This window comes from Vombatus ursinus, unplaced genomic scaffold, assembly GCF_900497805.2.
Source record: "Vombatus ursinus unplaced genomic scaffold, bare-nosed wombat genome assembly UNPS02004691.1, whole genome shotgun sequence".
Classification (NCBI taxonomy): domain Eukaryota; kingdom Metazoa; phylum Chordata; class Mammalia; order Diprotodontia; family Vombatidae; genus Vombatus; species Vombatus ursinus.
The window spans coordinates 36,840-163,942 of record NW_020944469.1 but is presented as its reverse complement, the minus strand read 5'-3'; the positions used below and the strand labels follow the sequence as shown (position 1 = coordinate 163,942).

The following is a 127,103-nucleotide window of genomic DNA, read 5'->3' as shown; positions in this document are numbered from 1 at the left end:
GAGAGAGAGAGCGAGAGCGAGAGAGAGAGAGAGAGCGAGAGAGAGAGTGTGTGTGTCTTGGAGAGCAGCAATCCTCCAACCCCCCATGGCTGCCGTTCTCCTCACCCTCTCTGCCATTATCTCACATGAAGAGGTGGCCCTTGTCCTAGCTGAGACAAACCCCTCTCCATGCACACATGATCCCATTGCATTCTGTCTTCCTTGGCAGATGGCCCCCTCCCTCACCTCCACTTTCTCAATTACTGCTTCCCTACTGCCTGAAAGCACACTTCGCTCTCCCCCATCTTCAAACCCTCCTCGGCCTGTCCATCCGGACTAGCTGCCTGTCTGAGCCCGGCTTCTTGGTCTCCTCTGCTGGATCTTTGTCTGGGGCACACCTGCTAATGATAGGTATTCCCCCAAGGCTCTGTCCTGGGCCCTCTTCTCCTTCATCCCTCTATTCTTTCCCATGGTGATCTCCTCAGCTCCCATGGATTTCATTATCATCTGATGATTCTCCGATCTACTCATCCAGCCCCATGTGTCTGCTGACCTCCAGTGTTACATCTCCAACCGCCTTGCAGACATCTCAAACTGGGTGTCCAGCAGACATCTTAAAGCCAGCCTATCCAAGACAGAACTCATTATCTTTCCCCTAAGCCCTCCTACCTTCCCTGTTACTGTCAGAGGCCACACCATCCTCCCAGGCCCCCAGGCTCCCAACATAGGAGTCATTCTGGATTCCTCCACCATCTCCCCCATCCAGTGTGTTGCCAAGACCTGTCAATTTTTCCTTTGTAACATCGCTCATATATGCTGCCTTCTCTGCTGTGGTACTGCCACTGCCCTGGTGTCCTCATCGCCCTGCAGCTTGACTATTGCAATGGTCTGCTGATATGACTCCTTGCCTCACATCTCTCCCCAATCCAATTCACCTGTCAAATTAATCTTCCTAAAACACAGATCTAATCACCTCACCCGCCCCCAGTCAATAAACTCCAGTGACTCTGTATCACTTCTAAGATCAAATATAAACCCTTCTGTTTGGCATTTGAAGCTCTTCACAAGCTGGCCCCCTCCTGCTTTTCCAGGCTCCTTATGCCTCACTTCTCCTCCCCATCTCCCCATCCCACGTCCTCTTTGATCCAGTGACACTGGCCTTGCTGTTGCTCAAACAAGCCACTCCCTCTCTCCGCTAGGTAGTTGTCTCTGGCTGTGGCCCGTGCCTGGAACACTGTCCCTTCTCATCTCTACCTCCAGGCTTCCTCAAGCCTGTCCTGACTCCTCTTAATTCTAGTGCCCACCCTTTGTTGACTATCTCCCCTTTACCCTGTATAAAGCTTGTTTGTACAGAGTTGCCTATTGTCTCCCCCAGCGGACTGGAAGCTCCTGGAGATCAGAGACTGTTTTTGCCTTTCCGTATGTCACCAGCACCTAGCACAGTGCCTGGCACATAGTATGCACTTAATAATTGTTTATTGATCGTTTGACCGGCAGCAGAAGAATACTGTGTTGGTATCTACAAAGTATTTAAAAGACCAGAGGAAGGGCCCGTTTGGATAGATCCTCTATAGCAGATGCCCTCGCTCTGCTTGTAGCATGGATTCCTTTGCCAATCTGCCAAAGTTTGTGAAATCCTCATAATAATGCTTTCAAATGCATGCGATTTTTTGTTGTTGTTTAGTTGTTTCAGGCATGTCCAACTCTTGGTGACCCCATTTGGGGTTTTCTTGGCAAAGTTACTGAAGTGGTTTGTCATTTCCTTCCCCGGCTCATTTTACAAATGAGGAAACTGAGGCAAACAGGGTGAAGTGACTTGCTCAGGGTCACACAGCTAGTTCGTGTCTGGGGCCAGATTTGAACTCATGAGCAAGAGCCTTCCTGATTCCCAGCCCAGTGCTCCATCCACTTCACCAGCTAGCAGCTCCCCACCCCCACCCCCACCAAAAAAATTGCATATAGTACATAGGATTATAAGGGAAACCAAAGCTTAGTGAAAATAAAGATGGAGATTCCCATCAAAGTGCATAGACCTGGGAAATCTGTCTCTGGACCCCAGGCTGAGGACCCCTGCTCTGTGGTCATTTTATGGAAGTTGGTTGAGGTAGGAGGGGCAAGGCCCATTTTGCCCACTGCCCCACCCAAACCAAGTCTCCATTCTGTCAAATGAAACAAAGATTTGTGGGCAAATTGTGACCGGCATGGGCACATTCCCAAAGAAGGCCAGGGAAGTATGGGTAATCCCAATGTGAGGAAATAGCCTGAAGATCTAGAGAAAGCAAGCATGATTCACGGGTCTTAGACGTCATCCAGTCCGTTATCTTCATTTCACAATGGAGGACAATGACTTGCCACAACTCGTTACTAATCCGATGACTTTCCACTTTACCTTGCTGCCAGAGAGGGCTTCAGGGCAGGGTTTTCAGCTTGAGCCTTTTGCTTCTCTCTCTTTGCAAACAGTATACGTACGTGCATACATACATACATACATACATACATACATACATACATACCTGAGACGTCTCTTTGTAAATCTGACTGAGCCTGGATTTTTTGCTCTGGGAGTTGGTTTCCAGCTTCTTTAATTTCTCCTTCTGAGATGGGCTACTTTAGAGTCTCTATTTCCTGTTTTGTTAATTGAGTATTTTTTTGTAGCTATTTGTCCATTTCATCTTTTTGGTTTTGTTAGTATGTAATTACGTGTAGTAGTTTCTGATAATTTTCCTTTCTACTCACTGTGAATTCCCCCATCTTGGGTTTTTTTTTTAAATTTTAGTAATTCAATTTTCTTTTCTCTCTTTTAAATCAAGTTAGCTAATGGTTTATTGATTTTCTTGGTCTTTTCCAGAAACTAGCTCTTTGCTTTAGAAGTTAAATTAGCTGTTTGTTTTAAATTTGTTCCCTTGATATTCAAAAATTCCATTCTGGGGAGATTTGAAGGGCTATTCATTTTGTCTTCTAGTTCTTCTAATTTCATGCTTAATTCAACAGTATAGCATAAGCAGGTAGAGAGAGAAAGCTGACCTAGGAATCAGGAAGACCTGGGTTTGAGTCTTGCTTGACACATACTGGCTGACTGCCACTGATGGGTGGCAATCAGTATAATACCCCCCTCCCCCACATTATCTATAGAGAGAGAAATCTATCTATGGACTTTGCCCAGAGCAATTACGTAACATGATGTTATAGATGGGTCTCCAACCTTCATAGGGGCAGGAATTCCCCACTGGGAGTTCCCTATGGAGATGAAATCAGAGGTCTGGATTGTTTTTCAAATGGCCTACCCATTAGTCATCTTTCTCCTTTGTTAATATAAGTGTTCAAAGGTGATTTTATGTTTGTAAAATGCTGTGTGTGTATGTATATATATATATAATATGTATATATATGTATGTATATATGTATGTATATGTGTGTGTGATCCCATTTGAGGTATAACTTTTTATCTAAGGGTCACTTTAGCTGCACCCCATAAATGTTGTGTTGTCTATGTCCTGGCTCTTTCACCACTCCCTACGAACATGCCCAGGTTTTCTCCTATCTCAAAGAAAAAATAAAGCCCACCACCACCTCATTTGACCCTATCATCCATTTGAGTTATTGCCCTATCCCTCTCCTCTCTTTCACTGCCAAACTCCTAGAAAGAATTGTCTCCACTCACTGCCTTCACTCCCTCAGCTCCCACTCATTTCCCAGTCCCTATGATCTGACTTCTGACTCTTGCACTCTACCAAAACTATTCTTTCCAAAGTTACCAGTGAATTCTTAACTGCTAAATCCAATGAACTTTGCTTAGTCTCTTTCCTTCTTGCTCTGTATGTTGCTTTTGACATTGTATATATCCCCTGATCTCTTTCCTCTTGGCTTCCAGGATACTACTCTTTCCTGGTTCACCTCCTTGTTATGATGCTTATCTTTCTCAGTCTCCTTTGTTGGATCCACTTCTACCCCCTAGCCTTGGGCGACATCCGGAGGCTCCATCCTGATCTGTTCTCTGCCTACGTGATCTTGTCTGTTCTATAGATTCACTTATCATTTCTGTGTACGTGATTCTAAAATCTATATATTCAGCCCTAGTCTCTCTCCTGAACTCAAGGTCAGGAATTACCAATTGCCTACTGGACATTTCTCTTTCAATGTCATATTGATACCTCAAAGTTAGCAGGTCTAAAAGGAAATTCGTTTAACATAACTGTTCTTAGCTCCTTAAATTACCTTGAATTTGCTTATTTGTATGTGTTGTATTCCCCCTCCCCATAAAGCATAAATTCCATGAGGGCGGGGCCTGTTTTATTTTGGCCTTTGTAACTTCAGCACCAAGAACAGTGCCTTACACAAACATAATGTTTGTTGAACTGAATTCTATTCACAGTTATGTAGCATCACCAGAGAATATGATATTAAAAAGATAGTGTTTTAATGGAAAAAAGAAAGATATCCCTCCAAACAGATCCCTTCAAAATGAGTTTTTATGGCAGCAAGCAGCTTGAGATCATCCAAAGGGTTGTGTAATTTCCCAAAGTCAATGCAGCCCATCCTGGGCCTGATTGGGCCCGATCTGTCTGCAGATGATATATGTACTGGTGGATCAGCACAATGGCCTGTCCATCCAAGTGCATAATATGGCCTGGGCAAAAGGCCTTCCCCATCCACCTGTTTCTTTCCTGTGGCTGTGGGTCTCATCCAGGAAGGTCTGGAGGGCCAGATATTCCAGGGCCATCCATAATCAGTACCATGCCATCCACAAAGAGAGGCATGTGGATGGCATCTCTGTTAATGAGGAATCTCTCTTCTGTTAGGACTTTGTGCAGAACATTGTCCAGGGCAGTGACAAAACACTTTTTTCTCCCAATACAGTTGCAAATCAGGGTTAATTGGTTTCATTGGGCTGGCCAATCCTTTGCCTGATTTGAGGCATCCAAATAATTGTTCCTGGGTCAGGTAAACTGAGCCTTGGTCCCTGTTGTCCCTGTTCCCTGTGAGGTCTATTTTGGATGCTAAGACAAGACAGAGCCTGCCTGTAAGTTGGTGTGACTCATTCTGGCCAGGATCCAGCCTTCCTGTTTGACAAGAGACATGATTTCATGGGATCATAAGAACATAAATTTAGAACTGAAAGGCATCTGAGAGGTTGAGTCCAACCTACTCATTTTACAGATGGGGGAACAGGCCCGAGAGGTTAACTGAGCTGCCCAGGGTCATGCAACTAGTTGTGGAATAAAGTCTCTGAAGACTCGCCTTCCTGACTTCTAAGTCCTGCTCAAATAATAATAATGATAATAGAATAATAACCTTCTATTTCAGCACCCCTCATAATAATAACAATAATAATAACAATGTCATATCTCTCTAGCATTTTTAGGTTTGTGAAGCAATCTAAAGCAAGCTGTGGCACACAGCCAGATCAGTGGCTGAGCAGGATTGGAACCCAGATCTCCCAACCTGAAATCCAGAGCTCTTTTCCATTCCTCAACACTGCTCACTGTCAAGCTGTTAAATAAGGAGCTGAGATTCAAAGACCCCAGGTGCCCGCCCAGATGGGTCTTTCTCTCCTGTCAGGATGGTGTTTGTCCAATAAATTCTGGAGAACACGTCCTCTATAGCCAAAGTAAGCCAGAAAAAATGAGCTTCTCCCCAGAGCTTTCAAATTTGGCATGTCTGCGTAATTTGGTTACAAAGTGATTACAAATGAGACACTGAACTTTAAAGAGGATTAATTGCACCTTTCAAGGGTCACTGTCGCCATCATGAGCAGGGCCGTGTGCTACACAGGCATGAGCGCTAGCCGGGAGTCAAGAGACATGGGTTTAAGTTGCTTCCGACACTAGCTAGCCTTAGGCGGGTCACTTCCCCAATCCGAGCTTTCAATTTCCTCATCTTTAAAGGAAGGGGAAGGGAGCTGGATAGAATAATCTCTAGAGTGCCTCTCACTTTCACATTTTTAAAAAAATCAGATATGATTTTTCTAGTGTATGTTACCTTGTTACCTGCATGTTCAGGTAAGCACTCAAATATGTGTTGAATGAAAAATGTGCATTAGTGGAACTCATTATAGTTTAGAAGTACTTCCCCCATAACAACCCTGTACGATTGCTGTTTCCCCTCCCCCCACCCCCCAAGACTCAGAGCAATGGCCATATGCCTAGTAATCTTGAGTCATTGAAGCCACTGGCTCCAAGTCCAGTGCTATTTCTAGGATTCTAGGTTTCCGTCCTCTTCAGCGTGAAATCATGAAGTCCCCTTGTCTATGGCGCTGAGGGCCAGGCTAGAGTCACAGCCCCTACCCTCTAGACATTTTCATTATGACGCTAACAGCACAGACCCGAAGCTCTTACCTCCCCATAGGACGGGGTTGAGAATATATTCTCTTTCTCTGGTTCCCATAAGCCCCAAACCCAGTGCCTCTGGTTAAGAAATTAAGGGATGAGGTCAGCTAGGTGACGCAGTGGATAGAGCGCCGACCCTGGAGTCAGGAGGACCTGAGTTCAAATTTGGCCTCAGACACTTGACACTTACTAGCTGCGTGACCCTGGGCAAGTCCCTTAACTCCTGATTGCCTTGCAAAACAAAAAACAAAAACAAACAAAAAAGAAATTAAGAGATGAATTGTGTTAATTTCTCTCTAGTCCTTCTGAGGGGACGGGCATAGTCTCAGCATGGAGCAGGGACAGACAATTCAATTCAATTTTTAACATACTGGTACCTCCTAAGGACAAAATAAGCTCAGAGAACGATCAAGAGATCGGTGTACTTATTCATTCCTTTTGAAATCTATTCTGCTATACAGGGTACATAGCGAATGGATTCTCAAGTTCCCTAGGAACACATCTGAGAGATTAGAAAGTAAGAGCTAGAAGAAACCCTAAAGAGCACATAGTTTAATCTTTCATTTTATGACTGAGGAAACTGAAACCCAAGAGAGGGAATTTGCCCAAAGTTACATTTCTTTAAAGTGCTACCCCCATGATCTCCTTTAAAAAAATTTTATTTTTAGCTGCAAATTTTCTCCCTCCCTCCACCCCTCCCCCACTCATTGAGAAGGCAAAAAAAACCCAGCATCCTCCTCCGTTATACATATGAAGTCATGCAAAATATATTTCTCTATTTGCCAAGTTCTGGGAGGAGCACAAAAAAAATCAAGGAAAAAAATATGCTTCAATCTTACTCTGAACTCATTAGTCCTCTAAGTGGAGGCTGATGACATTGTACACCATGAGTTTTTTGGCATCATGGTGGATCATTGTACTGATCAGAGTAGCTAAGTCTTTCACAGTTAATTTTCATTACATTGTTGCTGTCACTGCGTAGATCGTTCTGGTTCTGCTCACTTCATTTTTTATTGGTTCACAGAAGTCTTCCCAGATTTTTCTGAAACCATTCCCTTCATTAGGTCATCCTGACTCCAAACCCAATGCCCTTTCCAACATGCCGTATATTGTCCAGCCTGTGGATGTCTTTCAGTATCTTAATTCTGTCATCCAGCACATTCGTTTCATTTCGCTGCAGATGTATTATACATGCCAGTTACATCTACTTCCAAATCATTGATAAAAATGTTGAACAGGATAGGACCAAAGATGGAGCTCTTTGTCAGGCCGCTAGAAACTATGACCACAAAATTGCCTTCCTTTCCTAGCAGTTAGCACAATGCCTGGCATATGGTAAATACTTAATGCTGATTGACAAATAGAATCACAGAATTTCTGAGTTGGAAGGGGCCTCAAAGGTCTCTTCTAGTGCCAATCTGTACATGTAGGCCAATCTGTACCTAAACAATAATCCCCTCGGCAACATCTCCAACCAGTGGACATTCAGGTTTCCTTGACAATCCACTGCTGCCTGAAGCACTCTTTGTCCTTCCAGCTGCATCCAGGAGTGGAGGCCTTTTTGACCCACAGCTGAAGAGGAGGAAGGTAGCCCTTTAGGTCCTGTGGCCCTGAGAATGGGGCCGGGGGTTTTGATCTCTTTTGTTTGCCCTTTTCAGTTCTAGTGGAGTCCTCAGATCCAAAAGTTCAAGCTATGGTAACCTTGGAGGCAAGGTACCAGCCCAAATGTTGCTGCCAACTCAGCAGGGAAGTCATGGGAAGTGAAGGTTCCTGGACACAAACCCAGGGGAAGGCTTTGAATTGGAACTTGGTGGGATTCTGCTATATAGGAACAAAGTTACGTTGTGAACCTAATTTTCCTCCCCCTCCCCAGAGACTTAGGGGATTTAAGGTGGATTTTGCCCCCTAGGTGTTGGAGAGGAAGAATGTTTATGTGTTTGTTCTTAATATACCTTTATTTTTATTTATTTAATTAATTAATTTCTTTTTAGTTTTCAACATCCTCTCTCTCTCTCTCTCTCTCTCTCTCTCTCTTTTTTTGGTGAGGCAATTGGGGTTAAGTGACTTGCCTAGAGTCACACAGCTAGTGAGCGTTATGTGTCTGAAGTCACATTTGAACTCAGGTCCTCCTGACTCCAGGGCCAGTGGCTGCCCCAACATTCACTTTTATAAGATTTTGAGTTCTAAATTCCCCTCCCCTTCCCCTTCCCCCTCCTCAAGACAGCATGCAATCTGATAAAGGCTGTACATGTATAATCATATTAAACCTATTTCCATATTAGTCATGTTGTGAAAGAAGAATCAGGACAAAAGAGAAAAACCACAAGAAAGAAAAAAAAAACAACAAAGGAAAAGGAGAGCAGATAGTACCCTTCAATCTGCATTCAGACTCCATAGTTCTTTCTCTGGATGTAGATGGCATTTTCCATCATGAGTCTTTTGGAATTGTCTTAGATCCTTGCGTTGCTGAGAAGAGTTAAGTCTAACAAAGTCAGTCATCGAACAGTGTGATTGTTACTGTGTACAATGTTCTTCTGGTTCTGCTCGCTTCACTCAGTATCAGTTCATATAAGTCTTTCCAGGTTTTTCTAAAACCCACCTGCTCACCATTTCTTATGGAACAATAGTATTCCATTACATTCATATACCACAACTTGTTCAGCCATTCCCCAGTGGATGGACATCCCCTCAATTTCTAATCCTTTGCCACCACAAAAACAGCTACTAGAAATATTTTTGTACACGTGGGTCCTTTTCCCTTTTTTATGATCTCTTTGGGATACAGACCTAGTAGTGGTATTGCTGAATCAAAGGGCATGTACAGTTTTATAGCCCTTTGGGCATCTTAATATACCTTTAAAGCAAATATTCCTTTGTAAAAACTAATCTGAATGTTAAATGGTCAGATGAAACTGGGGTACTGTGGACCCCTGAAATTGGGGAACATAATTATTGGGGAGGCTGGATCCAATGGTAGAGACTAAATACTCCTAACCACCTTAAGGGTACCAGAGAACTCTGGGGGACAGGGGAAAAATGTAACACACTTGGCCTTCCAACAGTGGGGGGCCTGAGTAGTTACTGTTGAACATATGACATGGCCCACCTTGGTTATTCTCCTCTACAAGGTCTTCAGAGGATCAGTTTCCCTTAAATGTAACCTTTCACATTATATTCAGTTCTGGCCACCATATTATAGAAGGGAAATTGGTCCTCTGAAGACGTTGTAGAGGAGAATAACCAATCTTAATGCAGTCTTCTAAGAGCTCATTAAGTGTTTGCCTGTTATGCCACACCATTGAATCGTATTGAGCTTGGAGCCCACCCCAGATCTTTTTCAGATGAACGACCATTTAGCTATATCCTTTGCTTGTGAAATAATTTGTTTTAATCCAAGCATAAGATTTTACATTCATGTCTATTAAATTTCGTCTGACTTTATTTGGTCCAGTGTTCTAGCCTGGCAAGGTCTTTTTGGATCTGGATTCAGTTATGTTGGCTCACCATAGCAGATTTGTGTCATCTGTAGATTGGAGAAGTATAACACCTAGGCCAGGGGTGGGGAGCCTGCAGCCTTGAGGCCACATGTGGCCTTCTAGATCCTTAAGTGTGGCCTTTTGGCTGAATCCAAATCTTGTTCTGTAAAATTTGGATTCAGTCGAAAAGCCGCACTTAAAGATCTAGAAAGCCGCATGTGGCCTCAAGGCTGCAGGTTCCCCACCTCTGATTCAGGCCTTTATTCATCTCACTAGTAAAAATGCAAAGCAGCACAGGACCAAGGACTAATCTCTTGGACATGCCACTAAAGATTTATTTCGAATTTGTCATTGAGTTATTAATGACCATTCTTTACATGTGGTCATTCAATTAGTTTTAAATCTACCTAACTGAATGGTTGGTCGTTGTCCTTCGTACTTGAAGAGGACCAAAATGACATCACTACGTTGGAGTCAAGGTACAGTGTGTCCAGCTGTGGCTGATCAGCCCAACGCAAGCTTGGAAGGCTCTACCACAGGTCAGGCACAAATAGTCCATATGCACATTTGGAGTGGAGATGGCTCTAAATCTGCACATTTCATGTTTCTTTTATCCAACTCACATGTGTCCTTCTCATCCCCAAGTATAGCATGAGAGGCTTTTTCCTATGTTTTGCTAAAATATAGGCAAACTGTGTAAGGGTAGGGTGATTGAAAAAATTGGTCTATGTCATTGGCTTTATATGAAGTGTGAGAAGTCTTTGAAAACCGTCAGATAAAGTGAAGTGGTACCAGATAGAAAGTCTGTTCCAGTTAGCTGAAGGATTTCGTCACATCCTCTGGTACCCATATAAAAGCATCAAGTTAGCTGGGATGGGGGAGTTCTGTAAGTGGTGAGTCAAGAGAGAACATTTCAGCAAACCTCTGAGGAAGAACTACAAGAGAGGGGAAGGAGAGGCCTTGGCCCCAGCTTCGAAGGGTCTGGAGGATGGTGAACCTCCATCTTCCCACCAGTATCCCAGTGGCATCCATAGATCAGCCAATGGCAATGTCTGCATCAGGAGCCAAGGATGGACTGGATATAGCTTCACAGCTCCACAAAGAACCCAGCACAGAAACTAAGCCATACCTAAGGGGAAACTTCTTGAGTGCCTCATGAATGGGAGAAAAGGACTTCTAGCATCTGGGAGCTGAATAGAAATGATGTAATATAATGTAATGTGATATAATATAATATAATATAATGTAATATAATATAATGTAATGTAATGTAATATAATATAATATAATGTAATATAATATAATGTAATGTAATATAATATAATGTAATATAATATAATATAATATAATATAATATAATATAATGTAATATAATATAATGTAATATAATATAATGTAATATAATGTAATATAATATAATGTAATATAATGTAATGTAATGTAATATAATGAAATGTAATGTAATATAATGTAATATAATATAATATAATATAATGTAATGTAATGTAATATAATATAATATAATATAATATATCCCTTTGCTATATGTACTCTCTTTTAAGCTTAAGCTCACTTTTCCTTAGTCTCTGCTATACTTGTGGGAGAGTTTGTTCCAGACTTTTTGAGGGGATTCTTCTCTTTTTTTGACTAACTGTTCTATGTTAGTACTATGTTAGTAAATAGTGCTTTCTATTTTTAAAAATAAATTTATTATTTATTGATTTTTAACATTAATTTAAAAAATTTTGAGTTCTGAATTCTCTCCCTCCTACTACTCCTCCCCCATCCATTGAGAAGGTAAGCAATGCGATATCAATTATGCATGTGAAATCATGCAAACCATAGTAAATATAAATGTTTCTTTCTAAAAACTACTTAAGGCTGGCTGACTAAAATGATTCTCAACTGATAATCTTGGGAGAGGAGCACACCAGTGGGGGCTTGAGCCCATCACACTAGAGCATCACCCTAACTCCTCTGGACTCATCTGTGAACATGGCAGTTGGGATTCAGAGCTTATATGAGTCGCATATATCGATAACATTCCTGTAATTTACCAGTCTAATAACCCTGTCAAAAAAAGGAAATTTGGTTAGTCTGGCTTGACTTGTTCTTGATAAAGTTGTATTGCTTCTTTGTGATCTCTGCTACCTTTTCCAGTTGTTCACTGACCACCCCTTTGATAATACATTGTAGAATTTTGCCAAAAAATCAAGTTTACTAGATTAGCTTTCAGACTATATTTGTTTCCCCTCCCCCCTTTCTTAAACTGGGGCAACATTAGCCATTCTCTTGTCCTTCAGTGGAGGTTCTTAACCTTTCTGTGCCGTAGGCCTCTTCGTCAATCTGGAGGAGCCTATGGACTCTTCAAAACCATGTTTTAAAATGCATAAAATAAAATATGTAAGGATTACAAGGGAAGCCAACTATACAGCAATCCAATTATCGATGTATTCTTTAAGGTCAGTTCCCAAACTCCAGGTTAAGAACTATTGTCTTACAGTGTCTGTCGTGCTTAGACTGCACTAACCAAAATCTTTCCCAGATTAAGTATCTTCAAAGACTCTTCAAAGATCACTGGCAGTGGCCCCATGATCACATCTGAACATTTGTCCTGGTCCTAAAGATATCATTCATCTAGGCCTGATGACTTGAACCTATCAAGGCAAACTTGGTACTTTCTGACTCTCTCCCTTTGTATATCGAGTTTCAGCTCCTTATCAGCCGTTTGGGTTCTGCTCTCCCAGTCTGAAAGTGATTAATGTTGGATGAGGAAAGAAAAGCTAAAAAAGAGCAGAGTAGCTTGACTTTTTCTCTGCCATCTGTTATGATCATGCCACCCTTGCTAAGCATTGGTTCTCTTTTATCATCTTCTTTTCTCTAATATAGGTTTAAAACTCTCCTTTTTATGTCCTTAACATTCTTCACCAGCTTCTGCTCATTCATTTGGAGTATTAATGTTCATGGCACTCTCTTTATAAGACCTTGCTACATTTTTGTACTCTAGAGTGACTTTGATCCGATATTCCATTTGCTTTGGGCTCAGCTATTCAACTAGCTTTCAATCCACCTATCTATACTTTCATTCAGCCAATACTTCTCCATATTTTCCCCTAGATCACGAGAGACATTGCTGACTATCTTGTTTAAAATTAGATATGCTGTCTCTACATTCCCCTCATCTACTAGTCTGAAAAGGAAATGATGTTATTACATGACCTATTCTTAGCAAACCCATGTTGACTCCTAGTGGTTACCACCCTCCCTTCTAAGTGCCACAAGTAGTCATTTTCATAATGTGTTCTAGAACATTGCCTAGCATAGAGGTCAAGGTCAATAGTCTACATTTTCTAGAATATACCTTTTTTTTTCTTCTTTTGGAGAGTTAAGGCAGCATTTGCCCATGTCTGGTTTTCCAACACTTCTCCCATTCTCTTAAGATTCCCTGAAAATCACTGACAGTGGTTCTATAATAACTTCTACAACTTCTTTTAGTACCCTGCTCTCTGAACCTGTGGCCTTACCTACCTTGATCAAGGAAAAGGTATGATGGACTTGGCTAGTGATTCTGCTGGCATGAGAGTCTAGAACATAATGGATGCTTTGAAAGGCCAAAACTTCAGGGAGATGGGTTGAGTCAGACAACTGGTCAACTCCCTGTATCATAACTCTTTTTTATTTTTAGGCTATTGGGGTTAAGTGACTTGCCCAGAGTCACACAGCTAGTTAGTGTCAAGCGTTTGGTCTGAGGCCGGATTTGAACTCATGTCCTCCTGACTTCAGGGCTGGTGCTCTATCCACTGCGCCACCAAGCTGCCCCTTGTAGCATGCCTCTTGATCTAAGATTGACTTCTCCACTTAAATCTCTACTACTAAGTATCCAGTTGCTTACTTTCATCTCAACCCATTGGATTTTGGTGCTCCAAAGAAATCCTGGTGCCAACCCAACCTGGTCTATTGTATCATACACATGTGGATCTTGATTTAGACCCTATTTTGTCCTACTCACCAAGGTGTATTGACCTTCACTCAAACAGGATATAACACCTGAAAGACTTGAGTTCATTCAGAAGACTTGAGTCAAAAGTAGCAAGGTGCTCTCTTACTATCTCTTCACTCATATGGGATATCAGTTCTCACTTAGCCATGTTTGTTGTTGTTGTTGTTGTTGTTGTTGTTCAGTCATTTTTTAATTATGTCTGACTCTTTGTGACCTCATTTGGGGTTTTCTTTTCCTTTCTTTTCTTTTTTTCTTTTTGGTGAGGTGACTGGGGTGAAGTGGCTTGCCCAGAGTCACACAGCTAGGAAGTATTATGTGTCTGAGGCCAGATTTGAACTCAGGTCCTCCTGACTCCAGGGCTGGTGCTCTATCCCACTGTACCACATAGCTGCCCCCATTTGGGGTTTTCTTGGCAAAGATACTGCAGTGGATTGCCATTTCCTTCTCCAGCTCATTTTACAGAAGAGACAACTGAGGCAAACAGGGTGAAGTGAAGTGTCTGAGGCCAGATTTGAACTCACAAAGATGAATCTTCCTGACTCCAGGCCTGGCACTGTATCCACTGCAGCACCACCTAGCTGTCTAATAATGTTTACTCTATCCTTTCCAGTATGAAGATCATTGTCCTGATAAAGAAGACAAACACAAAACAAGAATCGAATAATCGAGTTTTCTTTAATCGAGTTTTCAGTTAATGCTAACTGCCCCAAGCATCAGGCCCATCATTTCCTTGTTGTCCTTGTTCTAAAGCAGCCTCAAAAGCCCTTGGCTTATTCTAAACCTTAACACTCCCAGCACTTTTTCTCACAGGTCCAGGCCACACTTTTATATCCTTCCTTCATGATATGCCCTTACATGAATCTTGAGTTCATTTTTTTATATCCATGGAGGAGATTCATGGCTTTCCACAATCTGGAGCCATTCTACCTTACCACCTTTGCCAATGGGAATCATGGTGCCGGGGAATGGAGTCAGAGGACCTGGGTTCAAAGCCCAACTCTGCTACTTCAGGCATTGGGCAAATTGCTTCCCTTTTCTGGGCCTCAGTTCCCTCAGCTATAAAATGTGGATAATAATAGCACCTACTTCACAGGGTTATTGTGAAAATCAAATGTGATAATAAAGGTAAAGCACTTTGCAAACTTTGCTATGTAAATGCTGGCTTTTAGGTGACCTTGAAGGATCCTTCCAGATCTAAATCGAGGATCTCATATTAATCCTTTCCATGCACTCCAGTCGGTCAGGTTAAGATCATAGGATTTCACTAAGTCTACCAGCAGTGGATAGAGTCAGGAAGACTCCTCTTCCTGAGTTCAAATCTGATCTCAGACACTTCCTAGCTGTGTTACTCTGGGCAAGTCACTTCACCCTGTTTGCCTCAATTTTCTCATCTGTAAAATGAGCTGGAGAAGGAAATGGCAAGCCACTCCAGTATCTTTGCTAAAAAAAATCTCAAATGGGGTCATGAAGAGTCAGACACAACTGAAAAATGACTCAACAACAACAATAAAATCTCTTAAGTGCTAACTATGTGCCAGGCACTGTGCTAAGCTCTAGGAATACAAAGAAAAGCAAAAAATGGTCTCTGCCTTCAAGGAGCTTACAGTCTAATGAGGAAGACAACATGTAAACAGTTATTGCAAATAAATTATATAAGGATTAATTAGAAATAATGGAAGGCACTGTTGTTAATGGGGATCAGGAAAAGCTTCTTGTAGAAAATCATATTTTAACTGAGACTTGAAGGAAGCTAAGGAAACCAGGAGGGGGAGATGAGAAAGGAAAGCATTCCAGTCATGAGGAACAACCAGAGAAAACGCCCAAAGCCAAAAGATGGAGTGTCTTGTTTGAGGAATAGCAAGGAGGTCAGTGCCATTGGATTAATGAGTATGTAGGATAGGGGGTTGGGTACAGTGAAAGAAGACTGGAAAGATAGAAAGAAATCAGGTTATAGAGGATTTTGAAAATCGAATATTTAATATTTGATACTGGAGGTAATAAGGAGGCACTGGTGTTTATTGAATGGGTGGGTAATGCGGTCAGCTCTGATTTTTGTAAGATCATTTTGATAGCTGAGTGGAAGGTGGCAGACCACCATTAGGCTATTGTAACAGTCTGGGGTGTAAGTGTATTCAGGGAGGACTAGTATCTCCGGTATGAGGGCTTGTGGAGATCTTTTCAGGGCTACTCATCCACCTTTGCTGTCTTCCTGTCCCCTAACTCTCACCTTTGGCTCCAAGAGGCTGTGGCATGCGCAGCAGCCACACCCTGGTAAACCATTTTGGCAGATGGGTTAAACCAGGCTGAGGACAACCGAGGGGTCTCAAACCCTTCGTCAAGTTGGGGAAGTGTCTACCCCAAGCATGTGAAGATTTCCTCTGGTGGAATGGGCAGATGAGAACCATTTGTTCCAATGGCCATGAGGGTAGCTGAAGCAGGTGCTGTGGTTAGACATTGAAGTCCACTAATGTTGAGGAGGCTTGGCAGTAATAGGAAGAAAGGAGGAAGAACAGAAGCTTGAGGCAGGCAGCAGAGGGGAAAGAAGGCATTTTCAGGCCAGGGGAGATCTGAGTATATAGATAGAGGGGAAAGGAGTCCATGGAGTGGAAGAGATTGAAGATGTAAAGAAGAAGGGGGGAGGGTGCAGGAATCAATGGAACAAGGTACAGGAGTCGGGAACCGAAGCAAGGACCGAGTCAGAGAGGTTAGTCTTGGAGAGCAGGAGAACCACCCACCTCCTCTTTCAGGCCACATGGAACCAGGAATGGGTGATGACACAAAGTTTTGAAGCACAGAGAAAGGGAGTTGGCAAAGCTTGTGCCGTAGGGCTGCCATTTTTTTTTCATTTTATAAATCATTTTTATTATAAGCTTAGTCTCAATGAATGCAAGCAAACTAAATAAGAATAAGTCCCTCTTTGGCTGAGCAAGCTGTGGTATATGAATGTGATGGAATACTATTGTGCTATAAGAAATGATAAACAGGCTGACTTCAGAAAAGCCTGGAAAGACTTGTATGGTCTGATGCTGAGTAAAATGAGCAGAACCAGGAGAGCATTGTACACAATAACAGCCACATTGTGGGATGACTAATATCGATAAACTTAACCCTTCCTGGCAATACAAGGATCTAAGACATCCTAGAGGTCTTGTGATAGAAAATGCTATCCACATCCAAAGAAAGAACTATGGAAGTCTAATTGCTATTTTTTTTTCTCTTCTGTTGAGTTTTGTTTCCTCTTTCTGATGGTTCCTCCTATTAGTTTTAATTTTTACTTACAACATCACTAATGTGAAAATATGCTTAATATGAATGTAAATGTACAGCCTATATCAGATTGTGCACCATCTTGGGGAGGGTGGTGGGGAGGAAGGGGGAAAAATTTTAAACTCAAAAGCATATGGAAGTGATTGTTGATAAATCAAAATAAATTAATGTAAAAAAAATAAAAAAGAATAAATTCCTCTAGTAACTATAAAATCCTTGCTATTTACCTTTTAAAGATTTTAACAAAACAATCACTTAGTTTCTCAACCCCTTCTGATCTTTCTGTGCACTTTTTTTTGTTGGTTTTGTTCATTTTTTTACACATCTCGTCAATACTTATGTTCTAATTCTGTTTCCTTTACTTTATAGCACTTCTTTCTCTATAAAATATAAAAGGACATGTGGTGTCTTGCAGCAGAGATTTCAAACACTTTGTGGGGGAGAATGCTTTTGCAACATTCCCCCATGAAACCAAACCAGATTAAAATGTCAGTGGGAAATATTTTGCAAAATAAATAAAAATACAGTAGAACACAGATAATGTTAACATGTGGTTTTCTAAGTCAATATGCTGCCCATAGGGATCCTTATGTGCATTACTGACTGGTTTCTATTTGGGTTTGTGATGCCACTACTCCAACCTAGGTCATCATTGGTAGGACAATCTCCTGCATTCTTTTCACAAGCACTGGTTGGTTCTCCACTACACTTTACATCTCCTGCAATCTTCAATCATTTGAGCTTGCCATAGTTCATGATTTGTCTCTTTACAGCACACATGTACTTCAGTATTTTTGAGTTGTCTCATCTTTGTCATTTTTCATGAATATTCTATTACTATCGAGCCTCCTCTATGAAATTGAGTCAATTAATTGATAAGGTTTTATTAAGTAATCTACTATTTGCTAGCCATTGGAGAAGCAATCTCTCTACTCAAGGAGTTTACGTTCTATGGGAGAGACAACGTGTACATGGATAGGCATATACAAAACCTAGGTCAGATACAAGATAACCTTACAAGGGAAGGTAGTAGCAGCTGGTAGGCAGGGTGGAACCAGGAAAGACCTTATGTTAAAAGTAGCATTTGAAGGAAACCAAGGATTCCAAGATACAGGTAATGCAAAAATGTATTCCAGGTATCAGGGCCAGCTAATGAAAAGGATCTGGAGATGGAGCATTGTGTATCTGGAATACAAAGTAGGCCAATGTGGTTGAGTGCATGGGAAGGAGTAATGATAACTGGAAAAGTAGGGAGGAGCCTGGTTTTGAAGAGATTTAAATGCTAAACAGAGGAATTTATATTTTGTCCTACGGGTAATGGGCAGTGAGGTGGCGCTGTGGTTAGAGCACTGGGCTTGGAATCAGGAAGACTCAATCTAAATGAGTTCAAATCTGACTTCAGACACTGATTAGCTGTGTGATCCTGGGCAAAATACTTCACCCTGTTTGTCTCAGTTTCCTCATCTGTAAAATGAGCTAGAGAAGGAAATGGCAAACCACTCTAATACCTCTGCCAAGAAAACCCCAAAAGGGTCCATGAAGAGTCAGATACAACTAAAATGACTGAACAGCAGCCTACAGGTAATAAGCAAGAACTGCACTTTATCAAATATGGACTGGGCATGGTCAGATCTGTGCTTTAGGAAAGTCGTGTTAGCTGCTGTGTGAAAGACAGATTGGAACAGGGAGAGACTTGAGGCAGGGAGACTGAGTAGGAAGTTTTTGCAGTAGACTAGGTGGGAGGATTAAGGGTCTGAACTAAGATGGTGGTTCTGTGAGATAGAGGCAAGGGATGTGTAGAGATAGAAAGGGTAAGACGTGGAAACTGATTGGCCATGTGGGATGACATAGCCCATCAAGATGACACTGAGATTGTGAACTTGGACAACTAGAAGGATGATGGGACCTTTGACAGTATAACTGGGCTTTGCTGGTAGTAATAAGCCCTTTCAATTGGCTGCGTAGCCAGAACATTCTGTGTCTTTAACAACTTCCAGGTGGATACCCAGCCTCTTTTTCCACTCCCCTTAGAGTCCAGAGACAATGAAGGTCACATTCACTCACCACATGCACCATGAACTAACTGGGCAGGGTGAAGGGCAGCCTTCCCCTAACCCCTTTTGCCCGAGGGCCCTGGGAAATGGCCTTGGAGTTTTGTTTTGGCTTGTTCTGTTCCATCTCTACCTTTTGCTTCTAGGTATAGGTGGTGGGATCCCCACTGGATCCAGGAACTTGAGGCATGGCAGCCTTGGAGGCAAGATTCCAGGACAGATGTACACCCAGCCAGCTGGATAGGGGAGCCCTGAGAAGCCATGGTACCTGAGACTCCAGCTCAAGGTGGGCCCTGGACTTGGAGCTTGGTGGGATTGTGCTATATAGGAAATGAGCTGAGCTGTGTACCTCATCTCCTTCCCCTTCCCAGGGGGAACTGTGCTCCTAGGTGTCAGGGGAAAATGTATGTTTATTCTTGCTATATCTTTGAAGCTAATCCTACTAAGAAATGGTTATATGGAAGTGGGACATAGGGGACCTCTATAATCGAAACACCATCAGTGGGAGCTACAGCCAATGGCGGAGCCGCCTTAGACAGTCCCAACCCCCTCAAGGGTATTGGAGAAAGTTGGGGGAAGGGTGGGAGGTGATGTAATATATCTGGCCTTCAGGCAGAGGGGGCAAGAGTAATCACTGTTACCACAGTGATAAGGAAACTTGGAATAAGAGTAGGTTTGGAGGGAAAGATGATGAACTTTGTTTTGGACATGTAGATTTGAGATGTCTATGGGGCTTCCAATCCAACCAAAAGCTCTTGATGTGAGACTGGAATTTAAGAGGACTGGCTATATAAACCTTGGAGTCATCAGCATAGAGATGGTAAGTGAGCTCATGAGAGCTGAAGTCTCCAAGTGAGAGAATGTAGAGAAAAAAGAGGGTAAAGCATAGGGCACAACCTTGGGGGACACTCACAGTGGTGTGGGGGACCCCAACGACAACCAAGTCAGGGACGCTTGGAAGGAACAAGAAGGTAGGAGAACAAGAAGAAACCAGTCACCAAAATCCAGAAAAGCTGGTGTCTGAGGGTAAGCAGTTGCCAATGTCAGATGTCACAGAGATTAAGGATGAGCTTTAAGAAGAGGGCATTTAATTGGACATTTTAGAAACTTTAGAGAGAAAAGCTGCAGCTGCATGATGAGGTTGGAAAACCACGTGGCAGTTGGTTTAGACGAGAATGAGAATAGAAGAAGTCGAGGTGCGAAGTATGAATGGCTTTTTTCGAGGAATTGAGTTGAGAAATGGAGGATAAATCAGTCAATCAATACCTTGTTGGGATGTAAAGGTGTGGTGAAGATTTTCTAACAGCAGAAGAGACTTGAGTGTGTCTGTAGGCAGTGTCATTTAATAAATGTATAACCTCAGGAAAGTCTTTCCCCATCTTGGCGACTCCAAAGTGAAGGAGTGGGGCTAGATCCTCTGTCAGGGCTCTTCCAACTATGACGCTCTAAGGTCCCTCCAAGTTGGGATCGTTTATGTTGCAGGGTCCCTTCTAACCCTGAGAGTCTGTGGTCACAGGTCTTCCTAGCTCTGACGTGCCATATTTCACGTTCCCTTCACCTTCTGTCCATTGGGGATTTGGGGGAGCTGACAAGCAAGTCTTTTGCTATAAGCAGAAATGGCTTTAGGCAATGCCCGGTGAGCACAGTCCATAACAATTTCTTAAGTGTCTACTATGGATTGTGCTAGGTGCTTTAGTTCAGTCGTTTTCCAGTTGTGTCTGACTCTTCATGACCCCATTTGGGATTTTCTTGGCAAGGATACTGGAGTGGTTTGTCATTTCCTTCTCCAACTCATTTTACAGATGAGGAAACTGAGGCAAACAGGGTGAAGTGACTTGCCCAGGATCACATAGCTGGTAAGTGTCTAAGGCCAGATTTGAGTCTTCCTGACCCCAGGCCCAGCACTCTATCCCCTACAGTACCACCTAACTGCCCCAAGCTGCTTGGTGATTGGGGAGAAATATAAAGATGAAACAACCTTGGTCATCAAAGAGCTTTTATGTGTATGTATGTGAGTGTGTGTATATATGTATGTCTATGCTCCAGCCTGCCATTTTACTGCTATAGGCAATTTCTTCTTCATGAGAAAGCTAGAGGTGACAATGTGCACGTGCTCAGTAGTTGGAGAGGGTTGCCTGGGGGGATGAGCAGTTATGATTGGCACGGAGCCCAGTATGTGCCACAGATAGAACCCGGACCCAGATTTTCCTGACTCCCAGACCTACCCACTATGGAGTGCTGCTGCTTCATATGCCAAATAAATATGAGGCCATTTCTTGGGCAGGGGGAGGGGAGTGGACCAGGAAAGGCCTCCTGCAGAATGTTGGAGCATTTGAGTTGAGCCTTAAGCCAGGCCGACATGAGGAGGCAGTGCAAATATGGGGCCAAGGGAAATGGAGTTCTGTGTAAGGTTAACCTGAGTTCCTTGGCTATAAAGAGAAGGGGGAAATCCTTTCTTGGCTCTGCTCCCTTCATTGGCTTACAGGGGGGAATGGGAGCAAGCTCCTGACTGGCGAGGGGACTGGGACTTCTGCCAGGCCAGCCTCTGGAAGTCCTAGAGGTGCAAGGCTAGCCAGTTCCAAATTCCACCCAACTTTGGGGCATCAAAGAGGTATGAGTCCAACTGGACCCTGCTCCCATCAGGCCCCATTTCCTGCTGGGTTAGAGAGGCCCCAGGCAGGCTGGCCCCAACTTCAGCCAAGGAGGGAGGCAAGGCACTAAGTTGGAATGAGAGGTCCAGGGGGCTTAAGGCAGGCTTGACCCTGTTCCCCTGATGCCCTGAGTTCTGAGAGACAAGAAGTCAGCAGGACCCAACAACTGGCAAACCTGAGGAGGCACAATGCTGCCACCCTCTATGGAGTCAGAAAGGTCAGAGAGAGCCAAGGCATGCTGGCCCCTACTCCCAGTACACCCTGAGCACTTGGAGGAGCCTCCAACTTCCTCCAAGCCTAGGGGACTTGAGGTCAGAGAGGTGCTGGGTCAAATGACCCATGCTCTTCAAGGCCCTGAGCCCCACTGAGTCCAAGAGGCCCCCGGGGAGAGGGCTGGAGGTCAAAGAGGTGGAGGCCCACTGGCCTTGCTCCTATAAGGCCCTAGGTGTAGCAAGCTCCCAGAGGACTCAAACTGCCAGCCCCAATTCTCACCCAATCTGAAGGGGCAAAGTCCCCTGGGTCTGTCAGGCCCCTACACCCCACTAGGTTGGAGAGGTCCTGGGCAATTGGCCCCAACTCTCACCAAAGGGGTGAGTGTTATACATAGCCAAAACTCGAAGGTGGGAAGCCAGAAGGCCCCAACTCCAGTCAAACCTGAGTGGGCAAGATGTTCTCATGCCCCATTAGGTCCAATGGGAGAGGAGAGGACAAAGGTAGACTGGCCTCTCAGTCAGATCCATCAGGCCCAAAGGTGCCCCAATTCCTGCCCCAGAACCCCACGAGGTCCAAAAGTCCACAGGCCAAGAGGCCCCAACTCCTGCCAAGTGGGAGGTGGCAGGGCAGGCAATCTTCCAGACCCTGCTTCCCACATACCTTGTCAAGCCTCAGGGAGCAGTAGGTGAGAGAGATGGGAGGCTAATAACCCCTTGCTTCCACGTCAAAGAGGTACCAGGCAAGCTGGCCCCTGATTCTATCACCTTAGATCAGAGAGGTGGGAAGCTAACAGGCCCCAACATCCACCAAGCCAAGATCCAAGATAGGCCGAGCCAACCAGCCTCTCCTCCCATCAGTTGGGGTTGCCTTGATGGTCCCCAACTTCTGCCAAACCTCAGGGAGAGGCAGGAAACCTACTGACCCCAGATTGCATCAGGCACTGAGACAGGTCTAAGAAGATCCAGGGAAGGCAGTCCCATCTGGAGTCAAGGGGCTAAGAGGCCCCACGTCAACCAGCCCCAACTTCTTCCAAAGGAGCAGGCCTTGCTTTGGGCCCCCCCCCCATTTCCCCTCCCCTCTTTTAGCCAAGTTTGGGCAGGCAGCCTGGGCTTGCAGGCCTCTCTGACTGTCAGCGACAGGATCAGGGCCTCCCTGGAAGGAGTTTAGCATTGAACCTAGGACTTGCTAGTCGGTGGGGCTCAGGGCTTGAAGGAAGCAGGGGGATATCAACCTTTCAGATTTGATGGGTATTGGGGCTGCCTGGTGTCCGTCTTCTGAGAGTTCCAGGTCCCTGGGGCCTGACAGGCATCTGACCCCACCTTTTGCCAGAGCTGGGGCCCTGTGGATTGAGGACTCTTCGTGGGGTGAGGAAGCCGAGGGGTCTGATAGGAGCAAGGGTCAGTTGCCTCCCTAACATTCAGCAGAAATTGGGGAGTTGGGGTCGCCTCTCTCAGGGTTCAGATAAGATGAGAGTGGAGCCTCCATGAACATCTGGGCCTGACAGGAGCAAGAACCAGCCAGCCTCAGGCTCCACTGAGTGGATTTGACGCCAGGAGGCGTGGGCCATCTCTGACTTCTGGAGACCTAGATTTGATTCCAGCAGGGTCAAGCAGGCCTCCTGCCTTACTCTCCAGCCACTTACAGAGGAGAGATGGTGCCTTCAGCCTGAGACTACTTAGATCTGGGAAGGGAAGCATATACCTGGTCTAACTGGAACCACCTGCCAGCTTCCCAGCTCTTTTCCTCCTGCTCTCTGAGAATTGACATAAGTTGGGGCCTGCTGAATTCTAGGTCACAAGATCTTCAGTGACAGAATCAGGGACCAACTCACCTCTTGCCTCAACCTCACCCTTTGCCAAGAGTTTAGTAAGAGACTTCACCAACATAGTGGGTGCCTGAGTAAAGCAAGGCTTAGCCTGCTTCCAGTTTGCCCCCTCCCCCATGACTAGATATTGGATTGCCTAGCCTGGGACCTCTTAGACCCGAGTGGAGTTGGCCCAGGGCCTGAAACCCTACGCAGAACTTGAAGAAACCTCAGGCCAGCAAAGGAGAGGCAAGGCAAATCCTGTCAGGCCCCAAGCCCTGGGACTTCCCAGAGGAGGAAAGCCAGACAGCCCCAACTCCAGGGATCCACTAAGTAGGTGAAGGGCCAGGGGTATCTGCCCAAACTCATGCCAGTGGGGAGGGGGCCACAGCAGGGGGTCCAAGAGGCTGGAAGCCAACTGGCACCTGATCTGGTCACTTAAAAGCAGAGAAGCAGGAAGCCCAAATGTGGCTAAGGTCTGTGGCGGCTGGCTTCTCCATTAGGCCCTCTGAAGTGATATACCCCAACTTCTGCTAAGCCTCAGGGAGCAAAAGGTATGAGAGGTTGGAGGCCAACTGACCCACATGATATCAGGCCCTGCACAGGTCTAAGAGGACTGAGGCCAGGTGTTCCCATCTGGAGTTAAGAGAACTCTTAGAGGCCCCAGACCAGCCAACTTCAACTCCCATCAAAGGGGCAGGCCTTCCTCTAGGACCTTCTGCTGTATCCTGACAAAAGCCTGACTCTAGGACCCTCTGCTACCCACTCACTTTGACTGGAGTTTCAGAAGGCAGGCTGGCCAAGAGCATCAGGATCTAAGGGGGCTTGGAGGCTGACCAGGATTGGGGAGACTTTGCTCCTTCAGGTTGGATGGGCCAGCTCTCCTCAGGTCTCTGGGATCCCCTAATGTATGTATTCCACCCCTTTCGGTAAGAGTTCAAGTAGGTAAGCTGACTAGGGGTCCCAGGGATCAGGTGGGGATAGGATTCTAGTTGGGTTTGGGGGAAATTCACCCCTCAGGATTGGTGAGGGTTAGGCCAGGAACAGGTGCCAGGTGGCCTCTGTGCCCCTTTGTTTTGTCCTCTCTACTTTGGGTGGGAAATCCAGCAGACAGGCTTCAACTACCTGGTGGGCCAAGGGGAATGAGAGCAGAAGGGGGTTATTCCCCTTCAAGTGTGATAGGAGTTGGGGCCTGCTGATTTCCCACCTCTCTGACCTCTGGTGACAGGATGACCTCCCCCCCCCTGTGACCCCCTGCTCTGTGCCCACTTTCACTTCTTTTAGTGGGAGTTGGGCAAACAGATTGGCCAGAGGCTTAGTGACCTTGGGGAGCTGGGCACCTGACAGGAGGGATGGAAGACATTGGTCCTTCAGGTTTGATGGGAGTGAAGGTCCAGAGGCTTCCTGCTTTTCCTATCTCTGGTGACAGGTTGAGGGACCAGCTGTCCTCAGGCCTCCTGGCCCCCTTACTGTATCTCTTCCACTATTGGAGGAAAATCCGGCAGTCAGACAGCAACAACCTAGTGGGCCAAGGGGAATGATGGGAGAAGACGGGTATCCCCCTTCAGGTGTGATGGGAGTTGGGGCCTGATGGCGTCTCAATTCTATAACCACTAGTAACAGGAAACTGTGGCCCCTAGGACCCCCTGCTGAGTGCCTACACACTTCCCTTCCTCATTTTGGCAAGGGTTCTTGTAGTCAAGCTAGTCAGTGACCCCATGGGATGGGTAGACCAAAGGGAAGTTGGGGATATAGGCCCTTCAGGTTAAGTGAGAAGTGTCCCAGAAAGAGCAGCCAGCTGTCCTGGGGCCTCTGGGACCCTCTGCTGTGTTCCACCCATTTTGGCAGGAAATGGAGCAGGTGGGATGCAACTGCCTAGTGGCCAAGGGGATTGATGGGAGCAGGAGAAAATCTCCCTTCAGGTGTGATGGAAGTTGGGTCTTTTAGCCTATGGCCTCTCAGACCTCCAGGGGCAGGAATGGAATGGAATGACCTCAGGCCTCTGGGAAATCTGTTGTGACCCCTCCAGTTTTGGTGGGAAACCAGGGAGGCAGGTGGCAACTACCTGATGGGCCAAGGGGAATGATGGGAGCAGGGGATATGCCCCTTTCAGCTTTGATGGAAGGTGGAGCCCAAACTGGCCAATCTAATCTCAGACTAGAGGAACAGGGACCAAGAGGTGGCAGACCTGTGGGCCCCCCTGCTGTGCCCCCTCCACTTCTAGTGAGAAATTAGGCATGCAGGTGGCAGCGACCTAGTGGGCTAAGGAGCATAATGGGATGAGGGGATAGTTGCCTTAAGATCTGAGGGGATTTGGGCCTGCTGGCCTCTAACTCTCTGATAACAGGAAACTGTACCCAATGCCCTTGCATCTTGTTGTGTGCCCCCCAACACCCACTATTTAGCAGGAGTGAGAGTCAGGGATCTAATCGGGTTGGAAGACTGAAAGGAACATATGTGTGGGATATAGGCCCTTCAGGTTGGGTGGGAGGTGAACCAGAACAGGGGCCAGCTATCCTGGGGCCTGTGGGACCCTCTGCTGTGCCTCATCCATTTTGTTGGGAAATTGAGCAGTAAAGACATAACTACTTAGTGGGCCAAGGGGAATGATGGGAGCAGAGGATATGTCCCCTTCAGGCTTGATGGAAGTTGGGCTTTCTGCCCTTTGACCTCTGCCTTGGAGAAAGGAACAGGGAGAAATGACCTCAGGTCTCTGAAGCCCCCTCCCCCGCTGTGTCCCCTCCACTTCTGATAGGAAACCAGGCAGGTAAGACACAAGTACCCAGAGAGCCCAAGGACATGATGTGACAGGGGCAGAGCCTTCCTTCAGGTGTGATGGGTATTCAGGACTGCTTTTTCCCAACTGTCTGACCTGTAGGAATGGGAAACTGCATGCAAAGGCCTCTCCTAACTGTGGCACCCCCTGCTGTGTGCCTACATCACTCTTCCTCATTTTGCTGGGAGGCCAGGGGTCCCAGAGTTCTAGTGTGGATGGGTGCCCACCCAGGTTGGGAGGACTTTGGCCATTCAGGTTCAGTGAGAGGTGTCCCAGGAACAGGGGCCAGCTGTCCCAGGGCAACTGGGACTCCCTGCTGTGTCCTCCACCTTTTGATGGGAAATTTGACCTGTAGGACTCAACTCCTGTTGGATAAAGGGAAATGATGGGAACAGGGGGACATTCCTGTTAAGGTTTGATGGGAGTTAGGGCCTACAAGGCTTCCCAGCTCTCTGACAAGCAGTAAGAGGAAACTCCACCAAACGGCCTCCCCCTCTCTGGGACGCCCTGCTGTGTGTCTACCTTAAACCAACACTTTTTGGGCAACTCACACCGTGATGTCAAGGACCCTAGTGGGTATGGGAGACTGAAATGAAGGTGGGGGACATAGCCCCTTCAGGTTAGGTGAAAGGTGACCCAGGGAGAGAGGCCAGCTGTCCTGGGAACTCTGAGATCCCCTACTGTGCCTGGTGGCATTTAGTGAGACAGGTGAGACAGGTGGCACAGTCCAGGTATGTAGTGGGCCAAGGAAAATGATGGGATGAAGGGAATATCTTCTTCAGGAATAATGGGAGTTGAGACCCTCTGCCTTCTGGCCTGTCTGACCTCCTGGCAAAGGAAGAATAGGACTCCCTGGGTCCTATTCCCAGGACTCTGGGACCCCCTACTGTGTGCCCACCTGCCCCACCCTTTCTCTTTTTGAAATGAGTTTCTGAAGTCTGATTGGCCAGTGGTGTTGAGGATCTAATGGATGTCAAAAACTGAAGGGAAGCTGACCGACAGAACCCCTTCAGGGTAGGTGAGAAGTGTCCCTCCTGGGGGAGAGCCTCTGGGACCCCCTGCTGTGCTCCTGCCATATTGGTAGGAAAGGGAGCGGGTAGGACACAACTGCCTAGTGGGCCAAGAGGAATGATGGGAAAACGGGGATATCACCATTCAGGCTTGATGGAATTTGGGCCCCTCCACCTTTTGACTTCTCTGCCTTGGAGAAAAGAATGGGGGAAATGGCCTCTGGACTCGGGGACCCCTGCTGTGTGCCCACACCATACAGGCAGGTCGGCCAGAGTCCCAAGGACCTAGTCTGCCCCTTTAAGTTTGCCGAGTTCTGTCCAGAAGAACAGGGGCCAGCTGTTGTGAGGCCTCTGGGACCCCTGCTGTGCTCTAGCCATTTTAGTGGGACACCCGGCATGTAGGACACAAGTACCTAGTGGGCCAAGGGGACTGATGGGATCAGGTGGAGATCCCCCTTCACTAGATGATCTCCAGTGAGAGGAAACTCCACCAAATGGCCTCCCCCTCTGGGACCCCCTGCTGTGCCCTACCCATTTTGGCCGAATTCTGGCCTTCAGGACACAAGTACCCATTGGACCAAAGGGAATGATGGGCCGAAGGGGAATATCCCTATTCAGCAATGATGTAAGTTAAGCCCTTCGGCCTTCTGGCCTTTCTGACCTCCAGGAAAAGGAACCCCCGGGGGCAAAATGGCCTCATGCCTCTGGGACCTCAAGCTGTGTGTCTTCCTCTCCCTTCCCCTTTGTGGTGGGACTTGGTGCAGTAAGGCTGGGCAGTGATGTCAGGGACACTTCAAGGCTTATAAGCCCCTTCAGGTTAGGTGAGAGGTGTCCCAGGAGCAGGGGCCATTCGTCCTGAGGCCTCTGGGACCCCCCTGCTCTGTCTGGAGGCATTTTGGGAGGAAATCAGGCAGATAGGCCACAGGTACCTGGTAGGCCAAGGAAAATGATGGGGAAAAGGGGAATATCCCCATACAGGAATGATGAGAGTTGGGACCTTCTACTTTCTGACCTCTCTGACTTCCAGGGAAAGGAAAAGGGGCGAAATGGCTTCCAGATTCTGGGATCCCATGTTGTGGGCCCACTCACACCTTCGCCTCCACCCCTTCTTCTACTTGGGCAAGCTCTTCTAGTATTAGGGATCTCATGGGGTTGGGAGGCTGAGGGGAAAGTGGAGAGCATAGCCCATTCAGGTTAGGTGAGAGGTATCCCAGGAACAGAGGCCAGGGGCATCTGGGACCTCCTGCTATGCCCTTTCCTTTTTGGCAGGAAATCCAGTAGGTAGGACACAAGTACCTAGTTGGCCAAGGGGAAGGATGGGAGCAGGGAGGCATCGACTTTCAGATTTGATGGGAGTTGGGTCCCTCCACCTTTTGACCTCTCTGATCTCTGGGGAAGGGAACAGGGGTGAAATGGCCTCCGGCCTCTGCTGTGTTCCCTCCAATTTTGGCAGGAAAAATAAGCAGGTAGATCCCAGGTTTCTGTTGGGCCAAGAAAAATGACAAATGATGAGATGAATGGAAATATACTCTGTAGGTCTGATGACAGTTGTCTCTCTCCACCTTCTGGACTTCTTTACCTGTGGGAAAGGAGCAGGGACAACACAGTTCTGCTGTGTGCCCATGTAAATTCATGCGATCAGGCTGGCTTGGGTGTCGGAGACTTCAGTCAGTTGGAAGACTAAGGGGAAGATGGGGGATGTTGCTCCTTCAGGTGAGGTGAGAGATGTCCCAGGAACAGGAGATGGTCATCCTTGGGCCTCTGGGAGCCTGTGCTCTTTCTGGAGACATTTTGGCAGCAAATAGGGCAGGCAGGCTTCAAGTACCCAGTGTGCCAGGGAAAATGATGGGATGAAGGAGAATATGCCCTCTGAGAAATGATGTAAGTTGGATCAATCTGCCTTCTGGCTTCTCTGACCTCCAGGGACAAGAAAACGGGTATAATGGCCTCCGGTCTCAGAGACCCTCTGCTGTGCCCCATACCTGTTTGGTGAGAATTTCTGCAATCAGGCTGGCCAGTGGAGTCATGGACCCATTAGAGTTGAAGGACTTGAGGGATGGAGTGGGCATAGCCCGTCCAGGTTAGGTGAGATGTGTCCCACAAACTAGTGGCAACTGGTGTCTGACCATGGTTGGGGCACAGGGGCCATTCCACTTCACATTAGGCCAAAGGTGTCCCAGGAACAGGTGCCAAGCAGCTTCAGAGACCCCCTGCTGTGCCCCACACCTTTTGGCAAGGGACACCAACAGGTAGGACAAAATACCTATTTAGCCAAGGGGAATGATGGGAGAAGGGGACTATCGACCTTAAGGTTTGATGGGACTTGGGTCCCTCTGTGCCATGGCCTCTCAGGCATCTACAGACAGCAATGGAGGTGGAATGATCTCAGGCCTCTGGGACCCCTCTCCTTCTTTTGGCGGGAAACCTGACAGGCAGGGGGCAGCTACTTATTGGGTCTTCTAGGGGAATGATGTGGACAGACAGACCTCTGCCACTGGGTTTGATGGGAGTTGGGACTTGCCTTGGCCTCAGTCCTTCAGTGAAAGAAAGAAGAGCCAAGTGGCCTCAGGCTTCTGGAACCCCATGCTCAGTGCCCCTTACCCCTGCCTCCACTATTTGGCAGGAGCTTGAGCAGTCAGGTTTGGCAGGGGTGTCAGAGAAGGAGTGGGGTTAGGAGACAGAAGGAAAGGTGGGGGACATGGACCCTTCAGGGTAGATGAGAGGTGACCCAGGAGCCAGCTGTCCTGGGACCTCTGAGAGCCCTTACTGTATCCACTGGCTTTTTGATGGGAAATCTGGCAGGTAGGCTGGAGGTTCCTAGTGGGTCAAGGGAAATGATGGGACAAAAAGGAATATCCCTCTTGAGGTATGAGGGAAATTGGGTCCTTACACCTCTGGCCTCTCTGACTTCCAGAAAAAGGACAGAGGTGAAATGGTCTCAGGCCCCTGGGATCTCCTGCTGTGTACTGCCAATTTTGGAGAGAAATCCAGCAAGTAGGACACGATTGCTTAGGGGACCACGGGGAATGATGGGAGCAGAGGGATATGCTCCTTCGGGTATGATGGGAGTTGGAGCTCTCAGCCTTTTGACCTCTTTGACTAGGAGAAAGAAACAGAGAGGAAATGGCCTTGGATCTCTGGGGCCCCCTGCTGGGTCCATTCTGTTTTTGGCAGGAAATCTGGCAGATAATGGCACACTGAATAGAGCCTCCAGCCTGGAGTCAGGAAGACCTCAGATACTTCTAGCTGTGTGACCCTGGGCAAGTTATTTCACCCTGTTTGCCTCAGTTTCCTCATCTGTAAAATGAGCTGCAGAAGGAAGAGGAAAACCAGTCTAGTATCTCTGCCAAGAAAAGCCCAAATGGGGTCACAAAGAATTGGACATGGCTGAAATGACTGAGCAATAAGGCACAACCACCCAGTAGGCACAGGGGCCATTCCAGGGATAGCCACCCTTTCGGTGTGATGAGTGTTAGGGCCTGCTTGCTTCCCAATTCCCTCACCACTAGTAACAGCAAACAGCCCTATGGGGCTTCCAGCTTCTCCGACCTCTGCTGTGTACCCACACCCCCTCCCCATTTTGGCTGGCCAGGGATCCCAGGGATCCAATGGTGGTTCTAAGCCTGATCAGGTTTGCTGAAGGACATCACAGGGAGAGGAGCCAGCTGTCATGGGGATCCTGGGAAATCTGCTCTGTAGGACATGAGTACCTACTGATCCAAGGGAAATGTTGGTACCGGGGGGACATCCCCCTTCAGGTTTGATAGGTGTTAGGGTCTGCAGGTTCACCAACTCTCTGACATCTAGTACCAGGAAATTGTGCCTAATGGCTTTCTCTGTTAGGGGTCCCTACTGTGTGCCCTCCATCTGCCCTTTTTGTGTGGGACGTCACCAAAGAAGGCTGGCCAGAGGTCCCAGGGATCTAGTCAGAACCAGTGCCTAACCCGGGTTGGGAGTACTATTCTGTTTCAGGTTAGGTGAGAGGTGTCCCAGGAACAAGGGCTAAGTGATCTCAGGCCTCTGGAAAGTCCGGCTCATGTAGGACACAACTATGAATTGGATTAAGTTGAATGATATCATATTGAATGATAGGAGCAGCAGAATTTCCCACTTCATGTTTTATGGCAGTTGGGTCTCCCCTTGGCTTCTCAGTCGTCCAATAGAAGGAACAAGGTCCCAGTGGTCTCAGGCCTTTGGGCCCCCCTACTGTGCTCACCCCTTTGCAGGAAATCAGGCAGGCAGGTGGCAATGATCCAGTGGGTCAAGGGAAATGTTGGGATCAGGGGGATAGCCCCCTTCTGATTTGATGGGAGCTGGGTCTCCCCTTGGCCTCTTAGAACTCCACTGAAAGGAACAAGCCTGACAGTTTCCCAACTCTCTGACCTCCAGTAACAGGAAACGGTGCCGGATGGCTTCTTGCCTCTGAGGCCCCCTACTGTGTGCTGACCCACTGCCCTCCCCTTTTGGGCAGGAGTTCCTGCAGTAAGGCTGGTCAGTGGCATCAAGGAAGAGGGGTTGGAAGACCAAGAGAAATATGGGAGACATAGGCCCTTCAGGTTAGGTGAGGGGTGCCCCAGGAATAGGGGCCAGTTATCCTGGGCCCTCTGGGACCCCCTGCTGTGGCCGGTGGCATTTAGCAGGAAATGGAGCAGGTAGGACACAACTGCTTAGTGGGCCAAGGGGAATGATGGGAACACGGAGATATCACTCTGCAGGCTTGATGGGAGTTGAGTCCCTTCACCTTTTGACTTCTCTGACTTGGAAAAATGAATGGGGGGAACATGGACTCTAGATTCAGGGACCCCCTGCTGTGTGCCCCACCCCATTTTGGCTGAAGTTCCTACAGGCAGGTTGGCCAAGAGTCCCAAGGATCTAGTCTGGAACAGAGACAGATTGGCGGGGGGAGGCGGGGCCGGTCTTTGCCCCTTTAAGTTTGCCGAGTTCTGTCCAGAGCATGAGCCAGCTGTCATGGGGCCTCTGGGACCCCTGCTGTGCTCTAGTCATTTTGGTAGGACATCCAGCAAGTAGGACAGAAATACCAATTGGACGGAGGGAAATAATGGGCTGAAGGGGAATATCCCATTTAGAAATGATACTAATTAAGCCCTTCGGCCTTCTGGCCTTTCTGACCTCCAGGAAAAGGAACCCCCAGGGGCAAAATGGCCTCATGCCTCTGGGACCTCAAGCTGTGTGTCTTCCTTTCCCTTCCCCTTTGTGGTGGGACTTGGTGCAGTCAGGCTGGGCAGTGATGTCAGGGACACTTCAAGGCTTAAAAGACTCAAGGAAAAATAAGCCCCTTCAGGTTAGATGAGAGGCGTCCCAGGAGCAGGGGCCATTCGTCCTGAGGCCTCTGGGACCCTCTGCTGTGCTCACCCATTCTGGCGGGAGATCAAGCACTAGGACACAACTACCTATTGGACCAATGGGGAATGATGGGATCGGGGGGATAGCCCCCTTCAGGACTTTAAAACCCTCTGACATCTAATAACAGAAAACTGCACGCAATGGTGAGCCCCCCAGTCCACCTGCTGTGTGCCCACGAACTGTTCCCTTTTAGGGAGAGGTCCTTAAGGCAGGCAGGAAAGTGGTCCCCAGGTATCCAGTGGGGATCCCACCCCGACCAGAACTGGGGGCACTATTGTGCTTCAGGTTTGCTGAGAAATATCCTGGAAATACAGGCCAGTTGTCCTGGGGCTTCTGGGACCCCCTGCTGTACCTCAGCCATATTTTTGGGACATCAAGCAGGTAGGACACAACTACCTAGTGGCCAACGGGAATGATGGGGAATATACCACATCATGTTTGATGGGAGTTGGGTTTCCCCTTGGCCTCTCTATCTTCCAGTGGAAGGAACAAGGTCGCAGTGGTCTCAGGCCTTTGGGAACCCCAACCCGTGCCTGCCCCTTTCTAGTCAGGCAGGCAGGTGGCAGCTACCTAGTGGGCCAAAGGCAATGTGATGGAGCAGGAGGATATCCCCCTTCAGATTTGATGGGAGTGAGGCCTGATGGCTTCCCAACTCTCTGACCTCTAGTGAGGGGAAACGCCAAGAAATGGCCTCTCCACTCTGGGACCTGCTAGGTGCAGGACATTTTTGGTAGGAAAGTGGGCAGGTAGGACATGGGTACCTGGTGGACCAAGGCAAATAATGGGATGAAAGGGAATATCCTCCTTGAGGTATGATGGAAGTTGAGTTCCTCCACTTTTGGCTTCTCTGACCTCCAAAGAAAGGACCAAGGGCAAGAGGCCTCTGGACTTGGGGACCCCCTACTGTGTGCTCACCTGTTCCCCCCCTTCCTCCCTTTGGAGGTAGTTTGTGAAGTCTGGCTGGCCAGTGGTGTTGACGACCTCGTGGGTGCCAAAGACTGAAGGGAAGGTGGGAGACATAATCCCTTCAGGTTAGGTCAGAGGTGATCCAAGAACAGAGGTCAGCTGTCCTGGGGCATCTGGGACCCCCTGCTGTGCCCCTGCCACTTTGTTGGGAAATGGAGCAGGTAAAACACAACTGCCTGGTGGGCCAAGGGGAATGATGGGAACAAAGGGATATCACCATTCAGGCTTGATGGGAGTTGGACCTCTCTGCCTTGCAGGAGGAAATGGCCTTGGGTCTCTGAGACCCCCTGCTGTGTCCCCTCTACTTTTGACAGGAAATCAGGCAGGTAACACACAAGTACCCAGAGGGCCCAAGGACACAATGGGATCAGGACGCTCTCCACCCTTCAGGTGTGATGGCTATTGGAGCCTGCTTACTTCCCAACTCTTGACCTTTAGTGATAGGAAACTGTGCCCAATGGCCGCCTGCCTCTGAGACCCCCTGCTGTGTGCCCAGAGCCCTGCTTTCCATTTTGGCTTGAAATCTCAAAGGCAGGCTGACCTGGGATCCCAGGGATATAGCATGGTTCTGAGCCTGACCAGGGTGATGGGGACTTCGGCCCTTTAGGTTTAGTGAGGTGTCCCAGGAGCAGGGGCCAGCAATCCTAAGGTCACTGGCACCCCCTGCTGTGCACGAAATCTGGCCGGCAGGACACAAGGACCTACTGGTCCAAGGAAAATGATGGGATCAGGGGAATATCCCCCTTCAGGTTTGATGGGGGTTGGGTTCCTTTGCATCATGGCCTCACAGACATCCAGGGACACAAACAGAGCAGAATGGCCTCAGGTGTCTGGAACCCCCTGCTATGTCCCCTTCGTTTCTGGTGGGAAACCAGGCAGGCAGGTGGCAACTATGTAGTGGGCCAAGGAGAATGATGGGATCAGGGTATACCCCCTTCAGGTTTGATGGGAGTTGGAGCCCAAAGGATTCAAAACTCTCTGGCATAACAGGAAACTGTGTCCGATGGCTTCCCCACTCTGGCATTCCTATTCTGTGCCCACCTTACACTCCCCTTTTTGGGGGGAGGTCCTTAAGGCAAGAGTGTCAAGGGTCCCCAGGTATCTAGTGGGGATCCCCAGCCTGATCAGAATTGGGAGGACTATTTTGCTTCAGGTTTGCTGAGAAATATCTTAGGAATAGGGGCCAGCTGACCTGGGCCCACTGGAACCCCCTGTTGCGCCCCGTCCATTTTGGTGGGACATCCAGCAGGTAGGACATAACTAGTGGGCCAAAGGGAATGATGGGATCAGGGGATATCCTGTTTGGGGGATATTCAAGTTTGATGGGAGTCAGAGCCTACAGGCTTCCCAACTCTCTGACAGGCAACTGCACCAATGGTTTCTTCCCACCCTGTGAACCCTACTGTGTGCCCCACCCCATCCCTTTTTGGTGGGATATCCCTAAAGATGGCTGGCCAGAGGTCCCATAGATACACTGGGAATTGGATCCTGACCTGGGTTGGGGTACTATTCTACCTTAGGTTAGCTAAGAGCTGTCCCAGTAACAGGAACCAAGTGGCTTCAGGCCTCTGGAAACCCCTGCTCTGTCCCACCCATTTTGGAAGGAAATCCAGCATGTTGGACATGACTATGGATTAGTTCAAGGGGAGTGATGGGAGCAGAATAGCCCACTTCATGTTTGATGGGAGTTGAGTCTCCCCTTGGCCTCTCAATCCTTCAGTGAAAGGAACAAGGTCATGGTGGTCTCAGGCCTTTGAGACCCCCTACTGTGCCTGCCCTTTTTTAGTTGAGCAGCTAGGTGACAATGACCTAGTGGGCCAAAAGGAATGATGGGGTCAGGGCCATATCCCCCTTCAGATTTGATGGGAGTGGGGTCTCATGACTTCTAGTGAGAGGAAACTCCAACAAATGGTCTCTCCCTCTGGGACCCCCTGCTGTGTCCCACCCATTTTGGTGGGAAATCTGGCTTTTAGGACACAACTCCCTATTGGACCAAGGGAAATGATGGGGAAAAGGGGACATCTCAAAATTTGATGGGAGTTGGAGCCTACAAGGCTTCCCAACTCTCTGACATCCAGTAATAGGAAATTCTACCAAGTGGCCTCTCCTCTCTGGGACCCCCTGCTATGGGTCTACCCCCACCCCCTCCCTTTGTTGGCAGGAGTTCATACAGTCAAACAGGCCAGTGGTGACAAGGACCTCGTGGGTGTGGGAGACTGAGGGAAAGATGGGGGACACAGACTTTTCAGGTGAAGTGAAAGGTATCCCAGGAACAGGAGCCAGGTGTCCTGGGGCCTCCGATAACCCCTGCTGTGCTCAGTGGCATTCTGGGAGGAAATTGAGGAGGTAGGACGCTGGTACTTGGTGTGCCAAGGAAAATAATGGAAGAAAGGGGGATGTCGTGCTTTAGATATGATAGAATTTGAGATTCTCCCCCTTCTGGCCTCTCTGACCTCTGGGATAGGAACAGGGATGAGATGGCTTCATGCTTCTGGGACCTCATGCTATATGCTCCTAGCCCAGGGGTGGGGAACCTATGGCCTCAAGGCCACATGTGACCCTCTAGGTCCTCAAGTGTGGCCCTTTGACTGAATCCAAACTCCACTTCATTTTTGATGGAAGTTGGGGACCAAACTGACCAATCTGACCTCAGACTAGAGGAAGAGGTACAAAGTAGCCTCATCTCTGCTGTAGCCCCTCCACTTTTGGTGGGAAATTGGGCATGCAGGTGCTAACTACCTAGTGGGCCAAGAGAAACAATGGGCTCAAGAGGATCTTATCCTGAACAGAAGTTGGGAGACATAGCCCCTTCATGTTAGGAAAAAAGTTCCCAGGAATTGGCCAGTTGTCCTGGGGCTTCTGGGACCGCCTCCTCTGGCCAGAGACGTTTTGGCAGTAAATCGGACAGGCCCACCATAAGTACCAAGGATAACAATGGGATGAAGGGGAATAGCCCCTTTCATTTATGATGGAATTTGGGACCCTCTGCCTTCTGGAGTCTCTGAATTCTGGTAAAGGAAGGGGGAAATTGCCTCAGGTCACTGGGACCCCCTGCTACATTCCACCTATTTTGGCTGACCTGGCCTTTAGGACACAACTACCTATTGCACCAAGGAAAATGATGGGGAAAGAGGGACATCCCTCTTAAGGTTTGATGGGAGTTGGGGCCTTCGGGCTTCTCAACTCTTTGACCACTAGGAACAGGAACCTTCACCAAGTGGCCTCCCCACTTTGGAACACCTTGCTATGTGTCCACAACACCCCCTCCCTTTGCTGGCAAGAGTTCATGCAGTCACACTGACCAGTGGCATAAAGGACCTAGTGGGTTTGGGAGAGTGAAGGGAAATTGGGGAACATAGCCTCTGTAGGTAAAGTGAGAGCTATCCCAGGAACAGGGGCCAGGTGTTCTGGGACCTCTGGGACACCCAGTTGTGTCCCACCAGTTTTGGAGGGAAATCTAGCAGATAGGACACAACTTATCAATTGGGCCAAGAGGAATCATGGGAGCAGGAGGCTCTTCCCCGTCCTATTTGACGTGAGCTGGAACCTGCAGGCTTCCCAACTTCCTGCCCTGTAGTGAAAGGAGACTCAGCCCAATGTCCTCCCCGCTCTGGTACTCTTGCTTTGTACCCACCCACCCCTTCCCCTTTTGGGTGTGGGTCCCCAAGTCAGGCTGACCCAGAGTCCCAGGGATCTCCTGGGAATCGGAGATTGACTGGTGTTGGGAGGGCTTCACGTTTGCTGAGAGGTGTCTCAGGAACAAGGGCCAGATGTCCTGGGGCTTCTGGGATCCCTTTTTTTGTCCTGCCAATTTTGGTGGGATATCCAGCAGGTCAGACAGAACTACTTATTGGGCCAAGGGAAATGATGGGTATAGGGGAATTTCCCCCTTCAGGTTTACTGGGAGTTAGGTCCGTCTGCCTCATGGCCTATCAGACCTCCAGAGACAGGAACCAGGGCAGAATGGTCAAAGTATTCTGGGCTCCTTGCTGTTTCCCCTCCACTTTTGGCCGGAAATCCAGCAGACAGGGCAGGCGGCAACTACTTAGTGGGCCAATGGGAATCATGGGAACTGGAGGATATCCCCCTTTAGGTTTGATGGGAGTTGGGGCTCGCTGATTTCCCAACTCTCTGTCCGCTAGTAATAGGAAACTGTGTCCAATGGCCTCCCACCTCTGGTTCCCCTTGCTATGTGTCCACTCCACACCCTCCCTTTTTTGGCAGGAATTTTACATTCAGACTGGTCACCCTAGTAGTGGGTTTGGGAGACTGAAGGGATGTTGGGGGACTTAGCCCCTTCATGTTAGGTGAAAGGCGTCTGAGGAATAGGGGCTAGCTGTCCTAGGGCCTCTGGAACACCCTGCTGTGCCTGACCTATTCTGATGGGAAATCTGGCCTGTAGGACACAACTACTTAGTGGAACAAGAGGAATGATGGGAGTAGCGGGATATCCCTTTTCACATTTAATGGGAGTTGGAACCCACAGGCTTCCCAACTTATTGATCTCTCAGAACAGGAAACTCGCCCCAATGTCCGCACCCTTCTGGTACCCCTGAGGTGTGCCAACTCTTTCCCTTGCCCCGATTTGGGAGGAGTTCATGCAGTTAGGTTGTGCAGTGTTGTCAGAGACCTAGTGGGGGACATAGGCCCTTCAGGTTAGGTGAGAGGTGTCCCAGGAACAGGGCTAGCTGTCCTGGGACCCTGGAACCCCCTGCTGTGTCCCACCCTTTTTGGTGGGAAATCCAGCAGGTAGGCTGCAACTACTTGGTGGACCAAAGGGAATGATAGGAGCAGTGGGATATTTCCCTTCAGATCTGATGGGAGCTGGGGCCCATCCTGGTCTCTCTGACTTTGTATGACAAGAACATATGCCAAGGAGTCTCAGGCTTCTTGCACCCCTGCCTGTGCCTCACCCTTTTTTGGTAGGAGTTCAGGTGGGTACCTGGTTGGGGCCTTGGAGATTTAGTGGGGTTGGGAGCCCGAGTGATGGGTGGGGAACATAGCCCCTTTAGGTTTGCTGGAAGTTAGGGCCCCTTGGCTTCCTGCCTCTCCTACCAGGTCAGCCTAGGATCTGCTACTTGGTGGGGCTGCAGGTCTGAGGGAAGAAGGGGGACAGCACCCCTTTGGTTTTGGCAGGTCAGGCTTCTCCCCAGAGGTCTCAAAGAGAGGTGGAGGCTCATGTGGGAAGCTGGCAGCCCCAACTTCCGCCTTATTTCACAGGTGCAAAGTCTAAGATGGAGGACTGAGGCCAGCTGGCATCTGCTCCCAACAAACCCTGGTTCTGAGAGTTGCCCCAACTCTCACCAAGCCTCAGGGAGTGCCAGGTCTGCCAGGAGCGAGGCTGACTGGCCCCAACTCCTGCCAACTTTTGGGAGCACTAGGGCTCGAGGCCTGAGAACATTGAGGCCCGAGAGGAGGTGAGGCCATCTGGGACCCTGTGAGGAGAGATGGGCCAGGCCTGGGAAGAGGCACGAGGCCTGAGGTCAAGAGACCTGCTGGGACCCGCGAGGGGAGAGGCCCGAGGCCGGCAGCCCCTGCTGCCCGGCTGCTCTCCCTGCCTCAAGCCCCTCACACTCTCACACTGAAATACTCACACATGTCGCCCCTCCTTCCCAGCCTTGCACGTGGAGAGGATCAGATCCCTGCACAGCCCTGCCCAGAAAAGGCAGCAGACGGAGAAGCCCAGCGCAGAGCGGGCTGGGGCTGGGGGTGGGGGTGGGGGGCGGTGGCTACAGAGGCCGAAGCGGAGGGGGGAGGAGAGAGAGAGGGAGAGCCGGCCAGAGAGCTCACGAGAGCCAGCCTGCCCAGCCGGCAAGTAAGTGCGCAGAGCGCATGCGCCAGGATAGCACTGCGGAGGGCGAGGGGAGGGAGGGGAGCGGAGCGTGCTCGGGCAGCGACAGCTGCATCTGCATCCCGGGTCCCCTCCCCGTCGCCGCCTCCTCCTCCTCCTCCTCCTCCGCGTCCCAGTCCATCTCCGGCCAGGCACCGTGAGCCCCAGATCGGGCGGCAGCCGCAGCCTCTCCTGCACCAGTCTGCGCTAAGAGGTCACGTTGCGGCACCCGGGTCTCCACAGAGGTAAAGGGGAGGGGGCAGGGGACACCGGCCCGGGTTATCGCAGCTCCCTCCCTGGGACTGGCCGGGGGTGGGGTTGGGAAGATCAGACCTTCGGCACCTCCTCCTCTTCCTCTAGTCAAAGCCTGGGGAGGAAGGAATTAGGTTGAGGGTCCCTGATCCGTGTGTGCAGTGTCCCCCCACCCACCCCGGTCAAACGGACAATGCAGTCTTTATAGAAACTTGGGGTTCCATGTCCTCCTTGTAGCCGGGCCTTTTCGGTAAGGGGAGAAGATTGGCTCGTCGCTAGACTCCCTTTCCCCTTTTAAGGATGGACACACTCTGCTTTCTGTTTTCCCCTCTTTCCAGAGAGGATGGATGGGAGGATGGGAGCCCTTCCTTACAAGGGGCTGAGGTATTCTTCCTCAGGCCACCCCCGTGGGGCAAATCCTTGGGGAAGCAAGGTGAGATGAGGAGAGGCATGTTTCTTAGTGGCATGTATCCACCCAGATTCCTGGCCCCAGTTTCAGAGTGGCCCTTTCCTCGGTGGTCTTCATATTTTGTACTCCTTCTCCCTACCTCTCACTCAGCACTCCAGGATGGAGGACCCAGAAGGGCTTTCCTTGGAAATCAGGACTAACTGTGAGTCAGGAGTGGACCCCAGTTTTGACTGGTACCACCCTGGTATTTGAGCAGGAGGGGGAAAGAAATGTGTGCTGCACTCAGGGCTCTCCTGACTGACCATCCAGGGCCTAGGAGGTGGGGTATGGCTGCAGGATGAAAAGAGCAGCCCTAGTGCCCCTAGGGAATGCTAGGGCACTAAGCATCCTGATTTTGGTGGGGGGGGAAGATTTGAGATCCAGTCTGGGCCTGAGAGTGCTCCCACTCTCAGGGAAGGCTGAGAATCTAGTCTCTTGGGGAACAAAAAGGCCTAGCAGAGGCACTCCCATAAGGGTTGCTGCAGTTAGTTGTGAGGGGAGGAGGGCAGGGCAGAGTGCTGCTGGGCAGCACACCTCTGGAGAGCCCCTGGGTGCTGCCATCAGTCACTTGGCCCATTCCTCTGCTGTCTTTTGCTGCAGTGCAATGAAGTGCTGTGGTTGGGCATCTGGCCAACTTGCTGCTGACCCTGGCCAAAGGACCGTGACCACAGATACCCAGGCAGTTTCCTTGGAGGTGACTAGGTCTTTAAAAGCTCACTGTATTTTGCTGGAAAACTGGGCTCGAGTGGATGGGCAATAGATGGTGTGGAGCCTAGGTGTGAGGGAATGGGTTGGGGGGAGAGGAAGAGAGGTTCAGTAGCCCCTGGTGCAGATGCATTGCATCGTTTGTAGGTTTCTGGGTTCATCCTCTCTTCTTCTGTTGCCCCACCCTGGCCTCCTCTTGCACCATTTAGTGTGATGTCTAATTGTTTTTTCCTTGGTTTTATGTGGAGTGCAAAGAGCAGTGGGCTAGGGAGCAGGAGACCTGGGTGCTGGGACCAGCTCTTCCACTAACTGGCTTTGTGACCTTGGGCAAGTCACTTGCTGTTCTGGGCATCGATTTCTCCCTGTAAAAGGACTAGATGGTTTCTGGGGGATCTTATAGCCCTAAGATTCCACAAGTGTATGTTTGTTTTGTCTGCACTACTAGATTGTAAGCTCTTGAAGGAGAGAAGGCAGGCTTGGGATCTGATTGTTCTTTGTCTTCCCCACTGTGCCTGCACACAGTAGGCTTTCAATGCCTACTTGTTGATGGATTGGGAGCCTGAGAGCTGGGCTTTCCTGCTCAGCTGTGAAGGGTTTCAAATGGCTTCAGAGCAGTAGGGGAGTTGGGCCTCATTGCTTCTCTGCACTGGGCCAAACTGGCCAGATTTCCAAACAACATTTATATGCCATGGGTCAGCTTTTTTTCCCTTCCTTTTTATTGTGCTTACGATGAGGAGCTGTCACAAGATGGAAAGTATCCCCTAGGCCAGAAGGCAACAGTAATACAGGGGCTTAGGGAACATGGAGCTGCATAGGCAAGTGTAGGCTGGCAGGATGGATTTTGGTCTCCTTCTTGCCCCCATGGCTGGCGGTTATTTCCCATCCCCTGCCAGGGACCCACACTCACGCTGGACGGAGGATACCTGAGTTGTCTTTATTGACTTATGGTGCAGCTAGAAAGGAGAAGGAAGAAGGGAAGCCATTCACCCTGCCTACTCAAGGTGTGTGTTTGGGGGGCAGTGCAGATGAGGCAGAGCTGGATTTATGGGCATAATCTCCATCCTCCAGGCTGTGGGTATCATGGTGCTGAGCTTCTGACAGTCAAGGGGAAAGATGAATGTGTGCCCTTTAATGCCCTGTGATCAGTAGTTCTGTCAAGAGGTGGTACATCAAGGGGGGGCGAGATAGAAGGGGGCCAGATTAGGGGAAGGGGGTATACAGAATGTATGCCATCTTGGGGTGAGGGGAGGGATGAGATGGGGAGAAATTTGGAACTCAAAATCTTGTGGAAGTGAATGTTGAAAACTAAAAATAGATTTAAAAAATTTTTAAATAAATAAAATACAAAAAAAGAAGAGGTGGTACATCAACTGATTAGCTATTGAGCAAGTCATTTCCCCTTGCCATATCTTAGTTTCCCCATCTGTAAAATGGGAGGGGGAGTAGATAAGACAATCTATGAGATGTCCCCTCAGGCTCTGTTTATAAATGCATTTCGTGCTGGACCCTGGAGTCTCCCTGACTCCTCAGTTCTGTGGCCTTTCCCATCTTGGGAGCTTTTGGAGCCAAGCCATGTTCCCCATGATACCCCCTCCTTACCGGGGGATCCTGGATAGGCGGATTTAGTCTCATAGATCCTAAATTGAGTCAGACAGAATTCTCCAAGTCATACAGATTCCCTCATCCTCACCCCACCTCCCCTTGGCTTAAAACACCCTGAGAATTGTGTCAACTCTTGGCTTCCCTCTGACTCTGCGGCCCTGGACTGAATTGTCGTTTGCTGTAATTACTTAAGGATTTGCCCCTAAGAAACCAATCAGTCTGTCTATACCACAAGATCATAGTATTATCTAGCTCGAGATGGAAGGGGCTTTAGCGATGCCGTCTGGTGCATCAACCTCATTTTACAGATGCAGAAACTGAGCCCCAGAGAGGGGAAGTGACATGTCCTTGGTCACCCAGGTAGTAATTGAGTACAGATCTTCAGGTCTTTTCTGCTGTATCGTAGGAAGTTCTCAGCAAGAAACCCCAGACCAGATGTATAGGGATGAGCTCATAATAGCCCATTGAACATGGCTTACTTGACAGGACCATAGGATTTAGAGCTGGAAAGGACCTCAGAGATCAGGTCTGAGCCCCTCAATTTCCAGAGGAAGAAACCAAAGATCAGAAAGGTGAGACTTAGCCGAGGTTAAGGTAGTTAGTGGCAGAGCTTGGATGGAACCTGTGTCCTCTGCCTCTGTATATTGTGGGTCTCCTCCTTTGGCCCAAGTATTGGATGCCTGATGTTCTGTAGCATTTGAAAGCGATATTATACTCAAATAATTCCAGAGAAAAAGCCTCTCTGTGTCCCTCTGAGGTCTTTCTAAGCCCTTTAGATGGCTCTGTCTCCGGGGGTAGTAAGTGCCCCCTCACTTGGAGGCAGAGGCCACTTGCTGGGCATGAGAGGAAGCAAAATCTGGAGGCCCGTTATTATATATTATATATTATTATTGTTATTATTATTATTATTATTATTATTATTATTATTATTATATGGAGGGGAAAGCAACTGAAAGGGTTCCTGAGGGCAGTGATTGCTGAGAGAAGCCATCTTAATAAACATCGCTGAAGAGGAAACGTTCTTTCTTGGAATGAGTAAAGAGCTCCAACCCTCTAGGCCCTGGGCAACAACATTCTCCCTTGGGTTTGAGGAGTAGCTGTGCTCGTTTGTGGCAGTTTCATCGTTGAAGGAATGTTGAATTTCTGTGGTAATTTATTGGGAAATTCCAAAACTATGAGTTCGATGACAGGCGTTAGTAGCAATTCTGAAATGAATTTGTATCATTTGTCCCTTTTACATATGCATTTCTGGTTAACAACTTTCCTCATACAAAAGGCAAGCTCTCTGTGCCCAGGGCATAAAATGGAGGCTTAGTAGAGGGAGTCTGAATTGGTGCTTTCATGAGGTTTGGTGCTGAAGCCTGGCTTCTGCATGTCCGTGTCCTGGAAAGAACACTGGCATTGGAGGCCGAAGACCTGGCTTCGAGTTCAAGCTTTGTCACTTAACGAGGTGTGTGACCCTGGGTAGCCCTCAGTTTCCTCCTTTTGAAAAGGACTAGATGAGATGATCACTAAGGCCCCTTCCGGCTTGAATGTGCTACATTATGAATGTTTTTTATTGGGGATGGAACACGATAAAGAGAAATACACTTGTCTTTGGATGGAGAACTCACAACTCTGTGTGTGTGTGTGTGTGTACCTTGTTTAACATTTTAAGAAATTCTTTTGGGGGTGGAGGGGAGTCAAATCATGCAGTCTCCAAGTCTGCAGATTATGCTAGCTTCTTCTGGGTGGGAACATGCCCATGGAAATAAGCCATGAGAATAAAGGAGCCCATATGAGTGGGCAGAAAGGCAGCAGATGAGCTGCAGTGTGGGCAGGGGTGGCAAGCTAATGCATTTAAGGAAGAGCTAGCCAAGCTGTGCTTACAGAACCGCGAGCTCTGAGCTAATTATGATATGAGAAAGGGATCTGGCCATCACTGTGGACTGTTCCCTACACCCTAGCCCCCTGGCTTCTGTAGCCACACAGCTCTGAGCCTCACTAAAGACAGAATGAGAAAAAGGATAAGGCCCAGGAAACAACATGGCTGACTAGTTCTGGGCCAGATGATCCCGGTGACCATATTTTTTAACCAGAATTAGGACATGTGATCTGAGAAGGGAAATTACTTTAGAGTCCAGATCGACCTCATTTTGAATCCTGCTCTCATACTAACTTTTGGACTTTGGGCATGTCACCTTAACCTCTTTGTCTCCTGGGGATAACAATTCTCAGATTCTTTATCTCCCCAGAGTTGGGGAGAAAATTCTTTGGCAGTTTAAAGTACTATGGGAAAGGGAGTTGTGATAGTCTTCTCCGGCATGGCCCCAAGGAGGAGTGGTACCTGGAAAGGTTCAGACAAGGCCAGTGAAAAGGATCGGGTGGGGTCAATTCTCAGCCTTGTCCTGGCATCTTAAGCAAGTTCCGAGTCAGAGGATCTGAATTTGAATCTCAGCTTCCCTACTTTCCAGCTGAGAGACTTTGAACCCCAACTGACCCCCTCCCCCCCGGGTCTCAGTTTCCTCCTCTTCAAAAGGAGAAAGTTGGACTCGATGTTCTATAAGGTCCTTTCCAGCTCAGAACTATGTTCTTCTTGCATGGAGCACAGCCTATCTAAGACAGACTGAGGAGGATCAGGTATGTAGATGTGAATGGGGAGCCAGGAACAGATGTGAGAAATCAGGGGTGCTGCTGGTCTAGCTCAGGGAAGGGGAGCCACGGGCAAGGAGTGGCTCATGAGAAGCCACCAGGGTCTGCTCAAGTATTCTAGTCATGGCCAGAAGTGAGTGTGAAGTCTCTAGGCTAGATGTGTGTCCAGGAGCCAGAACAGTGGCTCAGCCACAGTAGTCAGGAAAAGAATTCATATTTGCATAGCATTCTAAGGTTTTTAAAACACTCCTAACAACTCAAATATATTCTCCATTTTACAGGCAGAGAAAAGAGGCTGGGAGTGGGGGTGGAGAGTGGTCTCAGATCAGGCTTGAGTTCAAAGAAACTTACTCTTGAACAAGGTCTGAGCCTGAACAAAGCTTCAAAGTCCTCGGAAGCCAGGTGTGGGATGCTGACCTCGCTCTCTTGATATCTCTGAATGAGCTTCCCCTGTAGAGAGCTCCTGGCCACCGTGGGTGTTCCCTGCATAGCAAATAGCTCTATCTGAGCTGCAACAGAAAGTATGACTATTGTGACCATATTTTCTGAACCAAAATTTGGAACACATGGTCTGGCAAAGAAAATTCCTTTTGCAGAGCTTCATTAAAAGCACATTCTCTATTCTTGAAATAGAATTTCTTGTCCCAGAAAATCCAAGGTGTATGGTCACCCTAGATATGATTGACACTTGCAAATTCACGGGGGGTGGGGGTGGAAGAGAAACTCGGACTTATTCTTGAAATCCTTCGTCTGTAATTCCTCAAATACAAGACCTAAGAAAAATTCCATGAAACTCGCCCTAGGTAGATTTAGGATAAATAAAAAGTCATCTTACTTTATAGAGCAGGCAGTAAAATTTTGTGTTGATAAGTGGTCCAGACGCGAAGTAGAACAGGCTTAGAAAGGTTCATTGCTTGGCGTCCAGCTCTCCAGTGATCTTGTGAGGATGAGCCTTCTTCCTGCACCTCATTTGACTGGTCCTTAGATGACATATAGCTTGTCTCCAGAACTGGACTCGAATCCTTTCTAGCTTGCTAGGACCTTTCAGAGCTGACACTTTTCTGGTATAACCTTGAAGAACCCAGGGTCAGATTGATGCCATGATGAGATATTAGAAGAGGGTGGTAATGGAGGAGATCGAGCCATCCTGAGACAGGGGAGCTCAGGATGTTTGAGGTTGATGCCATGGAAGGCATCTGTGCCCTCTCACAAAATGTCCCTTGGTGCCCTGTCACAAGATATTAGGTGGGATGAAGCATGGGTCTGAGCTAGTGTAGCATTGCTTATATTTTTTATAATGAATTTTTCTTTGGTGAAGAAATTAAAATACAATTAAAGTTAAAGTTAGTTGAAAACCGTCCACGGTTGTTCTTTGATTCAGATGACTCCTAGCAGATTTTGCTATAAATGGAATTTCTTGCAGCTTATAGGCACATGAAATGGTGGTTTCAAGCATCCATACCTCATTATCTCTAGCCAAAAAGAACATCCACCAAGCACCCTAAACAAGGTCCTTGCTACCAAAAAGATAGGAAATGAAGCACCTAGAGGGGAAGGGAGTGATTGCTAAGGGCAAGCTTGGGTTTCTCAAGAACAAGTCATGCCACATCAGCCCCATCTCTTTCTTTGAACAGGATTCCAGCATGGCTGGAGTATGCCTGGATGTCAGCACTGATTTAATTAGCTAAGTCTTCTGGTCATCACGTGTGGGGGATGTTGTAGAGGGGATTCCTCTTTGAGTACAGGCTTCGGAGGTCCTTCCAGCTCAGTTTGTGCTGATGGTGGAGAAGCGGGGGAGCCAAATAGACCAAGAGCTCCACTGTCTGGAGCACTGATTGGGAAATGCAAAGTCTTGAACCTGACTCCAGACCCTGGAACCCTCTGAGCTCCTTCTCCATATCTACCTGTAGCATGGCAGCTTTACTCTGATTAGCACCTTACAACTGCATGCCACCTGAGAGGAAAGACCTGGGAGTCCTCCCAACCCCCAAAACAGAGGCCCTTTTCAGCAATGTTGTTCCTGAAGTGAACAGTAGGGATTGTTACTGACACATAGAGACATAGGGCGGTCCACTGGATGCTAGGAAAGGGGATGGGGATGGAGACAGGTATTGGCTTAGCAACCTGCAGACCTGCTTTTGTTGTTCCACTGGTTGGGTATATCTCTGGCCGCATCACTTCCCCTCCTTATCCTGAGAAAGAGAGACCTGGTGATCCATCTCTAAGGCTCCTTCTAGTGCTAGTATTCCATCCTTTATATCCCTTCCAAGTGCTAGCATTCCCTATTACCTCCTGAGCCTGGCCTACATCACTGTCAGAGAATCAGGCTCATTCTTTTTCCTCATTGAGACCCTGCATACATCATCCCTCTTCCCCCAAGATGTGGTGTATTTGCTTCTGATTTACATTTGAATAACAAGATATGGAAGACATCCTCAGTAAGACACTGGGGTGTCGGTTTTGTGACCCAGCTTTCTCCAAAGCACAACGTCCGTCCTTTGGCAGTTAATCCTGTCGCTTTCCAGCTTTGGGCTAGCTGGGGACGAATGACAGGCTCATGTGAGAACTTAGCAGTTAGCAAATGTGTGGAAAAGTGTGACATCTTAGCTCTGGAAAAGGGAGAGGGGGAGTTGGCAGATGTCGAAACAAAAAGCCTTTCGTGTTCATGGTTTCTAAACTAAGAAGTTGGTGATGAGTCCAGAATGGCAGATTACTGGAGGCCTGTGCCTACGCTCAGCACACACGTCCTCAAGCCTGTGAATGTTGTACATGGATTTGTGTCCCTAGCACTTAACACAGGCTGCTTGGTTGGAATAGCAGCATTGACTCCCCCAAATTGAGCTATTAGTTATTTACTGTCAGGGAGAGCTGGAAGTCCAGGAAGACGCCTCAGGCCTGATTTTAGCCATTCTTTTGGACTTCCTTCCCTGTTTCATTTTTGGCCAGGATCCTCTAACAAGCTGCTCATCACTTCCTCTTTCTGACCTTTGCTGTCCTGGGGGAGGGGACCCCCAAGGCAAGCAGTCCTCAGTTTTAGTCTCCTAGGAGAGCTAGAAGGGACCCTGGGGAACACCATATTAGAGCTGGAAGGGACCTTCAAGGTCTAAAAGTGCCTAAAATTGTCCAGGATTCTCAGCCTTGTGAGATTTCCATCCCTTCCTGACCCCAGAGCTCGGAAAAGGTCATAGTGTTGTTTCTGGGGTGCTAATGAGGAGTCTGTTACACTATTTTCGGGGGGGGAGGGAGAGGATTCTCTTCTGATCTACAAAGATAGCTTGAGCTCCATGGACAGACCAAGAAAGGGAGGAGGGACCTTTGGATCTGATCCTCTCTTTATGAGCATGGGAAGGAATGGTAAAAAATGTGGTGCCAAGTGAGAGGGAGTGAAAGCCCTGTGGCTCTCCATTGCCAAAAAGAATGTTTAGACTCCACCTTCAGAAAGGACTCTCCCATATGGATCCAAGCTACCTTCTGCTGGGCTCTAACGCCAGGGGTGGGAAACCTGAGGCCTCAAGACCACATGTGGTCCTCTAGGTCCTCAAGTACAGCCCTTTGACTGAATCCAAACTTCACAGAACAAATGCCCTTCATAAAAGGATTTGTTGGTTAGTTTATGTCAGTATCTCCAATAGGAGAGACATCAAATACCAGCATGCTGCCCACAACACTCCTGAGTGCAGCTGGAACCAGATTAAAATGTCATTAAGAAATATTTAGTAAAATAAAGAAAAAGACAGTAAAACGTAGATAATGTTAATATGTGGTTTTCTAAGTCACCATGCAGCCGGCAGGGACCCTTCTGTACTGTTTAGTAGCTGGTTTCAATTTGAGTTGGACACCACTGGAGTTGGCCTATAGCCTTTTCTCTGTCCCCCCTTCACTAGCCACTCAGTGTATAGCCTGCCTTGTATTGGTAATACCTTTCCAAAAAGTTTCATTAAAAGCTTAATATTGAATATCACTACAACCAGCTATATCTGCATATTCTTTAGGTTTCGATTATTTTTAGGGCACAAAGTATTGTCAGTTTTTCAGTCATTCCTTAGGCCCTTATCAGGATCCTTTGTTCATTCTCATTTTTTCTCTTGAGTGAGCCATTCTCCTGATTCTTCTTTCATCTTTTTGGATTTCATAAACATCTTTCCTGATTTTTGTTGGCTTCCTCGTACCTTTTGGTCTTAATCACAGTTTATTTAGCGATTCCTCGGCTGTGTAATGTTTAGGTTGGTTTTTTTGGTTTTGTTTTTTTGCTTAAGTGACTTGCCCAGGGTCACACAGCTAGTAAATATAAAGTGTCTGAGGTCGCATTTGAACTCAGGTCCTCCTGACTCCAAGGCTGGAGTTCTATCCACTGTACCACATAGCTGCCCCCAGTGTTTAGGTTGTTTCTGGGGTTTTGGTAATCTTTGCAAAGGTGGCTCTTGGTGGGTTTTGAGAATGTTTTCAGAGTCTATTCCCTACAATGGAATGATTGGCTCAGAGGCCAATTCTTTTTGTCACCTCTACATGGCCAGCCATATTCTTCTCCAAGTTTGCAGTGCTGGTGTGCTTACTGGTCCTTCTCCCATCTCTAAGCTGTTGCACAGGCTCTTCCCCCAGGCGTGACATGTACGTCCTCCTCAATTCTGTCCCTTAGAATGCTGGCTCTCTTCAAGGACTAGCCTCTCCTTCCTTCCCCTGCCTCCCAGGTGGTAGTGCTCACTCTCTCCCTCCTTCAATTCCTTTGTGCTCTGTGGTTACTTATCTGTACTAGAATATAAGCTTCCTGGGGACAAGAGCTATTTTCTGTTTTGGCTTTCTAGCCTTCAACAGCAGTCTCTGTTGAAGGTGCTTTTCAAGCCCAAGCACTTGGTGAGTACTGCCGCCATAGGTAAGCTGGCCAGCACTGTCCATCAGCTTACACGGACGGATGATGCATATACAGCCTCAGCACGTGGGCTTCTGCTGCCACTGATCGTGTTTTCATGCTCGAGGCAGTAGGTATAGTGGAAAGAGCACTGGCCTTGGGAGTTAATGCAATGAAAAGCACAATGGCTCTGGACTCAGAGGACCTGGCTTTAAATCCCACTTCTGGGCTCTCTTACTTGGGTGACCTTGAGCAAATCAGTTAACTTCCCTGGGCCTCTGTTTCCTCATATGTAAAATGAGGGGGTCAGTTTCTAAGGTTTTATCCCCATCCCCTTTGTAGCCTGTCACAAAGAGCAGTTCAAAATCAGTAGTATTCTTGAACACTTAGCATGAAAATCTCCTGAGATCAAATCAGCCTCCAGAAGATTATCTGGAAATGTATATCTGTCCCATCTGTGTGGCGGCAGAACCACCCCTGCTAAGCCGGTGGCATGCTTGACAGCGAGGATAATTTGAGTTCTCAGCTTTCAAAACAAAAGGCAGAGAGCATAGTGTGAAAGTGATGTGGTGAGCTCTTGATACACTCTGGGTCTAGAACACTTGGAGAGTATGCCAGCCTGGCATGGCCCTGGAATACCAGCATCTAAGAAACCTTCAAACTCCTAGCAAGAGGCAGGGAGAGCCTAGGAAGTAGCTGTAGCCAAGCTGGACCATTCTAGAGCTTGACTTCTCTGTTCCCCTCACTCCCAGAAAAGTCCCTGCTGGTCAGTGGTGGTAGCATAGGAAGCCCTGGCAGCCTCAGTCACGCCATCTATTAACTGTGAAGTCTTGGGCAAGTCACTTAGCCTCTCGGGACCTCATCATAGAACCATAGGATCATAAATGTAGACCTGGAAGGGATCTCAGAAACCACCTAGGCACGCCCTCATCTTATAGATGAAGAAACAGCCCCAGAGAGGTGGCAGCTTGCTCCAGGGCATGCAGGTAATGATTGTCAGCCGCAGGATTCGAACCTCCAAAGGCATCTAGTCTGGCCCTTCTCTGAATAGCAATCTCCCCTACAGCACCCTGGCAGCCTCTGCTTGAAGCCTTCCTATAATGAGAAACTTGGTCCCTCCCAAGATTTGTGCAGGGGCTGGGCTCAGTGGTGATTGCTTAGGTCCATTCTAGCTCTGACATTCTGCAGTGCTTCTCAGCTCCTTCTGTTTGCCTCCCCACCTCCTGTCTTTTAGAATGTATTTTGGAAAGATGAGCTGATCTAGGATGAAATCCAGCTTAGTGAGTGGCAGGAACCGTTTTGTTTCTCCTCAGAAGAGGGATCATATGCTTGTGGTATCCAAAGCTGAAAGGGCCCTTCGAAATCATCTATTTCAACTCCTTCATTTTACAGAGGAGGAAACTGAGGCCCAGAAAAGGGGAACCGCTTATCTAAGATCACTTAGTATATAGCAAGGGCAGGCTTTAATCTCCTGTCTCCTGATTCTTCCCACTACACTAGCTCAGTCATAGTGCAGGGGCCCTACTTTTGGTAAGGTCAGGCCATTTGGTCCTTCTACAAAGCCCCCAGAGCATGTATGACTGCAATGGCAGCCTCATTTCTATCATGGCCTTGGGCACTGCTAGTATCAGTTGGCCTCACATCAAGTCAAAGTCAGAATGCTCCAAGGGACTGCCTTGCCACCCTGCACATAGACTTGACTTTGGTGAAAGGAAGGCAGAACATTGCTTGGGGAATGGTTCAACAAATTGTGGTCCATGATTATAAGAGAATATCGTTATACTGTAAGAAATGATGAATGTGGGCAATTCAGCAAAATATGGGAAGACTTGTAAAAAGCAGTACAGAAAGAAGCAGGAAAGCAGCACACACACATCCACCACCACAGTGTTCATGAGAAGAATGACAAACTGCAACAGAAGGCTGTTTAACGCTAATGCCGAACTTTGTCCCTGAAGAGAGATGAGGAAATGAACCTCTCTCCTTTAGTTGGAGAGGTGAGGAACTATGGGTATAGAATGCTGAATATCTTGTTCAATGTAGTCCATGTGGCAGTTGGCTTTCCTTAACTGTTGTCACTTTCTTCCAAGGAAAGCTTCACTCAGTGGGGCAGGGGGAGGGAGTGGGATATTTGGAAATGACTGATATAAAAGCGGCATCCATACAGATTTGGGGGATTTTTAAAGGAAGGCAAACTCCGGAAGATTTGAGGAATGAGGTAGGTTGTTGCTAACCAGGCAGCTGTTCCAGATGCAGAGTGATAAACAGAAGGGCAGTCTGGAGTTCAATTCAGTGAGTCATAGGAGATGGAGGAAAATGAAACCCAACAGATAATTTGGACCTAAGGAATTACAAAGGGTGAGAGAATAGTGATCAGCCTAGCTGAGTGTAGAATGGCTCATCACCATTGCGTTGGGCATTCAATGAGGAATTCTTAGAATCATAGATTTGGAGCTGGAGGGCAACTTAAAGGTCTTCTAGTCCAACTCCCTCATTTTAAGAATGAGGAAACAGGCCTGGAGAGGTAAAGTGATTGCCCAGGGTCACCTTTGTAAGTGGCAAAGCTGGGATTTGAAGCCAGGGCCTCTGACTCCATATGTAGAATGCTTTCTAGTATTATTGATCAAAGTTTTTTAAAATTCCAAATGACATTTTAAGGCAGAATGATTGGAAGGTCAGCAGTAAACATTTTTTCTCAATTAAGCGCTTTAAATTCTGATGGTTAGGAAAGGGACCATGAAAATTGGCCCTGGAACAACTCAGGAAAATCTTAAGGGTTGATTGCGCCTTCCATTGGGTCACTGGTGTGCAAAGGTTCAGCGTTTGCCTGATCGCCCGCCTGCCTCGCACCCTTAGGAACCTGCCTCCTTTTCCTTCCTCTTTCCTCCCTCCCCCCACTCCTGGCTGGCCCACGGGAACCGTCGTCCTGAGTTCGACAGCGACTCCTCTGGACTCTTTGCCCGAGCCATCTCCTGAGCCTGGAGCCAGCAGTGTGATGAAGCACCTGCCTTATTTCTGCCAGGATAAAGTGGTGAGGGGCTTTAGATGGGCCTCCAAGCTGCTTGACATCCCCACAGCTAACTTTCCCAAGGAAGTAGTAGATGATCTTCCATGTGATTTATCTACTGGAATTTACTATGGTTGGGCCTCTGTTGGAAATGGAGATGTCCATAAGATGGTTTTAAGCATAGGATGGAATGCTATACTAAAATACAATACTAAAAAATCTGTGGAAACTCATATTATACATACCTTCAAAGAGGGCTTCTATGGGGAAATCCTCAGTATCGTCATCACTGGCTACATCAGACCAGAGAAGAACTTTAGTTCAATTGATGCCCTTATTTCAGCAATTCAACATGGTATTGAAGAAGCTAAGAGACAACTGGATTTACCAGAACATTTGAAACTCAAAGAAGATAATTTCTTCCATATGCCAGAAAGCAAAAATAATGAATGGCCACTGAAAATCTTTAGAGTTTTTCATAGTTCTAACAGTTACTGAGCTGGCTTTTTCAAGTTTTCTTATGTAGCAAAAGAAAAAAAGTGATATTCCTTAACTTTCAAGAAACAGCATTACAACATTGGGTGGTGGGGGGCGGGGTTGGCATGTAGGAAGAGGTGAGGGTGAGAAGAAGAAGGACTTTAAAATAGCCCCTCATTCCCTGATCACATTTTGCCCCTAGGAAATCATATCTTAGGTTCTGGACATCCACAACACAGCAATCAGCAGTCCTGCCCTGACCAAATGGGGGTGTCCTTTCATTTGGCCGTGAAACAAAGAAAAATATAAAATGGTGCCCAGTCCTGTGTGGCCTCCTTCCACTTCCGCAGGGCCAGTGTCAGGGTGGCAGTAAAGGGAGCAAAGGATGTGAGGGATCACATGGTTTCTCGACTACATCAATAGCAACTGTTGGCATTCTAAAGGAGAAATTCTTGTTTAGTGACCAGCAAGTGGACGTACCGCTGAGGGAAATGAATCATAGCCATCTTGATGTTCTTGCTCTGAATGAAACTAGAAGACAAAGGGAAGTTGCAACTAACTGAGCTCACAGAGATCTTCTGGGAAGGACAAACAGAGGATTGTTTGACTTTAGCATGGGTCCAATGGCAACAAAAGGAACATTTCATGGGGCCACTTGATTATCTGGTATTGCAGTGTTCACAATGACCATTTGCAAGAAGATAACCATGAAAAGAATTGTGGCTTATATGTCAACATCTATTTCAAAGGATGAGGAATTATAGGGATCCTATGTATCTCTAAATGGGACCCTCCAAAATTAAATAGGGAAGAAGGGCAAAAAATATATTGAAAAACATGGCTCAATGGATAAGAAATGAAAGCTATCAAAGGCTTATAAGACTATACAAAAGCCCCCCTCTGCTATAACACACACGCTTTCTCTCAACAAAGAATTGAGAGGCACTGGACATGGTGAGCACATAACGTCGTATCACTCAGAGGACTTGGGTTCATATCCCGCCTTTGTCATTTACTATCTATGTGACCTCAGGAAAGTCACTTAACTTTTCCTGGACCTCATTTTCCTCATCTATAAAATGAGGGGTTGGACTAGATGGCTTTTGAGGTCTCTTCTAGCTTTGAAATCTATGATTTTCCCTTTCACTCAAATTCCTAGAAAAAGCTCTAGACACTCATTTCTTCTACTCCTCTATCCCTTGTGGTCTAGCTTCAGACCCCACCACTCAATGGCAGTGGTTCTAATCATAGTTCATAAGGATCCCCTAAAGATACTATTTCCGGTTTATTCTTCTTGACCTCTCTGGGTTTAGACGGTGTTGAGCACTTTATCTGCCCCAGGTTTGGAGGGTACTGTGCTGGTTCTGATTCGACCTGTGTAACTGCTCCTTCAGTTGGTCATCATCCATGTCCCCCACACTAACTGTGTAGGTACCTTCCCCAAGGCCGAATCCTGGCCTGGACCCTTTCTTTTTCTCTGTACCTTTCCTTTTGACATCAGCTCACATGGATTCAATTATCTCTATACAGATGACTTGCACATTTACTTATCTAGCCTTGGTCTGTCTCCTAAGTTCTAGTCACACATCACCAACTGCCTATTTTGAGCTGCATATCCCATAGTCATCTCAATTTCAACCTGTCTGAAACAGAACTCATTATTTTTCCCCCCAAAACCTATTCCTCTTTTGGACTTCCCATTTTTTTGTCAAGGGTATCCCCATCCTTCCATACAACTGCCTCTAAATCAAATACAGACTTGTCTATTTGGGATTTAAAACCCCTCACAGCCTGACTCCAACCTAATCTTTCTAGGTACTTTCAAGGTACTGAAAGGGAGGGAGAGTAGTGCCCAAGTTAGCAAACACTTGACTTCATTGCTAATCAGTCAATTGACAAGCATTTATCAAATGTCTATACTGTGTACAAGGCAATAGGAATCCAAAGCCAAAAAAAATGAATCTCTTCCCTTGGGGAATTTACAACATGTACCTCTATAAGGATCTACAAAGTAAAGCTGAGTTAAAAAGACTTATTATACATGTCCTCCATGGTACAGCCAAATGGGCCTTCTTGCTGTTCCATGTCTTACCTCCATGCCTTTGCACGGGCTGTCCTCCATGCCTAGAATGCACTGTCTCTTCACTTCTGCCTCTTAGAATCCCTGACTTCCTTCAAAGTTCATCTCAAGTACCAACGTCTATTTGAGGTCTTTCCTGATCTCCTCAGCTGTTAGTCTCCCTTGCCAAATTAACTTAGGCTTACTTTGTAGATCCTTATATGGGTACACATTGTAAATTCCCCAAGGGAAGAGACTCCTTTTTTTGGCTTTGAATCCCTAGTGCCTGGCACATGGTATAGACATTTGATAAATGCTTGTCGATTGATTGATTAGCAATGAAGTCAAGTGTTTGCTAACTTGGGTACTCCTCCCTCACCCCCTTCAGTACCTTGTCTTAATAGGTCTTGAAGCTTAATATAAAAAAAAAAAACTAAGATCTTGGCAACTCATCCCATCACTTCCTGGCAAATAGAGGGAGAAGAAATGGAAGCAGTGTCAGATTTGGGCTCAAAAATTCTTGGGCTCAAAGATCCCTGCAGACAGTGACTGCAGCCATGAAATTAAAAGACACTTGCTCCTTAGAAGGAAAGCTATGGCAAATCTGGACAGCAGACTAAAGAGCAGAGACATCATCTTGCTGACAAAGGTTCGTATAGTCAAAGCTATGGATTTTCCAGTAGCAGTGTGCGGCTGTGAGAGTTGGACTATAAGGAAAGCTGAGCACCACAGAATTGATGCTGTCGAATTGTAGTGCTGGAGAGGATTTTTAAGAGTCTTTTGAACAGAAAGGAAACCAAATCAGTTAATGCTTAAAGAAATTAATTCAGGCTATTCACTGGAAGGTCAAATACTGAAGCTGAAGCTTAAATACTTTGGCTGCATAATGAGAAGGAGGAGTTATTGGAAAAGACCCTGATGTCAGGAAAGTTTGAAGTCATAAGGAAAAGGGGACGGCAGAGGATGAGATGGATAGATAGTGTCACGGAAAGAATGGATGTGAACTTGGACAGTCTTCAAGAGATGGTGGAGGATAGAAGGGCCTAGTGTACAGGGAGAGTCAGACATGACTGAACAACTGAACAGCAAACAACAAAATTTGAACTATTTTCATTATATACCATCCCTTTTTCTGATTAACATTCTTCGAGTTTTGTATTTGTTTTTTTTGTTTGTTTTAATGACTTCCACACCAATAATGAGTTGTTAACAGTCTATTAAAATAGCACTTTATTTTTGGTGATATTTGTGCTTGCCATGTTCTGTATCTGATGGTTATTTTCTTGAAAAAAGTATTCATGGTGTCTGCAGGCATAGGCTTTTTGTATGGTCTAGACTGCTGTCCAGAGAGTCATTGGTCTCCTTCATTATTTATTCCTGATCCATGTTTTCTGCTGTATTTTTCCCCATCCTCATCTATTCTAACCTTTGCATTGAAGTCAACGAGTATGGGAGTATAGGTCGATGTAATTGGAGAGTATTCCTGAGTTCTCTGTAGAATGGCTCTACTCCTTCATCCCCTGTAAGAGATGTTCTGCAAGCCTCAGTTATTTTCATGAGGGTCTTTTTGCAAATACTTCTCATGAGGACTGCAAGATAAGATGGCCAGTCCCCCATGAAATGATGTTTCTTGTTGCCTTTAGGCACATGATAAAACCGACTCTGCCAACTCTTTGATTTGCCTGTCCAAGGAAAGCTATCCTAAAGTTATCCTTCCATTTAATGGAAACTTCTTTCTTTCTCTCCTTTTTTTTAGGCAATTGGGGTTAAGTGACTTGCCCAGGGTCACATAGCTAGTAAGTATCAAGTGTTTGGTCTGAAGCTGGATTGGAACTCAGGTCCTCCTAACTCCAAGACTGGAGTTCTATCCACTGTGCCACCTAGCTGCCACCGCAACTTCTTTCTTTCTTCTCGTTTCGTTTATAGTGAGAATGTTAAACTTTATCTAATCCAGAACATCGCCTGTTAGACAAGCATTTCACATTTAGCTTGAGTTAATGGTGTTTATAGATGGCTGAACAACTGATTCTTAGCACCCTCTGCTCACTTGTCTATCACCCTGCCACCATCACTGAAGAGAACTGAAGGGACACACAGAACTGAAGGCCATTTTTATTTTTATTTGCTTTATGGCTTTCCATGCCCAAAAATTTATCACCAGGGATACAGTCTAGTGGTGATAAGCCTCATTATGCTTAGCTTGGCTGGTCCTTGTAAAACAGACTCAATTTGTTTCTGGGACAATATTTGAAGCCTTTCTAGCATGGGAGAACCTACCAGAGCTTATGCTTTTCTGACATGGCCTTCTAGAGCACTGGGTCACCTCCATACCACGATGAAGCATCAGAATGTGACTTTGTAGAAGATTGGGCCTGATAGATTACCACCACCACCCCCCAGCCAAAAGGAAAGTAATTTCCCAGGTGTTTCTCAGTGATATGAAAACCTCTTAACATTTTATTTACCTCAGGGACCCTGCATCCTAGTTTCCTGCATATAACTTTCAGCTTATTGGCAGATACTGCAGATAGAGAGCAAATGCAGGCCTCCAAATCACTGTATATGTACTGTGTTACGTGTTCCTGTCCCAAAGCCAGTAGCCCTGCAAAGAATTGTTGCTTCTATACTTTTTCAGCTCTGTCTTCCCATGCACCATCATGGTCCTTTCCTTGCTTTTATTCATTCAAACCTTTACCGAGTGCCAACTATGGGCAAGACCCTTTGCTAGGTAGTGGGGGCAGGGGAAGAAACTCAGAAATCAATAAGACCCTTCCTTCATCTGGCTTTAAAAGCAACATGGTGTAATGGAAAGAATAGTGGAAGGAACCTTAGATCATAGAATGTCAAAGCTGGGAAGCACCATAGAGCACTGAATGTCAGAAGACCTCGGTTCTAGTGCCGCTACTGCCATTTACCAACTGTATGGCCTTGAGCAAGTATCTTAACCTCTGAGCCTCAGTTTCCTCATCTATAAAATGGGCAATAGTGCTTCCAAAGGGGAGTATACTGAAGTAAGTACTTTTTGTAAACTATAAAATGGTTTAAAGTGTGAGCTGTCCTAGTAGGGGAGATGTCTGTGTGATAACTGAAATACAAAATTGAGTATAAATATATGATGGGGGACAAGATACGGTGAGGGTTCAGGCTTTGGAGAGAGTACATTCAAGCTTGAGCTAGAACCATTGGTCAGAAGGTTTTATAGAGGAGGACATAGCACCTGCTGGGCCTCCAAGAATCGGTATGAGTCAGAGGTGGGGGGGGGGGGGGAGGGAAGGGAACAAATACATGGAGGAGGGAAAACACAGGGTATGTCCAGTGCTGGAAAGTGATTCAATAGACTGGGATATAGTACACATGTAAGGAAGATGAGGAAGCTAAGTGAGAGAAAATAGAGTGGTGCCAGGTTGTGGAGATCCTTGAATGCCAGAATGAAGCAGGGGGGAACCACTGTAGGGTGTCAGATAGGAGAGTGACAGGGTCAGCTCCGTGTTTTATGTTCTTTTCCTTTCATTAGCCACATGTCTTCTCTGTCTGTAATGGACTTTGAATTCTAGGGCAAGATTTCTTCATCACCTCCTTTCCTTACTGTGTTTCTGACTCGTGTAGCACTGTTTAGACAGAATTTTTCTAGCCGAGAGTTTCCCAACCTTTGCTTTGGTCATCTTTTAGCCTTTCTGTGCCTCAGTCTCCCAGTGAATTTCCTCTGATAGCTAGATCCCTGATGTGTTGTAGCCTTCGAGTCCATGGTTCCACCCCAGTCTCCTCATTGCTGTCTGTTACATCAAATTACAGTATAGCCTATAGGAGTCTCCTCTCTTCCCATCAGCCCCCTTTCTCTGTAGATTTATAGCTGCAGAGAACTTTAGAGTCCATCTTGTCCAGTCCCCTCTTTTTGTCTACAACTGTCCAGGTTGCCCAAAAGAACTACTGCCTAGGTTTCCCCATCCTTAAAAAGCCCCCATTTGATCCTGCCACCACCAAGCTATTGTATTTTATCCATTCTCCTTTTTAGAGCCAAGCTTCTTGAAAAAATAAGTCTACATTCATTGCCTCCACTTTCTTTCTCACTCACTTTTCAACTCCTGGCAATTTAGCTTCTGACTTCATCACCCAGTTAATTAATGTGACTCTCTCCAAAGTTACTAAGCTCTTAATTGCAAGCTCCAATCGCTTTTTCTCAGTCCTCATTCTTTTTTATTTCTTTCCAGCGTTTGACTCTGTTGACCACCCTCTCCTCTGGATAATCTCTCCTCTCTGGGTTTCTGTGATACTTCCCTCCTTGTACCCATCTGGCCATTCCTTCTTAGCCTCCTTTGCTGGATCCATCATCCATGTCTCACCCTCTAGCAATGATTATGCCCCAGGACGGGCCCAAACCCACTACTCTTCTTTTCTCTCTTCATACCCTTTCTCAGTTTTAATCTCTGTGCATGTGACTCCCAAATCTACATATCCAGCTCTAGGCTTCCTCCTGAGCTCCAATCCTTCATCACCTACTGCCTATTAGACCTCTTGAATTGATAGCGTGAAGGCTTCTCAAACTCACCACGTCCCACTGTATTCCTCCCCAAACTTACTTTTCTTCCTGATGTTCCTATTTCTGTCAAGGGCACCATCGTCTTTGTGTTCACCCAGCTTCGCAGCCTTGGGATCATCTGAGACTCTTCCTACTCTCACACCCATCGTTTCCAACTTGTGGCCAGTTTTTATAGCTTCGGTCTCTATGGTGTGTCTCACTCCATTCCCTTCTCTCTCCCTGGATGGCCTCTTTATTCTCCCTGCTTCAAGCTTCTCCTCTCTCCAGCCCATCCTTCTTGCAGCTGCCTTAGTGATCACATCACTCCCTGCTCTTCAAAAGCTACAGTTGTTCCCTGTTATCTCCAGGATAAAATGCATACTCCTCCATTTGGTATTTAAAGCCCTTCCTGATCTGGCTCCAGCCTACCTTTCCGGGCTTCTTTCACATTCCTCCCCTTCACACACTCTGCATTCCAGCCCAGCTGGCCTCCTTGCTGTCCCTCCCACATGACATTCCATCTTCCGTCTCCTCTTCGTCTCCTGGAATCCTGAGCTCCTTGCAAAGCTCAGTCCCAGTGCCACCTCCTACTTGGAACCTTTGCTGAGCCTCCCCCTGGCTGCTGATGCTCCCAGAACTTCTCTTATATCTACGTTTTTTATTTACTTATGGGGGGTATCTATTGTTTCCTGCAATAGAATGTAACCTCACTGAAGGGTTTTGTCTTTGTAGCCTACATCCTAGTTAGAGTGCACGACACTTGGCAAGTGTTCATTGACTGGTTGATTGATGTAGAAGCCCAAATACTGCTCTAAGCTAGCAGGGATGAAATTAAGGAGAATCATGAGAAGGTAGTGATTTCTCTGCTCTGCTTGCCTCACTGCATGGTTCAGCACCTATGATGGGACTGTCATGTCAAGGTGCTCAGTAACCATTTGGTGGTGATGGCATTATGATCCTCTCTGACTCCTCACCTCTAATTTTGGGAGGGGTTTTGGTGTAAATTTTCAACAGTCTAATTTCTTAGTCACAAAGGGTATAGCATTAACTATAATCCTTTGGACCCCGAGGGAGTGTAGGGAACCTTCTTCCTCTGAAACGTGAGAGGACAGAGAGGAATGCTTTAATCACTATGGAGTGTAAAAACCTGTTCATTTCAATTCAGTAAACATTTATGAGGCTCTTATTGTGTGGTTTCATTATGTTAACTTTTTTGTGTTTCTAATAACTGAGAACTCTTGGGGAGGGGATAAAGAGTTGGTGATCACCATCTTCCTGTGCCCTTTTTGAAGGGCTGTCATGTTGCAGAGGAAATTGGCTTGTTCTAGTTGGCCCCAGAGGACAAGACCAAGAGGACAGGACCAAGGAATGAGTGTCAGTGTCAGATTTAAGCTCCTAACAATTATTAGAGATGTCCCAAACTGGAATGGGTTGCTTTGGACAATAGTGCAAAATAATAGAGGTCTTCAAGCAGAGATTAAGCGACTGCTTTTTGGGTATATTGTAGAGGGGAGTCAGGTATGGGTTGGGCTAGATGCCCTGGGAGGTTCCTTCCAACTCTAAGACACTAAGATTTTAGTACAGTGTGTTGGAGGCAGCTAGGTGGCACTGCAGTGGATAGAGCACTGGGCTTGAAATCAGGAAGACTCATCTTCCTTACTTCAAATCCGGCCTCAGACACTTACCAGCTGTGTGACCCTGGGCAAGTCACTTAACCCTGTTTGCCTCAGTTTCCTCATCTATAAAATGAGCCAGAGAAGAAAATAGCAAACCACTCCATTATCTTTTCCAAGAAAACCCCAAATGGGGTCATGGAGAGTTGGACACAACTGAAATGACTCAACAACAACACAGTGTGTTGGGGTAGAAAGCCACTGTACTTAAACGTCAGAAGACTTGGGTTCCAGCCCAGCTCTGCCAGTTAACCGGATGTGTGACCTTGGACAAATCATTTCAGCTCTTGGAATGTTATTTACCCCAAAAGGATGCTAATTTTTTCACTCCTTTCAGCATGGTGAGGAGCACAGAATAACAGAATTTGCTTTGGAGTGGGCCTCAGTGACCATCTAGACCAGTCTATAACCTAAGAATCCCCAGTACAGCATATCCAATGAGTGAAAGTCTGTTACATCCCAAGGCACCCCATACCACTTTTCAATAGCTCCAGTTGTTAGAAAAGTTTTCCTGATATTGAGCCAAAATTTGCCTCTTTGTTCCTTCAGCTGCCTGTGCCTAATTCTGTCCTCCAAGACCAAATCGAACCCAATCCCTCTTCTACACTAGAGCCCTTCAAGCACCACCTAAATCTGATCTTTGCTGGGTTCGACATCATTAATTTCTTCGACCCATCCCCACATGGCATGGATTCAAGTCCCTGTACCATTCTGGTTGTTGTCCTTTGAATGCCTTCTGGTCTAGGCAGCTAGGTGGTGCCATAGTGCACAAAGTGCTGGGCTTGGCGTCAGGAAGATCTGAGTTCAAAGGTGGCCTCAGATACTTCCTAGCAGTGTGACCCTGGGCAAGTCACATAACCCTTGTTTGCCTCAGTTTCCTCAACTGTAAAATGGAAATAATAACATCTACCTCACAGGGTTGTTGTGAAGATCAAATGAGATAATGTTTATAAAGTGCTTAGTGTAGTGCTTGGCACATAGTAAGTGCTATGTTTTTTATTATTATTATTGTTATTATTATTATTATTATTATTAATGTCCTTCTTACGCTTTGGTGCCTAGACCTTAAGCTAGTATTTCAGATGTCTGATCAGAGCAGAGAAGAGTGGGACCATCACCTCATTACTCTTGGAATCTCTTAATGCAGCCCAAGAATGCATTCACTTTGGGGGGGGGGTGCTGCCATGTCATTGTGGACTTATATTGAGCTTGCAGTCCACTAAAACTCCCAGCTCTTTTCCAGAAAGACTGCTTTCTAGTCATGCCTCCCTATGCTGTACTTAAGAAATAGAGGAGAATCAGGGCACAGTAGAAAACACACTAATTGGCATCAAAGGACCTGGGTTTAAAGCCCACTCTGGCACTTACTACCTGTGTTATTTTGGCCCCCATATTATTTCTCTGGGCCTCAGTTTCCTTATCTCTAAACCGAAAGGGTTGAATTTGACAGCCTTTGACTCCCTTCTAGCTTAGATCTATGATCTAGGAGAAATTTATTTTTTTCAACTTAAGTGTAGGACTCTACATTTATCCTGATGAAATTTTTCTACAAATGAATGAATACGTCTGGAAGCACTATGAAGTTTCTTGATGTAACTATAAAATTAATAGAAAAATAGCTTTTTTTCCCTTTCTACAGAGCCAACTCATTTAAAGAAGGGTGGAGAAAAGGTGAGGACCAGGTTCAGGAGGGCTTTGAATCAGCACAATATAGTGGTGAATGTACTAAAATGGTACTAGTCAGCAGACTGGGCTTGAGTGAGGCTCTGTCACTCACTAACAATGTGTAGACAAGTCAGTTTCCCCATCTGTAAAATGATGATAGTAAAAGTTGCACTAACTTACCCCCGAGGGCTGTTGTGAGGAGAAAATAAAATCATGGATGTCAAACTTGGCCAATTCCTGGAATACTTGTGAGGCATCTACTCTGTATAAGAGCTTTCGATATCATTTAAGTGAGTCCTGCCAGCCCTGGATCACTTGTGGATAGATGTGATCTTTCTAGAAAGAAACAGCATTTCCTGTTTTTTATCTGGAAATCTGTGAGACAGATAAAAAGTAATAACTTGCACTTCTGTGGCAGTGTGAGGCTTACAAAACATTTCCCTCATAACAGCACTGTAGGTTATAGAGATTTTGAGTATGAATGCAGTCACATGACAGATGGCTCATAGCGGTTAAGTGGCTTGTCCTAAGGTCACAGCCAGCCAGTCAGTGGCGGAGGCAGCAGCTGAAAGCGATGGTGGCAGACTGGTTAGCTGTACCTCAGGACCCCATTCAGAGCCCCAAACTCTCCTCTGATAGTGGAATCTTTGCTGATTTCACCACTGGACGGATGGGAATTCGTAGGGTGGGCTTTAGCCCAATGAATTTCATTCAAACCTGTATTAAGAACCCTTCATGCGCCAGTTGCAAAGGGGAAGATACAAGGACAGCTGGATTTGGAGTCAGAGAACTAGGATTTGAATCTGGACTCTGCTGCTTGCTCTGTGTTTATGTCCTTTATTAAGTCACGTCAGCTTCTCTGGGCCTCTATTTCCTCATCTGTAAAATGGGGCTAATTCAATATTAAACATCTAGCACATGGAGAAGATGCAGAGTGTAGAGGTCCTTACCCTTGTAGAGATTCCAGTCAGAGGGATAAGCCTTGCACTTTTTACCTCAGAGTTGTGTTGTGAAGAAAACAGTGTTTCAGAAGTTTCAAAATTTCCCAAGTCCCACGAAGTCTTTCTCCTTCCCTACTTTGGCTTTAAATACTCTGAGAATTATGTCAATTCTTGGTCCCCTTTGGTGATGCTGCCCCAGGCTGAAACCAGTTCCAAGACGGAGAATCCAGATTGATTGCACATCACTCTCCTTCACACACTCCAGCTCCGGCCTTCACGGCTTTGTACAGGTTGAAATGTGCACATCTTTGCCTCCTGGAATCCCTTGCTCCCTTGAGAGCACACCGCTCAGTTGCCACTTTGTACAAGAGGCCTCTTCTAATTTCCCTCAGTGGTTAGTAGTTCTCCCCTAACCCCCACCCCATTACCTTGTAAGCTTGGAGAAGTCACTTCACTTCTTTGAGCCTCAGGTTCCTTATCTGTAAAATAAGGGGTCATGTGGCTAAGCAGCCTCTGAGGTCTCTTGCAGCTTTAAATCTGTGATCTTATTTTGTATTTATTCATCTGTGTATACATTGTTTCCCTCCAGGATAATGTAAGTTCCTTGACGACAGGGACTATGCCACTATTTATTTTGTATCACAGGGCCTGGTACACAGTAAGCACTTAATAAAGGCTTGCTGAGTTTAATTTGGTGACAAGTGCCCCATATTATTAAGAAGCATTATCATGCTCAAGACAGTTGCAGAAACAGGCTAAGGATTCTTTCAAATCCCTTTTGATAGGCCATTCTGCTTTTGGATACCTCTGCTTACTATTTGGGAGGTAATGGGTTCCCTGTCACTGAGGGCCTTCAAGTAGAAGCAGAGAGTATTCATGTATGTTCAGTCACAGGTTAGATGGCCCCTAAGGTCCTTGCCCAACCTGAGATTCTGTGGTTGACTGTGTCAATGACAACCCTCTCAACCCCTCCCTCCCATTTCACTTTTGCATTGAGGTTCGGGTGTTTCAGGACTAAGGGGATTCAGGAGAAGCTGAGCTGATCCCAGGCCAAGTGCAAACTCAGGCTAAATCAGGGTAGTAAGGGTTGATCAGAAGACCCACCTTCTAGTCTGGGCTCTGCTCCTCACCAGCTCTGTGACTTTAGACAAGTCTTTCCCCCTTTCCGTGGCTTGGTTTCTTCCTCAGTAAAGTGAGGGGTTTGGATTGTCTCTTTTAGCTCTAAGGTTCTAGATTGTATGTTTTAAGGTCATTTCCAGCTCTAGCATTTTATAGTTCTACCTAAAAAGTTGACAGATCACTGTATTTCTGTGGTGGCCTCAGATAAAAGAGTTGAAGAGACCCCTATCCCCAATGTGAGGCTGGAAGGATAAACAGGGGCCTTTTGGGGAGGCCTTATGCTAGGAGAGGGGGCAAGTGGCTCAATGGATGTTGTTGTTCACTAAGCTCACTGTGGGAAAGATGGAAGGCTTGAGAAAAGAGTTGGCTTCTCTTCTCCTGGTACAGACCTTCTGTGCTCTGTGTGTGTTGGAGGTGGGGGGAGGGGGTTGAGGGAGGGAGTTGAGAGTGGTAAAGGCCCTGGCCTGATGCCCACCTTCATCTGTTGCCATGGCAGCCTCTTAGCCTTGTGGGTTCAGAATACTCCCAGGCCTCGCTTAGATTCTCCATTCCAGAGGTGTCCCCTTCCCCCATGCCCACATCCTCTCCTAGACCATTCCTACTGGAGTGGGATCTGAAGGGATCTGTCCCTTCATTTTCCTAGTGAGGAAGCTGCTCTCTGCAAGGGTAAGGGACTTTCACACCCCTGGTGAGTGGCAGATATGGACTAACCAGGGACTTGAATCTCAGAGGAGAAGATCTATTCTTTTGGACTTTGGGTTGCTTCCTTGGCTTTGAGCCTAGAAGCCTAGTTTGAAGCTGAGGGCTTAGGGTGAATTCTCACTTAATGGGTATTTTGGGCCCCCAGCGAGTGCCTGGATAAGTAAAATCCCCCAATAGTACAAATTCTTTCTCTTGTTTTTACAATTGTTTTAGAGAAGTTATTGATACATTTTGCTTTGACATAGAAGACCCTTCCCAACAAGCACCCAGACAACTCCTCTCCCACAAACTCACAAAGTAGATCTTCTGAAAACCATTTGATCAAAGTCAGAATGGGTTTTTTAACCTTGGGCAGGCACGATGCTAACGTGGACCATTGTGTATATTCAGTTTTGTTGTTTCCTCAAGGTGACTTTTTTGCGTGTTTTCAATTTAATAACATTACATTATATTCCTAGATATAATTTGTTCAGCCATGAGACACTTTGTTTCCAGGTTTTTGTTATCACTGATGTTGCAGTTCTGAACATGTTTGTAGTTGTGAATCTGGGTGATTGTTCCAATAGAGGACCGCCAAGGTCAAAGGATAGAAATAACTTTGTGACTTTGACTGCATAATTTTAAATTGTTTTCCAGAATAGTTGAAACACTTCACAACTCCACCAGCCCTGAATTAGTGTTTCTGTATTCTCATAATGACTTTTTTTGTTTTTTTATTAATTTATTTTGATTTATCAATAATCACTTCCATATGCTTTTGAGTTTAAAATTTTTCTTCTCCTTCCTCCCCACCACCCTCCCCAAGATGGTGCATAAACTGATATAGGCTATACATTTACATTCATATTAAACATATTTTCACATTAGTGATGTTGTAAGTAGAAATTAAAACCAATAGGAGGAACCATCAGAAAGAGGAAACAAAACTCAACGGAAGAGAAAAAAAATAGCAATTCAACTTCCATAGTTCTTTCTTTGGATGTGGATAACATTTTCCATCACAGGGCCTCTGGAGATGTCTTAGATCCTTGTATTGCCAGGAAGGGTTAAGTTTATCAATATTAGTCCTCACGCAACGTGGCTGTTATTGTGTACAACGTTCTCTTGGTTCTGCTCACTTCACTCAGCATCAGACCATACAAGTCTTTCCAGGTTTTTCTGAAGTCAGCCTGTTCATCATTTCTTATAGTACAATAGTATTCCATCATATTCATATACCACAACTTTATCAGCTATTCCCCAATTGATGGGCATCCTCTCAGTTTCCAATTCTTTGCCACCACAAAAAGAGCTGCTATGAATATTTTTGTACATGTAGGTCCTTTTCCCATTTGTGTGATCTCTTTGGGATATAGCCCTGGAAGTGCTATTGCTGGGTCAAAGGGTATGTACATTTTTATAGCCCTTTGGGCATAGCTCCAAATTGCTCTCCAAAATGGTTGGATCATTTCACAACTCCATCAGCAATGCATTAGTGTTCCAATTTTCCCACATCTTCTCCAACATTTATCATTTTCCTGTTTTGTCATGTTGGCCATTCTGATAGGTGTGATGTGGTACTTCAGAGTTGTTTTGATTTGCATTTCTCTAATCAATAGTGATTTAGAGCATTTTTTCATATGACTATAGATGGCTTTAATTTCTTCGTCTGAGAACTGTCTGTTCATATCCTTTGACTATTTATCAATTGGGGAATGGCTTGTATTCTTATAAATTTGACTTAATTCTCTTAATTTAGAAATGAGGCCCTTGACTTAATTCTCTTAATTTAGAAATGAGGCCCTTATCAGAGAGACTGGTTGTAAAAATTCTTTCCCAATTTTCTACCTTCATTCTAATCTTAGTTTCATTGGCTTTGTGCAAAAACTTTTCAATTTAATGTAATCAAAATTATCTATTTTGCTTTTCGTAATGTTCTCTATCTCCTGTTTAGTCATGAATTCCTCTGTTCTCCATAGATCTGACAGGTAAACTATTCCTTGCTCTCTCAGTTTGCTTATAGTATCAGCCTTTATATCTAAATCATGTACCCATTTTGACTTTATTTTGGTATGTGGTGTGAGATTTTGATCTATGCGTATTGTCTGCCATACTTTTTTCCGGTTTTCCCAGCCGTTTTTTTTTTTTTTTTAAAGAGTGGGTTCTTATCCCAGAAGCTGGGGTCTTTAGGTTTATCAAATAATATATTCCTGTAGTCATTGACTACTGTGTCTTGCATACATAATGACTTTTTTCCATCTTTTAGAATAAAATGCATCATTTTAACCAATACTTCCAGCCTCCTCCCCCATTGAGGAAGGGAAGTGTCCAAGTTTCTCTTCTTTTATCTTCCCCTTGCCTGTACCCTCTTCTCAGCCCTGCTTTTTACTAATTGTGTAAACTTGGGCAATCTCTTCACCTGTAGAACAAGAGGCCTGGCCTCACGTTCTCTAAGGTCCCGTTCCATTGGAAATCCTTAGTCCTGTGGAGGGGGGGAGTTTCTTGGCCTAGTCCTCCAGCAATACCTTAACAACCTATCTTCCCTACAGACTGACTGGTGAATCAAAGGTTAAGTGGATCCAGCTGGCCTCCTACCTGTCTCCATCTGGCTGGTAAAAGGGTAAGGAAAGACAAAGAGTGTGGGGAGAGGTAAATTGGGGGGATCAAGGGGAGTTTGGGGTTATCCTGCCCAGCCCATCTGGTCAGAGAAGGGGGACTCTGTATCTTGCTAGAGCAGAAGCAGCAGGCCCCTCTTCTTTGGTATGTGGCTCAGTGACTTGGTGTTGACTAACGACCGCATCTTCACTCTGCATTCTGCTATCCAAATGTACTACTGAGATTCCCAGGTAAATAAGGCCATTAAATTAATACAGCCTAGAGGAGAGTACAGAATGGGGGAGGGGGAGGTTGGGAGAGCCTTCTGAAAGAAAATCTTTTCCTAGGTTTGGGAGATTCTCTAGAGGGATCTCCAGTTACTGCGTGGGACCGAAGACTCAAGACTTGTCTCTTGTACCAGTGAGGATGTGACCACAGGTAAGTCACTAACCCCTCTGAACCTTAGTTCCTGAGAGTAATGACACTTTACAAGCTTCCTGATGTGAGCACTAAAGTGCTATATATATGTGAGTTGTTATTAATAATATTAATTAAAACCATAAAGTGAAAAAGCCTCTTGGGGGAGATGATACCTTAGTCTGCTATGATGTCATTTTGGGGTAAAAATACTTTTCTCTTGAGGGCCTCCAGGATCTTTGCAGAGAGACCCAGAGCCAGGCTCTGTTTCATATTCTAATCAGTGACGTAGGTAAAGGCATAGATGGAATACTCATTAGATCTGCAGATGCTGGCAAGCTGGATGAGCTCCTTAATGCGGTGACAGTGTGGGAACCCAAAGAGATCTCAACAAGTGGGGCGGGGCACACCGAAGAGGAATTGATGGCAGGGTCTAAACTGCCTTAAAAATCAGCATCACAGTCTGAGGAAGAGAGGTGCAGCTTGAAGGTAGGTCACAGGAAATTCTGTAGCAGTCTGCAGGGGCTGCCCCCCAAATGAGGGCAGTCTTGGGGTATGTTGACAGAAGCCAAGTGTCCAGGATGAGGCAGGGGAAAGACATTCTGCCCTATTCTGGTCAGACCATGTCTGGGGCATTGAGGTCAGACCCTGAAGAGGTAGAGCCCAATCCAAAGAGGGCTCCCAGGAGAGAATTCAAACCCGTGCTATCTAGCATCATACTGTGTAAGGATCAGGTAAAGGAACTTGAGATGTTTAGCCTGAGAAGACTTGGGGGGCACTTGAACAGCTATAATGGAGAGGAGGAGTTCACAATCTGGGGGAAAAACAGTACACACACACACACACACACACGTAAAAATAGCCTCAGTCTCAAGGCAGTTTTGTATTATAGGTGTTCACTAAGTAGAACAGACAATAGACAGTGCTGTAGAAGGGGGAGAGCCATCCTGTAGGCTGTGGTGACCAGGAAAGAAGGTTACTTCTGAGTTGGGCCTTGAAGGAAGCAGGCACAGAGGAGGACACCCAAATGGAGAAGATATGGGACTGCAGTTAAGGTAAGAAGATAGTCTTGTCAGGATCTCTCATCATTCTGTCCTGCTAACATTTCAAACTGTTCCCTCTTGTCCTGCCCTCAGTGGAAATGGAGAACACTTGCTCATCACCACCTGTGTGTTGTCCCTTCATATCATCATTGACCAACAGGGACTAGGCCTGTGCCGCCATGTGTCTGTTCACCTGCAGCCAAATGTTGGTTGGGGGGGAGTGGTTAGCAATGGGCCCATTTGGCTTTCCTCATGGGGTGACCTAATGCTGTTTCTTCTTATTGTGACTTAAACCAGTTTCTCTGAGGTTCCTAAACGTTGTTCCTTCTCTATCTCAGTATTGCTGGGGCCTGCCTGAAGCCATCTTTTCCTCTTTGGGTTGCCCTTTGTCCCTGCCTACTGGGCCTTCCCCTTTGAGCTTCTCTTAGATCACCCATGAGGTGCTTGTGTGGCCCCAGTGTACGTATCCTAGACCAACAAGGTGGGAAAGGGGTAGGTCTGAACCCCATCCCTTTCTTAGAGCCTGTTTCTCTTAGCCACCTGGCTGGATCGCCCTCTTTTTTTCCTCCCAACCCAGCCCAGGTTCCTAGTTGTCCTTGGCCTTGAATCTCCCCCAAGCAGGGCGGAAGCATTTTGTAGCCCTATCTGGGCCCCCTGCACAATGCACTTTTCAGCTATCTCTGTCATGCTCCTGGCCCTGATTTCCCTCTCTCTCATCCAGGCCATGAGGAAGGCAGCCTTCCAGCCTTGGGCTGCCATAAGGGAAGAATGACCCTTTTGTTCCCTGCCTTCTCTTGTCTACTAGTAGTTCATTAAATCTTCTTCCCTCTCCAACCCCATCCCCCTACTTGCTGGCCAGTGGTCCAGCTGCCCTGTTTATGAGCCTCCCATTCTCCTGTAGGATGTGGCTTTAAGAGTCACAGGACCTGCTTTGGGATTATTGGATTGGCCAAAACTAAAAGTGAGGTCCCTGGTTTGAGCCTGTTTTTTAAACAGTGGAAGCCTATTGGCTTCCCCAGGACCATTTATGTTCCCAGGATAAAGAGGAATTTCTTTAGGGTAGCAAACCCATTATCAGTCAATCAATACAAATTTATTAAGGGCCAGGCCTTCCTGGGCCTGGCAGTAGTCAACATCCTGCATCTCTTTGGCCTCGATTTCTCAGTATGCAAAATGGGACCAATCTTGTTCACCTAGTATCAATGATGGAGATAAATAGAAGGTTCTAATGGAAGATGTGGTGGTACCATTCTGGATACAGGGAGTGAGTCCACTTGTCCTGAGGCCCATGTGACGCTCCTAACCTCCACAAGCCAGAAACTCTTCCCCTGGCGTTTTAGCATTCCAGGATTCCAGAATCCTAGTCCTTCTGAGCACACATTCTCTGGGCTTAGAAAATGGATTCCCTACAAGTTTTTGTCGCTGTGCTGCATTCTCACATGGGAACTGTGCTGAGGCAGAGTGGACATATGGTCCCTCCTCACTATTAACCCATAGCAAGTTTGCAAGCCCTGCCTGATTCTTCTCCCTTTTCTTCCGGTTCCCTGTCAGTGAGGAACTGACTCCTGGAGAGCCTTGGACTCTGGAGCTGATGATGAGGAAACATCAATTTCTTTCCTCTGTAGCTGTACACAGACGGACCCTAGGCAGTGTTCAGTGACTGCCCAAGACCCAGACCAGCTGTCCCAAACCTTGCTTTTCCCCACCATCGTCAAACTAAGGGCCAGGAAGACTAGGGCTACAATTCCAGGCAGCAGACTGACTCTGAACCTCTCCAGGGTTAGGTTTTTCCCTGCATCATCCCTCTCTTAGTGGGCGTTTGCTCCCCATTCTTGCCCTCCTTTCCCAGCCTTTGGAGTCACTGTGTATCTGGGAGGGGAGGAACTGGTCTTGGCACTGAGGGGCCTGGGAAGAGAAACTGGGGAACTAGCCCAGAGGGTCATTTGATGTGTGGCTCTCTCTCAATACAGACAGAGACAGGCCTGGCCTGGGTGTCAGATCTGTTCAGCGGGATCCCACATAGGCCATGGCGGGAGTTCTGGGCCTCAGTGGCCTGCTCCCTTTAAAGGGTTACATTCTGAGCTCTCTTCCAGCTATCCAACAGCACAGACTGAATCCTGTGCTGAAGAATCAGGGCTGATTATTCCTTTTGTGACCTCAGCTGGGCAGGCTTTACTGTACCTGCATCTACATCCATAGTAACACTTTCTCAGCATCTGACCCTGGATTGGCAGCCCAGACGATGGATGGTGCCAGCACTTAAGCCACTTATGATGGTCCATTTAGATGCTTAGCTGCACCAACCTGGCTGGGGCGGGTGGGCAGGGGGGAGTTCAGCTATCTCTGCACATGCACTTCTTGAGTTGGTAATATAACATGAACCTGTGCAAGGGATTGGGAATCCCCAGCAAGAAGCTGTTGAGCTCTCCAAAGAATTGACTAGGCCACAGCTAGTTTTCAGGGGAAAGGGGAGGGCTGATGAATGACTCCATCTCAGAACTCTTAAACCACACTCTCATCAATGGTTTCCACCCTTCCCTACCCAATCTCTGATCAGAGGTGCTCCAGAGGAGGAAAGGCAGCACTACCAGGCTTCAGGGGGGGGTCAGGAGAACTGGCTACTCATCCCAACTCAGCCATTGCTTTGTGACCTTGGCCAAGTCACTTTCCTGACTCTGTTTGCCCATTTGTAAGATGGGGGTGATGCTGTCCTCGCTATCTCACTGCTGTGGGGGTCCAAAGAGGTCATGTATGTATGGCAGTTTGGAACCTTAAAGCCTCGATGAATATGTGCTGATGGAAAATCCTACCAGTGAGCAGCAGAAATATTCAAATTACTCTAGACCCAAATTCTGGGCATCCATTCCACAGATAAACCTGGCAGGGAAGGAAATGAGGCTGGATACAATGACCATGTCATTCAAATGGAAAATAGACTGAAGCTCTGTGCCCCAGCAAGTCTGCAGGCCATTCCTCTCCCTCAGTGTTTATCTAGGCCCTCGGGCCCTTCCTTCTTCCTTTCTCTTTTCTCTGCTTGTATTCTGGGTCATTTTGCAATTACTAAACTGCTCCCCTCTTCACCCTAGTATAAATACTATTTCCTCATATTTTTACAGATGAGGAAACTGAGGCTCAGAGAGAGGAAGAGTATGACCCAAGGTCACATAGCTTAGTAGCAGAACTGGGATGTGAGCTGAGGCATGCTGCCTCTACCTCTAGTGCTCTTTCCAGCATCTCCCCTCCCCCCAGGATGCTCCAGGAAAAGAGGGGAAACTCACCTCCAAAAATAGAACTGTAGGATGTCAACCAACAGTGACCTTAGAGGTCAACTAATGATAACCATAATAACTCTTCCCATTTCTGCAGCACTTTGAGGTTTACCAGGAGCTGTTCCTATTTACCACTGATCCTATTGGGTGTCCTAATCCCCCTTTTACAGATGAGGAACCTGAGGCCTGTCAAGGTTAAGTGACTTGCCCAAGGCCATACAGTTAGGAGCAGAACCAGGAATGGGGTACAAGGTTCCTATGTCTCCATCCAGTTTGATTTCACTTTTCCCCTTTGTCTCTACAAATAGGCCTTCCATGGATCACCTTGGAGATTGGGGCTTCAAGCCAATGCCAGCCTCTCATGGCTGGAAAAAGAGAAGAAGCTGTATGAGGGCACAGTGTAGGGAACCTCATAGGATGTAGAACCAAAAAGGACTCTCAATTGTGGACTGATTTATGCCCTCATTTTAAAGAGGAGTAAAGTAGGGCCCACAGAAGGGACGGGACTTGTCCAAAGGCATACATGTAGTCAGGATTGGATCTTAGGTCGTCTAACTCTCAAAATCATCCCCCTTTCTCTCCTTTGCTCCAGTCTGACGAAGAAAATGGTCCTTTTCTACAAGACCAAGTCCTCTCATTGTGTCCTTGAACCTATTCACTCCAGCCTCCTCTGCAAGCTTTTCCCTTTCATCATCTTCTGCCTCTCTACTCTTCGTCCTTTATCCACTATCCCTTTACATGTGGCCTCCACACACGTCCAGGCCTTCTCTTGACATCGTTGCCTGCTGGAGCTATTGGCCTGCATCTCTCCTCCCTTCATGGCCAAATTCCTAGAATAAGAAAAAAGAAAAAGCTTTTTTCCCTTGTGGCTTCCACCACTGCAGTCTTACTCATGTTTCAAGACTCAGCCCCTGTCCTCTCCTCTTCAGCCCCATAGCTGCCACCCTAGTCCAGGCCCTCAGGACTCCTCCAACCTGCTTAGAGTAGCCTCCTCACTGGTGTGCCTGCCTCCAGGCTTTCCCCATTCCAAGGGGATTTTCCCAGGTGCCTCCCCTACTCAGGAAGCTGCATTGCTTCCACATTGCTGTCGGATCAAATAGAAACTCCTCTTTGGGTCATTTAAAGCCCTTCACCACCTGCTTCCCAGTCTCTCTTTCTAGCCTTGTTACATTCATGCACACTCATCCAGGCAAACTGGCTTCCTACTGTTCCTCCCTCATGGCACTTTTCTCATCCCTGTTCTCCCATCTCCAGGCCTGCAGTTCACTCCTTCCTCACCGCTGCCTCTTAGAATCCCTAGTGCTCCTTTCATTTGATGGAAAGAATCTCCATTATAACCTATATGGCAAGTGGTCATCCAGCCTTTGCTTGAAGGCCTCCAAGAAGAGGCCTTCCCAGTTCCTTTGAGGCAGCCCTGCACCATTTGGGAACCCGCATTGGTTGGATTGATTTGTCTCTTTGCATTGCTCATCCCACCTTTCTTCTCCCTGGCTTTCGGGCCCTTCCTCCAGCAATCTCAGTCAGTCAATCAATCAGGCCTCTGTTAAGCTCCTACCACGGGCCAGACACTGGGCTGGGCTGGGCAGTCTCAGCTCTCAACCTGGCCTCCTATTGAATGGACCCTAAGCCCTTCACCATCCTGGTTTTTGTCCAACTTATCAGTTTCCTTCCTCAGCAGTGGCGCCCAGAACGGAGCCTAATTGGGCTGTGGCCTGGCCAGGGCAGAGTGTATTCCTGGAAGCACTTCCCTCCAGAGTGCAGGCCAAGGCAGAATGTGCTTTCTGAGCTGACACATCACTCTGCCCACTCATTGGCCTTGTAGTTCACTAAAGCCCCTGGCTCTTTTTCGGAGAAATTGCTGCCCAGCCAAGCTTTCCTCTTCCTGTGGGGTGATTTGTTTGTAATCCAAGAGTAAACCTTACATTTCTCCTTACTGAATTTCATCTTATTAGATTTAGTCCAGTGCTCGAGCTTGTCAAGATCTTTTCGGGTCCTCACTCTGTCTGGTGTATTAGTTCTCCCTCCCAGCTTTATGCCATTTGCAGATGTGATAAGCATGCCATCTGTGTCTTTATCTAAACAATTGGTTAAAAAATGTTAAACAACACAAAGCCAAGCACAGATCCCTGGGGCACTCTACTGGAGACCTTCTGTCAAGCTGACATCAAACCGTTACGGCCCACTCTCTAGTCTGGCCATTGAGCCGGTGGGAAATCCACCCAGCTCTGTTATTGTTTAGTGTATATCCTTCCATCTTTTGGACAAGATTTAGTTTGAATGCAACTGACTGCAAGAGATCAAGGCATGGACAGTAACTGGGATCATAGATGAAGTCAATCAGAGTCCACAAATGTTGCTGAGGAAAGAGGTTTAGGGGATAAATCAGGTAACCAGGAGGTAACCACCAGGAGCCAAGGTATCACTGCTGAGGGTACAGGGACCCCAAAGAATGAAACTCTTCTTCACATGCTAATGGAGTTGACATCCACCATGACAAAAGTCCCTGGCGTGAAATCTGTGGTATTGTCTGCTCTCCCCAAGCCAGAAGGAAGAGAAGGACAGAAGAGACATAGTGAAGGCAAGGTAAAAAAGAAGTGACATGCAGGGGCCAGGCCCTTCCCAAAGCTGCCAGTGAAGCATCAGATGAATGGGGGGAAGGGAAGGGAAAGAGAACAAGGTATGCTTGTAGACCAAGAGGGAAGTTTTCAGCTTCTAAATTTCCTAGTCTTGCTGTAAGGCAGTGGGCCACAGGGCTGGGCTGGAGCGGGGCGGGGGCACTGCAGGGCTAGGCCTGAGAGCAGCTACCCCAGCAGCAGGCTGCAGTGGATGTGATGGCAGGAGGAATTGGGTGTAGCAGTAGGGGTCAGGTTGCTGACACGAGCAGCTCCAGCCTTGGCATGCACCTGGGGCACAGACCTCCCCAGGCTGCCATTTTCCCCAAGTTTGAGCTGCCCATGATGACTCTTTGTGATCACTGCTTCCTTTTCTAGATGTTCACTAACTGGCTTTTGAATGGTCTATTCTAGAGTTTTCCCAGGAATCAAAGTCAGACCTCATGGGCCAATAGTTTGCCATTCGGAATTATTCTCTTCCCATTTTTGAAAATCAGTATAACATTCAGCCTTCTCTAATTTGTGCTACCTCTCCCATTCACCAGGAGCTTTTAAATGGCACCATCAGGAGCTTAAGGATCATATCTGCCAGTTCTTTCAGTCCCTAAGGCTGCAGGCCAACTGATTTGAACTCATCAAGGGCAGTGGGGGCTCTCTTTCTATAGCCTTATTTCACGCTAGCCAGTTTTGTTCATTGCTTCCTATTGGAAGGAGCATTCTCTTTGGTCGAGAAAACAGAACCAAAAGAAGTCCTGGATGGTTGTGCTTTCTGTTTGTCATAAATGGTCACAAGCCAGGGCCTTTTCTCTTCTTGTCTCTGCTTTCCTCCCGAACAATTAGGGAAACCCTGAATTTTCCTTTCCAGCCTCTGATCATTCTGAACTTTTCTTTCTTTCTTTCTTTCTTTTCCTTTTTCTTCTTCCTTCTCTTTCTGTCTCTTTCTCCCTGTCTTCCTCTTTCTCCCTCTCTCTTTTCTTTCTTTCTCTCTCTCCCTCTCTTCTCCCTCTTCTCTTCTCTCTCTCTCTCTCTTTTTCTCTTCCTTCCTTCCCAACAGTATTTTATGCCACACTTAGATTCATTCTCCCTTGTTTGCTCTTGCTTCTATCTTGTGTCTGTCTACCTTCTTTTAAAAATCCAGGTTGGGGAGTTGCCTGTTTCTCTTTATGCAGCTTCTATTTTTCTCCTCATTAGAATGGTTTCCCTTTGTTTATTCAGAATTTCATACCTGAGAGTTTTCCAACACTCCTATACTTACTTCCTCTATATATTTTAGTCCATGGGGGTCCTACCTATTTTTCCTCTGATCCCTTTGAAATATGTCTGCAGAAAGTCTAGGGTGCACATCACTTTATGCACCTACCTTTCCTCTCTCCTTGATCACAAACTCTAGGAAGGAGTAGTCACTTTGTCACAAGGTTCTCATCATTTTCATCCCCATAATCAGTTCCTTCCTATTGGTAAATATCAGATCCAGAATAGGATTTCTTTCCCCTTGTTGGTTCCTCTACCTTTTGAAGACCAAATTATCCCATGACCATATGACTGGGCACACTATAAATTTGTTTTATCCCACCTCAATTGTCTCTTCACTGCTGCTCCCCAATGCTTTTATTCTTCCCTGGTCATTTCTTTGTTATACCCTCCACAGCAGCTAATCCAGACCTTCCCTTCTTTACTCAGGACACCTACATCTCCCCCAGGAGGACCTTACCTCATACATAACTGAAAAAATCGAAGCCATACATGTCAAGCTTCCTCTTTCCTCCCAGTTCCACACTTAAGATCATCCATCTCCTCATTTGCTCTACTGAGAGAGAGAGAGAGAGAGAGAGAGAGAGAGAGAGAGAGAGAGAGAGCTCCCTTCTCCTTGCGAATGTTAACTTGTGGGGCCCTTTACCTCATCCCTTCCCATGTCCTCAGGCAACCTGCCCCATCTTCAACCATCCTCTCCCAAATCATCTACCTCTCCTTATCCGATTATGCTTTTTCTTCTGTCAACTTTTCCCAAGTCTCTCCCATCTTTAAAACTTTCAGTTGCCCCTCCACCCCCTTCATTATAGACTTGTCTTCCCTTTCATAGCCAAACTCCTAGAAAGGGCTTTCTACACTTGCTGCCTCCACTTTTCTCACCTCCAACTCACTTATCCACTCCTTGCAATCTGTCTTCTGTCCCTAGCACTTTCGGGAAACGTCTTCCCACGAGATTACCAGTGCTTTCTCATTAGCTAAAACTTTTTCCCAATTCTCATCCTCCCTGACCCCTGTCCCCACCCCCTCCTTCTGTGTACTGTCCTCTCTTCAGGCGTTCCTGGAACTCTTCTGTCACGGTGATTCTGCCTTCAGACTGATCCCTTTTTGGTTTCTTTCAGAGGTTCACTATCCATCTTCCTCTTCCAGTGTGTGAGTATGCCCCAGTGCCCTGTCCTGAGCTCACTTCTCGTCCATCTCTCTCTCAGTCTCTTTTTATGTCTATCCCCATCACCCTATGTACCCAGCAGTCACTGCAGTGCAAGCCCTCCTCATGTCTCACCTGGGCAATGCAATTGTTCATTGATCAGAGTTATGCTGGAGCCAGCTCAAGCCAGCTCTTGAACCAATTGTTAAATTGTTAAATTTTCAGTGCAAGTATCCACACCTTGAAAATTAGTAAATGTTACAAATCAGGGCTTGATTTATTATTTTTTTTTTTCGTTGTCTAAAGAAAGTAATGGAGAAAATGTTAATATGCAGATTAAGCTTGAAAGTGTTGTGGGTGTGTTGTTAAACACTTCCCAGCCCCCTCCTATCCTGTAACCAGGCTCTTCCTTCACTAATCCATCCTCTACACAGCTACCCACTGACCGTTATTAAAACTCAGGTCTAACCAGGTTACTCCCTTGCTCAGTAAACTTCAGTGGCTCCCATTGTCTTTAGGTTAAAAATCTAACCTCCTTTGTTTCACACTTTAAGCCCTTCACAATCTGACTCCGGTCCATTTTTCTGGGCTGATCACAAATAACTTCCCCTCACCCACGCAGCTGGCCCACTTGCCATTCCCTCCAAAGGATGTTCCATCTCCCAAGTCTGGGCCTTGGTACAGACTGTTCCCATGCCTGGAATATGCTCCCTCCTCACCCATGCCTCCTTGAACCCCATACCCCAAACTCCCTGTAAGGCTAAATTCAAGTGCCTACACCTTTGGGCCTTTCCTGTTCCTGCTCCTCTCCCTAACCACTGTGTTTATTTTGTGGGTATACTGGATTTGCTTATCTGTGACCAAGTAGGATCCCCCAGTAGAATATAAGCTACTTAAGGGTAGGGGCTTTCTCACTTGATTTCTCTCCTGAGTGACTGGCTCAATGAATAGACCATAGTAGGTGCTTGACAAACATTTGTTGCCCAATTAATTTGATCACGGAGGCGAGTCAAGAAATTATCTACTACTCAGCTTTTGCCAAAGAGCACCAGCAAAGGATTTGATCATTGAAGTTGCCCATCTTTGTGCCAAGCTTGGAATGTTTCCCAAACTGCTTACATATGTCCAAGTGATCTGTATTTGCTGAGGACAGAATCACTTCTGGTTTTCTTTCCATTGTTCTTCAACCAGATCTTCTCCAGCATTTTTCCCCTCTATGTTTTTTGGATTTCCTCCAATGGGTATACCTTCTTAATTATGCAATGCTGCCCCCACCCCTTCTCTACTGGTGGTGTTTCTCATTCAGAGCCAGAGTCATGGGTATCGCGCCCACCAAGTCTTAGTGTTACCTATGAGGTCATATTTGCATATTTCCATTGGGACCTTGAGCTCTTCTTCTTCTTATAAATTTGGGCATGTGTGTGCAGACATGGGAGGCTGTGAGCTTTTACTCCTGGCTCTTTTCTCGGATTTTGTCTCTTGTGAATTTCTAGGTGTCTCAATTACTGTAAGTCTTTCATCATTTTAGTTATTCCTATCTACCTTGGCAGATTAACAAAGGCAGATTTCTCTCTCCCTCATCATTTTCATTTTAAAGCCCTTTTCATTAGACTTGTATAACACCAGCCAAAGCTTTAACCAGGAGTCCGTCATCCCTATGTTTTAATCTGTGGCTCAGAAATCCAAATTACATTCTCAAGCACCACTTTTCATGGCCAATTTTCAATTCACAAATTAATTTTTCTCTTCCGTGTTCCTTTCCTTCAATGGGAAACACTACATGTGCTCCTGTGGTCTTTAGTTTATTGCCCAAGATGTCATAATCTTTGGTAGTGCTTTCTAGATTCCTTCTGGCAGTATCATGTATTCCCATGTCAATCACCAAAGTAGGTAGTAGTCATCCATTTTTACGATCCTTGCAAAATTCTCTTTTATGTCTTGGATACATACCCCAGGAAGACAACAAACTTCTGTCTGTTGCTACCATGCAGACAGATAGCCTCAGTACACTGTAGTAAGGGTGTTACCAAGGGCCGCTATTTGTCTGTTCTTCCTCTGGCCCTCACTGGAGGAGCTCTCACCTTCCACCACCTGTGGTTTTGCAGCTACATCATCATTCTTTTTTTTTCCCTTTTCTCAATTTTTTTATTAAACAATTTGTTTATTAATTTTTAGTTTTCAACATTTACTTCCATGAGATTTTGAGTTTCAAATTTTCTTCTCCTCTCCTCCCCCCTCCCCAAGATGGGGATGCCTCCCCCAGAGAATCCAATTAAACCTTTGACCCAAGATCCTGAAGTACTTCATACAAGTTTGCTCAAGAACTGATGCTGGGAGGAAAAGAGAAAGCAGCTCTCCATTAGCTGCTGTCCTAATAGAACTTAGATTGTTAGCACTGAAAAGGACATTCGTATGTTCATCACAGAATATACAAATGAAATTGGAGCTTTGTTCTATACCTCACCAATATACTTGTCATGCAGTATTGTATAGCTATCTATATCTCTACCTAATTTTCTTTTTTCTTTTCTTTTTAAGTTATTTCAAACTTAAATACTAGAATTTAAATACACAATAAGAAAAGAAAAAGAAGCATATTATAAACTTCAATACAAAAGAAAAAAGAAAAAAAGCATTGCCATATGCACAGCAGAACTTGAGAGGATTCAAAATATACAGCAGTAAATTTCCATTTCAAGAAAACCTATATAATAAATACTCCGCATTGTGTTCAGAGCTGTCCATCTTTGCTTTGCTTCCTTGTGAGTTTTCTTTTGTTCTCTGCTGTACGCTTTTTACTTTGTTCTTTTTTTCTCTCATCCCCCTACAAGAAGGCTACAATTAAATGTGTACACACACACACACACACACACACACAAACAAACGTATATACATACATACATACACTTACATACACATTCATATACTTAGAGATCTATAATCATACTCATATATAGATATATACATTCATATGCATCTATGCAAAACCATACTATACTTGTTTGTTCTCTGTTTCTCTGAGGGTGGATAACTTCTTCATAAGTCCAAGTCTTCCCATATTTTTCTAAGTCCACCGACTCATCATTTCCTACACCACAGCAATATTCCAACCTTATACTGTCTAGTTATTTCAAATAGTCTAAAACAATATTGATTAATATGGCTGACATATAGTGTAGCTTCCCTGTTTTTCTCTTTTGATTAAATCTATTTTAGCTTTAATTTTGTGGGAGATCATGATTACTACCACTGTTTTTTTTTCCGTAATAAATTCTACTCCTGATCTTTATTTTATGTTTGTGTGTATCTCTTGTTTCCCATCCCTCCTGACTCCTCAGCTTCTACCCACTCTCTTTCCCTCCTATTACTTAACCTACCCCCCCCCCCCCTTCCTCCCTTATCTTCTCCCCCCACCCTTTCCCTTTATCCTTTTGTTTCTTTCTGAATTTAGAAGACGTTTATAGCCTTCTAGATGTATGTGTATTGTTCTCTCTTTAAACCATTCCTGATGAGAGTAGGGTTCCAGAACTACCAGCCCTCCCCCCCATCTCAGCCCTCTGTATCAGTTCTTCCTCTCGCACCTCATTTGTATAATTCTTTTTTTTACCTTTTCCTAGATGGTTTCCTTTTTAGAATCACCTCATACTCAGGTCTACCCCAATCTTTCTTTTGAACTACCCAATTATTAATAACAATCTTACACATATGTTTTATATTTCTTCATATAAAAAGTAAACAGTCTGTCCTTATTGAGCCCCTTGTAATCAGTCTTTGATGTGTACTTTATATTTCCCTTAGATCTTCTGTTAAGGTCAGAGTTTTTGTTGTTGTTGTGGTTTTGTTTTGTTTTGTTTTTTACAAAATCCTGAAAGTCTGCCGGTTGATCAGATGGCCATTTCTTTTCATTCAGGATTATGTTTAACTTTGCTGGGTATGATATTTTCCGCCGCAACCCCAGTGCTTTTGCTCTTTGACATATAGTGCCCTCTGCTTGTTAGGTCCGAAGCATCAGGCATTGCCAAACTCGTGGTTTCCCTACCACTTCCTGTGAGTGCCAATAGCCCTGGCCTTGGGATGCAGTTGAGCATCCCAGCACGTATTGAGCACACACACTGTATGCCAAGCATTGTGTGCTAAGCACCGGAGGGGGGAGAACCTCGAGACAGAACACAGACGTGTGCAGATGCACACAGGGGAGTCTTCAAGGACCAGAAACCAGCACTGATGCTGACTGCCACCAAGTTTCAGCTTAATGCACTTCAACTCAGGTGAGGGGAGTGATTGTGTGTGAAGAAAGACAGCATGCAGTATGTTGGAAAGATTATTGGACTTCTCTTGGTTCCAGTTCTAGGCCCACCATTCACTAACCATGTGACCTTACATAAGCCATTCATTTCACCCTGGAAGCCTTTTTCCTCAGCTATAAAATGGGGATGATAATACTTGTATTGCCTGCCTCAAGGTGTAGTCATGGGGAAAGCCACTTGGAAACAATAAATGTGAGTTTTTTCTTATTCCTATTCTGGGATCTCTCTGAGATTTACTTTCTTGATTTTTAAAAAGGCATAATAATAACTGCCTCATAGAGTTGTGAGTATCAAATGAAATGATGGTTATGAAAAGGCTTTGTGACCATAAAGCATCCACCATAAATAAACGTATCACAGCTCACATATATGAGCTATTATCAATGATACCAATGATGGGGATGCAGAACGAGCAGTGACATAGTTCACCAGACTGTGTCCCAAATTCAGCTCAGGGCCTTTTCCTGCTAAACCTGCTTCTCCTTTTATCTTCATCATTTCTGCTTGTGCTACTGTCGTCCTCCCAAGCTTCCATCTTTCAAACCTTAGAGTTCTCTTCTCTCTCCCTCCTCCCATCCAGCCACTTACCAAGTGCTCTCAGTGGTACTTCTGGAACTGTCTTGCATCCATCTATCCATCCATCCATCCATCCCTCCCTCCCTCCATCCATCCATCCATCCATCTATCCCTCCCTCCATCTATTCATCCATCCATCTATTCATCCATCCTTCCCTCTCTCTATCTTTCCGTCCCTCCATCCATCCATGTCTCCCTCACTCTCTTCCTCCCTCACTTCTTCCTCTGTATTCCCACCACCACCAGTACCTGGCCCTTATTACCACCGGCTTTGGCCTAGCGAAGTAGGCTGCTTTGAGGGCTCTGCTCTCTTCTCCCCTTAATCCATGTAGTACGTTGCAGGCAGAATGATCTTTTTTTCAAGGACACTTTAGTGGCTGCCTATTACCTCTAAAGTAAAATTCCAGCGCTTCGGCCTGGCCTTCCAGGACCTCCAGCATAGTGCTCCACCTTGCTTTTCCAGATCTCAGATGTCTCCCTTCCATTCATTTAAAGCTTTGGTTAAACCAGACAACTCTGCCCCTCAACTGCCTCCTGTCCTCCCCCACCCATGTGCTTTTGCCCTCATTTTTCTCCAAGCTTGTGATGATCTCCTTCCCCTTTTTTACCCACCCTTCAAAGCCCAACTCAAATGTTGCATCCTCCAGGAAACCTCTTAGTACCCTGACTGATCATGACTTTCCTCCTGGACTCCATGGGCACTTTGCTTTGTGGTTCTGCAACATACTTATAATTTAGTGTTGTTGTTATTGTTGTTCAGTCATTTCAGTCATATACGACTCTGTGTGACCCCATTTGAGGTTTTCTTGGCACCGATACTGTCATGGTTTGCCATTTCCTTCTCCAGTTCATTTTACAGTTGAGGAAACTGAGGGAAACAGGGTGAAATGACTTGCCCAGGCTCACACAGCTAGTAAGTGTCTGAGGCCAGATTTGAACTCAGGGAGACAAATCTTTCTGACTCTAGGTTCAGCGCTCTATCCACTGTAGTGCCACTTAGCTGCCCCTATAATTTAGTAGTATGTATTCTAGTTCTCTTTTGGTTTCTTGTCTCCCTGCTGGAATGTAAGCTCCTTGAGGATAGAGTGTGTGTATTATCTTAGAGCAGATGAACCCCATGCCTCATAGTTTGTTTGTATTTCCTAAGCATAGGATAGCTAGGTGACACAGGGCAGGTTGGAGGTCATTCAGCAGCATTTTGGGTAAAAGAAAGTAGGCCCCCTTAGGACTAGAACCTTGCTGGGCTAGAAATTTGATGCAGCTCTGAGAGTCTCATTCCGCTCTGGGTATCCATCCCCCCACCCTTCCTCCCCAGAACCAGTGCAGGAGGAGGATGACTCTGTGGGCCATAGAGTTTGGTTCCTAGGCATTGCTTGGCATATGAGAAGGCAAGTACCAGCTCTGGATCTTGGCCTTCGGCAGTGAGCCTTGGATTTTTAGAGATGGAAGAGGCCTTAGACCATCAGGCTCAATGCCCTCATTTTACAGAGAGAAACTAAGGCCTGGAGAGGAAGTGACTTGCCCAAGGTCACCCAGGGAGTTAGCCAAACCAGGTCTAGACTCCGAGTCCCTTCTTTGGGGGGCCTTGGTTTCCTTCTCTATAAAATCCAAAGAGTAATCTGTGGTCTCCTGGGCTTGTGGTTTGGATGTTTTGGGAGGAAAAGTGTCTTGACCTCCTTGGAGAAAGCAGCTCTACTAGAATCTGCCAAATGGGGGGGCATTCCAGGTGGCTGGGCTGAAGCCCTAACCAGCCCTTTCCCAATTAGGTCCTGTCCACGTTCCATGCCCCCCGGGCCCCCTTTGAAACTAATTACTGACCTCAGCAGCTACTGCTTCTAGGTTTCGCCATGGTAATGGGCTGCTTTTCTTCCACCCCCAAAGAGGAGGGACCCATGCCCACCAAAGCTTCACCCCTCCTCAATGGGGCCGCTGCCAGCTTGCCCCACCTCTGCTGGGAGGTCCCTCAGGCCCACTGTCCCTGGCAAATTCAAAGGCTGGCACTGTTTTGTGGGGGATTTTGAGGGGGGAGGAATGGGGTCTGGGAATTGGCCCCCTGGGACCTCACTGAAGGTTTTTCTACCACTGCCATCCCTTTGAGCAGGCCTGGATTCTTCTGCAGTGCCCACTGTTGCCTGCCAGCACCCAATGATAACAGTTAAAGAGTGCGTTTGGTGCTCGTGGCGACCAATGAACTGCCACATATCTCTGCTGCTTTTCAAGCTAAGCATCCGGGCTCTGGGAACTGGTTGGACAATAAGCTAGTTCATCAGAGGGAAAAGCTCATGTGACGTGGTTATATCGCTCTCACTCAGCTTGCTTTTTCCTCCCCCTCCCTCCCCCACCCCCAACTGTTTTTCTTTGAGGCAGTAGAACAACACCATACTGGTACATTGACCAGGCTGCCCCTTTCTTGGGCATGAAACCAATGTTTTTCCATCTCCCTCCTCCTCATAGCAACCTAGGAAGGCACACAAGGGCACAGAGACCCTTAATGCTCCCTTTCACAGATGGGCACACTGAGGCCCAGAGGAAAGAAAGGGAAGGCTCCTCGTGGTGATAAGTCAGTGACAGACCTCGGGCAGGAGCCCAGGGCTCAGGCCCTTTTCCCTACCAATTGAAATTGAACTGAATCCAATATGGTGACTAGCTGGAAGACTTAGAGGGGTTAGCCGACCAACTAGAGGGGGCTTTGCCATGAGGCACTGTGGTGTTTGCATTTCAGTCTGTCTTGTCTGGTCTGATCTGACTGTCTAGCCAGGTATTTCTGTGACTCTCAGGAAGATGCCTGGCTGAGTTTGGAGACTCGCACAGACCTACAGTGCACAATCTGAAATTAAAAGTACGTTCTGGAAGCCTAAAGCAAGGTTCCTGTGGGGAGGTACAGGGAGGGTTAGGAGGGACCCCACAGTTAATACTGCTTGGCAGCCTAGAGGACTAGGCAGTGGAAGCAGGAGGGGAAGGAAAGGAGGCAGGTATGTGGTGAACTTCTTATATTGGGCCAGCAGTCTGGATGGTCGTAGTTCTTGGGGAGAGAGCCTGAGAGAGACCCAGCACCCCTTCCCTTTGATTGTCTGACAAGGCAATAAGAAGGCTACACCCCCCTTCCCCAACAAGAGAGAGTGAGCCCTGCCAGAGCTGTGCCACGTAGCTAGCTCTGGGGAGGATGCCCTCCAGGGCTGGCCGGAAGCCAAGCCCTTTTCTAGCATTGTCATTTGGTCTGCTAAGAACAGGTTGGTGGCACATGCAGGTGACTGCATCCAACTGGAGAAGTCAGCTGTGAAGGGTCTCACCATTCACATTCTGGCTAAGTCCCTTGGCTGCTCAGTGCCTTAGTTTTCCCATCTGTAAAATGAGAATCTAGATCCTCATGTACCATGACTGGCAAGGCCCTTTGCCGAGACAAAGAGTGCCTAGAATGTTATTAAATACTAAGGGAGACCAAAAGGGATGACGTAGCAGGAGGTACATAAGGTGGGCCGAAAAACTTCTCAGGCATAGGGAGCTGATTCCAACTTAGGCCTTTCAGCTTGGAGTTTCTGGCCCTCTGCTGAGGCCCCTGATCTATTTGTCTTATATTCAGTCATGAGCTCAACTCTCCCTCTTCTCTTTTTCCTCTTCTACTCCACCCCTTCCCACAGATGATACTGAAGACAACCTAGGACAATGCCACTGGTCAAGAGGAACATTGAGCCCAGGCACTTGTGCCGAGGTGCCCTGCCCGATGGGGTCACCAGCGAGCTGGAATGTGTCACCAACAGCACCCTAGCTGCCATCATCAAGCAGCTGGGCAGCCTTAGTAAGTGGGCTGGGCTTCAGGAGCCTGCGGCCAGGCCTGGGGTATATCCTTGTGCACGGAGCCATTCACCTTTTTCTCCTGATTTGGCCTCTTTGACCGTGGGGGGCGGGCAGTAAAGGATCATAATGTCTAAGGTTGAAGCTTTAGACTTGATCTTCTCAAATCTCTCATTTTGTAGGGGATACTGAGGTCCAGAGAAGGGAAGTAACGCAGTCCCTGCCTTTGAGGAGTTCATAGTCTTAGGAGGTCACAGATTTTTGAGGATAGAAAGTGATCTCAAAGTGTCATCTGGTCAATTCCCCTGCCTCCAGACAAGTAGGCAGCATATCTAGGCCATCCCAGAAAGTTTATTTATCGTTGGTTTCATCCTGAACGATTTCTCTAGATACACTACCTCCTGATGGCCAAGAGACTCTTCCTAAATGCTTCCCCGCCATGATGGCCGACCTCGCCATGATGGCCGACCCGTCCATGGGCTACTCACTAACTTGGGCAAATCGCTCTCTTTTCCTGAGCCTCATAAGACTATGAAATGAGGGCTCAAACCCCAAGCTCCCTAAGGTCCCTTCCAGCTGTCATGTTTTGATAACTCTTAGTGAGCAGCCCAGCTCCCAGAAAATGGGCAGTGTGTGCAGAGGCGCTCATGTTGCTAGAGTTGCCTAGTGAGGTGCTCTCCCATTAGCAGCAGAGGGCAGGCTGGGATTTAGGCAGAAACCTCCTTCCCCGTCGAGACATTGCCTGGGATAGTGGCAAAAGCCTCAGCTTGGGAGGGAAGCTGTGGCCTTAAGCCCTGGCTCCAGCACATCGAAGCTGTGTCATCAGTAGGCAAATGACTTTACCTCTGTGGACTTCAGGGTCCTTGGAATAGGAAATGGGGATAATCGTTGCCCTCCCTGGTCCACAGAGTTGTTTTAGAATTTGTTTTGCGGAAAGTGCTTTTTAAACCTTTAATGCGCACTGTTACCATTGGGACAGGAAATTCGGTGAAGCATTGGGGAAGGTCTGTGATTTGAACTGCTCCAGATGGCTTGGGGCCTGGCTGCGGGGCCCCTCCCTTTCCCCGTGTCCTAGCCCTAGCATTTCACCTCTCAGCCAGATTTTCCCAAATGGAGGACCCTCCATGCCAACTCCCTGGAGCTTAGAGGCTCTCATCGGGAAACCAGTGGGAAATGTGCTTCCCATTTGGCTAGTGAACCTGCACTTATCAGGTCAGCTTAGAATGCCTGGGGATCCAGGGGACAGGATGCAGAATGGGAAGGAATATGGCATGGCATGCTGGGAGAGACATCAGGGTCAGGAGGGACCTTTGGCCATAGCATGCCATTATCTGGGTGGGGGACCACAGGACATGGCGTTGGACCCACCTCGAAGGACCTTAGGACACAGAATTTCAGTGCTAAGAGGGATCTTGGAACACGGAACACCAGTATTGGGAGGGGTTGGGGGTTCAGCTTAACTCTTCATTTTACAGATGAGGAAATTGAGGCTCAGAGGTAGTCATTGATTTGCCCAAGGTCAATAGTCAGGTAGTGAAGCTGAGTCTCGAACAAGGTCTCCTGATTCTCAGACCTGTGTTCTTTCCTGTGTGTCAGAGCCTTCTCTCTCCCCCACTGCTTCCAAGGCTCAGCCTTAGCAGACAAGAGGGATGAGGCTGCAGAGAACAGCTATTCCCAGCAGGGAGAGCATTTTCATGCAGAGACTGCCTCCTGTCCCCAAGAGGGCCCCAGCTGAAGTAGCTGTGGCTGAGGTCTGAGAAATAGCAATGGCAAAGTAGATTGGGGGAGACCCTAGAGGCTTCACCCTGTGGCGTAGTGACATAGCACGTGTTCTACAGGCCAGTCTGCTCCCCCATTCCTTCCTGTCACCTTTCAGGACTCTTTGGCCCCAGGCAGACAGCAGCCTCTGTCGTAAGGGCCATTGGCATGGAGTAGACCTAACAACACTGAGCTGTCAGAGACTTGGCATGTCCCACTTTTCTCCTCTATTGATACTGTAAAAAGAGGACAGAGCAGGTAGAGGGCCATTTTTAACTCAAAGGAATGGTTATCTAAGGATAAAATTTTAGGTATCAGCAGGAGTGCCAGTTTTGTGTCCCTCAGATCATACCCATAAGGCTGCTCTTGTTGGAACTTTGAGGAAGACGAGGATATGAACTCTAAATGATGTGAAGGCAGTAGGGGTGTGGATGATGCTGCCTGCCACTGGGCAAGTGGAGGAGGCCCAAGAGTGGTAGCCAGTCATTAGAGCAGTACAGCTGCTCAGAATCTCACTAGCTTGCAGAAGCCTGCCCATAATCACAGAATCTGAGTGTTAGAAAGGATCTCACAGGACATAGAATCCACCCCCTAGCTGAGCAGGAATCTCCTCTACAACTCTCAGTTGTTAGTTGCAGACCTCCAGTGATGGGGAGCTCATTACCTCCTGAAGTAGCCCATTTTGTTTTGGCACAGTGCTCATTATTAGGAGGGCTTTCCTTATATTGAACTGAAATCTGCTTCTCTGTGGCAGGCAGCACCATCTACATCTGATTAGCAAAGTCGGGGCTGCCCTGTCTGCTCTGGCCTTCGGGGCGGGGCGGGGGGGGGGCGCTCCTGTGGCAAAGTCAGGAGCCACTGGCCTCTCCAGCCACCCAGGTTGTCTGTGGAAGAGATGTAGCAACACTGGTCTCAATGAGATTGTGACCTCTTCTAATCGAGCAGCATCGTGGTACGGTGGGAAGAGCTGAGCACTTAGTCTACTCCTCTGCCTTAGACCACACAAGCAGTCCCCTCTCTGAGCTTCAGTTGCCTCATCTGTAAAATGAGGATCCTGAACTTTGTCCACCTCACTGTGCTGCCTCATTGTTAAAAATAAGAAATGTACCTGGTGGGCCAGACGCCAAGACCTTCCCAGACCTGCAATTGTTCACCTGGCTTTAGCCGACCGCCAGCATGGAGAAGTGATCTGTAATTATATGACAGAAGTACTTGGGGGAAGTCGGGATGTTTAGGCTGGAATCCTCAAGAGAAAATTTAGCGAGAAGACAAGCTGGCCGTCTTCGACTGTCCTGGGGAAGAGGGACTAGGACAGTATGGGGAACCTACAGACTCGAGGCCACCTGTGGCCCTCTAGGTCCTCAAGTGCGGCCCTTTGATTGAATCCAAGCTTCCCAGAACAAATCCCCTTAATAAAAGGATTTATTCCGTCAAACTTGGACTCAGTCACAAGGCTGCACCCAAGGACCTAGAAGGTCCCATGTGGCCTCGAGGCTGCAGGTTCCCCACCCCTGGACTAGGCTTAGTTTGCTTGATCCCAGAGGGCAGAAGTGGGAGCATGGAGCTGAGGTGGGGGAGCTGAGGGATCCAGGAAATTGGGAGGCCTTCAAGCAGAGGCCGGATGAGGATTCTTGTCCGCGTGTGAGTTGGATCAGGTGACCCCGAAGATCCCCTCAGCTCAGAGATTCTGTCGGTCAGCAAACAGGAAAGCTGGACACGGGTTGGCTAAGGCCAGTGGTTGGCCTCGAGAGAGTATTGTGGGGAACCCCCTTAAGACTTTCTTTGTCCCTCTCCCTCCAATTCCAGGCAGACATGCAGAGGACATCTTTGGGGAGCTCTTCAATGAAGCCAACAGTTTCTACATGCGAATGAACTCGCTGCAGGAGAGGGTGGACCTCTTGGTGATTAAGGTCACACAGTTGGACTCCACTGTGGAAGAAGGTGGGTAGGGCAGGGTGAGCCGAGGGAGCAGCACTCTTTCCTGGTGCAGGGCAAGGCTGCTTTTTCTCCTTCTTGCCTAGATTATTTCCTGCTTTCTCAGGGGATACCTTAGGCCTGGTGTTTGTTAGGGTCTTAGGCCAGAGCCCCGGCACCAGGGCTCCAAGGGGGCACTGTGATATTGGTTTGTCTCTCTGTGACTTGTTTATACCTTCAAAGCTGGCCCTAGTTGTGTATTTTTTCAAATCAGTTTTCCTGATGCTTTTTGTTTGTATCTTCTGATCACTTTTGGCTATCCCAAATTTGAATTCTTCTGTTATGATGAAAAACAGTTAAGCAAGGACAGCTGATAACAGTGCTTTGCCAACACTTCGCCATCATGGTCCCAAGAGGAGTTCTCCGTCCTCTCTCCTTTTTTAAAAAGCAAATTTGTGTTTTCATTCATCTCAACAGTATCTGTACATTTGAAAAACATTAAAACAGATATGTAAAACATTAGTTTGCAAAATGACAATGCTTTTTTGTTTGCATATGGACACCTTGAAATAGCTAATAACTACCTACATATACACACATACAATCTAGGGGTGCATAGCCCTTTATTAATTGAATTGTGTGACTATAAAATTGTGGTCTGCTGTGGTGTAGAAGGCGTCAGGGAAGAAATGGATGGCCAAGAAAGGTGTGGGAGCAGTCAGGTAATGAGAATGTGAACTGACAGATGGTGCAGCCCACATGCTTGGCTGGTAGGCACTAGATATTAAAAGAAGAAGAGGCGGGCACACAGCATATTGGCAAGGACCTCCATGGAGGGCTTCGGGCCAGGCGTGGCTATGAATCAGGAAGAGGCAGAAGGAAGTTAGGGCTGGCACCATTGGCAAGAGCCAGTTATCACAATTGATCATCAAGCATTTATTAAGCACCTACTGTGTGCTGGGTGTGGTGATACTCTGGAGGGATGGAAGTATTGAAATGTAAGCACAAGATTTTTGAGTTGGAAAGAGACCTCAGAGATTACAGTCCAACCTTTGCTCCCTCTTCATTTCACACATGTGGAAACTGAGACCCTCGAGGTAAAGTGACCTGCCTTAAGGTTCTTGAATAGTAAAGGGGCAGAGAATTTAAACTTGGGTTTTTCTTTGTTTTTCTTTTCTACTCTTTTCTTCTTAATGACCCCATTCATAATATATATCATATATATAACAATATACTATTATAACAGCCCCCTTTATCATAGATATCTTATACATAACAATGTATTATTATAACAGCCCCCTTTATCATATATATATCATATACATAACAATATATTATTATAACAATCCCCTTTATCATATATATCATTTATATAACAATATATTATTATAACAACTCCCTTTATAATATATATTATATATATAACGATATATTATTATAATGACCCCCTTTTCCCGTACAGTTAAGTGCGGCATGGCCCTCACCTGGACTCCTCATCTGCACAGTGAGGAGGCTAGAGCAGGTGACTTTGGAGATCCCCACCCCATCTCCAAGTCCATGGAATGGTGAGAATGTACCAGTACATTGGCTGTGTCTGAAAATGTCTGCCTCATTCTGTCCCTATGCCGAGAGGACGCCTCCACCACGATGCTCCTCTGAGGCCTTGCTCCAAATTCTAGAGTCTTTTCTTTGCAGGGTAGTTCTCATTGGATACATCAGTCTCCTGTCATTCATGTATAGAGCACACTAAATTCAGCTGGATAAACGTGTGGGGCAGGACTTACCTGTTATGAGTGTCCACCCCACCCCAAATTCGGGGAGAGCCTTGTACTCTGTATGTACATATTCCCCTACCTCACCGCCCAAAACACACATGTGTTCTCATATATATACATATTACCTCATGTACACTCCTTCCCAGTATACTTTAGGGCATGTGCTCACTCCTGCACACACTTCCCACATGTGTATATGGACTCACAGACATGCAAATGGAGATGTAGGACACACTTGCTCACATGTGTGTCCTGTCACAATTCCAGATGATGCAGTGGATAGAGTACCGGGCCTGGAGTCAGGAAGACCTGAGTTCAAATCTAGCCTCAGACACTTCCTAGCTTGTGACCCTGGTCAGGTCATTCAACCTCTGTCTGCTCCAGTTTCCCCATCTGTAAAATGGGGATAGTAATAGTACCAAGAATAAAGTGAGATATTTGTAAAGCAGTGGTGTCAAACTCACTGTATGTAAGGAATCCTGCAAGTGTATATTCTCTTAGAAAACCACATATTAACATTATGTTCTGTTGTATTTTTATGCTAAATATTTCCCAATTACATCTTAATTTGCTTTTGGCAGCACTTGGGAGGGTCCCTGGGCAACATGTTTGACACCTCTGCAAACCTCAAAGTGCGCTATAAATGCCAGCTATTGTTATTACACAGACGCGGGCTTATACACAGCTTCTCAGGATCTAGCGATGGGCCCTTGGGTGTACGTTTGCCGAGCTTGTGGCTTCCTCATCAGCCTACTGATTCTTCCCCACAACAAAAAGCTAACTGCTTTAACAATGGAGTCCGCTTAGCTTAATGACTTACAGAATGCTGGGAAGCAGCATGCAGGTGCAGACATCCCAGAGGAGCAGCTCCTCTACTCTCGGTTATGTTGGGTAAGCTAAGAGTTGGGCAGGACTTTGGAGGCACAATCTGGTTGTAAGACTCAACACGCCAGAGGATTACATTTCTCTGAGGCCCCTCGAGGTAAAGTGACCTGCCTTATATATATCATATATGTGTATATATATATATATATATATATACTGTTATAATAGCCCCCTTTATCATATATATCTTATATATAACAATATATTATTATAACAACCCCCTTTATAATATATGTTGTATATATAACAATATATTATTATAATGACCCCCTTATAACAAGTCTGTACAGTTAAGTGTGGCATGGCCCTCCCAGCAGGTGACTTTGGAGATCCTCCCCCCCATCTCCAAGTCCATGGAAGGGCCTATACCCTGCTGTGATATAGGTCAGAGAAGGGAACCTGTTACAGGTATCTTTTCCTCAGGGGCTGGGAACATTCCCTGGGTTTTGTCCCTGGCCCAGCTCGTCTGTTACAGGTTGTCCTAGCCTCCCAGCTAAACCACTTGGACCCAAACAGACCATAGGTACCAAGATTCTCTCTCCAGAAATTGTTCCATGCATTGCTTGCTAGGGATGTCTACCCCCTAGCATCAGTGTGGGTTTGCATGAAGCTAATGTGTAACTATATAGTGACAGCTGGCCTTTGGGCCAGTCACTTCAACTCTCTGACCCTCAGTTTCTTCCCCTGTAAAATAAGTAAAACAAGTGGCTTGAAATGCCAGGGAGTTACATAGGGGACTCGATGACCTCCAAGGGTTCTTTCTAGCTTTGCAATTCTAGAATTAGGCATTCTCGAAGGGCCCTTCCCATTCTGATGGTTTGTGGCCCAAGAGTCCTTCCAGCTCCGAATCCTGTGATAATGCTCTTCTGATCTCTGCCTACGGTGGTGCTGAAAGCCGGCAATACTCTGTTTCAACCACTTGCCTAGGGCCTAAAGGAAATCAGGCATCAGGCCTAGACACGACAAGACAGCTTTAGGCTTTTCTCTCTAGTTGTGTTTTGGTTCCCGTGGGATAGCTGGGCTAGGGCTGGAGCTCCAAGTGTACGTGCCAGAGGCAAACACTAGGCTTCTCTGAGCTGGTTATGGGCAGGAATGTGCATGGGGCACCGTGGGTGGGAGCAGTGCACATTATGTGGTGGGAATGGGTTTCTGGTGGCCCAGGGAGTTTTGACAATGACTCAAAGGTTGGTTTTTCCGTGGTTGAGGTCACTGGTGAGTAGCAGTTACTTCAAGTTTGCCATCTAGTGGCCATTGCCAGAGCAAATAGCTTGGGGAGGGGGTGATAAAAATAAAATAATGCGTTTCTAGAAATGAGAATAGTTTTAAAAGTACAGCTTATAGGTCTACAGATATTGGCACTTCAGGAGAACCCCTGTGTTACTGCCGAGGATGAAGGCTAAGGCCAAGATGCCCGTCAGACACTTTCTGTATCATACTGTGAAAGGATCCTTACGTCGTGGAACAAGAACAGAAAGGGGCCTCTGAGGTCATCTCCTGCACCCCCCCTCAACTTACACAAGAGGAAAGTGGGGCCCAGAGCAGGGAGTATGACTTCTCCAAGGTAACTCAGACAGTAAGTGGCCCAAGCAGGACTCAAGGCTCCACTCCTAACTCCTAACTGTAGCACTGTAATTAGCTCTCCTCAATCTGCCACTTACCAGCTGTGTGACTTGGGGCAAGGCACTTCACATCTCTGTTTCTCAGTTTCCTCATCTGTAAAATGGGGATAATTGTGCATTTTCTGCCTTCCTGTTGTGAATAAGTAACTATGTAGGCCTTAAAATCCTATAGAAATGTGAGCTACTTTTACATATTTGGGAGTCATTAGCATCCTTTCCTGTGTCTTCCAGGAGCTGGCCCCTTCACTCATCCACCCCTCTCCTAAACCTTCAATTTCTCCCTGTCTCCTGGTTGCTTCCCTGCTGCCTATAAATCTGCTTGGCTCCCTGCCTTATTTACCAAGCTTTCCCTCAAGTTATTGTTCGAGATGTCTCCTCCCTTTCGTAACCAAACTCCTAGGAAAAAAAATTGTTTTTACTTGTTACCTTCCTCACCTCCCATTCCTCAAACCCTTGAAATCTAGCTCCCAGACTCTCCACTCAGATGAAGCTACCCTCAGCCTTTTTGTGGACCTCCTCCTTCTTGCTCCTTCTGCAGCTTTGGCACCATGGAGCACTGCTTCTTTCTTGATGCTGTCCATGCAGGTGACTGCCAGGTGTACATAGCCAGCCTCCATCTCCCTCCTGGCCTCCATCCCTGCATCTCTGGCTATCTGCTTGGTTCTCCCACTGTATGTCCCGTAGGCATCTCTCCTTACCAGTTCTTCTTCCATGTGGTTGCCAACTTGAGATTCCAGCAGCATGAGGTTAACCATGCCACTCCCCTGCTCAAGAAGTGGCTTGAGGAGAAAATACAAACTCTTCTCCCTGGCATTTCAAGCCACTTACAATCTGGCACTAACCTGTCTTTCCAGTCACCCTAAAACTGGCTTGCTTGTTGTTCCCCATTTCCCACCTCTGTGACTTTGCCCAGGTTGTTCCCTGTTCCTGAAATGTTCCCCTTCCTCACCTTCACCTTTTGGAATCTCTTGCTCCCTCCTTATCATGCCAGGTGATCTTCAGAATCTTCCTGACAATTTAAGTGGAAGCCATTCCACTTCCTGGCATGGCGCTGGTAGGCTGTCCAGGTTTCACAGGCATACAACAATGAGGTTGGCACAATGGCTCTGTAGATATTCAGTTTGGTAGTCAGTCTAAAACCTTTTCTCTCCCACACTTTCCTTTGAAGCCTCCCAAACGCTGAGCTAGCTCTGGTAATGTGTGTGTCAACTGCACCTGGCAGGATAAGGTACTGGACACTGAGGTCCTTTCTCCAGCTGAACTGCCGAGCATTCATCGTGTACCGCAGAGAGCGTAACTCTGATGGGCTGGTCACTTTGTTAGAATGCCAAACATACACTTGTCTAGAAGACTATTTTACAGAGAACTCACACAAGACAAGTGTCTCACATGGTGGTGAGAAATGATACAAAGACACTCTCAGGGTCTCTCTGAAGAACTTTGCATCGATTGCGAGACATGGGAGACACTGCATAGGAGCGCCCAGCGTGGCGTGCCACTGGGGCAAAGCAGAATCACAATAGCACAGAAGAAACATGAGTTGCACAGATCCAGAGACATCTCCGTTGCAAATGTTCTGACAGACCGCTTGTGCCCGACCTATGGTGGAACCTTCTGATCAGCCCTAGCTGGACATACTGACCCCAATGTCGCCATGTTATTGGGCCTCTTAGAAAATGAAGGGGAAACGGCACCAACGACACTCCAAAATTTGCTTATCAATATACATGTTGTTATTCCCCTAATAGAATGTAAACTCCTTGAGGGCAAGAACTATTTCATTTGGGGCATGTAAATGTAATTGTGCTGGTAGGGAATGAGATTTGAACTCCGTCTGTCGTGTGGGCAGGTGCTTTATAATAGGGATTTACTGAGTATTTCTTTGTTCCCAACAGTCCCTTGGAGGTTCTTTGAAAAGAAGGGCCCAGAGAAAGAGGGGATCTTGTCACCAAGAGCAGGGAGCATCCTGAGTCTTTAGATGGACCTAGAGCCCTGTCTCCATTCTGCAGGTTGTAGAATGTCAGATCCAGAAAGGGCCTAAGAACTAGATGACCCTAGAGGTCATGTTGTCCAACCCTCTCATTTTACAGATCAGGAAACTTGCCCTACATCAAAGTCTGTGGCAGAGCCAGGGCTAGAGCCATCACAGGACTCCCTGTGCCACATAGCCGCTTTTTAGTGCCAGCTAAATCAGCCCCATTTGGAGGAGATGTCCAGGGAGGCCTGCAGCTAAAGGGGAAGTGGGCCCATGCTGGAGCCTCAGAGGCTCCCTAAAGTGCTGAGGAGCTTCTAGTACTGGTGTGATGCTGATGTGCCATGTGACCTTGCGCAAAGAAACTCCCTTCCCTCCTTAAGGCTCTGTAGGATTCCAGATGCTGGCCTAGACAGTGAGTACCTGAGGTGTTTTCATTGCTGTAATTCTAGAGATTCTCAAGTGTACCTGGTTGATTGTCAAATGAGTCCCAGGAAGGATATTGGGTGCTTAGTGAAAAAGCCAACAGGCAGCTAGCTGCAAGCAGGGACTGCAGTTGCATCATAGATGATAGTTTGTGAGTTAGAAGAGACCTTAGGGGTCACCTAGTGTATCCCCCACAATTTTACAGAAGAAGAAACTGAAGCCCAGAGAGGGCAGGTGACTTGCCCAAGGTAACACAGCTGGGGTTTGAACCTAGGTCTCCTTACTCTCTGGTACCAGAGTCAGTAGTGCCTCACTGCCTGCCTAAGGTGGTTCCTGCTGCTTGAAGCTTTGGGAACGGTAAGGTCAAAGGCCATGGAACCTTCCATCTAATCCGTAGAATGATACCTCTTGAGGTATCTGGGGACGTCCAGCCAGGATCTAAGCAGGCACATGACCACATGCAGTTTGTGACATGGGAGGCATCTGTATAAAGACTGGGCAGAACTGGGTGAGAGGCCATCAGCTAGCAGGGGCCACGTCACCACTCTGGGGCAGACTCTTCTTCTCTCAGATGAGAACTTCTTTACCTTTCTCAGAGTCATGTTTTTAAATAACTGAAGGAAATGCTCAATTTCAGCTGGAGGTTGGGGAAAATGAAGTTGTAAATTTTTCCTCATCCAATTTCATGAACCCCTCAAAATCTATCCACAGATCCCCCCAAGGGCTCTGTGGACCCCAGGTTATGAACCCCTCGAAATCCATTCACAGACGCCCCAAGGGCTCTGTGGACCCCAGGTTATGAACTCCTCGAAATCCATTCACAGACCCCCCCCAAGGGCTCTGTAGACCCCAGGTCATGAACCCCTTGACTAGATGATCTCAAAGGTCCTTTGCCACTCTAAATCCTGTGCTCCTCGGCTCCGCAGTGTCCCTGCAGGATATCAACATGAGGAAGGCTTTCCGGAGCTCCACAATCCAGAATCAGCAGGTGGTATCACGTAACTCCATCCCCAACCCTGTGATGGAGATGTACCAGCGGTGTGACAAGCCCCCGCCACTCAACATCCTCACGGCCTACAGGTAGGAGGGAGGGTAGGGCCCCTGGTGACCAGGATAGGTCTGGAGAGTGAGAGCAAGTGGAGCCCGAGTCAGGATCCTGTTCTATCTGCTGGGGCTTTGGGTTTGGTCAGGAGTGCTGGCCTGAGAGTTGGGGCACCTGACCGAGCCCTTGCTGAGTTCTTTCCTAGCTGTGTAACCTGGGGCAACTCACTGCATCTCTTATAGCTTCAGTTTCCTCATCTGATCATGGACAAAATCATAGCCTTCCTGCCGTACAGGGCCGTGGGGAGCAAGATGCTCACTGGCCTTTTTTTCCCCACTTATTAAAAATATGTGAACTGCTGCCATGAAAGAGGTTGTCTGTGGCTCCATGTTGAGCTGACATCTCACCTGGGTAGTGAGTGACCTTTGCCTGCCCAGGCCTCATCACCTTGACCGGTGGGGTCAAGCATTCCTTCACACTCGAGGCCTGTCCTCCTCACTTCTTGGCTCAGAGCTAGGGGCATGTAAGCGTGAGTACTAAGATCCCCTCCACACCAGAGAACACCCATCAGTTAACAGTCGTGGCTGGTGATAATAAAGAAGAGCTGGCAATGATTTAGAGTTTTTATGATTATAGGGTTTATGTTACGAGCTTCGTATCTCCCTCAGTGCCTCTGCACACAGTAGGCACCAAATACATCTTCACAACAACTCTGAATTATGATCCCTGTTTTACGGATGAAAAAACTGAGACCCAGAGAAGTGAATGACTTGCCTTAGGTCACACAGCTAGTAGGTGGGAAAATGAGGCTTCCACTCAGATCTCCTGACTCCAAGTTCAGTGTTTTTTTCTCCCACACTACCACTACCTCAACAGACTTCCCTGGGAAGCACACAGCCTCCTTGCTGATGCCAAGTAATACCCATCTTTCAGGAATGTGCTTTTGTAGGGTGGGTTGTTTGGGTGTTTGTTGAGAAGTGTCTGTTTGGTTAAAACAAGGGTTTCATCCACTGCCTGGCAGTCAGGAGACCTAGTGTTAAATATTTTCTGAGCCTTCTAAATCTAACCTCTCATCATTCCAACAAGAGAGGGCGTTTCCTATCCTTGGGGGATGTCCCTGGACGGCAGCAAGCTCAAATTTAACTGGGCCTCAGGGCTTTCTGATCTGGGTTCAAATCACAGCTAACTGTGTGACCTTAAACAAGTCTCTTACCCTTTCTAGGCCTCATTTTGCTCTTCTGTAAAATACGGGGGGCAGATTAGATGCCAGCTGTTGATGAGCTCACTAACATGCCCTTTTGGGTCCATTTCAGAGATGACAAGAAAGATGGCCTTAAATTCTATACTGACCCATCATATTTCTTCAACTTGTGGAAAGAGAAAATGCTTCAGGCCACTGAGGATAAGAGGAAGGAGAAACGAAGGCAGAAGGTACATGGGTGGGGCCGGAAAGAGAATTAGACATGAGAGGAGCTCCCTATCTCTCATGGTGCCATAGAGTCAGAAGTCCTCTTGGCTTGGGCCCTTGTTGTGTGACCTTGAATAAGTCACTTCTTTCTGAGCTACAGTGTCCTCATCTGTAAAATGAGGGAGGCGCATTAGATGACCTCTTAGGTCCCTTATTATCTGCGATTGTGTGTGCTTGTGTGTGCTCATGTGTGTATGCTTGTATTTGTGTGCTCATGTGTGTATGTGTGTGTTCATGTGTGTGTGTATGTGTGTGTGTGTGTGTGTGTGTGTGTGTGTTTGGTTTCCCATGTTTTAGGAAGAACCTTGACAAGAGGTGGCAGGACCAGGATGATGAAGGGACTGGAAGCCATGCTATGTGAGAATCAGTATTTAGTTTAGAAAAGGGAAGGCTTTGTGGGGGGCCATGGTAGCAGTCTCCAAGTATTTGAAGAGTTGTCCTGTGGAAGAGGGATTAACCTTTTCTTTGTTTGGTCCCAGAGAACTAGGAACTATGTGGAGAAGTTGCCAAGAGATTCTGGTTCAAATCTAAACTCTGTTGGGGGAATTGCAGGTCGGGGTGTCCTTTACAGGTGAGGGTCAGGGCCCATCCAGTCCTGAGATTCCTCAGAGTGGCCTTCATTGCTCAGGAAGCACCTTTTCCTCAGAATCCATAGATGCATAGCTCAACTACCCAATTTGGAAGGCTGCAGACTTGGGCTTCAGTGACATCAGCATTTGTCCCTTCTGTCTGCCCCCCCCCCCAACCCCTCTTGACCCTCCTTGGACTCCCAGGACCCACCTGGCTTTTCTGTCAATCCTAGGCTTGACTAAGGAAGGGAAGTACCCTGTTGTCCTCTGCCCCGATCAGCCTACATATAAAATATTGTGTTCAGTTCTGGAGGCCACATTTTAAGGACTTTGATAAGCTGGAGGACAACCAGGTTGGGGAAGGACTTTGGGAGCCCACCACATGAAGATCACTTGAAGAGATTGCAAAACAGAAGACGTGATAGCTGTTTTCAAGTATTTGAAGGGTAAATGACTAAGAATACGACGTGACCCAATGACAAGGAGCTGACGTTTTAATTCCATTTCAATGAATTCCCTTTGTGAATCAGTTTCGCAAGTCTCTTTTGTTGGCTCTATCTTCCACCCCCTAACCGTGGGTGTTCTTTTCTCTCTCTATACTATCTACCCATGTGATTTCATCAGCTTCCTTAGGATCATGTATCATCTCTACATAGATGACTTCAAAATCCAAAGCATTTTATAAGCCTTTCATGTAATGTCAGGGATTGTTAACCCTGATCTGTCCCCCTGTTACCTCTATCAAAATCAAGACGTTGAAAACAAAACTCATTGTCTTCCCCTTAAAACCTGCTCCCTCCCCCACACTTGCCCATTTCCATAAAGGTATGACCACTAATTCCTGTTCTACCTCCACACCATCCTTTCTGCCTGCCCACATGGATTCCTCATCACCTCATTCCTGGAGCATCGTAATGGTATCCTTGTCTCTAGTCTCTCCCTTTTCCCATCCTTCTTCCATACACCTGGCAAAATAATCTTCCTAAAGCACAAATTCCTTGCTCAAAAATCTTTAGTGGTTCCCTGTGCCTCTAGGATAAAGTAACTTGTCAGCCTGGCATTGCCTTCTCACCCTAGCCCATAATATCTAACTAGCCCCAGACTGGCCCATTCTTCATTCGAGTCCCATCCAGTCATCCATCCAGCCGTCTTGCAATCTGCCCCCAATCCTAACACCACCCACCATCCCAGTCTCCCACTGTCAGCCTCCTCAAGTAGAGTAGTCAAATCAATATCTGTCTGTATGTAATAAGAATAACAAATAAAATGAGACAATTCATACAGCAACTCGGTCTAAGGAAAATGATTGCTCACTTCTTAAATGCATCAGACCAATACCACTATTGCTTCTGGAAAGGATATCTTCTTAATTGGCTGCCCAACAGATGACCTCACCATCCTTGTTGACTTAGACCAAAATTCCCTTCCTTGGCTACCACTCCCCTCCATGTTTTGTCTTCCCTGTTAGAATATCAGCTCCTTGTGAGCAAGGGCCATCTCACCTTTGTGTTTGTATTCCTAGCACTGAGCACATTCCCTGGCACAGAGAATTTAAAGTCCTTCCCATGCTAGCTCCAATCAAACTTTCAAGGCTTATTTTCTATTACTGTCCTGTATTCATTGTACACTCTAGCCAGCCTGGCCTGGTAGCTGTTCCTTGAACCCAGCCTCTCATCTACCTTCACCATGCCTCTGAACGGACTGCCCTGCCTGAAATGTAAACCTTGCCTCTTAGAATCGTTAGTTTCCTTCAAGGATAGAGTGCCAGGCCTGGAGTCAAGAAGACCTGAGTTCAAATCTGGCCACAGGCACATCTTTAGCTGTGTGACCCTAGGCAAGTCACTTAACCTCGGTTTGCCTCGATTTCCTTGACTGTAAAATGGGGAGAATAGAAGCACCTACCTCGCAGCGTTGTTGTGAGGAACCAATGAAATAATATTTGTAAAAAGAGCTTACCGCAGTGCCTGGCACATAAGCACTATGTAAATGCTAATTATTATTGTTATTATTATTAAAGGTTCGGTTTATTTGACCCTCCTACAAGAAGCCTTTCCTGACCACCACCACCCCCCACTTGTTAACACTCACTCTCTCCTTGAGGTATATTGTTTATACTTATCTCTTTGTGGTTTCCCTGGAGGGCAGGAGCCTCTGGGCTTTGTCTGTGTATTCCCAATGCCTAGTGCTGTGCTCAGTACGCTGTAAAAATGGAATAAATGCTTGGTAAATTTATACTACACTGACTGTATCATTTGCTCTGAGCACCCCCACTATCTGTCCTTCAATCCCTCTCTTCCCCTTTGTAGCTAAACTCCTCGAGGACGCTGTCTCTAATAGGTGGAGGGATAGAGGCTTGGAGGGAGCCCCACATGTGTAGGGAGGCCTCCGTGGATGGTGAAATCAAAGGGAGGCAGAATAGACATCCATAGCCTCTTTTCTTGCCATCTTTCTCCAAGGGAGACTTTCATTCCTGCCAGGAGGGGAAGCAGGAAGTTGGGGCCAGAGGCCGCCATTCTACTCTCCTCAGAGAGAAGGGGTACTGACTAGAAGTCTATCTGCTCCCCTTGATTTAGTGTTAGTCTTGGGGATATGATCAGGTTCAGCTGACTTTTGATCACTTTGTCATTTGTGGGGGGAAGGTCTACATCCGGGGCTTAGCCCTTTCCCTCCTAATACCAGTTCCACAATGAACACCACAGCAAATGGCAAAGAAACCCCTTTATCCAAATCATAGCAAAACAGAAATATGAGAAGGTACATGCACAGGAGAATATATACCAGACAGCACAGTGAAGGAGCTCTCCCGTTGGAAGTGAGATAACTCAGCTTAACCAAGAGAGAGGCTCTTGGAGCTCAGCCAGGGGGAAACTCCCCACTCCTCTAGAGTAGCAAGCTGGGATTAGGGACATGATGGAGACTGCCCACCCCTCTCATGTCTTCCTAAAGTCTTTTCCTTCAGCAAGGGTTGAAGTGGGATTGGCCTCTTCCATCTTCTTTCTCCAGGTTAGAAGCCAGGAGCTCCTGAATGATGAGTCCCCAAAGGGGAACTTAGCAAAGGCTAGAGCTCTCTCTGCTCTCCCTAACTCACCCCACCCCTTACACAAGGCAGGGCCTTCATCTCCCCCAATAAGAGGAGAGTCCCATAGCAGTGGGCTTTGGGACGGGCTTACGTAGGTGCTTCTACTTTCTCTCCTCTCTCTTCCTTCTAAACCCTGGGCAATCTGGCTTCCGATCTCATTTAACTGAAAACTACTCTCTCCAAAGTTTCCAATGACTGCCAAATCACCTAGCCTCACAGCCTTTGTGCCCTCTCTGCAGCCTTTGACCCTTGGCGAAGATGACCTCCTATGGATACTAGAACACTGCTATCTCCTGGTTCTCCTCCTATCTGTCCAACTGCCCCTTCTTTCTCAGTCTTTGCTGGCTCTTCAGGTCACACCCACTGAGAGTGGGGGTCCCCCAGGCTCTGTCTTGGCCCCCTTCTCTTCTCTCTCTCTGCATTCTTACTTGGTGATCTCGGCTCCCATGGGTTCAGTGATCGTGTCTCTGCAGATGATCTCGTATCTCTTGATGCAGTCCTAATTGCCATTCTCACACACTTAACACAGCTCAGATCCTGACTTGGGAAGGTCTGAGGCCAAATCTAGGCCTCACCACTGAAAGGAGAACTTTTGTTTTAATCAGAAGAATGACCTGACAGGACTCATAGACATTGAAATGGGCTGTGGAGGAAAGTCATAGCACCTTTTAAATTAGCTAACTTCTTATCAAGTCAACAAGCATTTATTAGGCACTGATTGTGTGCTAGGCACTATGCTAAGCTCTAGAGATTTTTCTTCTTTCCTTGTAGAAAGGCAAAAGCAATCCCTACCCTCAAGGGGTAGATCACATGCAAACAACTCTGGACAAAGAAGATATGGACAAGATAAATTGGAGGTAGTCGCAGAGGGAAGGCTAAATGCCTTCAGAGGGTCAGGAAAGGCTTCTTGTAGAAGGTGGGATTTTAGCTGAGACTTGAAGGAAGCCAGAGAAAGGAGGAGGGAGAGAGTTCCAGGCGTAGGGGGACAGCCAGAGAAAATGTTCAGAAAATGGCAGAAGATGGAATGTCCTGTGCAAGGAAGAGCCGGGAGGCCAGTGTCACTGGATCACAGGGTATGTGGGGTCAGGGGTCAGGTAGGAGGAGGAAGGTAGAAGAACACTGGAAAGATAAGCCTTTAAAAAGCCAAACAGGATTTTATATTTGATCCTAGAAGTGATAGGGGGCCACTGGACTTCATTGAGGAGAAGGGGGTGAGGTGGTCAGACGTTGCTTTAAGAAGATAATTTTGATGCCTGAGTGGGGGCTGGAGTGGATGGGAAGAGCTGAGGCAGGGAGACCAAGCAGCAGGTTATTTTGATAGTCCAGGTGAGGAGGGCGGGAGCTAGGGTGGAAGCAGTGTCATAGAAGAGAAGGGGAGTGGATAGGAGAGATGGTGAGAGGATAGACTCAACAGACCTTGGCAACAGCTTGGCTCTAGGGATATGGGGGTGACAAGGGAGAGGGAGGCACAGCCTTGGAGTCAGGAGGACCTGAGTTCAAATCCGGCCTCAGACACTTGGCACTTACTAGCTGTGTGACCCTGGGCAAGTCATTTAACCCTGATTGCCTCACCAAAAAAAAAAGCAAAAAAGAGAGAGAGAGGCAGCAAGGGTGATGCTTGGGCCATGAGCCTGTCACTGGGAAGATGATGGCACCACTGGTGGACAGGAATAGGGAATAGAATTATCAATCTGGTTGGGTTCAATGAAGCAAACCCTGGGTGCCAGGCACACAATGCTAGACACCACTTAGGCCCGTTGGGGAACGGCCAAGCACAGAAGTTACCGTGATCCAAACGAGAGTCAGGCAAAGTGCTCCAAGAAATCTGAGGAGGAAGGCATTCACCTAGGCCATCAGAGATGGCCTTGTAGAGGGAGGATAGCATCCGAGTGAATTCTCAAAAGAAAGGAAAGACTTCAGTGGGGGGCTCTATCCCAAGATGGAGGATGCCATGAGCAAAGGCACAGAGGTGGGAGAGGGCAAAATAAGGTCAGGAGTCAGCAGTCTTGTTTGGCTGGAACATCGTGGACATGAAGGGGAATAGTTTGGAGCCTCATTGTCAAGGACCTTGAATACCAGGATCAGGAGATTGTACTTAATCATGTAGGCAACAGGGAGCCACTGAAGGTCTTTGAGCTTGGGAATTACAGGATCTGATCCATAGGAATAGTTATCCAGATCCACTGGAGAGAGGAGCCTGGAGGCAAGAACACCAATTGGAAGGCTCTTATAACATGGACAGTTCTTCCTGTTGTGCTGCCTGGGGCTGTGGGATAGTCTAGTGGACTCTTCCTTCAGGTTCCTTCCTGGCCTAGTGTTTACTTTGACAGCCTGCTGGCTTCGAGAGGAAAGCTTTGGTATCGTGGCTAGGTGACTGTCATTCATATATATTGGAGGGCCTCAACCTCCCTATAGAGGTTACTGTAAAGAAACAGGACTGGGTTAGGTTTTTGCTGACCAACGTGGGGAGATTGAGGCATGTTTGTGTTGATCCCCAGGAACAGCGACTGGTGGAGGACTCCACCAGGGAGGTGAAGAAAGTGCGAAAGGCACGGAATCGGCGGATGGAGTGGAGCATGATGGCATATGACAAAGAGTTCCGGCCCGATAACAGGTTCTCGCCATCTCCATATCACATGGCCTCCTCAGAAGGCTCGCTCTCTCCAGATAATAGGCAGGTGTTACCTATTATTACCTTCTCAGCCCTTGGTTTCCTCCTTTTCTATTGGCAAAAAGTATACTCTGTGTGATGCTACTGCACAGAAGGTGGACACCTTTCTCAAACAATCCCTTCTCCCCCTGCCAGCAAAAGATCCCAAGATCTCATCTATCTTTCCCCAGGCATAAGGCATTCATCCTCTTTTTAAAAAATGTTGTAAAAAAAGAATTCATAACGCACTTCAAAACCAATGAAACATATAACTCCTTACGCTGAAAAACCAAAATTCTGGTACACTACGGACAAATCAGCGCCCATGTGCCTTGCTGTTCTCTGTTCATTTGGGTAAAAGTCCAAATGTGTTGCTTCATGAGATTCTTTCCACATTTCAGTATATCATTTGCATTGGAATATTCCATTACATTGCTATCCCATTCAGTCATTCACCTAAAATTTGGGCTTTCAGGCTATTTCCTGTTCTCTGAATTGCGCGTAAATGCTGCTGTTTATTTTAACATCTTTTTTCCCCTTTATGATAACACCCAAGAGGCAGTTTGGTACAGTGGCTAGAAAGCTGGCCTTAGAGGAGGAGGAGCTGGGGTTCAGAGCCCCAAGCTGGATGGATGTGAGAAAGTCACGTGACCTCTTACCGCCCCAAGCCAACGCTCTAAGACTCTAAGTGACGTGCCAGGGGATGGCATCCTCACCCTGATGAAATCCCACTTGCAGCCTCTCTTCCCTCTAAAAATGATCACACTCCAAGCAGATTCCCAGTGACGAGATGATTAGGCTAGAGGGTACGGTTATCTTTGTGACTCTCATTGCATACAAGCAGATGCCCTCCCAATAAAATCCTACTCATTTTAATTCCACCAGCAATATGTGAGGATATTAGCCGCCTTTTTAAACTTCCAGGGGTTGAAAATGGCTCAGTCTCCAGGAATCTCTGCAGCCCTATTGAGGGGGTTGGGATTTATGGCAGGGAAGGGCCCTTGCTCTTTGGAGGCGCTGACAAAGCAGAAGGTAGTTATTGTCCATCGTTTTGTCTGTACCCCTCTCCTGATGCATACTCCTATGCTCTCCAGCCCCATCTTTTTTATGGCCAAGCCAAATGCAAGTGAAGCCAAATTAGAACTTCCTAGGTGATCTCTAAGGACACTATGACAGTAATAATGATAATAATACCTTGAGAGGCTGTGTGGTTAATGGCCATTTCCTTCTTTGGAAAAGGCGATTTGGAGGGTCCCTTTCAGCTGGCAGTCCTGTGACATGTGGTCCCATGGCTCCCTCTTTGGCACCTCCCTTGCCCATGCTGTTGCTAGCCATCCCATCCTTGACTCTCTTTCCTATCTGCCCCTGGCTCCCATGCTTCAGACTGGGATGTGACCATTGCTCTCTATGTTTGCTCTAGGTCTTACGCATCTGACATCGGTGATCACTCCTACCCAGCCAGCCCCAACCATCCAGCCCAGCAGGTGTTGGCACCCACTCCTCATCTGCCCATGGAACACAAGGAAATCATCCTGGCCCCCAGCCAGCTCCCGGAGCTGACCTACCGGCCCACAGCGCCAGGCAGTCGGCAGAACAGCCTTGGCAGAGTTCAACAGCCTCATGTGCTGCAGCCTCCAGACCCAATACTGAATGGACCCAGGCCTCAGCTGATCAAGGACTATGGGTAGGCTGTCATGCTCTATACCTCCTACCCCGCCTTGCTCTGGTTTGGCTACAGGGACCTGGCACCAGGGAGGTCAGTGACCCAAGGGCTCATCACACTAACCCCATGGCAGGTTGCCAGGTAGCTCCCATTCCTGAAGAGATAGCACCTAGAGGTGAGCTCGGCTCCTTGGCGATTCAGAATCTCATCTCTCCCCATTGCTCATTCTACACTGGGGCCTAACCTGAGCCATCCACCCACACGTGCCCCAGCAGCACGCAGAGGAAGGGTGGCCGGGGCTAGTCTGGAGTGCCTCACTGTCTCCTCCTCCTCCAGCTGCTGAAACGGAATTCTTCACTAGAATTACTGCTGCTCCTCTGGCCCAAGCTGGCTTCCAGCCACACACACTGGTACCTTACCTACTTCTGGTACCCTTGGTACCCCCAATAGAGTTGCAGTCAACCACTTTCTTGCTCAACACCCTCACACTAGCAACAGGTGGGAAGAAAAGCTTCCATACAAGCAGCGCCTGTTTCCCTCTCCCTCTTCCACCCCAGCCCCATCCTGATAGCCTGTGAAGTAGGCAGGTCGATTATTGTTATACCCATCTGACAGATCTCTAAGGTCCCTCCAAACTTAAAGGCTATAAACCTGTGAGGCCCCGAAAGGTAGGGTTCTTGTCCAAGGTCAAAGAGCTAGTGAGAATCAGAGCAAGCAATGGAAAAGAGTTCTGATTCCCAGCCCTGTGTTCTGCCTGGACTATATGCAGCTGACTCCTGAGAGATCTTGGACAAGTCACTACCTTGCTGTGCATATCAGCACTTCTGTTTAGAAACTAATGATGGTTCTTTTCACCTTTGCTCTGATATTCACTTGATATTTGCTCTGATATTCATGTATGACTCTCAGAAGTCATTTAACCTATCTGAGCCTCAGTTTCCTCGCCTGTAGATTGGTGCTAGCAATCTTTGCAGGCTATGCCTGCCTTACAGGGTTGTTATAAGGAGGGAACTTTGGAAATTTTCAGATACTATAGAAATGGCAGGTGTTGCCATGTTTATTTTGCTCAAACCAAAATTCCTTTCAGTTCAGCCCCATTCCTCTTGGGCCCCCTGCCTTCAAGGCTAATGCTCAGTTATGTAGCAGAGGAAAGCTGGAAAACCTTGTCTGGGGCCTCCTTTGTTACCATGATCCCCAAGAAAGATCAAATGCTCCAGTCCTTTGTCAGTGCCCAAAGAATATTCACGTTATTTGGGACTATGGACAACATGCTGGTCTCTAGCTTCAGGGAACCTTACTGGCCCGTGTCTTCCAGGCCCAGTTCAAAGGGAGAGAGGTAGGCCACCACATTGATAGTAAATGAGCTGCCACTGGAAGGGGCCCTTGCTTGGCTCAGCGAGGGACCACGGCAGCTCAGAGTCTGGTTCATGGTAACACCAAGAGTCCAGTGACAGAGGGAATTTGTTCACCTCCAAGTTTCACCAAGCAACTACATACAGACAGTACTGTGGACCTCAAAGAGAAATAGAGAATGGCAGCCCTACCTCTGACTCCCCAGCTCTACGAAAGGTCTGTTTATGGTCTGGGGAGAAGGCCCCGTGTAGCCTAAGGCCTCTTGAGACCTGTTTGCTTGTATAAAACCTGTTGTTTTTAGGGTATGTATAGGTATGTGTGTACATATCATGTTTTCTATAATATTACACGTACTCTTTTTCCCCCTCTTTCAAAAGAATCTCATTTTAGGGCATGGTCTGTATTTGGGCAATTATAGTCATATTTTGGGTCTAGACCAACAATGTTATTGGTGTAGGGAACTTTCAGTATGGAAACTCCCTCCACCATTACAGCGCCACTCCCCAGATCACCCCCTTGTCTGTGACTTATGGCTTCTGAGAGGACGTGAGCCCAGGCCCCCTGACCCAAAGGCCAGGGTCCTCGTACCCCGCCACACTGAGTAATTCCTAGGACTCCAGGAACTTCTTTTGCTGTTTCTGTTTTGAAACCTGGATTCCCTTCCAGCACCTTGTCATCCTGCTTCACAAAGAGCAGCTGAGCAGGATGTTTTGGGGTAAAGTTGTAATTTAGGATTACACCCAACACATTCCTGGGTGCTGGGTACAGAATCAAGGGGCCTGTATTTTTTTTTTAGGCAATTGGGGTTAAGTGACTTGCCCAGGGTCAAACAGCTAGTAAGTGCCAAGTGTTTGGTCTGAGGCTGGATTTGAACTCAGGTCCTCCTGATTTCAGGGCCGGTGCTCTATCCACTGCACCACCTAGCTGCCCCAAGGGGCTTGTATTCAAATCCTGACTGTGAGGTCTTGGGTAGATCTCGCTTCCTCTCAGCCTCAGATTCCTTATCTGTAAAATGGGGTCAGAAATACACTCGCTCCCTTACAAGGGCACATAGCAGTATTATTAGTGGCAGATCGAGGGCTTCCATCTCTTCCATCCCTGCACTCCTTGGTCACATCATCTTCGCTATTGGCTTGTACCGCCCTCCTCTAGCTCAGCTCATTCTGCTCAAGGCTCCCCTGGAGGGGTGTGGATCTTTCCCAGATCCTCAGTGGTCCTTCCAGAGGTCAGGTGTAATATCAAACAGTGCTGTAAGTGAGCCAAACTCTTTATCTACATGAAAGAACCTCACTGGTTCCTCACAATAACTATTATCATTCCCCTTTTACAGATGGGTATACTAAGGTTTCGAGAGTTTGAGTGACACCCTGGAGGGCACTCCGCTAAGTAAGCTTTGCAGGGGATTGAACCCCAGCTGTCTCTGATTCTAAATCCATTGCTGTAGCCCTACTGTGCTTCCTCTCTAAAGCCGATCCACCATCACCTACAGGGTACAATCTCAGAGGTGCCAGGAGGGCCTGTGTCCCTGTAAATCTTACCTTGCCTGTTGGAAGATATCTGAGATTGAGTTATTCAAGCTTCATCTCTCTAGCTCAAAGCTTTATTCCTTAGTAAAATGTCTGTCTCTCTAAGAGGAGCCATATTTGGTGCTATGGGTCATTTGTATCTTGGGAAAGGATCAGAAATTCCCTCCTACTGACCTCTCTGGGAAGAAGTTTGCTCTTTTGTAAAACGAGAGGGTCCGATGAACTCAGACATTCAGTGATTCTCTGATGGTGCGGAGGGGGATGGGCACAGGGGCTCCTGGAGGGGAGGATGAGCCCCCACTAACAGAGCAGGCTGGGGCCACTAGGCCAAAGAGCAGCATTACCTAGTTGGCAATTTTGCAGGAATAAAGGCTCTTCCAGGGAGCCTAGTCAGTGTGTTTGGGACCCCTCCTCTCTCCGGGCCTCACTTTCCTCTTCTCTAAGTCAAAGAGGTTGGATTAGATGAGCTGAAAGGTCCCTTCCAGCCTTCAGAGTTTGAATCTGTGAATCCTTGGGGTTTATGGTGCTCCTTAAGGGTCAGGGACTCTGCCCTCTCTCTCCCAGTGGTAAGGAACCTTAGAACGGCTGACTGAACGTCATCTCAGAGACCTTCTCATTGAACCATCAGAAAGGAACCATGACTTGTCTCAGTGAACACGAGTGGTCAAGTACTCGGATTCACACCCAGTTCTGATCTCCTAATCTTCTCTCTCTTCTTCTGCTTCCAGGTCCCAGCCAGTGCCCATGGCCGATTTCTTTGTACCGCCTGCCCCACCACCCCCACCTCCAGTGATCCCCTCGGCCCAGACGGCTTTCGACAGCCCCGTCTCTGCCCCACCTACTCTTGCACCTGCTGCCACTGCCACCCTGGCCCATCCTGCCTATACACCCTCCCCACCCCCAGCCCCACCCTGCCCATACTCTGTATCTCCCCCGCAGACTGGACCCATGGGCCCTCCTGCAGCTCCTCCTCCACCCCCTCCTGGCCCCCCAATGGCCACGGCCTCCCCAGCCCACTCAGCCTCCCCGGGTGCTGTACTATCTGAACCACGGAAACCTCAGATCCCGTTGATACCAATGAGTGATGCCAGAAGTGATCTTCTTGCTGCCATTCGGAGGGGTGAGTACGATGGAGAGAAAGAGGCTGGGCAATCCGGCCATGGAACACTGCAGCCGCCATTCTGGCAGCTGACTATAGTATGGAAAGGGAGATTTCCTAGGGACCTTAGCAGCTAATGAGATGTTTGCCAACATGACCGTTTTGTGGCGTCTCCATTGACCACCATTCCATCCATGTGAGACTTTAATCTGTGATCTTCAAGAGGTGATATGGCCAAAAAATTCATCCCTCTACGGCCAGCTTGGTAACGCACCTCTAACCCTACCAGGCTCTCATGATGCCCTCACTCTAACCCTTTATAACTTGGAAACAATTTTCAAGGACCCGGGGTGGCCTCCATCCCATGGGGAGGAGACATGAGAAGACTCTAGTGGAGTATGGGGAGCGAAAATAGCTTTTGAAGGGTTACGTAGCCCTTGACTCACAAGCACTCTGAGGTCAGTGGTACAGTGGAAAGAGTAGTCACGAGAGACCTGGGTTCAAGCCTGTCTCTGATATTTCTTAGTTATGTGATCACTTAACTTCTCTGAGACTCAGTTTCCTCATCTGTAAAATGGGCGTGCCTTTTGTTCCTACATCACAAACTTGTTATAAGGAGTAAATGAGATCATGTACAGATAATGCAGCTATGGACAGCTAGGTGGCACAGTGGATGGAGTGCTGAGCCTGGAGTCAGGAAGACCTGAGTTCAAATGTGGCCTCGAATGCACACTAGCTCTGTGACCCTGGGCTAGTCACTTAACCTCTGTCTGCCTGAGTTCCCTCATCTGTAAAATGAAGATAACAGAGGATATGAGCAGCATGGCACTTACCTCCCAGGATTGTTGTGAGGATCACATTAGGTAATATATGCCGACCTTACCTAAGACCCTGTATGACTGCAAATTGTTATTGTTGTCGCCTACTTTGTGAACCTTAAGGTGATGGAAATGTAAGTTGTTTAATAGTAATACTAATAGACTTGTGATCTCATCAGTGTGGCAAGCCACTTCCATTGATGCGGATGACAATCCATATTTCCTGGAGCCTTTGGGTTTGCTATCTGAGTGCTAGCCAAGGCTGTACTCCAACCCAGATTGGAGCTTGTAGGATGTGGCCAGGCAGAGCCTTCAAGAATCCACGGTCCCTTCAACACCATGCTGAGGCATCAGAAGAGAGCCTGGGTCATTGAGGCGGGAGATGTTGGTGCTGAGCCCTAAGTGATCTGCCACTGAGCCAGTGACCTCAGATAAAGGGGTTTGGACTCGGCGGTTTCCGAGCTTGGAAGTTCCCTTGTGGGTGACCCCAGCACCTTTGAGAGTTAGCAGGCAGTCCTTTACTCCTTTCTGGAGTCTGTAAGAATCAAGTGGTCGTCATCTGTTGGGAATGATGGGATTCGGGGGAGGTGGTGACGGGTTCGATGTGACCTACAGAAGGTGCTGAGCGCCCATCTTTGCTGTTTCCCTGCAGGCATCCAGCTGCGGAAGGTACAGGAGCAGTGGGAACAGGAGGCCAAGAAGGAGCCTGTGGGCAATGATGTGGCCACCATTCTCTCCCGGCGCATTGCAGTGGAGTACAGCGAGTCAGATGATGACTCCGAGCTGGATGAGAATGAGTGGTCAGACTAAGGGGACGTCGGGCCACGCCGGGCTGGGTCGGGCCACTGAGTGTTCTAGTGCAGCGCCCTCCCTCTACCCTCTTCCCTCCCTCCCCCTCCCCCGTCTACCCTGCCCTGCCCCCACCCTAAGCTCCCTCCCAACAAAGGTTCCCTTCCTGCCCCCCCTCCCCGCCCCTCACCCTACCCCTACCCCTGCCTGGGCTTCTGCTCCAGTATGAGGTAGGCAGCAGTGGGGGTGGGGAGTGGGGGGAGGAGAGCTTTTGAAAAATAGATTTTCATCTCTTTGGGCTGCTTTAGATATGGTTCTATGTGTAGGCAGGGAAATGAATTAGATGGCTGCTTAAGATTCCCTTCAGTTCATGGCTTTTCGAAGAAGGGGGCATCTCAGCTTGGCATGTTTGAGCTAATGGGAGAAGGCATTTTCTCACCCTGGCACCCCATCTCCAGCTCTCCCCACAGTTCTGTAGAAAAACTTCTTGTCCAGTGAGGCCTGTTGGGCCCAGCTGTTTATGGAAACAGCTTCTGCCTGGGACCACAGGGCACTTCTCCAGAGAGTAGCCAGATTAGTTGCCATACAGAGAGGCAGCATGTGTGACATGGTCCTTGTGTCCCGAGCCCGGGCGAGCACACGGGGAGACCTCGGAGGTTGCCAGGGTCCTTTCTGCACAGCCCTGGGAATGAAGAGATGTCCCCAGTCAGGCACCAAGCAGCCATCAGAGAGCATGCACCTTGATTATGCCCAAGGAGGCAGGTGTGGCATAGGGGGAAGGACATTGGGCTGTGGGCGTTCTTCTTATTGCTTATGTATGTCCACAGGTAGTCAGCCTGTTGGAATGGGAAGAGCACTAGACTTGAAAGTGACGGGGACCCATGTTCAAATCCCTGTTCTGATACTTCCTAGTTGGGCAGTCTACTCAAAATTCCTTCCCTTCTTTGGACCTCAGTTTTATCATCTGTAAAATTAGGGGTTTGGATCAGATGACCTGGTCATAAGGTCACTTCTAAGTCAAAGCCTAGGCTTCTGTGGATGGATTCTTTACTTAGTGGGTCATCCTTTGAGGGGGGAGGTGGCTGGGGAAGGGAGAACTGAGTAATTAGATCTGTGATCTCATCTGTGTAGGGAACTCCCAGTGTGTAAATTCTGTCCCCTGAGGCAGAGTAGCACCTCATCTGTAACTTCCCGTTTGAGAGAGTTGCCCAAAGTACTGAGAGTGGCCTGGATGTTGCAGAGACAGGACCTGATATGCCTTGTCCATAAAAAAGGCCAGAGGTAGGAATGCAGAGTGTAATTGGGAAAACAGTCGCTGTGGAGGGTGCCTGCTGCCTGGGCCTCTCTGAGGCCCAGCTTCTCGGGAGACAAAAATGGCTGGAAAAGGGCCATCTGCACAGAAGAGCCCCACCATAAATCATGGCTCCTGATGCATCGCAACAGAAAGGGGGAATAATAGTGGCTATGGGGCCTGCTTCCCATGTAAGGCTGTTGTAGGGGTCAGATGAGAGAGAAAATAGAAATCTGTTGGATATTATGATCATTGTTAGTGATAAAAGCAGCTCGCATTTCTCTAGGGCATTATGGTCACATGTTCATAGCTTCATTTGAGCCCTCCACAGCAGCCCAGCGAAGTGGGTAACAGAAGTTGCCCCTTTTTACAGATGAGGAAACTGAGGCACAGGAAAGTCAAATGACTTGCCAGAGTTCACACAGCTTCTAAGTGGCAGAATTGAAATGAAGTTGGGCCCCCTGATTCCACTGAACCAAACTGACCTTTACTAGAGTCCCTTCTACCCTTTCTCCTCAGTGGGAGCCAAAGGGAGAGTTGGTGTCTCTGAATCTTTCCGAAGCTTGGTTGTGAGTGGCAGACAAGAAATGGTCTGGCCATCCCAGGCTGTGGGAGTGGCTACAGGCTGGCTTTAACAATCCTTGCCCCCTCTATGTAGTAACACTAAGATGTTTTTTAAAGACCCACCCAGAGAATAACCAACAATGCTAATAATAGTGCCACCATCTAATTTGCCAGCCAAGCAGCCAGTGCTCAGGCAAGTGAGACCTTGGGAAAGATAGCAGCCGTCAGTGGGTCTGGGGAGTGTCTCTTGATGGACACCTTAGGGCTGGCTCCTGCCCTCTGGGTGCTGCTGTCTAGTCTCTGTGGTCCAGTACAGCCAGGGAACAGCGGCCCCAGGAAGGAGGGTGGCTGAGAACCCCGCCCTTCTCAGACCTGGCCACTTCAGTTCCAGTCAGCAAGCATCTATTAAGCACCAGCCATGTACCACACGCTGCACTAAGCCCTAAGGAGACAGATAGAAAAGTGAGACAGTCCTTGCTCACAAAGAGCTTCAATTCCATTAGGGGAGGGATATAACAATCACAGATAAGTTAATACAAAGTAATTGGGGAGCAAAGAGAGAGCACTAGCAAATGGGGGGGGGGCAGGAAAGACTTCCTGTAGGCGGCAGCACCTGATCTGAGCCTGGAAGGAAGCTAAGGGTTTGAAAGAGATGGAGGTGAGGAGCGAGGGTGTTCCAGGTATGGAGGGAGCCGTCTATAGAAAGGCACAGAAAGAGGAACGAGGAGGCCAGTCTGGCCCGTCACATTGCCTTCTGGGATCCTCGCTTTAAGAAGGCCGTTGGCCATTCATTGGCCAGCTGAAGCTGTCCTGAGGGGAGCACCAGGAGGGCGGAGGAACCAAGGCTGGTGAGCCTGGAGCAGGGAGGGGAAGTGACAGAGGATAGCAGCTTGTGCCACCTGGAGGCAGAACGGGTGGGACTGGCCTCAGGAAGACGTACCTTCCTTGTTACTAGAGGTGAGACTGAAAGGCTTTCTGCTTAGGTGTGGGTTGGAGGGAATGTGGCACATGGGCAAGATGGGAGATGGAGCCAAGCAAGGTGGGGAGAGTGCTTTTCTAGCTGTCCGTTGTCCCCACCTCCCACACACATTCAGGCTTCCCCAGAGATACCTGGAAAGAGCTTGGGGGAGCCCAGCAGTTTCTCAGCCTCTCCCTCTGGCCTCTGGCCATCCAGGACTAGGATAGGGCTGGGACGCTCTCAGTGGCCCTGTGGGCATAGGCTCGTGGAATGTGGGGCTGGAAGGGCCTCAGAGAGAGGAGGGAACTTGACCAATGTACCACATGTAATAAGTAGCAGAACCACGATGAAGATAGGTCCCCTTGCTCCAAACTGAGTGCTCTGTCTGCTGCACGTGTCTGCCTGAGAGAGGGAGCCAGCCAACAGTCTCCACCTTTGGGCAGCACATGGGCCTCGTCGTATCATGACCGCTCAGTGGCCATGTGCCCAAGTGTGAGTGTGAGATGTTCCCCCAAGAGTGTCAGACTAGTGGATTGGGCTTTTTGGGGACTATGAGGCCAAGATCATCGGAATCAGACCAGGCTAGGTTTGGGGTCGAGTCTTCAGAATGGAAGGGGGCACCAGACCCACCCACCCCCGAAGCCATGATCTCCTTGCTAACATCCCCACAGGGGATGCCAATGTCTGCCCTCCAGTGACAGGGAACTCCATAAGGCAGGTTCCACTTTGGGACAACTCTAATTGTTAGGAAACGTTTCCTTCTGTGGAGTAAGTAGGCGGGGAATGGCAGCATCCAGAAGCCCTGAGTTCAAATTCCATTTCCTAGCTATGGGACCCCGAGGACTCCCCCTCTGGAGCCTCAGTCACCTCCACTGTGAAATGAGGAGGTTAGACTTGATGGTCTCAAAGGCCCTTCCAGCTGGAAATCTCTGCTCCTGTAATGCCCCCTCACTGTCTCCTAGCCTGGCTTGGAGCTTGGGACCTTAACAAGCAGAGTAACCTCTCTACACCTCAGTTTTCTCATTTATCATTTGATGTTTTGACTGGCAGGACCCTTTAGGCCACTGCTATCCCTGCTAGGCCCTGCTAACTCTGAGAGGCTGAGAAAGTGCCCTTCTCGCCCTCCCCAAACCTGCCCCCATCTTTATCTCCTCCCATCATCCCGCAGGCATGTGCTGTGTGGCTCCTAAGCCTGCAGAGTTCTCTCAGAACATGTCCCAGAGTCCCCCAAACCTGCTCTGCTTTGTGCAGACAAGTCTGGCTGCTGGCTGGTCCCCACTACTGCTTGGGCTTAAGCAGGCCCATAGCCATTCCCCAAGCTGGGGTGTTTGGGCTCCTGGGTGCTCAAAGACAACAGAGACTTAGACCCCAGACCTCCAGCCCAGGCTACCACAGTGGCCTGGCCAGCCCCCGAGGACATGGGAGCCCACACTTTGGGAGTAAAGGGGCTTCAGTAGAGGTAGCTGCCCAGCCCCTGAGGCCCCCAATGCCTGATGGCCCAGAAAGGCCGTAGAGGAGCTGCAGTTGACTGTCTCACAGCCTGGGGGCCCTCGGCCCAGGATCAATTGGGAACTTCCAATGAACACCATGGCCAGAGGAAATGGGCAGCTAAAAGAGCCAGGATCCCAGCCTGCCCCACCATGGGACCACAGTCCCCATGTTTTTCTTTTCCCAAACACCCCCAAACAATCTATTTTTGTAAGCTACTTCCTTATCACTTTTAGAAATGAATGTTCAAACAAGAAAAGTTTGTTGCACAGAGAATGGGTAGAGAGAATTAGCTAGGTTTCCAGTTCCTCCTCCCTCCCCCGTGGATGGTTTGACTGAAATGGGCACCCTACAGACCCCAGAGTGTACCTGAATCAAAGGCAATGATGGAGCTGTCTGTCAGGGACCTTAGAGCATAGAACATAAGACTGCCAGAGATGGGAGGAACCTTAGAATGTAGAATATAAAGGATGTAATGGAGCTTAGGATATAGAATGTCAACACTGGAAGTGACTTTAGAACACAGAATGTCAAAGGTCCCATAGGACATGGAGTGTCAAAGCTGGGAAGGACTTTAGAACATAGAATTTCTGAGGGGGAAGGAACCTTAGAACAAATAATGTCAAAGCCAGGAGGGGCCTTCGAACCCAGAAAGTCAGAACTGTGAGAACAAGGCCTCCAGAAATGGGACTGAGGGTCTGGGCCTAAAGCACCAGGAGGAAGATGAAGAGTCTCTGTCTGCTGTCTCTGCTTGGTCAGGACCCTTCCTCTGCTCCCCCAGTGTCTAGCTATCATCCAGACCTCCGGGTACCAGGGCTTGGGCCCAGCCTTCCTTCTGAGCAGCTTGTCAGAGTCCCAGGCTCCCTCCTGCATTTAGCAGTCTAGCAGAAGCTAGGGCTCATCCATTCTCTGAGGCCAGATGCTAACAGATGACTGCTTTGTAGGCCAGCCTCCCACGCCCCCAGGAGCTGAGCCTACCTGCACTGTCCAAGCCAGGAGACTGATGCTGCCAGGACAGAGAGGGCAAAATGGAAGTGTGGCAGTGTCTTGGCCTGCAGAGAAAGGCTTTGGGCATAGGTGGATATGGGCAGCACCATGGAAAGTTAACCACAGGAAAGCTTGGCTTCCCAGTCCCCTGCACTGCTAGTCAGCAGCTCCGTGACCTTGGGTGAGTCACTTCCCGTCATTGGGCTGCAGCTCTTCTGTGCTGTGAATGAATGGGGCTTATCCTCTAATGGCCCTTCTAGCTCTAAAGTCTGCCTCTTCCTCCTACCGCCAGTCCCTTTTGCTACTTTGCATGAGCTTGGCCTCATATTTGTGCTTTATCTTCACGTGGCCTCCTCAGGCTTGCTGGTGGGGAGCAGGAGTGGCACCTCGAAAGATCCAAACTTTCCTATTGGCCACTGTCACGCCTCCTGTTGTGTGAGTTGGGCCTCTCTTGGCTCTGATGCATGTGGAAAAAATGGAGTTCAGGTTAGAGCCAGCCTCTCCATCCCAGGAAGGAAGGAGGTGGCGTTTCCCTGCCGACTGGTGTGGCTCTAGGGGCACTCAGCATCTTGTCAGCTACTAAATTGTTTTTGGACAAGTAGACAGCTACATGTGTATCATTCAGGTTACCCATATTCAAGAAGAACAGCCTTCTGGGACCCCTGTATAAATGAGCAACTGTTCCACTCTCCCCACTCCCCCTCTCCCATCCCTGGTGTGCATGAAAGGAGTCTAAAGTACAGGGAGGGTGGGCATGACCGGCTTCAGGCTGGAGCAGTGGCTCAGAGAAGGATTCCTGGACCCCAGAGCTGGGCCTTGAGGACCAGCCCCGCAAATTTCCCAAGCAGTGACATGAGTGCAGCATCTCTGGTCAGATTGGGCCTTGTGCACCCAGTGAATTTGCCTGCGCATCTGCTTAGGTGGCCCCCTCCCTTGGGCTGGATCCTGATTTCATGGTTTCCGTCTCTCTCCCTGGCACAGGGAATTGAACCATCCACATCTCCTGCCTGTGGACTTTGGCCAAGACCCTTCACCTCCCTGTGGCACATTTTCTTCATCTATAAAATGAGGGTGTGGAACTAGATGATGTCTCTAAATCCCATGATCCTTTGCAAAGCCACCTGATCCATTCAAATTACTTGGGATCTACTGTCTAAAAGGCAGAAAAAAACAACCAATCCAGCTGTTTTTTCACTGGGCCATCTCCATCTCCTAGAATCTTACCGATCCTTCAAGCCGTGTTGTCCAAGAAACTGTCCCCTTCACCCTCGCAACCAACCAGCTAGAAGTGATCTCATAGCACTTGATTCTCATCTATGTACACAGCATATTCTAACTTGTCTTAGTTATCTGTGTTTTGTCTTACCCTTTCCAACTAGAATGTGAGCTCCTTGAAGGCAGGGCACCCACAGCACCCAGCACAAAGGTTTTCACTTAAAAGGTGCTATAAAGGTGAGTGGGAGAAAGGAGACAAGTCTGACTAGGAGTGAGAGAATGTGAGAACATGAAAGGGTCAGGGTTGTTCTGCTGAGAGCAGCCAAGGTTCGTTTCTGAACAGTAACTTGGTATAGAGTGGCAAGAGGGAGAGGGTAGAGTTGAGCATTGGCCTCAGAGCAGTCTAAAGGACTTTAGAAGTCACCTAGTCCTTTCACCCTTTCATGTTACAGTTAAGAAAACTGAGCAGAGCCCAGGGGCACTGTGGGAGTGAGGGACCTATGTTCCCATTTGCCTGGCACTTTCACAGCTTCCTGCTAATCTTATCCTTATCAGGTGCACACTGGGAAGCCCTCTGAGCTCCATTTTTACAGAGGAGGGCTCGGGTCCAGAGTGGAAAGTGCCACAGTAGCCCAAGTTGGCGACAAAGACAGTGGCAGGAATGTAGGGTCCCGGCGCCCTGTTCAGGGGTTCTTTCTGGGCTCCACTGAATGCATCTGATCTTCCCTCCCCCCCCCACACGATCACATCTCTGGATGAATTGGGCCATGGCCATGGCCTGGAGCTGGCAAGTGGTAAAGATCCCCTTGTGACCTGTGGGAGGGTGGCTCCAAAGGCTGTCAGAGCTTTGGAGAGGGAAGTAAGCTTAGCAGCAGTTGGTGAGAAGACATCCTTCAACCCCCGCCCCCATTTCCACTCCGCCAGGCCCTCCACCACCTCCTATCAAAACCAGTCTTTCCTTTCCTGAAAAAAAAAATGCCCTTTCCTTCCGTGGAGACTTTCCAAGCTGGCTTGGCCTACAGGTAGGAAAGAGTGGTGGTACTGTCCCCCTGCAGTTCTATGGAAGCCCTCACTTCTCCCGAATTCCCCCTGCTCTCTCTATGCACCGAGACTGAGAGGACACGCACCTCTCGCCCCTACCAGCCAGACCTGGGCACCGGCACATGGGTGCCTCCTGCCTCGAAGGTTCCACTTTCTGAGAGTGGTGAGTCCAGGCTGGCCTTGGTTTCAGTCGGGGTGGCTGCCTGTCCAGAGAGAACCCTGTGGGCTTCAGACTTGTGAATTTGCACACGCTTCAAGCGATTTGATGATTGATCCACATTATTCTCAAGCTAATGTTTAAAAAGCCATCCCTCATCAGGTGGTATCGAAGTCTTTTGCATTTAGTCAATAGATGTTGCTGCCTGTATCTACCCACTGTCCGCGGTTTGCTAAGTGTGAGCAAGTGTGTCTTACCCAGTGTTGTGGGTTCTGCTTGCCTTGATGTGGACCCCAGAAGGTACCAGTTGAATGGTTGCTAAGCAAGCTCCCCTCAGTGAGAGGGAAGAGAGCAGCTTTTCAAGACCTGTGTGTGAACTCCATTTGTGAGCAACATATATCCAACCTAATCTCCCAAACTGCTGACACTTTATGCATGTGATAATAAAAAGACCAATAAAGATTGGCTTTGTGTGGGCCTCTGCCAAGTCTCTGGGACGTGTGGTTGGTTTGTGTGTCTGGAGGGAGGGAAGAGGGTGGGGAAGGGATGCTAATGGTGGATCACAACAAAAGCATCAGTGTAACTAAGAGCCTGACAGCCCTTGGACCTGGTCAAGTTCAAGTGCTATCCAAATCAGGAAGTCCCTCTGGGATGACCCTGACAAAGGATCCTGGAATCTCTCTGCAGTGGATTCAGAGTCCGCAGTCTGCCACTACACAAACTCACTAGCCCTGTGGCCTCTGGTCTTAAGAACAGACTCAGTGCCCTCCTAAAGGTAGTACCTGTTCCACTTTTGGATGGCCCCAATTGTCAGAAAAGTTTTCCTCCTATCAAGCCCAAATCGGCCTTTTTGTGATTCCTACCCATAGTTCAGGGATTCATGGAACATTAGAGCTAGAAATAACTTTAGAGACCTAGTCCTATCCCCTTATTTTAGAGAGGAGGTAACTGAGTCCCAAACAGGGAATAGCCTGCCCAAGGTAGCAAGAGGCAGGTCTAGGATGTGAACCTGAAGTTAGAAGTGGGACCCTAGAAATATAAGACTTTTGTAACTAGAAAGAACCTTAGAACATAGAATGCTGAAAGGAGGGGGGACCTTACAAAACAGTACATAGGATGTTGCCCAATGGGAGGAAATTTAGAATATAGGATGTGAGAGCTAAACGGGACTTTGAAAAATGGACTGTAGATAAAGAACCAAGAAGTGACCTAAGAAACACTACTGAGCAGAATGGGAAGACACATGACCTGATGCAAAGTGAAGTAAGCAGAACCAGAAAAACAACATGCACAATAACTACAACAATGTACATGGGAAAGCAAAACAAAATCTAAACTGACTCATATGTACTTATAATAGCCAAGCATGGCTGCAAGAAAAGAGATGAGAAAATCACCTCTTTCACTGCCGAGTGTGTGGAACATTGCATGTACTGCCTAAATCATTTTATATATGGCTTAGTTTTGCTTTTTAAAAGTTTCTTTTGATAACTCTTTACAATAGGGGGAGGCTTTCTGAATAGGGAAAAAGGATATATTTGAAAATGAAGGTGACAAAAAAAATCAAGAAAAAAATTTTTTTTAAGAAAATAGAGCATAGAATGTTACAACTAGAAGAGAATCAGAATGAGGCAGCAAGTTGGTGAAGTGGATCAAGTGCTTGGTCTGGAGTCAGAAAGACCTGAGTTCGAATCTAACCTCAGCCACTTACTAGCTGTGTGACCCTGGGCAAGCCATTTAACCCCTGTTTGCCTCAGTTTCCTCAGCTTTAAAATGGGGATAGTAATAACACCTACCTCCCAGGGATGTCGTAAGGATAAAATGAGATATTTGTAAAGTGCTTGGTGGACCTTAAAGTGCTATATAAATGTTAGCTTTTAATCAAAATAGAACGTTAGAGCTAGAAAGAGTCATAAATCTATGCCAACTCACTCATCTTACGGAGAAGGAAATCTCAGCCTGCAAAGGGGAAATGGCCTGCCCTAGCTCACCCAGAATTGGGAGGATGGGCAACAAGAGATCCAAAGAGCTGTGTCCTTCAATCCACCCAAACGGGACAACACCATCAAAAGAATTGGTATCTGTCAGGAATTAAGCTGATTTGGCTGGGAAATGAGAGGCTTGGACTTGATCTCAAATGTTCTGTGTTCTAAGATCCAGTTCTAATATACTCTGTTCTAAAGTTCCCCCAATAATTCTAACCCCTTTTTGTTTTAAAGTCTTCCCCATATCTGACATTCTGTGTTCTGAGATCCATTCCGGTTTTAACTTCCTACATTCTAGAGTTCCTTCCATTTCTAACATTCTGTGTTTGAAACTAATGGAAGGTCCCTTCCCAGTTCTGACCTGGTTTGTTTTAAGGTCTTTCCCAGCTCTAACATCCTCTGTTCCAAAATCCCTTAACAGCTGTTACTATTTGAAGGTCCTTTCCAACTCTGACATTCTATGTTCTTTGTTCAACTATAGTCTCTAAGGTTCCTCTCATTTTTTGTGTCCTCTGGTTCTCTAGCTACCCCTGACATGTTCTCTAGCACTTACAGGTTACCCTATAATGGTATAACCTGCTATACATAAGGGCATGTGTCCAGGCTGAGCTGCTCCATCTGACTAGGACTCCTCACTAAATTCTAATTCGGTCAATTTTACACATCCCTTCTTATGGTGAAGCCTAGGAAGGCTAGAAAAAGGTGACGGAAAGTGTGTGTCTAGACTTTTAGGGAACTAGGCCACAGGCACCCTTCTGAGTACATGAGGCCTTTCCCAACACACAGTGTCATCACCCAAAGTCGGGACAGCATTGGGGGTTAAGCAGCCTGACTACTCAGGTCACTGGAGAAAGAAATGGATGGGAGCTAACCTGGCTGCCTTGCCAGCATCTGAAACTTGGAGATAAAAGCCAAAATTAGAGAACAACAATAATAATAATAATGGCCAAGGATGTTGCTGCCCAAGGCTCTCCTCCAGGAGGCTGTTTGTAGGAGTGTATCAGAGACCCCCATCATGGTCCCATGTCCAATGATGCTGGCAGACATGGGAGGAAGGATAGGAGAGCTGCCAAACAGCCAGTCTAGGGGCAGCTAGGTGGCACAGTGGATAGAGCACCGGCCCTGAAGTCAGGAGGGCCTGAGTTCAAATCCGGCCTCATACCAAAGATTCAGCACTTACTAGCTGTGTGACCCTGGGCAAGTCATTTAACCCCAATTGCCTAAAAACAAAACAAAACAAAACAAAAACAAACGACCAGTCTGCCTGAAAGCAGCTGAATTTGCTAACCATTAAAAATTCAATTTCTGTCCCTCCCCTGGGCCTCTGCAAGCAATTAAGGGAAAATGTGGTATAGCCTTGGAGCCCCTCCCTGGGAGGCAAAGCTTGAATGGGAAGAGTCCTCCTGGTGGGGGCAAGTCCTTCCTGCCCCTTGTTCTGGCTGGATGGCCAAGTTTCACGCTGCCCTCTGGGTGAGGCAGGCCTGCCTGCCCTCCAGATATGGATCTTTCTTGTTTGTTTGTTTTTTTTTATTTTGTTCACTTGTTTTCAGTCACATCTGACTCATCATGACCTTTTTGGGGTCTTTTTGGGGTATCTTTCTTACCTTCACCCTATTGGTGGGGAGTCTCTACCTGAACAGCTGCACCCCATTGGATATGGCCGCTTGGATTCTGAATTGAAGGGAATTCTTTGACATTAAAAACCAGCTTTGAATTTGTAAATGGTTTTTTTTAATTTTTTTTGTCTTTAAATGCTATTACTCGAACAATACTTATCCATTTTGTCTATGAAGACATCTGAATAGCTTAACAATTTATCTACTATCACTCAACATGAAAGATTAAATTGGAGAAGTCAGAAAGAATCAAAAATACAACAACATAACAAATAAAACTGTTACAAGCAAATATTTGCCACCATATGGTGGATATGATCTTATTATTACATTCAGTAGCAGTTAACACTTAAGTTGTTTTTGTTTTTGTTTTTACCATCAAGCACTAATGACTACATGAAGAACAGTAAACTCCTGGCTTTAGAAACTGAGGCTCCTTTCTTTTTTCAAAATCTAAAGACATATCTGAACTGGTTGAAGGTGGAAAGATGGCAGGGCAGGAATGACTTACTCTCTTTTCTATACCAAAAAAAAAAAAATTCCTAAAATGATGGAATCCTTTGGGGAAGATGGTGTTGGTCCCCAATGCTGGAATGATCAGTTGACACTAGGTCCATTCCAACTCTTTGCCCAAGCCCTAAAACTCATTTTAAAAAAAGCCAGTTCAACCCCTGACAGAAAGAGGAGCCAAGTGTCGCCAGGAGCTTATTCAGGAAATGGAAAGGGAAATGCATTGACCAGCTCGCCAGATTCATCCTCCACCTTGTTATAAACCCACTTGCGATTCCGGCGGCACTTGACTCCACATTTCCTGGAGTTGCACCTGGGGCATGGGTAGAAGCAGCCGGCACAATCAACCTGCAGGCAGTCACACAGATCGATACCATTACAGATCAGCCTGCCTTTACGGTCATACTTTCTCCTGTTTTTCTTGGGCCCCATGAATATTTTGGGATGGTACGGAAACACATCAGGCGTCTGCCTAGGTGCTGGGCCAGGTCCTGCAGCAGCTCCTGGGAGCTCCTCTTCCTCCTGGATGTCAGGCTCGGCAGCTGCTGCCTGGACTACTGGACTTTTCACCTTGGAGGAGACACCTGCTACTTGCTTCTCTGCCATCTGGCTTAGAGGAGGGATAACCTCAACTTCCTCTAGGTTGGTATCGGATTCTTCACTTCGCATTTCAATGTCTGCACTCATTTTCGATAACTGGGTGGCAGGATCCTTCTCTCTGCTTTGGCGCAAGCTCCTGGATCTTAAGAATGATAGTAGGGAACATGTCATCATTAAAAATACCTGAGTGTGACGGCAAAGCTGATTTAGAGGCTAGCAACGCCACAAACTTAGGGAAAACAACATTTGAAAGATTATTTTAATTTTTGAAACATTGCTATGTCTCTTGTGAAAATTCAACATAGCCATCATCATGGGCTAGACATTAGTTGATTTTCAAACTTTCTAAAAACTCTCATCAGCTGACATTCAATGATTGAAAAGATTCCATGTGCAATCCTAGCCTGAAGAAAATGCAAAGAGCAAAGTTTTGATGCATATAGGACAGTTTTCACATGGCCCCACAAGAAAAAAAAATCTAGCCGAGCTGGATCAGGTGATCAAGGTGGCAAAGGAAGACAATCCCCTTTACTATCCACAGCTCTGAGAAAGTAGCATCCATAAACTGTTAAATGCAATTTGAGGTAACAGGATGCTCTCATCATATCAAAAATAAAATGAAAAATTTGTTATTCAAAATTCATAAAAAATAAGTGTAAAAGAAACTTTAAAATATCAAATTATTTTTAAAAGTTTGTAGCATTTATGCATCTGAAGTTATTAGAGCTTAAATCTGCACTAAGACCTTTGGGACAGCCTGTGTGTAGCCAAAAGGAGACTCTGAGATTTTTGCGCTAGCAGAAGAGATTGAATCAGAAAGAAGACTGTACATATATGTGCATGCAAACCCATCTCTATGAACACGGGCAGAACATGAGAGGAGAGCGTTTCCTTTTCCACTAAGAAAGCATTGGGGTTTTCGTAGTGAGAAGTTAGGGGTCAAGG

At 47.2% G+C, this 127,103-nt stretch overlaps 1 protein-coding gene, 1 long non-coding RNA gene and 1 pseudogene across 6 annotated transcripts; all 3 read left to right on the top strand.

The window, feature by feature from the left end:
* Positions 1–39,869: 39,869 nt before the first annotated feature.
* LOC114026183 (wiskott-Aldrich syndrome protein family member 3-like) lies at positions 39,870–113,823 on the top strand. 5 transcript variants are annotated; one of them, XM_027839822.1, is made up of 14 exons: positions 39,870–39,958; positions 68,885–68,955; positions 69,073–69,181; positions 69,278–69,368; positions 69,668–69,836; positions 70,240–70,402; positions 87,188–87,345; positions 90,906–91,040; positions 98,617–98,770; positions 100,046–100,163; positions 106,347–106,522; positions 107,919–108,182; positions 111,769–112,160; positions 113,610–113,823. In XM_027839822.1, the coding sequence occupies exons 7-14, from the start codon at positions 87,213–87,215 to the stop codon at positions 113,765–113,767; spliced, it is 1,530 nt and encodes a 509-aa protein (XP_027695623.1). In that variant the 5' UTR covers positions 39,870–39,958; positions 68,885–68,955; positions 69,073–69,181; positions 69,278–69,368; positions 69,668–69,836; positions 70,240–70,402; positions 87,188–87,212; the 3' UTR covers positions 113,768–113,823. The 5 variants fall into 5 exon arrangements, with proteins under 5 accessions (XP_027695623.1, XP_027695614.1, XP_027695641.1 ...); XM_027839813.1 differs by lacking the exon at positions 69,073–69,181; XM_027839840.1 differs by lacking the exons at positions 69,073–69,181; positions 69,668–69,836; positions 70,240–70,402 and adding an exon at positions 82,665–82,934.
* On the top strand, positions 53,193–53,664 carry LOC114026211 (annotated as a pseudogene).
* A 2,402-nt stretch (positions 113,824–116,225) lies between the features above and the next one.
* LOC114025781 lies at positions 116,226–121,934 on the top strand. The gene is made up of 2 exons (XR_003567071.1): positions 116,226–119,215; positions 120,016–121,934. It is a non-coding gene; the product is annotated as an uncharacterized LOC114025781 (long non-coding RNA).
* Positions 121,935–127,103: the final 5,169 nt, after the last annotated feature.

Excerpts from the sequence above, each read along its gene's own strand:
- LOC114026183 (XM_027839830.1), top strand. The coding sequence starts at position 87,213 with ATGCCACTGGTCAAGAGGAACATTGAGCCCAGGCACTTGTGCCGAGGT. Across the intron at positions 87,346-90,905 it reads CAAGCAGCTGGGCAGCCTTA|GCAGACATGCAGAGGACATC; the intron begins GTAAGTGGGCTG and ends CTCCAATTCCAG. Across the intron at positions 106,523-107,918 it reads TCGCTCTCTCCAGATAATAG|GTCTTACGCATCTGACATCG; the intron begins GCAGGTGTTACC and ends TGTTTGCTCTAG.